This window comes from Tubulanus polymorphus, chromosome 6, assembly GCF_964204645.1.
Source record: "Tubulanus polymorphus chromosome 6, tnTubPoly1.2, whole genome shotgun sequence".
Lineage (NCBI taxonomy): Eukaryota > Metazoa > Nemertea > Palaeonemertea > Tubulaniformes > Tubulanidae > Tubulanus > Tubulanus polymorphus.
This window is the reverse complement of record NC_134030.1, coordinates 6,919,950-7,024,201: the sequence shown is the minus strand read 5'-3', so window position 1 is coordinate 7,024,201 and position 104,252 is coordinate 6,919,950. Positions and strand designations below refer to the sequence as shown.

General features: G+C 38.9%; 15 protein-coding genes across 25 annotated transcripts in view; 6 read left to right on the top strand and 9 right to left on the bottom strand.

Annotated features, from left to right (window-relative positions):
* Positions 1–1,874, bottom strand: part of LOC141907300 (IgGFc-binding protein-like) — a 6,486-nt gene extending 4,612 nt beyond the window's left edge. Inside the window, exons 1-3 of the mRNA XM_074796905.1 lie at positions 1,777–1,874; positions 1,569–1,589; positions 959–1,221 (exon numbers count right to left, since the gene is read on the bottom strand). Coding sequence (XP_074653006.1) covers positions 959–1,221; positions 1,569–1,589; positions 1,777–1,874 — 382 coding nt within the window. The remainder of the gene's footprint in view (positions 1–958; positions 1,222–1,568; positions 1,590–1,776) is intronic.
* A 3,096-nt stretch (positions 1,875–4,970) lies between these two features.
* On the top strand, positions 4,971–7,549 carry LOC141906886 (arsenite methyltransferase-like). Its single transcript, XM_074796345.1, has 8 exons — positions 4,971–5,218; positions 5,683–5,833; positions 6,018–6,154; positions 6,241–6,310; positions 6,456–6,537; positions 6,624–6,895; positions 7,127–7,222; positions 7,295–7,549. The coding sequence occupies exons 1-8, from the start codon at positions 5,052–5,054 to the stop codon at positions 7,343–7,345; spliced, it is 1,026 nt and encodes a 341-aa protein (XP_074652446.1). The 5' UTR covers positions 4,971–5,051; the 3' UTR covers positions 7,346–7,549.
* A 2,509-nt stretch (positions 7,550–10,058) lies between these two features.
* Positions 10,059–16,470, bottom strand: LOC141907526 (uncharacterized). 4 transcript variants are annotated; one of them, XM_074797197.1, is made up of 7 exons: positions 16,313–16,463; positions 15,732–16,022; positions 14,085–14,174; positions 13,886–13,983; positions 13,691–13,789; positions 12,998–13,147; positions 10,059–12,204 (listed from the first exon to the last, which is right to left on the bottom strand). In XM_074797197.1, exons 3-7 carry the CDS (start codon positions 14,169–14,171, stop codon positions 11,790–11,792), a joined length of 849 nt encoding a protein of 282 aa, XP_074653298.1. In that variant the 5' UTR covers positions 14,172–14,174; positions 15,732–16,022; positions 16,313–16,463; the 3' UTR covers positions 10,059–11,789. The 4 variants fall into 4 exon arrangements, with proteins under 4 accessions (XP_074653298.1, XP_074653297.1, XP_074653299.1 ...); XM_074797196.1 differs by lacking the exon at positions 15,732–16,022 and having other exon boundaries at positions 16,313–16,470; XM_074797198.1 differs by lacking the exons at positions 15,732–16,022; positions 16,313–16,463 and adding an exon at positions 15,504–15,586.
* Positions 16,471–17,147: 677 nt separating this feature from the next.
* Positions 17,148–20,418, bottom strand: LOC141907077 (HTH-type transcriptional regulator NorG-like). The gene is made up of 9 exons (XM_074796648.1): positions 20,242–20,418; positions 19,661–19,779; positions 19,375–19,526; positions 19,105–19,257; positions 18,870–18,999; positions 18,463–18,588; positions 18,188–18,302; positions 17,911–17,982; positions 17,148–17,228 (listed from the first exon to the last, which is right to left on the bottom strand). The coding sequence occupies exons 1-9, from the start codon at positions 20,416–20,418 to the stop codon at positions 17,148–17,150; spliced, it is 1,125 nt and encodes a 374-aa protein (XP_074652749.1).
* Positions 20,419–24,812: 4,394 nt separating this feature from the next.
* LOC141907552 (uncharacterized) lies at positions 24,813–28,373 on the top strand. The gene is made up of 10 exons (XM_074797234.1): positions 24,813–24,853; positions 25,671–26,225; positions 26,365–26,507; positions 26,641–26,880; positions 27,142–27,316; positions 27,392–27,472; positions 27,582–27,747; positions 27,825–27,977; positions 28,124–28,222; positions 28,330–28,373. The coding sequence occupies exons 2-10, from the start codon at positions 25,940–25,942 to the stop codon at positions 28,355–28,357; spliced, it is 1,371 nt and encodes a 456-aa protein (XP_074653335.1). The 5' UTR covers positions 24,813–24,853; positions 25,671–25,939; the 3' UTR covers positions 28,358–28,373.
* A 2,968-nt stretch (positions 28,374–31,341) lies between these two features.
* Positions 31,342–35,161, top strand: LOC141906921 (2-acylglycerol O-acyltransferase 2-like). Of its 4 annotated transcripts, none has more exons than XM_074796411.1 (5): positions 31,342–31,426; positions 31,644–32,175; positions 32,596–32,770; positions 32,885–33,084; positions 33,526–35,156. In XM_074796411.1, exons 2-5 carry the CDS (start codon positions 31,686–31,688, stop codon positions 33,678–33,680), a joined length of 1,020 nt encoding a protein of 339 aa, XP_074652512.1. In that variant the 5' UTR covers positions 31,342–31,426; positions 31,644–31,685; the 3' UTR covers positions 33,681–35,156. The 4 variants fall into 4 exon arrangements, with proteins under 4 accessions (XP_074652512.1, XP_074652511.1, XP_074652515.1 ...); XM_074796410.1 differs by having other exon boundaries at positions 31,357–31,430; XM_074796414.1 differs by lacking the exon at positions 32,885–33,084 and having other exon boundaries at positions 31,357–31,430; positions 32,596–32,847; positions 33,526–35,161.
* Positions 35,162–51,764: 16,603 nt separating this feature from the next.
* On the bottom strand, positions 51,765–56,202 carry LOC141907415 (DNA repair protein XRCC4-like). The gene is made up of 9 exons (XM_074797047.1): positions 56,063–56,202; positions 55,398–55,585; positions 54,817–54,981; positions 54,655–54,711; positions 54,511–54,565; positions 53,196–53,319; positions 52,848–53,018; positions 52,265–52,369; positions 51,765–51,999 (listed from the first exon to the last, which is right to left on the bottom strand). The coding sequence occupies exons 1-9, from the start codon at positions 56,187–56,189 to the stop codon at positions 51,912–51,914; spliced, it is 1,080 nt and encodes a 359-aa protein (XP_074653148.1). The 5' UTR covers positions 56,190–56,202; the 3' UTR covers positions 51,765–51,911.
* Positions 56,203–56,581: 379 nt separating this feature from the next.
* On the bottom strand, positions 56,582–63,916 carry LOC141907213 (MKI67 FHA domain-interacting nucleolar phosphoprotein-like). Its single transcript, XM_074796793.1, has 5 exons — positions 63,879–63,916; positions 59,157–59,378; positions 58,796–59,039; positions 57,425–57,642; positions 56,582–56,962 (listed from the first exon to the last, which is right to left on the bottom strand). Exons 1-5 carry the CDS (start codon positions 63,909–63,911, stop codon positions 56,621–56,623), a joined length of 1,059 nt encoding a protein of 352 aa, XP_074652894.1. The 5' UTR covers positions 63,912–63,916; the 3' UTR covers positions 56,582–56,620.
* On the top strand, positions 59,554–63,838 carry LOC141907000 (putative malate dehydrogenase 1B). 2 transcript variants are annotated; one of them, XM_074796528.1, is made up of 7 exons: positions 59,554–59,575; positions 60,065–60,177; positions 60,567–61,016; positions 61,458–62,106; positions 62,402–62,626; positions 63,158–63,286; positions 63,535–63,837. In XM_074796528.1, exons 1-7 carry the CDS (start codon positions 59,554–59,556, stop codon positions 63,627–63,629), a joined length of 1,683 nt encoding a protein of 560 aa, XP_074652629.1. In that variant the 3' UTR covers positions 63,630–63,837. The 2 variants fall into 2 exon arrangements, with proteins under 2 accessions (XP_074652629.1, XP_074652628.1); XM_074796527.1 differs by lacking the exon at positions 59,554–59,575 and having other exon boundaries at positions 59,875–60,177; positions 63,535–63,838.
* Positions 63,917–64,243: 327 nt separating the features above from the next.
* On the bottom strand, positions 64,244–71,387 carry LOC141907004 (membrane progestin receptor gamma-like). Of its 2 annotated transcripts, none has more exons than XM_074796535.1 (2): positions 71,220–71,387; positions 64,244–69,117 (listed from the first exon to the last, which is right to left on the bottom strand). In XM_074796535.1, the coding sequence occupies exon 2, from the start codon at positions 69,085–69,087 to the stop codon at positions 67,993–67,995; it is 1,095 nt and encodes a 364-aa protein (XP_074652636.1). In that variant the 5' UTR covers positions 69,088–69,117; positions 71,220–71,387; the 3' UTR covers positions 64,244–67,992. The 2 variants fall into 2 exon arrangements, with proteins under 2 accessions (XP_074652636.1, XP_074652635.1); XM_074796534.1 differs by lacking the exon at positions 71,220–71,387 and adding an exon at positions 69,387–69,439.
* Positions 71,388–71,983: 596 nt separating this feature from the next.
* Positions 71,984–74,196, bottom strand: LOC141906859 (charged multivesicular body protein 5-like). The gene is made up of 7 exons (XM_074796303.1): positions 74,016–74,196; positions 73,786–73,890; positions 73,663–73,709; positions 73,458–73,551; positions 73,297–73,368; positions 72,943–73,176; positions 71,984–72,489 (listed from the first exon to the last, which is right to left on the bottom strand). The coding sequence occupies exons 1-7, from the start codon at positions 74,082–74,084 to the stop codon at positions 72,436–72,438; spliced, it is 675 nt and encodes a 224-aa protein (XP_074652404.1). The 5' UTR covers positions 74,085–74,196; the 3' UTR covers positions 71,984–72,435.
* Positions 74,197–74,817: 621 nt separating this feature from the next.
* Positions 74,818–84,813, top strand: LOC141907204 (protein timeless homolog). The gene is made up of 27 exons (XM_074796784.1): positions 74,818–74,852; positions 75,016–75,149; positions 75,257–75,407; positions 75,966–76,146; positions 76,530–76,852; positions 77,150–77,218; positions 77,327–77,591; positions 77,813–77,925; positions 78,033–78,137; positions 78,256–78,438; positions 78,564–78,703; positions 79,052–79,217; positions 79,345–79,425; positions 79,601–79,710; positions 79,802–79,855; positions 80,132–80,204; positions 80,286–80,484; positions 80,611–80,756; positions 80,862–80,947; positions 81,035–81,179; positions 81,497–81,768; positions 81,908–82,090; positions 82,412–82,596; positions 82,674–82,939; positions 83,078–83,278; positions 83,639–83,856; positions 84,401–84,813. Exons 2-27 carry the CDS (start codon positions 75,056–75,058, stop codon positions 84,532–84,534), a joined length of 4,143 nt encoding a protein of 1,380 aa, XP_074652885.1. The 5' UTR covers positions 74,818–74,852; positions 75,016–75,055; the 3' UTR covers positions 84,535–84,813.
* A 660-nt stretch (positions 84,814–85,473) lies between these two features.
* Positions 85,474–96,427, top strand: LOC141907298 (uncharacterized). Its single transcript, XM_074796901.1, has 7 exons — positions 85,474–85,757; positions 86,445–88,390; positions 88,895–89,217; positions 89,662–94,302; positions 94,817–94,971; positions 95,131–95,243; positions 95,341–96,427. Exons 2-7 carry the CDS (start codon positions 86,490–86,492, stop codon positions 95,489–95,491), a joined length of 7,284 nt encoding a protein of 2,427 aa, XP_074653002.1. The 5' UTR covers positions 85,474–85,757; positions 86,445–86,489; the 3' UTR covers positions 95,492–96,427.
* Positions 96,428–98,533: 2,106 nt separating this feature from the next.
* Positions 98,534–101,916, bottom strand: LOC141907383 (zinc finger protein 511-like). 3 transcript variants are annotated; one of them, XM_074797003.1, is made up of 6 exons: positions 101,870–101,916; positions 100,232–100,452; positions 99,734–99,875; positions 99,136–99,251; positions 98,855–99,046; positions 98,534–98,785 (listed from the first exon to the last, which is right to left on the bottom strand). In XM_074797003.1, exons 2-6 carry the CDS (start codon positions 100,444–100,446, stop codon positions 98,614–98,616), a joined length of 837 nt encoding a protein of 278 aa, XP_074653104.1. In that variant the 5' UTR covers positions 100,447–100,452; positions 101,870–101,916; the 3' UTR covers positions 98,534–98,613. The 3 variants fall into 3 exon arrangements, with proteins under 3 accessions (XP_074653104.1, XP_074653105.1, XP_074653107.1); XM_074797004.1 differs by having other exon boundaries at positions 101,747–101,883; XM_074797006.1 differs by lacking the exon at positions 101,870–101,916 and adding an exon at positions 101,777–101,827.
* Positions 101,917–102,766: 850 nt separating this feature from the next.
* On the bottom strand, positions 102,767–103,975 carry LOC141907297 (FMRFamide receptor-like). The gene has a single exon (XM_074796900.1). The coding sequence runs from the start codon at positions 103,973–103,975 to the stop codon at positions 102,767–102,769; it is 1,209 nt and encodes a 402-aa protein (XP_074653001.1).
* Positions 103,976–104,252: the final 277 nt, after the last annotated feature.

Here is a 104,252-nt window from a genome sequence, read left to right as displayed (position 1 = left end):
TGCCTGATGGAAACTACATCTCAATGCTGTAAATTTCCAAGAAAGCACTTCATAGCCTGCCGATATCAATTTGTTGATGCAATCCTCGCGTCTGTCCATTTACTCAGTGATCCTTTTAAGTTGGTGCTTGAACCGTCTTGCAAATCACCAAGAAAAGACAATGAAGACTCAAGTATCTAAGAAAAGTTCAAACGTTGTTCAATTTCAACCAGTCGTTAAACCTAACGTCTGGTAGAATCTCGAACGAGTCGTTACGCGAGATTACACCTACATCGAGCCGTTTATCTTTAACGGTCGTTTAAGGGATTTAACCGACCGTTACATCTTAAGCAAACGGAAATAATCAATATTTAATTTCTTTTGGCGTTTCCTGATTTACGTAACATCTATTCTTATCTTTAAAAAACATCTGTGATGAATAGATTAATCCAACTAAAATCAAAAGAGACTGTAAAAAAAACTTAAATGCAAATAACAAGAAAAGAATCATATACTGTCGAAGTTCATGTTTCCTGTTTATTATAATGGGAACTTTTAAGATTGTATCTGCCCATCCACTCACTTTCGGGAGTATATGATTGCTCGTAGATGAGACCAGACGCTCTACCGTTGAACGAAGGAACATTCTGATTATTCGCATGTATCAACTGCAATGATAATATATATTTTATATGAACGAACGGACTGAATTTTTCAAAGTGCCCGTAAAAAATAGGTCTGTGTCAAAAAACTTCGGTCAAGATTTTTCGAAATTTGGTACAATTTTCATGTTTTCTTTTTTGAAATTGAAAAGTATCCATTCTCAAATGATTTATTTAGTTTCTCAGGCACTGCAGATTTAAGATCTGTCCTTATTCAATAGGAAAGTATACCCCATCGCAAAGTACCCTTTTTCTTTATATAGAATTGCCCCCTACACAAAATTCTGGGCACGGGCCGTTTAACATTTAACATTTACCTCCTTTGCAGAATGACTCCGATCTCCAGGTAGATGGGGGGAAACCTTTCCCAGTACACATATTATGCGCTTCGTTGAATTTCGGACAAATAGCAGCGGCTTCATCATTGAACATCGTCATATCGTATACACAATCTTCGAACATCATTTCAAGTGCACGAGTTTTTTTCTTATCTGCATCCCAGCAAGCTTTGAATGGACCATTGGGATTTTTCAATTTACCGCAGTATTCATCAGTTTCATATTTACTGTCCTTTGTCACCCTACGAATAAGAACGGTTTATTTCATATTGTGATCGAAGTAAGCATTCATCGACGGGTATAAAGAAAACTCTAGTTTCTACGTCCATGGTCGGAATCATTGGTAAAGCCTGCACTGAATTTGATTTAGAGGACCCGGTATGTGAACCAGTCTTATTCTACCCCGACCTTGCTTCCCAAAAACGATTAACACCTAAATCGATTTATTGTGATATCAAATCGATTTAAGAGTTAAACACCAGACTTGGGCCTAATGCTACAGTCAATTAAAACCATAGGGATAAAGTGAAATCTGGCCTAAGATTGTGATAATAAGATCGATATAATCATCGAAAACAAACGAACTTACTCTTGGGTTCTAGCACCGCATCTGAAATTAAAGGTATTACATTGTTAAATTCTTTGGGTAGAAAGCGGCCAATACATATTGATACGAATACGAACTGAAGTATCATGAATTGTCATCTTACTCCTTGAGTATATATAATGATAAAAAGTAGATAATGTGAAAACAAATTTATTTTCAAAGTTATTTCAAGTCAAAATCGATTACTTACGACGTTGAATTTCGTGGCACGATACAACTGCCACCTGATTTATAACAAGTATCACCTTTTTCATCGTCTGTAGAGCTACCGTCTAAGTTTCCGCACATGCCATCCAATTGTTCACCATAGTCCTCAGAGCCAATTCGTACCTCGATATGCCGGCCCGGTTTATGTACTACCGTAACACCACTGTCTACCAGGTAAACATTAGTATTTGGGCAAGTATATGAAATTTCAATTCCATCTATTGTTACATCTGCATATTCCTTGCCATCGATCTGCAGACAAAAAAAGAACACTTAACTAAAAAATCTGAGATATGGGAAGGTAAGTCTCTAAATATGGAACGCATCAACAAATACCAGTTGTTACAATATGTTTTTTTAACTAAAATCTACTAGATCTAAGTATCAAATATTTAGCATCCATTCACTATAATTCTTCATCAAATCATCACTTCTAATCATGTTGCGTTACAGTCAGGGTACCGTATCTGAACATCATTTTGGGTAAACACCCCGTATGGCTCGGTTCACGCTCGTATGGTTTATATTAATGGGGACAGATGATTCAAATTATATTGTAAATCATTATATATATATATATATATATATATATATATATATATATATATATATATATATATATATATATATATATATATATATATATATATATATATATATATATATATATATATATATATATATATATATATATATATGAACTTATGTCATAGCGCATTGCGTAACATTAGATATTTGTTGGTAGTTGTTGAACAACCTACAGTAACTTTCCGCTCTCCACTGATCACTACTGTATGATTCTTGTATTCAATCAAAGCCTCTTTCCTGTACGAAGCCTTGTTGTCGATGTCTACGTTTCGAAATGATACTGTGAATTGGTCTCCGTCTCCGGAGTATTTTGTCAGCACATACTGACAGTTGCTGCCTCTGAAGTCGTACTTGCCAAAATCGTAGGTCAGAATATGATCACCAACACTGATGCAAAACTTTTCATAAGGTGCAGCTGAGTGAGCTGAAATGATGCCAATTAAAAGCTACTCCTAAAAGTCGAGTTGTAACTTTCGCGATCGATTGGAGACATCGCTAATCGCTACTAATCACAATCACTGATATTTACAAAATGTATGCACGTAAATAACTTTGTTTACCTGGAACGGCCAGAGACGCTAGGAACAGCACAAATATATCCGAAAAACCTCAAAAATGAAAGTAAGGTGCCATAATGAACCTGCTATATATATATATGATTACTTATGACATTATTCCGAATAGGGAAGTTTCCAGTTACCAGGTCCCATCAGACTCCGCATTTTTAGACAGATTTTGATATCATCTCTAGTAAAACCTTTAGCGCCATTTTATTGTCGTTTAAGTCCATGCTCTAAATCTCAAAAACACTCTAGAAATATGATTTCGCTTACCTAAAACACCTCAAAGCCCAAATTTTCAACGAAGAAAGATAAGATTCCGGAGGTTATTTTGGTAGATTTTTAACCCCGGAAACATGCGCCGGGCCGAGATAATATTTGATTCTTTTCTTATGGCATTCGTTTCATTTTTCTAACTATAAGTTAAATTTTTGTGGCAAAATGGACGACGATAAATCCACGCCAAAGGTTTAACCGTAAAAAAATGTTAAAACTTGTCCAACAATGCGGGACCCACGGAACCGCCACAAAATGGCGCCTGGTAACGAATAATTTGTTTTTCCTGTTTAAGTATGTACGTAAAAGGCAGTCTTACCTCTGACTCCAATCATCTTGCGAATAACTCGATGAGTGCCTTGGTCTAATGTCGAATCAGAAAAATGATAACTTCAACAACAAATGAAGAGTATTTATGCTTATTTGCGATAAACGATTTTCTGTGCGTATAATAGAATTCACTCAAGATCAATCCCGAGAAATCAAATCAAGTGCTCTCCTGTCAGATTACAGATTGATTTTATCCAACAACATCTGCATTGAGTGCTTTTTTACTTGCGTGCAACTCGATGAGTGCCTAGGTCTAAATATCGAATTAGAAAAATGAGACGACAGTTTACTGCAAGGACAAATGGACCGTATTTGTTCTCATTCACGGCGGGTATAATAGGCTTCGCTCAAGATCAATGATAAGAGATTGAATCAAGTGCTCTTCTGTAAGCTTACAAATTGAATTACGAAAAACATCTGCAATTTGGTTTTTTTAATGGAAAAATAATCATGAGAACTGAAATCAAGTGTTTCGCACTCGACATTTAATTGTAGTCCGATTTATGAATGACATATGGCATATAAAATCCGTACTGAATATCGGAAAATGTACATACATCGTGATTAGAAATGTCATGTTTGATATTTCTCTCTAATTGCCATTTGAATAACAACGCCGTGTCATTTTGAATTAATATAATTCTCATGTGAAAATATTTCCGGCGATCAATGTGCACTCCACTTCAGTTCTTTGATCGTGAATTCACTCCACATAGGCCTGGGGCCGGTTGCACAGTCATGGCTTAGACTTTAGACCAGTCTAGGACCAACTTAGTTCTATAGCCAATCTAACAACCTGAGACCAGTCTTAAGATTTAAGACCACTTTTGGACTTAAATCTTAATTGAGTTGGATCAGTAGATAGTACAGTAACGAAATTAGGTCATTTTCTAGGAATTAGGCATTATGCGTTTTCCGATTCGGTGTTTTTCATTAGGCGTTTTTCGAGTATCGAAATCCGGTCACATGATGAAAAATAAGTATCTTTTTTCGTGAGAACAAAATAATCTTTTCGTTTGGAACGACATCTTTTAGGCTCTGACCCTTGAATCCACGGGACCCAGTTCCGCAGTTGTAAGAAGAGTTCAGATTTGACTCAGAGTTATAGTATTTAGGCCTATCTCATCAAACCAGGTCGTTTTTATCGTTGCGAAAGTTGTTATCCGCGCCGTTCCACATTCCGTATGCATCACTTTAAAAATACAAAAACCAGGACGCATCGAATGTTGTTATATGTTTTTCGTATTTTCCCGCCGGTAATAATTTCGCTCCCGACAGGTGTGGTGGGTTTGTAAAGGACACCAAACAAAAAAAATCAAACGAAATCTACCAATCAAATAAAAACAAGGTCAACCCTATTTTAAGGTTAAAAAAATAATAATGATACTGATTGTCTGACGTACGCACAATCGTCATTATCATGAAGATAAAACTTTCCGTCGGTGGGACATAGTTTCATGATTGGCTGCATTGTAGCGACGTCGCGGCTCCTTTCCCGGAGAAGATGGCGTCAACGGATGGAAGCATAGTTGAAAATGTGCGCGAATATTACGGAAAGACATTATCGAAGTCGGATGATCTTAAGACAAATGTGTGTAAAATCGCACGTAGGAAACAGCCACCCCATATACTGGAGGCGTTGAAACTGGTACACGATGATGTGGCGTCTCGGTAAGTCAATTATTTTTGTGATAACTGGCACTATGGGGAACTCCTTTTGGCAGGCCCGACATGTATAAATAGAAAAAAAAATCTTGATCTGACTGCGTCTACGCGGCAGGACCGGCGGAAGCAGTTTGCGATTGGTACGTATGACTATAGGGGATTAGTGGAAATTTGTCAAAAGGTCGGAGGTGTCGCCAGAGAGCGCCGGAAGTGCGGTCTAGGAACCTCCACCACCATGCAAAAACTTTTAAATTCGTTCTTCAGGGATTCATTTTCCCGGCATTTGAACCATACAGTAGAGAATCTCTATTTGAGTGGACACATTTGGTGATGGAACTGATTTGGGAAATAATTGGTCCGATCAGGGAGGTGGGAGTGATCAAGGTCGGCAGGTTGGATTGCTCCGTCGGTCCTATCATATATGTTAAATATGCACACAAAATTGATTTATTTTTTTATATTTGTTTTAGATTTTTCGGGTGTGGTTTAGTATTCCCGGAATGTCTGACAGGTGCCTCGGTGCTAGATTTAGGATGCGGAAGCGGTAGAGATTGTTACGCGCTCAGTAAGCTGGTCGGTGAAAATGGGCATGTCACTGGCGTTGACATGACCGATGAATTGGTGAGTGAATTTTGATAAATACAACGCTTGATCTGTGATGAAACTATCTATGCGCAGAATGGATTTTTTAGATTTGTTGATTCAGGCCATCGGGAGAGCTGAATTATTTTCTTGTTTTGTACAAATAATTTTCAAATATGCTGTAACGATTTTGATGACTATAGCAGTTGTATATTTTTTCCAGCTGCAAGTAGCAAACAAATACGTATCATGGCACACCGAAAAATTCGGCTACAGCAAACCTAATGTCAGATTTGTGAAAGCCTTTATCGAAAATCTGGGAGAAGTTGGGATTGAACAAAATTCGTATGACATAATAGTGTAAGTATTATGTAAATCAATCTGATATTATATATCACATTATGAGAAAGAAACTACAAACATATTGTTCACGCGTACCATTTTAGATCTAACTGCGTTGTTAATCTGTCGTCGGATAAGAGGGTTGTATGTCGAGAAGCATTCAATGCTCTGAAGGTATTGATCGGATTAAACTTTACGTTAAAAAAGTTCGGTTGATATACTTGCTTTGAGAGCGAGTAACACGGTTTTGTTATCTATAGATTACAAAACAACCGATGAATATGCTTTATAGGAATAGATATTTGTAATTTTGTTTCAGCCCGGTGGTGAGATTTACTTCAGCGATATGTACTGCAACCAAGAGATACCCCTTCATATAAGGAATAATAAAGTCCTTTGGGGTAGGCTGAAAATCATAATCCTATCCCATCTTTGTAAAACAGTTTTTACTAGTTTGCTTCGTAAAATCTAATTTTGTTTTTCACAGGCGAAGGTATCGGAGGTGCTCTTTATTGGAAAAATATGATTGAAATTGCTATCGAATGCGGGTTCAGTAGCCCGCGTCTTATAACTGCCAGCGAAGTTGAAATTGCAGACGAGGACGTAAAGAAAGAACTGGGTTCAGCGGGATATGTTTCAGCGACGTATCGTCTCTTTAAATTGCCTCGTAACCGTGAAGCGGAATGCGTAGTAACTTACGATGGCAAAATAGAAGGTTGTCAGGATGCATGTTTGATGGATCACGCGACAAAATTCATAGTATGTCGGCCTTTGATACCACTGCACTTGATGTTTTCCTGAATAGACGAAAACGAAGTTGAAATATATGTTTTAAAAATTAGAGAATTGAAAGCACTAGGCACAGATAGCAGTTGTAAGCAGATATACATACTAGTGCGATGAGTCTCAAAGAACAGTTGATTCTGCTTCGTTAATTTAGTTTTCATGGCCACAAAGCACACATTTCATTGATGTATAATTTTTTTTCAGACGGGTGAGGCAAAGGAAGTTGATTCAGAACTATCGACAATTCTTCATTCAGCAAGATTTAACAAGCATTTTCACTTCAGTCCAAACAACCGAATGGTAAGGCTTCATCTTCCAAAGTATCGATTTTTTTGAGATGTCTTACTGAAATACAAATTTCTTTCATTTCAGACTCCCGACGCAGATCCGTTCAAGTACGCAAAGAAGCAAGTTAATTGCTAGCCGACTGTCCGGCGCTGGATCTTGAAATCTAGACGATAGCAAAACAATGTATATTGCAAATTCATTTAGAGAATACAGATTTCACCATCAGCTTCAGTAATTTGTTTGAGATATAACGATGAACACTCAAAGTTTTTATTGTTATACGATAACACTTTCAATATATATATCTGCAGTAGCAAAATACATAAAGGTATCTTGGAAGTTGTTTTTTATTGGTAGCTTCATTCAGGCGGTGTGTACTTGTGTTCATTTGGGTCCTCGACGGAGATACGAGATTGCGGAACGCTGTTTCATCTTTACAGCGTTATAGCAGAAAACGTTACCATTTATTTTTCAATGATTTGAAGATGATCGAATACTTCATATAATCCTTGAAAAGCGTGTTAAACTGATTCAAACCCTACGGTAATAATGGACGCGGTGTATTCTTTCTACTGCGAAATTCCTGGAGGGACATCGCCAATCGTCAAACTTTTCGTTCAGCAATCGTTTCAGCGAAGTCGCACCAGTCACTCGCCCGGATTCAAATAAACTGGACATTGTATAGGCCCATGGACGTATTTGCCAGTGAAAGCGACATAAATCATGACAAACAGATACTGCGAATTCATAGAAATGTCCCACAATGCCACGAAACGCCACGGGTCCAGATATTTTTCATATATGAAAGAACAAACAAAACGAATTTCAGTAGACACATATATTGAAACTATTATTAAAACAAACAATAACACCCTATGTCGTTTTAAAATTATGATGTGCATGTTTTATCCTATATAATATGATGCGGTATTTGTTACTACAGAACATATAACGATTCTTCAATTGTGCGTATATCTTTAAAAGATATATCTGTGGTTTATTCATTTTCTCGAGACGACGACATGTATTTCGCTCTTTGAACATATAGACGTGGGTTTTTATATCAGTAGGAGCGCGTGTAAGATAAAACATGAGTTATTCCTGCAAAGTTCAAGTGATAGTACGACTGATAGTACGTGCACGGTGGCACGTAAAGTTTCTATGTCTCGTTGTCATTAGTTTAACGGTCAAATTTATTTCGCTTGGACGTCGCAATATTCGATCATAAGCCTTTTCAAGTTACAAGTTACAAGTTAGTTTATTCATCATGATTAAATGACATGATCGTCAATGAACACCGAAACAGTAGAAAAAGAAAACAATATATACATATATACAATACCAGAATTACAAAAATATTTACAAGAAAAAGTGCACGAGACCGTACTGTACAAATATAACTTCAAGCAACAAATAAAATATAATATTCAAATCCCGATTGGATATACTTCCCCAAATTTACCAATTCATGAGAGATGATACGTAGTGTTTACAGGGTCAAAAGAAATTGCTAATGAAGAATAAGGCCTATAAAATATGTTCAACAATATATAGAACAAATACTAGAAGAAATTCTCGGACGTCTTGTAGTGACGGAAGTCAGCAGCTCAGTGACGTAGCGGAAGTAGCCTCATCCTCGTGGAATCACGATCATTGTAGTATAACTGAAAAGAATACGTAGAAGACGGGTAAAAGGGTTATATTCGCGTCACTAAAGACGCTAAAGACGCCACCTCGCGTCATTGTCAGGGATGGATCCAGGAATTAAGAATGGAAGGGGTTACTTCCTAGGCCTAGTTGTATATACCGGTACATTATAATACACGAAGAACGAGCGCTGAAAGCGCTAAGCCTTCTAGGGTATGCGCGTGTTTGGATTTAATCTCATATCTAGTTATGTAATCACAAGAAATATATTGGTGACCTGCCCGTTGAGATAGCTCAATTCTACGAAAGTTTGTATCCTGTGATTTTGAACACGTGACAAGAAAAGAAATTTCCCACAAGAAAAAATCAACTAACAATGATTAATCAATGTCCATGACCTGTAAATCATTTCAGCTGGGTTCTAGGCGTAAATAAGATAAATCGACGCACATCGTAGAGCAACCGTAGCTCTTTGTGGATTATAAGCCGCGATCACACGGCGACGATTTGGCCCGCGGAGTCAAATTTGGCCCGTGCCTAATTTGAGAGCGCGTTCACACGTAAACCACTCACTTGATACTAAACAGTGCTTAAACAAAACGAAGTGATTCACTTCCGGAATCAGTTGCAATTCACACGCAATGATTTGACCCGTGCTAAAATTTCGCTCGAGCCTGGTCCGACGTTTTTGTTCGGACCAAATAGGCACGGGCCCATTTATTGGCACCCGTGTGAACAGTTGTCCCAAAATGCTGGTGTGATTGCGGCTATATTCACCTTCGTACATTCAAGGTCTGTTCAAAAAGTTTTAATCTTGCCACAACATGCTGTCTTACATGATACTCCATCAAAATGCATGCTGCAAATCGCTTTGGTTGAAATGAGTGTATTCTTGTTAAATATTACGATCTCGGATATCACAGATGATTTATTGAACATTTCATACTAGATACAATGAATCTGTCTGAATACTTGTGCTTTCCCGAGTCCCTTTGTAAGAACTCCCGCGTTTACATTCAAAATCCTTTTTGGATCTTTTTCAATATTTCGCCAAAGAGTTTGGAGGTAGAATTTGGGACATAGTTAACTAAGAAAAGAAAGCAATTTGTTATACATGTATATATACCTCAATCCGTAATGTTCTTCAATTAAGAAATAAGTGAGACCAATAATTTCATTATTTCAGTTAATTTATTTCACCAATAATAACAGCACATCTTCTACGGAAGGAACAACATATTGTAAGCATTAACCGAGTAAACCAGTAAAACTCTTATTCAGTCATACACGAGAGGAACCATGCATGTACCAAAATCAACAGAACCATGGCATAAACCTCTAATTCAATCACACACAAGAGGAACCATGCATGTACCAAAATCAACAGAACCATGGCATAAACCTCTAATTCAATCACACACGAGAGGAACCATGCATGTACCAAAATCAACAGAACCATGGCATAAACCTCTAATTCAATCACACACAAGAGGAACCATGCATGTACCAAAAAATAACAGAACCATAGCGTAAACCTCTAATTCAATCACACTTTGAACCATGCAAGTACCAAATTTAGAACTAGACATAATTCTTTAACTCATAAGATTAAACACATGAACTTAATTGATAAATTTGGCAATCAGGTTCCATTTGTAAGACAGTTGGACACACAATGTCATTAGTTCTTTAACATCCATTCTATTCATTCATTACATCAACTGCATCCAATGGAAATACATGTACAAATACATATATTACAATCGATCATCTAAAATACAAGAATAGATCCACGGTGTTGCCTTCCAGAATTTGGCATATTTTCAACATATCCATTCACTCAACCAGCAACTACAAAGTTCAGAGGTATATCAAACAATTGGTCGAATACAATCTGCTGTTGTCGTATCAACCTTTGATCTAATGTATAAGCAATTGTTTACAATATCTAATGAAGCCATACACGGTATTTCTATATTTATAATACAATACACACTAATATTCGATAAAAATTAGCTAATACCAAAAATAAATAGACTATGTATTTTTGCCAATACCCAATATCATAGATATATACCAGGATATTACACCACTTAATTACTGGAAGCTGACCAGAGTTCACACGCTAGACAAGTTTAAATTTTAAACGCTGTCATTAAAAGATTCATCATATGCATATACTAATGACCTGTGACCTGATCAATTACTGTTCTCATTCCGTGACATGTGTCACGAACAAATGATTGCCCTAAAATTGAGCAGTGATATGTACGATGCCAGCTCTAACCATCGGTTAGTAAATGTTCGTTTGAATTATTCATCGTGCATTATAGTTAACCTCGGATGGCGATGATAATTGTCACCGACAGAAATTTCTACATTTATAAATACTAAGTGATCAGCATTTCAACAGGATTCAACACCTGCCGCAGATGTTTCGATTAATTCAGTAAAATCAACCATATAAATACTAATGCACTAAAACGGTATTTCTCTTTACGACGAGTTGTCCTTCGAAATACAGTCAACACCCGATATACCGCCATCCCTGGGCCCATCTAATGCCACATGTCTGCTCAAATACCCAACTTTTGAGCAACTGGCCCCAGGTTTTTCCAAGAAACAAAATATTGGTATTCTATCTTGGAACTGGTAAAAATTAAACCGACATACTGTGCATATGGTAAATGGGGGGAGGGGGATGGTGCTGACTACAGCTCTTTCCAATTTCATAACCTCGAAAAACCTACGTATTTCTACTGACTTTTAACACTTTTATCAAGGGAGATTTATGTGGTTAAATACATCAATATTGCACACAAAGCAAAACAATTAATAAAGGCTGCAATACAACAGCGCGCATTGTGAAGCAGATCTGAGGATCGTTATCATATCTGTTCAATCACGGGGAGTGGCTAAACATAACTGGTTCTCAATCTTGGTTTAGCGTCGAGTCCGTTTTCATGAGGCTTTCGATGATCTCGGCGACGGTGACCTCTTGCGAGAACGTCACGCGACGTTTTTGTGCAGCGGCCGCGACCGCCGAGCAATCGCTGTTCACAGAACCGGTATCCGACGATTTAGAACTAGTCCGCGAAATACCGTTACGATCCACCGAATTCGAATCTACATTGTCCGTCGATATCGACAACGAATTCTCCATCGATTCTCCGCACGAATCACGCGGAATTCGATTCCCGCTCGGCTGTCCGCGCATGACCGTAACCAACGCGGGATACGCCTCGCCGTCGGCGCGGTCCTCTTCGTCTTCCTCATCGCTATACGAAGACCCGGCATGGAGGCGACAGTGTTCAATATCGGCGGTCGGGCTGTGCATTTCGATGAACCTGAAATTATTCGAGCGACATATTGAACAAAAATAAAACACCATGACTATTGTTTCAATATAGATGTCCCAAAAGATCAGTCAACTCGAAATTCTAGGGTATTTCTTCAAATCTAAAGGGTTCAGTTTCGTGTAATTTTCATCCCTGCCACTAAACCATTAACAAAAGAAGCTCATGGAAAACATATTTCCTTTCGCTAGTTTATACACACTTTTCAGGGGGGATCCAGAAATTTCGAATTGGGGCTCAAAACATCCTAAGCCTAGTTATATACATGTACACAGTACCCGACAGGTACCTGACTCTACTAGAGTAAAGATATCTCTTTATTCATCATTATTCTATTCATTCAAATATCAAATTTCATTACCTAGATCATATGAATGTCTGAATTAACCTAAATTGCCACAAAAGTGAGAACTCTAGTCAAATTCGTTATCCGTGTCAAATTAAAGCGTATTACCAAAAGCAAGCCATCCCAAATATGGAAATCACATGTAGCTAGATATCCATAGACTATGGATTTACTAAGCAGTATGGTAAATATGAATAAGCTTAAAAGAATGAATATGATGAAACGAGATACGGATTGGGGCTCATTCATTTATTACGTACACATAAAATTTGAATTTTTCAACCCCCTCCCCCTGTCTGTACGCAAAATCGGCCATTCTTTCATATACATTAAGCATTACAGTAGGTAACTGCACTGACCCCTCCCCCTCGCCTAATGCGTACGTAATAAATGAATGACCCATTGATAGTATGGAGTCAGAAACAGTACAACACTTACCCTTTGCTTTTGCCTTCAGCCATTATTATACTGACAGGGTCGAGCTGGAATTCTCCTTTGATGCATTTTTCGATATTTTCTACCGATAATGATGACTGCAGGAATAGATGCACGACACTGTCCGATAGGTAGGACACTTCGGTTACAACCCTGTAATTCATTCATACAATTTAAGCGAGTGAATCGATAAAACGAATCATTGTGAATCAGTGGAGAAAAAGGACCACAAAAATGGCAGGCCTAATCTATGAAAGGTCAAATGATGCTGATAGTAAATAAGTCAGGGTTCTTACAGATAAGTCATCTAGAATTCAGGGACTTTCCAAGGAGTTTTCAAGGAGAAAATGTTAAATTTCGAGAGGTGTCAGCATCACTATCATATAGGGCCTACCTATTTCAGTAAACTCCTCCTAAATCTGTACGGTTTATCTCGGTAAACCATTTAATTCGGTGAAATCTGCGTGTGAGGTATATAACTACTAACTAGGCCTAAAACCTAAAACGTTGCCAATTTCTCAAAATTCAAGGAGTTTTCAAGGACTTTTGAGTATTTCACTCAAATTCAAGGTTATTCAAGGACCTTGAAAAACATTTTTGGTTTAGAAGGAGTTTTCAGGGAATCAAGGAGTCGTAGGGAACCTGTAAATGGACGACCCCATGATTCGATTGACTCATAATTGATGGATATCTTACTTGTCGATGAACATTTTAAGACCTGTCATTCGTTCGGTGATAACACTTTTGTTGAACCGTGTGGAGAAGAAAGTTTTCTTCGGCAACGAAGGCGCCATTCTGTAAAAATCAATGCAGGTAGCCCATTACATAATGAGAATCGATCATATATTTAAAAAAAAAACGTCAAAATATATTCGATATTCGTCGACTTACACGGCGTGTGAATGGCTCAAATGATGCCGCAGCCAAACAAATTCAGAATATCTACGACGTACTGATGATTTCGATAGAGAAAACGCAATATTCGATGTCTAGAAACAGAAAAATTACACATTGTATTTAGTATTTTCAAAGAACTTTTGGAAGTCTCAATAGTGATGGCTTTGACGTTTTCAACAAAACTTCCACATACCTCAATAACAATTTCGTAAGTGGTGAACTTTCCATTTTCCCATGTGCTATGCGTGATCGGATTGCAAATTTTTACGTCTGTTGACATCTTCTATAAAATACAACAACAAAAAACACGCTGTAAAAACTGCTATAACGAATACAAGTTGTAGAAAGTTTTTCACGCTTCCAAGGTATTCGGTCAACTCCTGGAATTTTACACGCCTCAACCTCAGACGGAATTGATTAGTAATGTTTCAGAATCTCAACAAGATTCCAGTAGGCCGTATAAAAAACACCGCGAATAAATACATGAGGAAATTTTCCCCTCAAAGCGCGTAAACCACAGAAACAAACATCTGGATCTGGGAAAAAGCTGAGGTTTAATCCCTGTATCAAAGATTATACAGGCAACATAGAGAAACTTGCATATCCCTTAAGATAGGTTCAGGAGCGCCTAGGCCAACCGCTAAATAGCCATACTTGAGCCTGAACTGACAATTCCCAACTAAATACAGCCCAAACTTGAACCCGAACAATAGTAGGGCCTATTGAGATCCTGGTACCCGTTTACCAAAAGTAATCAAGTCTCAATGTCTTATGTCCCTTATTGACGCTTCAGATGACAGCCAATAGGGGCGCATACGAAAAACCTCTTAAACACACACACACTTACCATCATGTTCAATACATCGAAACATGATAGCTCTTCGGTAGATATTACTACTTTTTTCATCGCGGAGCGCGGTATACGCCGGGTATCCGTCATTTTCATTGTCAACTCTGTTCAACAATGGTTCATTAACGATTCACAGTTTTTTCGATGAAGTTCACGCGCGCTGTATGAGAGATTTTCTCGGTATTTGAGAAGAACGATGTAAACAGCATTAAAATCGAAGCACTGAATGATACAATCCAGATTATGTTTATGGTAACGCACCAGCATCAACTGTTCACGACAGATTTTATGTAAAATCCTGCACGTAAAATCCTACGTGTGCGTGGTCGTCAATAACAACACAGCAGTCACTATCACATAGGTTAACTCCTATACGTATTTATTAATCCTGACCTAACCCACCAGCTAAATCACTGACAACAGTTGGTTTAGGAATATCTGAATCCATTATTTATAAATGTTGTAGGAGTGACGAAATAATTTGACCAAACAGCCCACACAGTAGAAACTGCCGCAAAATTGAAAAATAAGCTTCGACCATCAACACAACCAGAATCAAGAGTAGTTGAACAACAAAACAAGTTCTGCACAACTTCAACTTTGCATCCGTCCTATCTCTCTGGCACCAGGAATTTTTATGAGTCTACTAATGATCATCATCAAATGACTTCGTTTAAATATCTACCACATATCATCCTGGTTGTAGTCGGGTTTTATCGATAGATAAGACACATGCAATTCATGTGACGATTATGAACTTACCTTTCAGCGCGTGAGAAATCGATTATTTTGAAATTTATTTCTGATTTAAAGCCAATTTCCGCATGTATGTTAAACTATAAGCGCATGTCATGCATGTAAACAAACATGCAGTCATGGGATTTGTATTGTAGATGGCAGCACGATACGGTAAGCGCTTCAATTACGTTTAAACGGCGGCGCGCTCGCGCGGCGCTCAGTGACGGAGATCCCTGCAGAACATTATCATACCTTTCGGAACCTTGATGTTTTGAAAAATCATCATCAAATGACTTCATTTAAATATCTATCAAAATATCACCCCGTTTGTAGTCGGGTTTTATGGATAGATTCGTATTTGGCATCTGTTTGTTCGGGACACTATGATGCCCACTGCAGATCGTCGGCCAATAGAGTCGCTGTAATGTTATTTTATGGCTTTCGATAATTTGACTGCCCATCATTTAATCTTTTACTGCCCATCAGCTAAGGAGCGGCCGGGTCGTAACATTCTTTGTATTCGCATTAAACGCATGTCCTATTCTAAAATACATGGCAAATCGTACTGTCAGTTAAAATCTTTCAACGCCCGGCTATTTAGTCGTGACACTAACTTTTATAATCAGTTAGTGAACTAGTCGGATACAGTCCGACCGGTTGCTGACTGAAAGTCCACCCTGCGGCAGCCGGCTAGCGAAGATGTTGTAATAGGAGTTGCGTTCTCTCATTTCAGTCTCATAAACTTTGATTTTAGTAATACGCTACATATCATGGGTTCGCCAAACACCCACGGAGTAACTTGATTACTTCATCCCCGAGGGTTTGTGACATACCTTTTCGTAACGGTTATTTTCCTGGTTCGCTCTCCTAAATCTTATATCAAGGTGCATTGAATTTCCATCGAAAGATTTCATCCTTAAAGACAGCGGCAGGTAAACGAAAATGTGCGAATGGTGCACTTTCACCAGACGACAGTGCCGAGACACCAGCGTTATATTGACACTGACTAGCGTTAAACTACTAACCTATTCCCGTTATCTCAAAAGTTAAAATGTCATGATCATATATCGTGTTCTATTCACTAAGTAAACATCTCTTGATGAAAAAAATGTATATTTCTTTCGATATCTAAGAGAAAATCAACGACAAACTGCGTCCACCAAATTGTTCGGGCCAATAGTCACTGAAGCCGGGCGTAGGTCGACCTTGCGATGAGACGCGATCGTCGCTGGTCGTTGCAGCTAAATTTGATTTATCGTAAGTGGTGAATGATGTGTACTCGGTTATTTGACTACTAGTTAGTCTTGGGATAAAGAATTTCCGCAGCATATTCCGATATTGATCAACGGGTTACGATTAACTACGTTGAATATATGACAAATATATGTAACAAGTTTTTGCAAAGACGATTTAAACTGACCGAAACGAAGGCGAAATGGGAGAATGAAACCAGTAAAAATTTAATGAATGATAAACGTTGAGGTATCTTCTTTCAACAGTTCTACCATGCCGACTACTGAGTGATGCACGTGAATAAAACGGTCGAAAGGAATTGAATAATCACACTGTAAACCGTCGTTGAAAACAGTCGCGCTTTCACCAAAGCGCTGATTCGTTCACCATTACTGCCAATTCGAAGTAGATCTGATACTGTTGACGCTGTTGATATTACTGTTGCTGTAAAACGGTATGAAGGTATGAATTATCTTTATCGTCTGTATCACTGATACTACCACCTTCTGAAATATCCTACGATACAAAGCCACGGCGCACGTTGGAATCATCCCGACAAGAATTATCTCTACTTATTCATTCTACGTCTACCGTACCAATGGGTGAATATTAAAGACAAGGTCTTCCTGGTGTTGCATTTCTTGAGTATCTATTTTCAGTTGTTAAATGTCCGATGTTAATTAAACCTGGTCGCTGTCTGATCGGTCGAGAATGAATTCATTGACGCATTTACAAAATAGATTTACGGCTTTCAACAAATCTTCGTATACTTCAAATGAGATCGACAAACGGAGTTTATTATGTTCGGTCGCAGACGATGAAAACCTAGATAAAGAACAACCGTGAAATAGTGTTATTCACCACTCGACGAAAGTCCGAAATGAGTGTCGTGAAAATTAAACATATCTAACTGTTCTTCATTCCACTGGTTCCCTTGGCTTTAGATTTGTTTTCAAGATATATACACATGGATTTCAGATCCACAAAAAACGATCGAAGAGAAATGAAATTTCTTACTTGTCCCCAACTACAAAATCCAAACAGTACCGATCTCTACAGTATTTATGCAATTGCTGGGCTTCTATGTTTTCAGGAAGTTGAATCCATATGTAAAGCCCTCCCTGTCAAATAGGAGGTTTCATTAGTCAACTGAGATTTTAGAAAAATGTTGTATACGCTATGATGATATTAGATATACCTGAGGTTCAGCAAATATGGCTGATTTTGGAAGCTGGTCTTTAAGTAGTTGACAGGTTTTCTTTAATTTCCTCTGAAATAAAATGAGTGTAATGATATGAAAGATTTCCTATTCTGCTGCGGTTTTATCAGGAACTGATTGCGGTTCGAATAGATACATGCATTTTGATAATTAAAAAGGAATGAACTCATAGAATAAGAGGCCGAAAATGGCGATGACATTAAAATTCATAAAGGCTTTACATATAGAAATCAAATTAAAGATACACACGCCTCACCCCGTACTCTCTTCTGCTGAGGTCCAAATGTTCCTTTATAAGGCCGAGTGCCAGAGCACTGGATAAAATAGTTGAGACATATTGACATGTGATTCCACATCCATCACACAAAACGCTAAAACAACATGAAGTATTCAGTGAAACTGTTCTAAGAATGAAATCATGGCTTTTTGTGAAAGTTAGTCTAGATATGAGTTAAAACTTTAAACACGACAGTATTGTCTATAGTCGGGCATGCTATTTCATTAGTTATGAGGGTGCAACTATACATGTACCTGTTTTTGAAAATATCAATTAAACGTCTTGGAGCCTCCAACCAGCCACATCTAACTGACGGAGCGAATATTTTCGAAAACGAACCATTCGACACAACATTGCCGTCTGCGTAGTCAGCATCCGACCTATAACAAGACGCTTCTGGTAACACGATATACATTTATTGAAATAGTGCTGACGCATGCAATTTATTTCTAGAGGTATATATATCTTAAATTCGGTTAATTATGATACATTTTCAGTTTTTCTTATGTTTACTATAGGCCTACCTCGAGCCAACTAGAGGCTAAACATAATATGAAATGGATATTTAAGCAAAGCAACAATCCCCCTAAAATAGCAAATTCATTGAACAGATTTGTTGGGCTAGATTCCGAAAACTAGAAAAATTTCGGTTGTTACTAACTTATCGTCGTATGCTAAAAGTCTCTTTGGTGCATGTGCTGACCCGCTATAATGCAAAAGGCTATTTACATCGTCGGCAAATATCAGCAAATCATAGCGTCGAGCGAGTTTTATAAGCTCCTTACATCTTCCTAGAAAATGGAAAACCGCTCGATGCAAAAAACATCATTTGTTCGGGCTTTGTCGTACGTGGTTCGTTCTGATACAATTCAAACGAATCCTTGCTATATACTGACCTAGTGAATAACAATATCCTCCTGGATTATTGAACACTGATATCAAATAGACCATTGCTCTATACGGTTGCGTCTCGGTTTTCTTAAACTCACCATCCTGTTGTACTAATCGATCTAATTCTTCGACTATTATTCCATCTCTATTTGACGGAACTGTGGTCAGAAAAAAGGAAGATATATATAAAATGTTTAGGACTACTTACGCGTATAGCTGGGGGCCTATACTTTTATAAGATATGTTCTAGTTTTAGAGTATCGCCATAGGCCTACCTGCCGTGACAGTATATCCGATTTCGGGTATGACTTCCCTGGCGAAATAAAATGTTGGCTCCTCCACGTAAATCACAGCCTTTTTGCTGAACAATATTCCTTTGAGAATGTAAAGCGCATGGAATGTTCCGACCGTCAAAAATAGATCGTCCCTTTTTAGGTAAAAGAAGATTTTGTGATTTTATAATGATCTTGTAGAAATCCTAGTCCAATATCGTTTCTTGAAATAAAAGGGAATAATTATTGTTTTGAACTTGATCAACCGTCAATATTGTAATTAACGTACCGGTTCACTGTATCGCCATATTCTTTGCTCAGAAACATTGCTAGATTTTCTCTGAATTCGGGGTCACCTTGGCTGTTCCCATATACAAATGCTAACGCGTCGTTTGTCAGGTCTTTTGGCTGAATGATAGAGAAAATTATATGCAAGTAGTTGTTGGTAACGTTCAGTTGGTTTAACCACTTCCGGCCACATCAATAATCGCTGGCTGACTTAAACAAGGACGGATTTAGGAGGTGAACCGAGTAAACTGGTCCACACCTTCAAAATTCGAATGTGCCCCACAAAAAGTCAAAGAAATCTTTTTTGCAAAGAAAATTTTAAAAAGACGAAAAGTAAATCCGAATTTGCTCCGTTTATCACCAAACAAGATCATTTTTGTTCTTCAATTTCCTGTGGTAGGGCCATTAGAACTCCCAACAAAACTTTGCTGGCAGCTCTCGCGTTGCCAAATCTGCCCTTTATAAATTAAGTGCCCTTTTCAATTTACAGGTACACTCCTAGACTCCTGGTTTAACTTTTCAAAACAAAGGCTACATGCCCGGCCCTTTTTGAAGCTATCTTTCCTATGCCCGTTTACTCACGATTCTATGATTAGTCGCTTTTAACATAACTCGTGCGGCATTACACCTGATGAATTTATCTGGATTGCCATCGCCTAAATCCCATTGCACTTCCTCGTTCGGTGGCTCGGTACAGTTCGGCTTCGGATTCAAATGTTTGCAGCAGCCACCATTCAACGGCGATTGATCCCAGTTCATTTTTTAATTTCAGACGGCCGTTACTCACTACTGGGACGACACTAGGTGAATCTGATACTAAAAAAGTCTATACACTGTACGTGCTCGTATACATTCATGATATATATATATAGATGATTTCCATTGAAAGATTGTCTTAACCGTACGATACTGGTTTGTTTTAGGGGGACAGCTTTGCCAATAGCGTACATGGCTTCGGCTAGAGAGAGCCAGAACCTATACTTGTTCATTGTAAGTATTTGTATTTCAGGAACGAGTGAATTAATGGCAGAAAAAGAGACGTTATTTCATTATCCACGAAACGATTACACTGTCAACCTAAGTGTAAGTGGTATATCACTATATCGCAACTCCTGATGGTTCTCACGAGCTCTTAGAACACGCAGTGCGGAACGCCGTGAACTGGCCATTCTCGTGACGATGCAGGGGAGGAGTTCGTCGTACGATTGTACGATTTTATGAAGACACACAGAAAATACAAGAAATTAGATAAAAGAAATGAGTTTCCAGTTTCCACACACCTTGTATAAGGTATCCAAATAAAAATACTCTTTTCACAATACCTCGTCACAGAAAAACGAATATTACTGGAAATCCTAAACCTGTGTATTGAATTAATGTTGTATGTGAATTTTACAAATTACAAATTGACTTCTGTCTTCTTTCATCCTTTCCTATTTCAATATCCTTATGGTGATTATTAATGCATTGATTTGAAGACTGTAGTCCAGAAACACGACAATTTTCATTTTTTTGTAAAATGATAAAAGAGTAGATCTAATCAAATCTATATATGCTATGTGCAATGATTCGTATACGGGATCTTAGACATTATCATTTCTCATCAATCGCTGCTTTATAAATTCCATTGAACTCGATCACTTGACCCGCAAATTCAAAGCAGTGAAATACGGAAAATACCAAATTTTTCTTCGAAGTAACTGAGGTTAATTTTTCTATCTGAGTTTTTGACTCGAATTGATAAGAAGATTATCGGCGTCGTAATAAAAACCATTTTTCTTTGAGTTATCACCAACGGTTTTTCGTTTCGACCCGTGTGCACTCAGTGCACTAGACTTAATTAAACGTATGTATCTATCGTTTCCATCTATCAATAATTGATTTATTGATTTTGAACGAAACAATTTATTTTTCGTAAAGATAATAACCATACTATCAATTTTGTTAACAACAGAAATGCATTCTTTCAGGACAAAAGAATACTTTCTATATCCAATAAACGATCCTCTGCGCTGATTCATCAAATAATGATGAAATATTTTCTTTATTCGGAGAATCGAATTTCTCTCTTCTTAGGCCGCAAGTCTTAATCGATTTACACGCGGAACGATTGGCCCCATACTGTAGATAATCAAAGAGTATAACATATCATATTCACAAATTTATCCATCGGGTTTGCCATTGAATTGGAATCGAGTGGAATTTTATCGATTAATGTATATATCCGGTAAAAAACCTAACATAATGGATCCCTGCGTGATGTCGTGATATTGCCACGAGAAATCCTACATAAACGCACATTTTTGACCAGAGAATTCGTCTTCATTCATCTGATAAGAAAACCGACACATAATGCGGGAGAGACAGATTTTGATACTGTTTATATATCTGGTGCCATTTGTTCGTTTCGCAGCATCGTCTGAATTACCAGGTACCAGATACTCAATGTATATCTCTGTTTACTAGTTTTAATCCTGTTAACCAATCTTCTTAAGTTATTGGTAATCTTCCAGTCGAATCGTGAGTCGATCTTTTTTATAGATCCAATCGGTCGATGGAAGTTTATCTCCAATTTGAATGATGACATCGGGGTCGTGAACGGTTCGCAGGAAGGTGACGTTTCATTTACGAACTCAGCAGAGCTACGTGCCAGTCACAATGATACAATGAACCATAAAGCTCTACAATTCAGCTCAGGAACGCAGGTACTATTTACAATTTTATGCTTTGCCTAAACTTAAATCAGTCCTGCTTATTTCATTTTTTCTGGATTATCGAAGATTCACAGGAAGGGTATTCGATTTCTATTTAGGTATTGTCCGAATCGCTGGCGAATTATTTTCATTATTATATAGAAATCAGCTACGGGGGTTTCAACATCCTCTTACTCGGAACCGAGAAACAACGATTGAATTATTAGCCGCGATCACACGCAGACGTTTTGGCGCAGGAAACGTCGCACAACGCGCCCACGTCTACGTTCGTATGATCGCTGGACCGGGCCAACTGTTCACTAGGTTCCAAATAGGCTCGTGCTTTTCTGGCCCGACCAAAAACGTCGTACAATGTCCAAGCCAAGATTATTGCGTGTGAATTGCAACTGGTTCCGGAAATGACTCAGTTTGCCTTAAGCAGTATCGAGCGAGTGGTGCTCTCTCATTAGGCCAAGGACTCGGGTCTGATCGACTTCGCGTGATCGTGGCTTAACATAGGCCCGCGCGATAACTATTGACATCGAGTTATCCTTTGTTGGGAGCTTTAACAACTGACCATCCGCAGATTGAGCGGATAAAATATCCGTAATCGCATTATGATTTCATTTCTAGATCACAGTCGATCACTGCGAACAAGAATTTAGCCTTTTCGTGTGTGTATATCCTGACAGTACAGGCAGTGCAGTAGGAGTTCGTGATATCATCCGCTGGAATGACGAACATGGAAGTACCATTTCATCAATCGGTTTTGACTACGACAACGATACTTTTACCTTCCTCCTCAACAATCAGTTTAAAGACGTCGCGGTAACAACAAACCGCAGTGCAGATCGATGGACGCTCATTGAATGGAGCAGACTCGGAAATTTCGTCAAGAAAGACAAGGTAAGTCTATGTTGTAGAAATCTAATCAGCGGTTAGCAAACTGGGGCCTAACCGAGGTTTTGACCAACAGAATTTAACTAATGGTTAATTAACCATTGAATAAGTTCTTGAACGGCGGTTTACAACTTGGCCAACGGTTATCTTAACCGAACCTTTGAGCAACCGGCACCTGTTCACGGATACACCACGCAGTTTTTCCACAAATTAAGTAGGTTTAATCCGGACTGACCTGTCATATTTTATTGCTTATTTTTTAGGTGTGTAATGATTATGAATGTAAACAGAATATAGGAACAAGTGAATTCATCAATGAAAAACCATGTACGCTAAAACTCGGAAACAGTGATACTGATAAATCATTTATTGGTTACATGCGCCACCTTGTGCTTTACAATACGACAATTGTTGACAGTTATAAACTTTTCATGCCTGAACTTTGTAATGGAAGTAAGTTCGACTTTATTTCTTATTAGCAGAAAATTTCATATAATCGTTGTCTGAGATATCAAAACATTGTACCATCATTTCAGTTAAATTCGAATTCTCATTCTAAGTGGAAACTAATATCAGCCATTTCGTTTTCTACAGAATTGGTGGGGAAGTGGCCCTTGCGCGGTGATCTGCAAGATGAATCGGGAATGAAACATCATTTAAGTGTTAAATCCGCCGATTATAATGACACTTCGACACCTGAATATTATCAATTTGGTGATGATGTCCTTGGTTATAGTGCAGTACATGAGCCGGCTCTAAGATTGACCAACTCTTACAGAGAGTTACTTCTTTCTGCTTGCGTATACCCGGAGCAACAAACAATCGATAAGATCGCATTCATACGTTTTAAACCATCGACACAATTCCAACTAGGTAAATGTGATTATGATATTGTTATTTGTTGGCAAATACATTTCTAAACATTATGCGTCATTTACATGAACCCAAATCAGCCAAAGAAGAATCATCTGACGTACTTGATGATTGGAGGATTAATACACGTGTTACGAAATTGATTGGTCATGCCTTATACATCCGCAAGGCAAAGGTTATCTATTAGCCACCCATAGCATGAGCCTAAGCTGTGATTTGTTCTGTTTGTAACGTTGATTTGAAACTAGCTAATTACGGTATACGTCGGCTAGTTTTTCATTCAATATTCTTCAAGACTTTCTTTTGAGATCCTTTTTTTTAATTCGGCAATTTTCTCTGTTTGACGCCCAAGCTAAATGAAGCAATTGATATATGATATTCTATCTTAGGTCAAGGTGCAGACACTAGACTTTATCTAAAAGGCGAAGACGACGAAGCATTATTTCAAACTTTTATTCATTACAATTGGAATCATGTAATATGGTATATAAAAGTAGACGCACACGGAAATGAGACAAGGTCGTCAGAAGTCGTCTGCGTTAATGGACAATGCCAAGAAATCGATCGCGATGCAACCTACGCGAGACTCGTGGAAGCTAAATACTTGACACTCATACTCGGAAGTCCAGGATTCAGAGGCAGAATGAGAGATATTTTGCTGTTTAATCGCGTCAAACCACTGATTATTTATCATCTTTTTGAAATTGAACATCACTGTCGAACGGAAGGTAAATTTCAGAAATTTTTTGAAAATATTTTATCATTATTATTATTATTATTATTATTATTATTATTATTATTAATGTTATTATTATTATTGTTATTGTTATTGTTTTTGTTATTGTTATTGTTATTGCTATTGCTATTGCTATTGCTATTGCTATTGCTATTGTTATTAGGGTTTTCTGATTTTCGTCGAAAACCCTCTTGAAATTCTGTTGATTATTATTAGGGTTTTCTGACTTTCGTCGAAAACCCTCTTGAAATTCTGTTGATTATTATTATTATTATATATTTTCCGCCGATTTCGTCAAATAAAATTCATCTTCATTCAGATTCGGCAACTGACAGCTTCGAAACGAAATGTATAAATTGATACTGTAATAACGGTCTCTCTGAACCAACAGATTGTCTGAATGTACTTTCCATCCTATTTGAAACTAAAAATTACTTATTAGGTTACTGTAAATAAAGAATTGAATTGAATTGTTAGACAACAAGCACCGGCGAAATAACAGTTTGTGACGTCATTTAGTAAGTAAATATAGGAGGGCTCCGAGAATTTCAAAATCACGGGGACTATACTGGGGTTAGACCATTCAACCAAAAAGAGGATTGCTCCGATAATATCCAAATCATCTCATTTTATTTTTCCATCGAATACCCGGTAATTAATTTTTCCTTTCGATCACATGCATCCAGAAAACACGTTATCGCTGCTTTGCAGCTATATTTGTTATTGTTATTGTTATTATTATTGTTATTATTATTATTGTTATTATTATTGTTATTATCATTATCATTATTATCATTCTCTTTCATCAGATCCAATTGCTGTTTACTACTTTAACGATACGTTGGATGATTTTTCTGGCCACGGGCATAATCTGACAGTGAATGGAACCGGTGACGTCGTGTACGCAAGGGATTCAATAGATTTTAGCAATAGCCAAGCCGTTACGGTTGACAGCCCAGCATCAGCTAGACGAGCCACTTTCTATACGTGTATTAGAACCAATAAGAAAAGAGCGTATGGATCTATCATTCGTTGGCACAATGCTACGGTTACCACTAGAGAAGACAAAGTCATTTCTATGCTAAATGGCTATGTGTACGTCGACGGGTATAAGATTGATCAATTACTCGATAAAAGCAAGTGGTATTTTTTGCACTGGACCCACGACGAGACTCAGGGTGAAGGCGTTAGTGAAAAATTATGCCTTGACACCAACTGCACAACAATTCCTTCAAACACATCAATTCAAGCAGAAATGAAAGTTACATTTGGTAACTTTAGCGGCTTAATGAAGAATGCCTTTCTTTTCAACATCTTACTCAAACCAGATTACCGAGTAGCCATGGACATGTGCCACGCATATTGTAAGTTTCCTTCATATATTCAGTCTATGTATTGCATCAAGCGTATATACATGTTTGTAGTTATATTCAGCTAACTTTGCGTTAGACATTACCCATGTATTTGTGCTACTGATATCAAAATATTGAAAATTTGATACAGGTCCAGATGACGGCTTCAGACTGACAAATGAGACAAAATATTCTAATGACTTTGGTTCGTCGGTGCTCGTTAACAGCTCCGGCGTGAGATTCAAGAAATCGAACAAACATGTGTATGCATATCTATCAGCGCCGGACGGTTCAGTGAGTATTTTGTCGGTTTGATAGACCATGAGGGTGGTTCACTCCCACCTGGATACCACCACCACCCTGGATAGACCTTCGTTTCGACAGAGTTGTGTTCTTGAAGTTGAAGAAAGATGCTCTACTTTTACAGTTAACGCTACCTAATAGATGCCCGGAGGTGTTTACACTGTACGTATGCTTCAAGCCAAAGAACGGTTCATCTAATCTAAAACGAAGTCTCGTCACATGGAGTACAGGGAGTCCCAATGATCCACAAATATATTCCCTGGATAAGAATATTGGCTACCTCTCTCATCATCCAATAAAAAAGTTTCCCACAAACGATTGGAACTTCATCGAGTGGACAAAATACTATACTAACAAAGAAAGGGTGAGGACCTTATTTGTCTCCCTGATCTGGCGAGAGCTGAACAGTTTATGATACCCCGCAACCCAAAAAAAACTAATTTATGATAAACCAAAACGTTTCGATTGGCATAAGTATATAGCATCGCGTGGAAGTGTCCATCATTGCGGGGCTTCAATTCCGAATTGTTTGAAGTTACTCTCAAAAAGTCACATTTTACGAACGGGTGGTTTACAGTAAACTCTACTGCTAGTTCGTACAGAATTATTTCGTTTATTCATGCAGGTTTGCTTCGATCAGAAATGCACAGAAATTAATGATGGTGGAGTCTACAACAACGGGACAAACTGTAATCTTGTAATTGGCTCGGGTGGTTACGAAGGATTCGTTAAAAACGTTTACCTGTTCGACAAACCACTTCGAGTACAGAATCGATGGTTGAGGGATGTATGCACTGAATGTACGTAAATTGAAAATACTTCAAAATATCTAAAGCGAATTCAAATCTTAATTGCCATATTTTTGTCGATTACAGCGCATATTCACGAAGCTCGAAGTAGATTTCCAAAGATGACACTAGATGAACTTTGCGAATTGTGGACATATGGATGGCCATGTGCGTTTCCAAGTCGTGCATTTATGTCAAAGCGATCGACTTATTGATTCGGTTTTCCTGCTGATTTTTTCGAATTATCGTTTACTTAACGATTTATGTTTTCGTATAGTTGCTAAACCTTGCCATAAAGGACGCTTTGCTAGTGGTGATGTAATCAAGCATCAGAAATTCGATTTAGATGTTACGTATGTGGAAGCGCGAAAAAACTGCTTGGCGTTGGGCATGAGCCTTCTGAACGCAGCGAAATGCTTGAATACAGAAGCAATGGACGATTAGTAAGTATACTTTTGTAAACTGTTCGTGGTAAACCTTTCTTCCACTGACTTCTAAGTAAACACTTTCCTAATTTTAGCCCGACGGAATTTTGGCGACACACGGCTAATAAGGAGGATAATATCACGGATTGCAGTACATTCTCAAAACACGCTACAGATGATGAGTTTATCAAGACGACACATCCATGCGATCAGAAACTTCCATTCGTTTGCATCCAATCCTATTACAGGTAAACTCATTGACTTTATTTATATAAGAAATATGTCAACCTGATTTCGGTGCAAACATCTTTACAGAGTATCCCGTGGCACGAAATCTATCGTCGTCACGTTTCCTCGATAATGTCACCTTAGAAACTGAATGAGATATTTGCAGGTTCCCATCCAGAACAAGTACTGTGCTGCACGACCATAGTAGGCGCCGAAGGGGCAATTGCATATTTCCCGAGAATGATGGTGAAGCTACCTATGGCTGGTAAATAAAGATAACACATCAAAATTTGCACACGCATTCGTTTCTTCACTGTTATCAGAACTAGCTAAATGCAAAATGTAAAACATGTGATTTGATTAAATTTTCAGCATGTTTGATCCAGCTGACTGCGACTAACAGAACAGATTAATCTAATAAAATCGATTAAGATTGATTGAATAAAATCTACAATTCAGTTGATAATGTCGTTTCTTTCGGTCTTTTATTTGATCGGTTCATCTTAAATCAACAATGTTGGAAAAACTTCTACACCAATAAAAGTATGCAGCGCCAATGGCCTTGAAGATCACCACAACCATAGAAAACAACGTCATGATCTATACATGTATTTGCTATTGAATGAAACTGGAATGTATTCAAGTCGAGATAAGAGAGATCTGTGTGAAGATCCTTGATATATCCTATTCATTTAATGAGATTAAAATTAAGAACTTATTTTGGAAAAAATCATATTTTATTCAATTCATTCTGAAATGTATTGGTAATTCAATCTGTTCTCAATTGGTTCATCAATTTTTGTTTGTCGTGAGCAGTGACGAATATTTGTTCTCTAATACTAATCAATGCGATGCGAATGTAGCAAGTTTATGGCTCGCAAACACCATGGCTATTACAAGACCCGTTATCACAACAGTCGGGGTCACCGTCACACCCACTCTCGCCTGCGCCAATACAATCTGAAAAAACATAATTGACCGATTTTTGATTTTACATATATGTATCAATATTTAGCTGCATTGAAATACGCGGAGAAGATGTCACTCAAGTGGATGGACTACCATGCTAATGTCTCACGACTTTAGCAAATTTCACTGGAAAATGCGGACGGTTTGTTTACATGCAGTTTGCAGTCTGATTAAGGCTATGCGTGAAATACAAATGACTAAAAAGCGGTTTCATCGCCACAAAGGTTCCCGAAATGGATTATCGTTTTTGTGATCAGATGTTCGAAGTTTCGAACGGCTTCTCATTTAGGTGTACCAGAAAAACATTGATTTTGTTTTAGAAAAGTGTTAAGAAGTTTTACAGAATTCAACGCTGATTTGGTATTCACCCCCCCCCCCTTGTTCTGTGTACATGGCATTCTACTGTAAATGAGACATACCTGATCGTTTACGTTCCCTTAACTCTTGCAAGTATTCACGTAGCAGGAGAGTTAAAGGCGACGCATCAGTCAACGTTACCATCAATGCAACGCTGCACAGAGCCAGTAAAAAAACGGTTGTCGACTGGAAATTAAAGAAAATTATACAATATGATTTTTAGCGAAATATTTTCTCCAAGAAATTTGCCCGAGTTTAGTTCATCTTTCACCTACCTTCATATTAATTCCTTGAGTTCAGTACCAAATGTATTCCTCGCCCATAACAACAGCGCATTTCATACCCTGGCGAGATCCGTACATAATCCAGACCCGAACAGTTTGATTGGTCGAATTATTTAAGTCGAATTTTAAATACGTAACTTTCCATTTGAACCGTGATCCACTTTTTGATTCATTCTTTTGTAAATGAAGTACAATGTATGTAAGTCACCAGGAATAAACTTTCACCGTCTTAATTGAAATTTTTCATGCGAGAAAAGCTCGTTTTGTCTAGCACGCTTAGGTCATTTTCTTCCCTAGTTATCTGCGTAATTTACCAATCATGTAAATATTCATGGAACTCAATTGATTTAAGCTCTATGAAATATCTAGGCCCCCGTGCCGTGTGGCCCGTGTCGGTGCATCTCGCTGGTTTTCTGATACTTTCTGGCGGTATTCCATATCCAACATGATGGGTATACATTATGTATTGTCATCTTACCACGATAGTTTGTCATCTTGCATCATTTTTGAAATGGGATCAAGAGCGGGCGTTTTTTCCAAATTCCCTAGCCTCAGCCATAGGGGAACAGTAATGAATGAATTGGGCTGGGGTGAGGAATTAGAAAAGCGGGTGCACCAAAATAGCACGTCTTTTGTATAAGTCTTTTAGTTCGAATCAGCGTCTTTAGTATTCATGAAACAAGAGGTTACATCAATCAACGTTTATACCATCAATTGAATTCAGCTTAAAGTCAATAGAAAACACAGTGACTAACTGAAAATGGCGAAACATTAAACATATACAGTTTATCTAGCATCGTACAATATCTATAGGTTTCAAATCTACATCAAGAACGCAGATCTTTCGGGTAATGAAATAAAAATCAGAACCGAATCATTAGTCACGTGAATTATCAGAGGAAACGATTTTCGTCGTATCAGATAATGCATATAAAGGCATAATGTTTTTGAAGGTCATTTATCGAGTTCGGAAGTAAGAGTGTGGATACTATATACACCCCTCATACGATACCTGGTATGTTATTTCCAGCTTCAGAAATAATTGCATGAAAAAGTTTACTTAGTGCGTTATATGCTGTCAACGTTTGGCAACAATATAGCTTCCCTGGTGGAGGTCGTTACCCTAGATTGCTTTATTCAATTTCAATTCATAAAAACAGAAATATCTTTTCAGAAGAGCTCCATGAGACCTCGTGTCTACCAGACAAGGTTAGAGATATGCTATCAAACCTTTGTGTTCGTGTGTGTATAGATTTTCTTTTCTTTAGTTGTTGATCTACTCAACTATCGACATTAACTTTGATTTAGGTTGGCGGCGACAACAAGATTCATAAATTCTTCTTCATTACAGTGTGACAGTTCAAGGGAATTCTATTTTGAATTTCGTGTTTTTTTATTCGCAAGGTATTTAGATATAACAATAAATTGTCACTTATATGGCGCACGGTTCCTTAACAAAGTTCAAATGCGCTCCTCTAGAAATTATGTAGCTAGCGCGGAATAGAACTGCATTTCGAGCCGAAGAAACGGCTGGAAGACTGATGGCCCCAGGACCATATATAGCGGCTACATCTTCCTCCGATTGTCACAAACATAAGATCCACTAAGATACGATATATACGGATTCCCAGTTGTTATTCACTTAAGCCCGTCGATCCCGGCAATCAGCACGAATTGGTCGATTGACTAAGCGTCTCAAAAACACATTCATTTCTTATCACACGACCATAGAAATTTACACAACCTACACTTTACTAGATAATCATGTTAGTGCTAGTAGTATACTATACGTATTGCTGTGTTTACAGCAACGTAATGTATTGAAATCCGTTCTCTACACATCAGAGCCGATCGAGACTGTAGGTAATATTTGCAAAGCATGATTTCATATGTATAATCATAGTACGTACGTACATCTATAACAATGTCTGTTTTACTGAACAAGGATGTGAATTTATATCATCTGCAAAGATTCGCATGTATGAACAGAATTTCACTGGGAGATTAGCCAGGGCATATGACTGGACTGATCATTTCAAAACTGACTATCTACGTAGTTTGCTGTTTTTCTTTTAGGTTACCATGTTATAAAGATCCTGAACTTGACCGTGGGCAAAGATGGCAAAATTTTTCGGAATAGAATTCGCGCCATTAGCGATTCCTTTTGAGCGAAGGATACAAACATTGTGCGTCGTCAAATTCGTTATTACCTTCTTAGTAGGTGGATTCGGTGGCCTGGCGCTGTTCATAGGATTGTTTTTCACGCGTTTTTATGTCATCTCGTTAATCTACATGGCGTGGTACATGCTAGATCGACTCAGTCCGTATCGCGGTGGAAAACGAGTGGCCTGGTTCAGAAATTGGTTGCTGTGGAAAAAAGCGGCGGACTATTTTCCTATCAAACTCATCAAAACGGCCGAACTCGATCCAAACAAGAACTATATTTTGGGTTATCATCCTCATGGAATATTGGGAATGGGAGGTTTTTTACATTTCTGCACGGAAGGAACAGGTTTCAGTAAGATATTCCCTGGTATAACTCCGCATCTGATGGTCCTCCCTGGACATTTCCAGTTCCCATTTTACAGAGATTATTTGATGACGTCGGGTAAGCAGAATTCAAGGGGTTTTCAGTGACCTAATCGGGCTTATTCCAATAAAATCAATAAGCCAGTACGTATAGTCTACGTGTCTTGGACGCTAGAATATATTCCGTACAACACGAAAGAAGTACAGATCGATTTAGAATGTTTGATCTTAAAATAGTGATTGTCCCTGTTGTTTATTTGAAACAGTAGATTTTATTACTATTATTCTTTATCTACGAATTAAATTACATTAGAAAATCACAGATGATAATAATGGTAGTGTAATATAAGTCGATTTGATTTTGCATCCTTTACAAACCCACCACACAAATAGAAAGTATCTGTGAATATTTCAAATTTACTGAGAAGTCAATCAATGAAAATCAGAGGAGCATAAACATATAAAATGCCTTCATCGATGAAATATCTGTATTTTCCAGGCATTCTTCCTGCTACGAAAGGTTCAATGGATTGGGCATTGTCTCATGGACCGAAGGGCCGAGCACTAGGACTAATAGTAGGCGGCGCTTTAGAAGCACTGGAAGCCCACGCGGGACATTATCGGCTAAAGATCCTAGATCGTAAAGGTTTCATCAAAATAGCCTTGAGAAATGGGTATGTCCGGAAGATCAGTTGTAAGAAGATGCCAAAAAGATTGCGATGTATTTTATGTTGTCGCATCTTGTGCAAAGGTAACGTGATTGTGCTTCTTGTGGTTTCTCATTTTAGTGCATCTCTTATTCCCGTCGTATCGTTTGGCGAAAACAACATCTACGAACAGGTAGCCAATCCTCCCGGGTCGAGGTTGCGGAATTTTCAACTCTGGATGACCAGATTGCTCGGATTTTCTCCACCGATATTCTACGGTCGGGGTGTATTCCAGTATTCTTTTGGAATATTACCGCGACGCCGACCAGTCAACACAGTCGGTTAGTATCGGTCATGGACTTATAATCTAGGTGGTGGTGCATCATCTCATTCGCGGTCATCACTATTCCACCCCAGTTTCAGTACGACTTCGTGTAATATATAAACGAGAGAACGTATGAAATTAATCATCTTCGGTTTCTAAAATCTCATTTGGTTTGGACTATGGAACAACTATACGCGTCCATTTTCAAAAATCGAGGAAGCGAAAGATACGGATTTCAGACAAATGCAAATGATTATTGATAGTCCTAAAACGTATAAACACAATAATCGAAAATAATATTTCGCATACTCTATATTCATACCCAACATCGTTCGTTCGTTCGTTCGTTCGTTCGTTCGTTCGTTCGTTCGTTCGTTCGTTCGTTCGTTCGTTCGTTCGTTCGTTCGTTCGTTCGTTCGTTCAACTTTAATTTAAGTTCATTTGATTTTATTTCTAGTGGGTCGTCCTATTGACGTAGCTCAGATAAAGGAACCAAGTTTAGAAGACATCGATAAGTTGCAGCGGAGATACCTTGACGAACTTCTCGCACTTTTCGAGAAATACAAAGTGCAATATGGCGAAACCCCCGAATGTAAAATGGAGTTCTTCTAATCGGTATTCCGACATAGGGAAAGGTGTACTTCTAGAAAATATCAATTTTATATTTTCAAAGACTTTCAGTGTGATCGCTTAGAAATAAACACGGACTTCAAAATAGAAATGAACTCGGAATGAAAATTCAAATAGCCATCGAATTTGTGTGGCTTAAGAAAAAGAGATCGCCTCGCACTGAGCCGAACCCTGAGGGCCGTCAAATAGCACCCCGCGTGTCCTACAATTAGACTAGTAATAAAGCAGGTGATGAGACAGAACAGATGGAGTGATACAGCTTCCAACCATCAGCTGTCTTCGGGACGAAAATGCTCATCTTGAAAACCTGCAATATTGAGTAATCTATTGTCTGAAGCGTGCGCTGTCTATTATCATTGTCCGAGCAACAATCACGGATAATTGTCACCTCGTGGCTCCATTACGTCACAACAACGCAACGTTTTGGACGCTATGGCATTTTACGCATTACTAGAAAATTAATTTGCGATCACGTTATCGACTGGAGATTGTAATTACGTGTGGTCGATTGAACGCGGAATATTGAAATGAAGTTCGCCGTCGAAGGAGAAAATGTAATTCTTGTCCTCGGAACACGAAATCCATTTTGAAAAGCCGAAATATGTTGAGAAAAATCCTCAAGAATCATTTTCGTAAATGTTGAATGTAAAATGTGCACGAGCACTATACATGCGTTTAGAGTTTGGAAAATCTCGGTATAAAGAAGATTGCTTTAATATTTATGCAAGCTATGATATTAACGACACTCGTCGTACCAGGTGAGGGGAGGGGCCACCTACGGTGCGTGCATCTCTCTGGGGGTTAGTAATATACAGCATAGAAAGGCAGAGTGCAGGCGTCATTTCATGAGTCCATGTCGTGATTCGAGCATTTTTGCGGCTTCTCGTCTTTAACAAAGTTACGCAGACGACTCCCTGATTGACACCTACGGACGCATTCAAATAGCGTATTCGTGTTAAAATCTTGAAACGTTTTAACGACCGCAATTGCGCGAATATTCCAAATGACACTCGGCATATTAAAAAATTATAAATGCATTTGTTCTGTTGTTCATTGTAACGAATGGAATCTTGAGTCTTGTGGACATATTGATTGTTGTCTTTTGTTCATTTAGCCTATCTGACAGCCTGTGGAGACGCTTTCACGAGGGCACGTTCAACCTCTCTTTGCTTCTCTCCCACTTGCCAGCGCGAAGACCCCGGGCGATGTTAATAATGATTTCTGCTTGTCATAATTTTCATTCATTCGAAAATTATCATGTTTAGCGAAAATCCAAACAGCCGCCAGCTTGACCTCACAAATACGAAATAAACGCAGTCAAAATCTCAGGTTTCGAGAATAAAAAAAGATGTTTATTGGTGCATTACAATTGAAATTATTTCTCATCAATTTATCTTCCAGACATATTCATAATCTTCCGATTCTTATCATCAATGTGTTACATATTTGCTTGAGATGCTTTGAATTTGACTTTCGATTAGAGAAGTAGGTCATTGTTTTCATGATCACAGACAGAATGACTTAGTAAAATTTATTCGTAAAAGCGTATCTACATAATATCATATAACAGAAAAACAATAACAACTACAACAACATATTTACAAACAATTGCTTTCGTAACGTATTTACACTAAACTAAATAAATCAGACGCAATAAGACTTTGCATCCAAGGTACTGAAGAAGAGAGTAAGGTATTTCATATATTGCGATAAAAAGATAAGTAAACCAACATTCTCACGCAAACATTCGATTCTCGCATTCACACATTTCAGATATGTATTTACATTATTATATATTTCTCTCACTCGGAAAACAGCAGTTTGACATAAATTCTATATTATACAGTATGCATGTAATATGTCTTAGTGAAAGATATTTTTCACTAAGGTTTCTTCTCTATAAACATAGATAAAAATCGTTCTGAAAAACGTTAGGTATCCACTTCTATTTCGGGACTAACTGACCTTTCGACGTTCGAGTAGTCCAACGCGTATTGGTCGTTCTGCGCGATCGGTCTGTATTGGTGGTGGGAGTTGGGCGATATCATTCCGTAACTTGCAAGCGGAGATACGGCCAAATCTCGTGAACTGGTATTAGGGGACAACATCGGCGCGAAACTGTGTCCGGAATACGGCGTCATCTGACGAAAAGCGGCGATTCTATTCGAATAGCTGATCGGCGCTATCATCGGATCGATGACCGATTTATTCCACTGATGTTGATTCTGGTGATGGCTTGCGAGGCGTTTCTCTAGTACCGATTGCAGACAGGGACGACAATGTCCGTTGACGAGACTTCGAGTATGCGATAGGAACGTTTTCCCGCATTGCAAACATTCGTCTACTGGATCGCCTGAAAAAATCAGAAAAAAATTATTAAAAAGGTTAATAAAGCCTAGGCAGATAGTGGCTTTATTGCCGTTTAGAAATGCATAGCATGTATGTCTCTACAATACTCACCATCGTGGGTTTTCAGATGTGTTTTCAAGTTGCATTGTAAGGCGAATTTCTTTCCGCATAGATTGCATTCGTGCGGCTTATCACCTGGAAAAGAGATATCAAAATTAAGTTATATAAATCGATATATTGGCAATTGAAAAAAACATTGGATGATATTGTGCAGAGATAGATAAACGAAATATATAATTCATAATTTGAATGCCGTCTATTGAGTTTTAAACTTACCGCTATGAAGCAGCACGTGGTTTTTAAGATTGGTCTGTTTGCTGAATCCACGGTCACAGATCGGACATCTAAACGGCCACGATCCATTATGTACGTACATGTGACTCTTCAAATCGCCCGGAGTCGGAAAAGATTTCGAACACATCGTGCATTTGTGCGGTTTTTCCTAGAAAAATTAAGCAACGTGTAATCAGCGAATGCCAGACGATACAATATACCACGGGCAATATTGCCCTGGTCGAAGATTAACCCTAAACTGCTCTCGAATCCTGCAGGCAGAGGCGGATCCAGGAATTTAGAAACGGGGCGTCTCGGGGATGCATCACAGCATCACGGGGTACATGAACAGCGAGATTTGAAAAATTTTAGAATTATGAATATTGGTCATTTTCTGGTATCTATAAGAGCGATTAAAAAAAAGACCAGCAAAAAATAAGGGTGCCCGGCACCCTTTGAACCTGCCTCTGACTTTTATTTAAGGTATGGTTAACGTACCTTGTTGTGCGTCATTCTATGGTAGTAAAGGTTTGAACTGGCGGTGAATCGTTTTCCGCAAACTCGACACTGATGCGGCTTTTCTCCGCTGTGAATGCGCCGATGAGTATTCAACGAACTGGACGTCGAAAACGCTTTACCGCAGACGTCGCACGAGTGAGGCTTCTCTCCTGGAATATATTCAAAAAATTGATCAGATTATACGATTATAACAGTTGAAACAGTATTCATAAATGATATGTTCTTTACTTAGGTTAGATTAGTTTTTAGAGTTTTTTTAACCTACCTGTATGGGTACGCATGTGCCTGCGTAGCAGAGATGGCCGATCGAATTGTTTGCCGCAAACTTCACACGGCAACCATTTTCTTTCTCGGTTTCGTTTGTACGGACTGCAGCTGACGGCGACCGGAGTTTCACATTTGATCCGTTGATTACTGCTTTTGTTCGCGGTCATTTCGGGAGATGTGTTCGTGGAGCTTTCGTCGCTTTGACTTGGGCTGCCGTCCGAACGTCCGGATACGACACCCGAGTCGGTGGTGTGCGGGGAATCCGGTATCATCCCCGGCATGCGCGGTCGAATAGGCGAATCTGGAATCATGCCCGAGATGAGCGGTCTGTGGGGTGAACGTTTAGGAGTTGATGCATTCGGGTTTTGGGGTGCTTCCTCGTCATCGTTTGACGCCACCTGGTGTAGGCTGCTATCACTAATGTTCCAGTTTGGTCCCCCAGAGTGGAAGATCATGAAATCGCGGACGATGTCAATCCAGTTTTTACGGTTGAGATTGACGCTAAAATGGACCACGAGTTCCGAATCAGCGGGAATATGTCGAACAACTTGAAACAGCGGCAATTCGTGCGCCACGACGGCAACCACGTTGACTTCAGTGACGTCATTGGTTGACCGTATAAATCGAACCCAGTTACAGTTTCTGATGACGTCATTATTGCCACCATCTTCTCGTTTAATTTGATCATAACATCCGAATATTTTTCTCACCTAAAAGAAAAATTGAAAATCTAAATCAAAAGCTGAATTAAACACAAAATTGAATTATATCCCAGTACTTTTGTATTTTTGTATTTTTGTATTCTTATCTTTCCTCCTATAGTCTGTACTTTTTGTACGAAATAAAGTCTTATTTTCATTGTTAGTTGGAGTTGCCGATGAAAGAGTATTTTCTTTCTTTCTAAATACGCGTGTGGAGATTCGGTTGGGAAGCGCTCGGCAGAAATCTGAATAAACCATTCCCATGTAATTATCGAGGGGTCACTTGAGCTGAATAAATTAATGCGCCTTTCTTTTGTCTCAAACTGACCGGTTGCCGGTGTCTGCCAGCGAAATGGCCGTCCTCAGCAACATCAATGGTATCATTTATTGTCTTGTGACGAACCGTATCGTGCAGTATGACAATAGGTTGCAAACTTTGACGGCCCACAGCGTCAATGTTTATTTGATGAGTAAGGAAAGTATCTGACGTCTTACGGGACTTGATCTCTATAAATAATTACAGTCTCTACACGTTTTAATTCGGATTATGAAGTCACGAATATACTTCGCCATTATCTGATGATATTATTGTTCCCGTATGACACTTCCTATGTCTATCTAGCCTTGTAATCTAACTGATTCTAATGGTTTTTAAGAAAAGTTTTTTTTTTCGGGTTGTAATCTAAAGATACCGTAATCAAACACCTTTGACGCCAGAAAAAAGTTTTGTTATTGAGGGAATTTATTGTCACTAATCAACGTAATCTATCATTATTTCATTAACATTTCTGATGATTTGAGTATATATTGCCCGAACCCGCTTTGGAAGCCAGCTGAATTATTTTCTAATTTTGAAAGTGAAACGTGACGCATGACTAGACACATTCCGTCTTGTCAATGCTGAGAAAATGAGAAAGGAGAAGTCAATACCATTAGGCTTTTGAGAAACCAATGCTCTCTTGTGATGGTCATTTTATGCGAAAATAATTATCGTTAATTGATGCCTTTTGACTGCGTCGTCGTCATTTCTCTGATTTGCCTGCATGCTTTTTGTGAATCGGGTCACAAATAATGGGACCTATCCCGGCGGCGTACCCATAGGCAGCCGGCTATCCCACAATGGACTCGATTGTGACGTAACAAGGAACAAACGTTCAGTTTCGCGTAAAGATAGGACCAGAGCATTTGAATAATCTCGCGACGAAAATGTGTTTTCGTTATAAAACTAGACGGAGAACCTCTTCCATGTTTCTATCATACGTTTCACGTTTACAATTCCGTTAAAGAAGCTTGAAAATGTTCAACTTTCTGATGGATATGCCAAGCTTTTCAAGGTAACGATCACCCACCCGAAATGTAGAATTAATTGGTACATACAAATTAACAGAGCTACCAAAGAAGATTGTCTGAAATCAATTAGCATCGCGATGTTAATACCAGGTTTCATTCAGTTACGTAAGCTATTCCTAAATACTCTTCTTATTTTATCAGTAGTTTCGCACCAGGTATTTTACCACTTCCTCTCCTATTATTGAACGTCTAGTAAAACGATTACCGCTGGGAATCTGCGATTCGTCTTTTTGAATCGGCTTCGCTTCGATAGCAAACAATATTATCGTTCATTTCGGTGACGTAACAATGTCTAAGGATACGTTCTCAATAAATCACGCCATTGTTCGTTATACTAAACGCTCGATACAAAATGATTTTTAAGCGATTTCTAAGCGGGAGAATGATTTCTATCGGAAATGCCAAAATCTGTCACCTTAATTGATAATGAAGTGAATTGTTTGACATCCGTTCCATTCACATGTGTAGTTCGTTTTAGTCGAACATTTACATTATGTTTTCAATAGTTATTATTTGTAAAACACTTTTGAACTTATTCCATGTAACCTCAGAAATGATAACACATTCACAATACCATTCCTATATATTCCCCATTCTAAACACCGAGCTAACCACTGGAAATATCGTGTGAAGACACTTTATATCCAATATTTAGAATAACGATGTTCTTTCGATTAAATGTTTGATAAGATGAATATCTATGTTTTGCATTACGGTTGTGGGAAAAATACCACCGGAAAAAAGCCAGCCGGTAAATGACAGGAGGAAAACATGCGTCCGAAAATTCATAATTGAACATTCTATGATTATAAAATGCTTGAGTTCATTTTCAAAACTTATTCGAATCGAGATCGCGACTAACTTTGATTGTAAATTGAAGTTCTGAAGTGACATATCGACGTTGAAATTTCTTGTTAACGTTTTACTTACAACGTCGTGGCTACGCAAAATGAACTCATCACATTTCCACATGTAAAACATGACAAGATTCTAATTATCTTTGTTTCAAGAATTGTGTGAAATGAAACTGAAAGATCTGAGAACTACCAGCGGAAAGTGAAAACCGTTACATCGAGTAGAGTTTACATTATGTTTCGTATTTTCTGCCTCGCTGGTCCATTTCAAACCGATCATTGCGAAGCGACCCGTGTTCGTAATTATCATTCATAAGAATTACACTTGTGTAAATCTTCAGTAAGATTCAAAACCACTTTGTCCTGACTGCGGGACGTCCGAACTAATCTCCAGAATCCTACACTTCACGTAATGACGCAACTTGTTTGCGGTTTATTTTTAACCGAAAACACGCATAAAACACAGCGGGAATTTGAGACAGGGACTCAAATATCGAAGGTTAACAATAGCTAGTACAAATCGTAGTAAATCCCAAACAAGGGGCGCTTATCTTTTGTTGTGCGCGAGGGTGGAATCGAAACCCTAGAGGTTGCTCTGACTCCGGTAAGGTGACCTATTGCGTGGGCTCTTTTGAAATAACCGCATAAAGCGGGTAAAATAATATAGTACATTCTATTTTGGGGGTGGGTGTATATCGGTGTTTGAAGGTTTCGTCGAATGTTGCGTAACGTTCCTTCATCTGTTTTCGATCTCTGTGCAAAATGTGTATTTAACTCGGAACAAACCGCGCGTCTTTCAAAACAGCGAACAGTTGTGTTGTTGTTTGGTCGGAAAGTGAATTCAAATTAAACCCCGTGTTTACGCTCCCGTGATCCATAGCTACCCATAACAATATCAAACTAGAGAAATACTTTGAACTATGGTTTGATAAAAATGGCTGTTGTGTGCTTATTTTGCGAGGATGTTATTTAGTAGAACTGTTTCTGAATTTCCCAAGAATCAGAGAAAAGCTATAGATTTAGAGTTCTTGGTTTGAAGTTGGGGCCCATTTACCCATCTTTGAAAATGAAAGCATTACGAATAATTCGTATTCATCTTATGATAATTATATAGCAATCTGAAAGGCGACATCGTAGACAATACTGCCGAATGAAACCATAGGCGCAGCCGAGCAAGAGGCGAGAGAAAACCACATGCTAATTAATACATCCTCCATAATTACTGAGACCGATTCAATTTTTGAAGGTTTCCAATTGTTTAAAGTTGTGAAAATGAGTCGGTTGTGGCCGAGGCGTTATATCATCTACCATTCTCGGCCAAACCAGTCTGTTTCCAGGCTGGTCAAATATTCCACTGGGGCCTGAAGGTGTCATGTAATTCCCAATGATTATTCGATGTCCTTTTGGGACTTTTGTCTAATTTGATGAACCTATTCACCCGATAATAGATAAGTATTTTGAAATACAATGAAAGAAATGATATATTCTAGAAAGCGATAATTGCTGATTCGGTATATCTCATCACAGACAATGAGGATGATGATGTCAATTGTTAAAATCGATAAGGAACAAATAAATATGTTATATTTTATTTCATCTCGGTTGATCTCGGTTGATCTCGGTAAAATACGTCATCTCGGTAATAAGGAAGACCGCCTACAGAAGCTCCGAGCCGCGACTCAAAAGTATAGAATATCGAATGTGTCAAATCAAAGATACCAGACTTTATCCATTAAACATTTTTGAATAGTTTTATCGTTTTTTTCGGATAATTTTAGGGGAGATTGAATACATAACGCGCTCAATGATATTAGGAGAGGAGAAAACTGATATATTGTCTGCGACTTTAAACTTAAATCTTTTGCCTAACTTAAAACTGTCTTTAAAACTTTTCTTTTTCATCTCAATAAGAGAAAAAAGTGACTACTTACGTCGTTATCGCTTAGTTCATCGTAAATGTCGATTTCTTCTTTTCTGATGATTCCTTGATCTGGGTGGAACGTCATTCCCGGGTACAGAGTGCGGCTCGTTCGGATTCTGGGAACTGCAGTGCCCGATAAAACGAAAAGTTCAAATTCAGCCGGTATCAAAACAAACGTATCCATGTCACTGGTCGACATTCAGGGTATCCTTGTATAAATCTGTTGAAAAAGTCTTTCAGGAAGTTGTTGAAGTCATATGAAGCGCTCTGTCTATACGATCTGTCACCGATGAAGATGTGTTTTAAGATGAACTCTAGTTAGGTCATCATTTGGTATACAACCACGCTGAGGTCACCGTGGTCAATGGTCACGCTGACCAACGTCGCCCATTGGCTATTTGATTATCCATCACACGTGCTGGACAATAGGCTGCTGAAGGCGGTACACATCATCCATAATGGGTGGAGTTAGAATGACGCAACAATGCATATTGGCATGTGTGCTAGGTGTATTACTGCCGAAAATTGTGAAAATGGAGGGTGAATCTCAACAAAATGGCGTTGAAATTACAACAATCTTCAACAATCTATTCCAACTTCCCATAAGTTACAAAGCATGAGATGTTTTGTGAAATAAAGATGATTTTCGTATCGGAAATAAGAAGTCCCACACTGGAGGTTATGATTGATAATTTTGTGAGTTCAAGTAAGATTTTTCATACGCTTTGTGAATCGGCGTGAATCACACACCCGATGTCACAGTCAATTCTCATAAGCTACCAAAACCGATGTAAAAAGCATTTCTGTTAACTATCGATGGCCCTTTTGTGAATTCGCACACAAATGTGCCAAAAAGAATTAAATAGGAAATCGTCTTGGAAATAATGGAGATCTTTATTTTCGTAAATGCAGAATAAGCAAGTGAGAGACGGATTAGAAAAGATGTGCATGACGTGACTTTAAAATGCACATGATCGATAGTCAGACGGTATAATTCGTTTGCCATTAAGTATGTATCAAATTTCAAACAAATTCGAGAACTTCATATTCATCTCGAAATAAAACCTGTCTGCAACTTAGTACGTGTCTTTAAAATGGGGATCTTTCGTCCTTACAGTAATCATTTCATCATAACATGGAGTCTTCCGATTTGCGAAGTCATGGCCATGCACTCTACTTAAAATGATTTATCTAGAGTCCATCGTCATAACTTGTAGTTATCATCATCATACGTATAGATATAGCTTGATATGATATGTGTACGCTAAGACCCCACACACAATATTCGAAAGTGTGAGATTCGGTAAAAAGTAAACATTTTGAATAATGAAATCAGAAATTTTACAAGATACGCACGCGCGTAGTGATGACCGTCTTTGTTGCGTGTGAACGTCCTATTGTTGCATATGGACAGTGGTCACCGCAGAACGTGACCGAAGTATCGAACTGACCAATCGGACAATACAAGAAATGAATAAACAAATATTCTGATCATGATCTTACTACTGAATTATTAGTTTACATAAGGAAGAAATCTCAGGATTAAGACGCTTGCAGATCACACCGACATCACGCGTCAACATCTGTCGTAATTCATTATTCAACCCGATCGTACGTGTCTTCTCCCGAATATATCAAAACGATGCAGAATCCTGATTTCAACTAAAACACATCAATCTTTAAATTCGCCACGAAATCTGAACATCATTGCACTTAAAGTCTCTTATTTTGTGATCATTCGTGATTTATTGACTCATTGTTTTCTATATCTCATCAATTGCGGCGATTTTGATTTACTTCCCTTGTTCGCCCGATTTATGGCCCCTACCCTGTTTTAGCGTTAATTTTTACGAACAGCCGATATTTCAATAAATGGCTATTGCCTCGATTGTCACCACGTGACAAGCGAGAAGTTATGGTTTTATGGGCCACCTTTAATAGCTATTACAATTGTGATAATTGTAGCATCAATGGAATACTATAAAGAAAACTATCTTAACTATAAAGCTGAACTGTTCCATTTCTTTCTCACAACTACTTTTGTTTGCAGAATAATTTCTATTTCGAGGAATCTAGGATGCATGAACACAGTCGAAAATAAGAGCATTTGAACTTGTTTGATTTTCTCCCAAAAATTCCATTTTGTTGATTGCTCAAATCTCATTGATCATAACAAACCAATTTTCTGAAATATTTTATATATATTTTCTTATATCATAAACTTTTGATTTATGATGAAAAAATATGAATTTTGAATTTCAAATGTTGTACGTTATCGTTATAGGTTTCTATCGATCTTATCGTGTCAAATTAAAACTGCGACAAAGTCCAGATCTCATGGACAATCCAGATGTGCTCCGAGAATTTCTCCAATTCACAACGGCGACGGTCATCCCAGGATCTACGCAAAATAGAAATGATAAGCGCGTTCACAATAGTCACAGATCTCGACCATTTCCGGTGGTGACAACTCAAGTTTTTGATGACACTATTGTAGAGGTTACCACAAAACAAATGGACACACAGTGTCAGGAACAAGTGTCAGGTCCATGTATCTGGAATCGGTCATAACAAATCTCCCGATAGAAATTCTTCTGAAAATAAAGTTGAATTTCACTGCAAACACATAGATTGGCCACTTGAGAATGAATATTTCTACTTCGGAGGAATTGGATATATTGTACTATGGGGACTTGCTAATGTATAAACAGAAAATTTTGAATAATTTCACATAGATAGATCTCTTCATAGCTTTTCGAGTTATTTTGCCAAAATACAAACTTTTATTACATACAAACAAACCGAAACATGTTTTCTCATACTGACAAATAACTATTTAGATAAAAACTGAGTTCGGAGGGATTTTTAACCAGCGGATTTCTACCAAGAGGGATTTTTCCGCGGAGTTTTACCTGTAAGCTGATATTTGAGCAAGAGGACTCTGGTTGGTCCGGTCTATACCGAAGGAACTGGCGATGAGTTCACGAAGAGTCACATTCTACTACAATGTACATATCGAACAATCATATCTGAGTTTTATTCCAAAATTTTACGAGAGGCTTAAACGAATGACACGCGTGTTAACAATTGTTCACGCGCGTTACACGCTATATTACCAGAAATCTACAATTTTGACATGTTGTACTTTTGTGTAAGATATTAGATTCGGTGTCGAATTATAAAACGGTGCAAAAGGCGACTTTGTGATTACAAGTTCCGACAAATGAAAACAAAGCCATTATCGGTAGAAATCTCTGTTAACTGATACACCTTGCGTGGTCAGAATTTCATCACGCAACTGACCACTGGTCAAGACACACCGGGCGGTGGTCAAGCCTTCGCTGGTCAGCTGGTCACTTTACCATTCGATACTATCTCATCTTAATATCACATTAAATCTTCATAACGAATCTCATTGTGATCCACGTGACCACATTGTCGAGGGATGAAAAGACGACGGCGACTGCGTTTAATGGCGGCCGAATTGAAGATTGGAATTAACCACTAGAGCGCGCGCATCCGAACTCACGTATCCTATTCAGTGGTAATCGAGCGTGCAATGAGAATCGTTTAACGAGATTTGAAATTGTTTCATTTCAAATTAAAGTGATATGAAATTAGAGTTTTCGTATGAGGATATTTGCAAAATACGCCATTATCATGCCGTTTACGCCACTAGGTCTAGCTCCTACTGTGGTGGAACTGCGGGGCTGGTTTTCGTTCTTGTGGGGATGCATATAATCGAAATATTGATAGGAGACAGATTGTCCAAGGACGTGTGGTCCATCATGTAGATTATTCCGAAATCGGAATCACACTTTTCGAGCATGATATTTATTTATTCAGATGGGTAGGCGTGGTAATCCTCTGCTGATCTTTACACGGATTATCCCGCTTAGTTTTCATAAAACCTTAAATATTTCCGGGGGACACTTTTCACCACACTACAACAAACATAAACCCCCGTTCACCCCCAGCGAGAACCGGGCTTCATTTAGAACTGCAATAACAATTGTCGGCCGTAATTACAATGACAAGTGCGTTATGTGTGCCCGTTGCGTCATCGTTTATTGTGCACTATTTTCGTCTGCCACGACTAATGACGTAATCGTCGGCCGCTAATAGCTCACAGATTTTACAACAATCAATTAATTCGGACGAAATGAAGCAAATTTTGTTTCTTATTTTTAGACATTAATCAGTTCGATCTGGCAGACCTCGTTGTACACGTTTAAGTAACTGGTTAATTTCTGCGTTCCGTCGTTGATTCAAACCTTGATTGGAATGTGTAATTTCTTGTCTGTTCGAAATCATTCTTCTCTTTTCGAGTTATCAAAGACATTTCTAAGGAAATTTCTATTTCGGTCCAATAATTGAGTAAGCAAAAGTCCAATCGCCAGTCTAACGGCTTGTTATTAGAAAATTGGTAGAATAAAATTACGTATGTACACTGGTCAAATTCTTTTTATTCTTGATAAATCTATTACCGCATGCTATGAATGAATGTATGACTATGCACCGTAAATGAAGTAAATCGAAGAAACGTACGTTTCATCGTTTACCGGTTAAACTTTCACTCAAAACGTTTTGTGAAAAAAGTATTTTCTTTTTTGACGAAACAAATGCTTTGCTGTGTGCGTGGGGCTTATTTCTCTTCTGCGATCGCCTCCAAGATTCGGTAAAAAAGAAACTTTGATCTATTTTGTGTAAGACGTGAATCAAGAAGAAATGAATATCTTTTCTATCTTATACACATGTATTAAAGGGAAATTAGGGAAAGCGAACATCGATCAGAGTTGTTGAGATGAAGCAACTGTGATTAATTAATACGATAACAACATCGTCAACGTCTTCATAATTATTATTAACTGGTGCGAGTAGCATCCTTCAGAGACGGTCCCATCCTGTCGACACTTAACGTGAACGAGTTCGAAGATACGTGTTTATATGTGTCGGCTGAAGGCGTGGAGTATGATTTGATTTTCGTGTGTCGAGTATAAAGGGTTACCTAATGTTCGGTCACGACAGCTGATCACCCCCGGCTAATATGATAGTGTCATAAGACATCTGGTCTCCATACCACGATTTCTCCGTAAATTCCCGCCCGATCTGTCAATATGATAGCGGCTCGTCTTTACTGGTGGGTGGAATGATTACATCAACCGCAAGCGCATTTTGGCTTCCGTGAAATATCAATTGCGAAATTTGCAAAAGCACATTTGCGAGCAAAGCGTGCGATAAGAACGAGAATTAGAATTTAATTAGAACAAATAAGAATTAGACAAAAGCATACACATATACGATTTACGATTTTGAAAAAAAACCCCTGCAATTGAAGAGTTTCAACCTGATGTTTGGTTTTTTGCATAAGCCAATATCAAAACACGGAGACATAATATCTGCCTAGCATTTTGGTATATGTTTGAACATGCATGTTGTTTATCGCATTGTGTTCTATTGATCTCAATGTTCTTGTATTTTTTCTGCTGCGTTGTAACATGTTGTTAGTCACAACGCACTTGTTTATGCCGAATAACAATTTGTATTGAACTGTGTTCATTCAGATCTTCGATAACGTTTCTTCCATTTTCTGTAATAGGCTGACTGGTTGGCATTTCTAAAGATATGAATCTGAAATCTGTAAGGTTAGCGATCAACAATTATGTTACAATCGCAGAAAGGAGGCGCAGACATTGTCGTCGAAACGATAGGATGACGGATATAAAGTCACCCAGACGACATGTGGCACGTGCGCAGTAATCCAAGACAACACGCACATCGTGCGAAGCGGTGACCGGTCTTAAAACTATGAAAACCCGAACGTAGCACAATATTGTTATGAAGAAGATTCTAAACACGGTCCTAAAGAAGTAAACGAGAGAAATCCAACAATAATTCAGCCAAAGATGAAATGTTCTTGAATAGAAAACAACCTGTGGCAACGTTTCGGCTATAGACTATTAACAAAAATTAATGGATTTTTTGCTACCATCATCAGGCGTACCGAGTAGGCCTACAGAGTGAATTTACATGATATTTATACAAGTATAAAATTGATATGAATTTAGATTTATTATGTACTCAGTATGCTTAACCGTGTCGTATCTCGTAAAGCCACACTTTTCAGGGAAACGGTATAGGAAACAGGTTTCTGCGGTCTCCTGTTTCCGAGTTTCCCTGTGTGCGTCATCAGCGTTGGGCTGATTTGGCGGTTTTGGTTTTAGAATCCATGGTGGAACATACGTAGCCTAATATTTTCGAAGCACTAGAAAATTTAATTGTGTCTTGCGAGAAATCGGATGTACACGATTGTGTAAGATGTCATCAACAGGCAATATTTGGTGGTGAAACCTGGAGACGTTAGTGTGATTATGATAAATCACGATGTCGTGACATCTGCAAGTGACAGTTTTTAATTGGTACAGATAATGTTTCCACTGAGATGCCTTCTCCAGAGTCAATTGTTGATGAAAAGCTAATTTTGTTGTTACAGTGCTATAAATGTTGGGCGCAGATATTTACTGATTTCCAATTTTATTTAGTTTATACCCAATATTCATTATCTTATCTCACTTTTTGTGAACAATTTTCAATGTTGTCCGTTTATTTTCTCTAACGTTCGAATATTTACGTAGGACTTCATCTGAAGATTCGAAATATTGGAGAAAATAAACGCACCTGGCCTGATCTAGGCAAATATATAAGCCTATCATTTTAAGATTGTGGATTAACTATTTGCTGTCTAAACTGGTTTTCACATGGGAACATTGGGAAATCAAATGAATTGAAGCCCTGCCTGATTTGTTGATCAATAATGGACTCTAAAATGGTTAATTCATGTTGATCTTACATATCGTTTGAATCGTGGAGTTCAGGCTTATTCTTCACACAATTTTTACAAGTTACATCAATAAAACAGGCGGGTGGACATGAATTAACATTTCAGAACGAAACCAAATAACCCACAGGCAACAAACACATCGATGAACCAAACCGTTATAGAGTATACTAACAATTTCTCGGAAGAAGTTTGCATCACATTTGTTAACTTAAATAACAGTATTCGATGACGTAATCTCTTTTAAGACATAGAAATGGTCAATTCCACTTTTTCGCAACTTGTGGGCGAGAAAACTACGAAATTCACCATGGTCTACCGACATAAATCCCCAGAATTCAGCAGTGGTTACTAAGGCTGTGACAAGTAAATTTGTGGTGCTTGGTTACATAACAGTCGCAACCTGACAGAGAGTGAAGGGAATCACGATAAAAACAAATCTTTAATTTCAGGAGACTCGTGGCGTTTAACATGCACAGGGCCTATCAACCGATAACACCAGCCAATAACAAACTCTTGAAAAAGAGATGGGACCAAAGCAGATTCGACACCCATAGGAAGAAGGTCCACTCCGGTAAACTAGTTTTTTTCAGTATGGTCTCAACCTATTCGTATTAATATGTCATTTTCATCGAAAGAGATTTTCATGATACAAACATCTATTTTAGCTAGGGCCGTCCTGGATAACAAGCCACCAAAGACGTATATGCATCTCCATCTTAAACTGAAAAAACTTCAAGTAAGTTAAGTCAGTAGTCTGTGAGGGCCTTGACTTGAGGTGGAAATGTTCGCATCTCTTTTATAACATTACAGGTTGAAGAGGAAAGACTATCAACAGTTGACAGAGATAATCGAATATTGCTCGAGAAAATGTCGTTCATCATGAGGACAAGAGGACGAGTTGATAACAGAAATGACTATGAAACAAAAAGGTTATTCAAGTGTCTATGGATCTTCGTTTTATGAAATGAATGAAATAGTTAGCCTGCTAATGGAACAAAGACCGATGACAACATAATATCATCGAAATCTTTAATACTTAATTGCTCTTATTTCCAATTGTGTATTTAGTTTGAACAAGACAAAACGCCAACGAGAATTATTGAGAGTGACTCACGAGAATCAGGCTATTCTGAAGCGTATTCTTACCAAGGAACCGCACTACAACCACCTTCAATGGGAGGACGAATGGAGGGTAAGTGTCTGATTGCCCCTAAGCCCCCGTCCCAATATCTTTATAATCAGAAAATCAATCTTTCACATTGTCACAATATACAGACAAATATAGGCCTACGTATATTATCATCCCGCTCAAATCTTCATATCTATGTAGCTTTCGTTCGTTTTTTCAACATTTTTTTGTATTTGATGATACATAACAGGTAAATCAACAGTACATGACGAATATATCAAAATATCCAGCTAATTGGAAGGAAACTGCAATCAAAGAGCAAAAAAGCAGAAAACGGTAAGTATTCAGGTCTCAATGTTAGGTCAACTGACAGAACTCCGTCCAAATGGACATTTTTTATGTAACAATCATCATAAATACACGCTTTACTTACAGGTTGGAACCAAAAGCCACAATTTGACACCGCAGCAAAATGGACCCGATAAATGATTGAAACGCTTAAAACGAATGAAATAAAGTATACATATATATTTACGTAAAATACTCTTCATTTAGTGATGATTTCCTTAAAGAATATTGCACCATGCGGTTGGTTTTAATATGTTCGACATTGGGGGTTTGATTATTTTCAATTGATCCTACCCCGTGATGCGCGTCTTATTGTTTTTCGCAGTTTTTAATTTTCATTCGATCATCCTCGCGGCGGGAATTCTATCGCACAAAAAAACCATTTACTTAGGACGCGATAACCCCAAGTTATTTTCTAATTTGCAAACCTAGCATAAGTAATCGGCTATTGATAAAGAAAGCCTTTTGCAAGAAGCAAAAACAGTACAAATCTCATGTAGATTTCAGGAGATTTATACTGTTTTGCTTCTATGGATTTTCAACTATTTGAACTCTCTACCAAAGACAATTTCTTCAAGTTTGTAGACACAAAATCCCGGTTTTTCGAGATTTTATAGAATTTCGTTGGGAACTGTACTTGAGAATCTACCATTACGGTCTATGCAACGAAAAAAAAGAGGACTCGGTGAAAGTATTTTTGATATTAAGCTTTTCAATTTAAAAGATGAATAAAGAACCTGGTTTACGCGATATCCGACATGAAACTATAAAACTAAACTGACCCGCCACACCCGGAAAATGAGCTTATTGGTTTCTCTTCCATGATTGATCTTCTAATCGATGAATACTCATAAGGGATTTATTAATCATTCTCCACGAGAGGTCCGAGTAAATATGTGCACATATACGTGGAACTGTTTAACTAAACCAGTGTACCAACACTGGACGCGATACTGTCAGACAAGCCTTCCACAGCTTCTCAGGACTCATAAGCGGTAAGCCTGAACGTTTTATTATACGATGTATTCTAGCGTCGATATTTATTAGTCTTTCTATCGAGATTTACATCTCATTTAATTCGGATTTAGGAAATGAAGTTTGATCGTTGCGAGTCTTACTATTGCCACATTTCGAATTCCCCCTTTGGAATTTGTGGAGCCAGATGACACCGACGCAAGGAAGAGCGGGTAGACATAGCACGTAAAACAGGTTTCCAAAAAAAACCGCTTAGATGTAATCGATACAATGAGAATAGAAAACATATGCATATGAAAATTATAACGCTATGATGTATACGCTTTCTTTACTAGACTTTTCTTTACTTTTCCGACAACACTAGTTTTCGTGTGAATCAGTATCAGTTAAACAGCCACTGCCTTAAAACATGAAAAGAAACTCACACAAATCTAAATCATTCCAGATTTATTCAAAAATATAAAAAGTAAATTATCAACATGTACATCACACAGTGGAAGCTTGTTACAATAACTATAATTTGACGGTGAACAGTTCCATATTTTTCACTATTGATGGTTGGCGCGTGTTTGAGTAATTTGTTAATTCCAGAAAAATACGGATGAAAATGTCTCATACATTCAATGTCACATAAAATTCACTAAATCCTCAGCGTCTAAACTATCTTTAGGAGTTTCCTGTCTAGATTTGCGCGCTGAACGACTCGTCGATGGCCTGCAATGAAAAACCAGCTCTATAAGTTTAAGAATTATAAAACAGAAAGACCTACGTGATTCTTTTACTTATTCTCTCATACAAACACACGATTAAGCTACATATTCAGAAGCATTTCAAAAATTCCATACAAAGAAATGGTAAACGGTATTACATTTGTACTGCTACAATTACTAACGATACAAAATATATAAACATCAACCGACACAGAATTTACGTTTGTTAAGTTAAACGAAAGCTCTTATGCAATTAGTAGAATATTCACCTCGGATTACTGGTTGATTTTCTCAGACTAGCAGCTGATGATGTGGAGACTTTCGGTAGGACGGCTTTTGCTGGAGTTTTGTTTTTCGGTGCATTACGAGCTCGTCTGAAATTACGTGTTTGAATTCAGTGAATACATTAATATATAACGAGATCAGCCAACCTATCAATTACTACATTGGGGACAAAAAAGTAAACTTCCGGGGACACAATATTGGGAAAAATACAGAACTAGAAGATGATTATTTTAGAGGATCAGTAGATGTTTCAGGGACAGCAATGAATTTTCAATAGCTTCCAACACCACCATCAGGGAGAGTGAGGCATTTTCATGGACTGTACCTGACAATCAGGGACAGCTGGTAGCCCTACATAAAGTAAACTAGCCTTGAAAGCACGATGACAACTATTGTCCAGGTATGTCACAAAATTGATAACAAACAAAGAAACGACCGAAACATATTAGGACAAAACTACACAGTTTTTCTGATATGAAAGTGAAACTGGTGAAAAATTACATCTTTGTAGAGGCAACCTTATTAAAACAAACTGAGTGAATAGAAAATCATGCGGCATGGCTTTACCTTCTATGGACAACAACGCTGGTACCGACATCATCATCATCATCTTCATCATCACCACCTGGCAGTAATGGTGATGATCGGCTGTCAGTCGCGTGAAAATCTGACGATCGTTGAAGTCGACTCTTTTTTGTCAGAGTTATTTGTCTTTCTTCATCTGTAGTTTCATCATCGCTGTAAAGAACATCGTCATCGGTTATTTCATAACTGTTGAGCGAGCAGAAAAAATTTAAACACAACCACTTTGCAAAATATTTGGTCAGTAGACCGATATTATGCTGGAACATTTTGAATCAGATTCAATATTTGTAGTTAGTTTGAGACTATCTGATTAATGTAGGCCTACAACACCTGATGCGATGTTTAGTCGTTGATTTATCGATGGCTGTATCGTCGCTGTCACTTTCGTCATCAATAGGCTGAGGTGCATGGTTCGCCAATCCAATGGCTGGTTCCGATTTACTCAATTCTTCAACTATAAAATAAATCAAAGTTTCGTCACCTTTTTCTTAAAAGTAATATGCATGATGTTAGATTTTTACAAAAATGTTAACAAACTAGGGGTCCAGGGACACCATGCCCACTTGGGAAGTGGTTTCAAATGCTCAACAATCTAACAATTTCAATATTCAACGTCCCCTGGTGACCATTTACAAAAACCTACCACAATCATAGAACATGTCAGCAGCTACGATTTTGTAATTGATTGTGATAACAAAATATGCCTCGTTACCAATTTAATATGGTAATACTAAGTCATTCTACTATTCAACGCCCCCTGGTGACCATATTCAAAACCCAATGACCTCGAAACTCACCACAATCATAGAACATGTCATGAACTACAACTTTGCAATTGATCATGGTAACAAAATATGCCTAGGTACCAATATAATAAGGAAATACTAAGTCATTCTACTATTCAACGCCCCCTGGTGACCATATTCAAAACCCAATGACCTTGAGACTCACCACAATCATAGAACACGTTATGAGCTACAACTTTCTAATTGATTGTGGTAGCAAAATACGCTTAGGTATCAATATAATGTGGAAAAACTTTTTCCCACTTACGAATGAGTAATGGTTACACCAAGATGGCCGCCAATTGCGTCATAATTGGCTGATGAAAAATACCTGTCTCAGGTATAAAACATCCCTTTCCAAAGAACACCCATCACAAATTGTAATGAGAAATGGCAAACCAGTAGGAAGCTACAGGACTCAGAATTCGGGCCAAAATTAACATTTTTGGGCACTAAAAAGGTCATAGGACGGCCATCTTGAGTCCGACCGACCCAATTTTTGTTATGTTGATGGGCCCTGGTGGGATTCACATATATCCGAAAGATCAAGGTAATTGATCATAGCGTCTTCAAAATTTCCCTCAAAAAGTTCAAAAATGTGTAAAGTGCTGATTTTGTCAAACAACAATGGCTGCCAGTCGGCCATCTTGATTCTGACAGGGCCAGTTTTTGGGCTGAAGATGTGTCTAGGGTAGATACATGTGTAACCCAAATATCAAGACGTTACCTTGAAGCGTCTTCAAAACTTCCCAAAATAACTGGATTCCGTCTACGGACGGACGACGGACGAAAAGTGAACGCAATAGCCCGCTAGGACTAAAGTCCCAAGTGGGCTAAAAAGAAATGAAAATTCCACTCACTTGCTGCTTTAAGCTGCCTTAATTTTTGCTTCTTCGAATTCAACACAAGTTGAAACTGAAATTGAAAGCAGAAGCATAGACGATACAAAAGACATTTAAGACAGCATATTTTGAGTGATCAATTGACGCATGTTTGAGACAAACCTTCGAATACAGATCCCTCTCCAAAGTCTCTTTAGCTTCAACGGATTTCTTTAACAGCTAAAATACCGAAAGAAGAAAGCAAAAATTATTGAATTTTATGACAAAACTGAAGCTTTTAAACTTTTAAGTTGCACCTTGCAGTTTGTTACATTACGTACGTACAGTTAAAGCTTTATCTCGTTCAGCTAACAAACGATCGGATTTACTGACAGCGTCTGAGATTCCTTCCCGTAATTCCTGCGTACGTCTCAAACTCAGTTGGAATAAACTACAGATTCGTTGCACCGGATCAGCATCATGCGATAACTTCACAATGCCCAGTTGAAACTGAAATGTAGGTCTAATCATGAACTGGTTACATAGTAGATGGGTCAAAAAGGCAATATTAGACACGCTCCTGCACTGAAATGCACGATGGAGACAAATTGAAATTGATGGACTTAAGTCTTACAAGTCCCATGGATGGGTCCCTGGCTGAACATAGTCATACAGCGGTTGATTTTGAAATAACAGCCGGAAATGTCTTACGGTTGTTTCACCAGCCAAGACTGAGTACAACTAGAAAATGCATTAGTAGCATTGAAGAAACAGTAAAATTTGAATATTCTTCCAGTGAAATTTTGAAAAGTTTACTGCATTTATTATGAACTACAATACGTAAAGGATCACTACGACAACTCGCCCCAAGAGTGAGACTAGTCTGAATACCAGACGTTGATATTAGATTAAGCAGTGAGACATACCTTGACATTTTCTCCAGGGACGTATTTTTTCCACGTTACTTCGATGCCAGATGAAATTTGCTTCACAACATATTGGAAGTGCATATTTTTGGTGGTTTGACCAGTAAGTGCAGCTTTGGTTTGCAGTAGATAATCTTCATAGTCCATATGAATTTTACTGCAAGTTGTCTTAAGTTCACTGTTTGACACTGTAAATTACAAAAAAAAAACAGAACATTTCGTACTCCACTCACACCACTTTTTGACACATTTAGGTTTAGACAGACCTAAATGTTTCTATGCATCATCAACACATTACCATAAGATGTTTTTTATTTCAAAAATAGATTTAAAAAACAGGACAACTAAGGTAGTTGGTAGGCCTACTATAATTTATTGTTTTAAACCAAATGTTTGGCTTCAGTATCCTCAGCTCGGGGGCCATGTTTTAAGAATGCAAGCATTAGCAATAAGTAGTCTGAATACTAGTCGTTGTTGGAACGACGGCTAGTAGGTACTACACTATAGCAACATGCAGATAAGAATGGTTATCTTTTTTTAATCTTAAAACTAGTTAGTGGTAATCTCGGTAAAATACGTCAGCTCGGTAATCAGGTAATAAGAAGGATGACCGGTGGGTTAGCAGGTTAGTGACACACACACTAGTTTACACAAACTGTACTTGCCTTTTCCAGACCATGATGACTGACAGTCAGTCAAATTTACAGTTATCCCATCTTTCAATACTTCGGTTTTCATGTAATACTCGACATCATCGGATGATATAATTTTGTGCAGCGCATAATCTGTCATCTTGGCACATAAACATAAGGATCAATAAAAAAATAATTGAATTGTGCGAAATTTTTAACCGTCAGGTGCTGCCCCTATACATATCGTTGACGGTGAAAGTGAGAACTAAGCAATTACTCACGTGCCACAGTACCAATAATAGGTAGTTCACACGTTCGCAGCTTACGGTTTATTGAGGGGCGGCACTTGACGGTAAAGATTTGAACCTGTGATGGTCTGGGTTCCAGCTGAAAATGACCAGATTTTTTCATCTCGAACTCCGTTCAGATGACTTTAAGAATCATGTTACTGATAAACATTTGTTAACAGATTTCACTGTAGGCTAATTGATTCATTAGTTTTCCTTCAAATTTGCTCCAATTAAATTAAAAAAAGAAAATTCTTAGTTTTGAAACTATAGTTTTATTATCTTTTTTTGTTTACGTTTTTCATTATCTTAAACGTTTTACTTTTTTCTTAGCTGGATTTGTTTTTGTCTTGACCTGGGCTCCCATCGATTTACGCCTATTCTGTGTTTTTTTCTGGGATACAACAGGAGTAGAGGCTGTGGCATGCGAGAAACTGCGACTCATGCGTACTGTATTCGGGGGTGTTTTAATTGTTATATCAAAGTCTGAACTATCGTCCAATAAAACATGCGTTTTATCAGCAGACAATGTCGTGTCTGCATCTTCATTGACATCGTTGAGTTCAACCTCTGTTTCATCAGTGGCAGATTCTTTCTTGGATTTCTTCTTTGCCACTTGTTTGCAAGAGATAGCCGGCCCACAATTCTGACAAAAGAGCAAACACTGATTATTAGAATAAGACATTTCCACAGAAACCGTTTCATACTAAATTATGCAATAAATCACTTTCATATCCCAATTACTGTAGACTCCTTTTAAATAGGTAATATTTATCTCAGTAAACCATTAATTCAGTGGTTTCGTAAGCAAACTTTTATCCTTTACAATACGAAACTTGGTTTCTAATTCGGTAACTGCTTACTTAGCTTAAAAATATCCTGTATCAATTTAGATGTAGTCTAATAGAAAATTTCTTGAAGGATTTTTCGACATTTCGCTAATATCAAAGGAGTTTTAAGCACGCTTATTATAAGTATTTTCCATCTAGAAGGAATTCTAGCAGTCAAATCAAGTAGTCGTAGGGACGCTGATATACACTGACTGCAACTAATCTAAATTGATATCGACAAATCTTAAAATTTAGCGATACTGAAATAAATCGCTCACCGGTAGATCTACAGTCATTTCGATGCCAAGTTCGGATAATTTCTGTAGTTTCTTCGTCGTTTTTTGGCGGAAACGATTCTTGTTTCTTTCGACACGTTCCTGTGACTTGTGTTTATTCAAACGTTGTTGACTGATCAGATGACTTATCGGCCGTTTGAAACGTCGGAAAGAATTTTTGAACATCGCTGGATGAACTTTTTCATCCGGTAGGAACTGACCTGAATAATCAAAAGTGTGAGAAGGATTTGAGAATTTTTAAACATTTTAGCCTATTCTAATTAGCTTTGATGTTTCCCTTTGGGTTGGAAATCAGCATTTGAGCATATAGTTATCATTCATAGCCCGCATAATCAACCAGATTCTGTTCTGTATTCTTTACATTGTTAACCCTCGATTATTCGCCAAACTAGGACCAATGTCTTCATCCGGGGACAATCAAAAGTGGCGAATAAATGCAAATCGTTTTAATTGACAATTAATTAAATCTATTGAATGTTCAAATTTTGATGATATTATCAAAAAGTTTGCTGTATAAAATTAAAGTCTCCCTTTAAAACGTCCTCGTCTATATAATGTCCTCTTCAAAAACCATTCATTTAATAATGAAAAAGAGCAACGTTAAGAAATACGCAGTGGATATTTTACCGTATACAGCCGAGTATTTATTTCCGCTATTATACCGTACATCGTCGCTGATTGGCTGATTTACGCCGCGCGACTTAGAAAATTCAAGGAAAGTGTAGAGAACAGAAGAATTAGAGAAAATAGAGCGAGACTTGAACGCGGGCCAGTAAATTACTAGGGCAACGTCATACCATTAGACCACTGAACTCGCTGAAAACCACTAGATTGTTTTTAAACTATCTATAGTACCACACCTTACCCTATACCTAGGGGTAAAACGGAACCCTCTGGACCCTCTTCTCACCCTCTCGACACTAACCCTATCAAAACCCTAAACCCAATATAATTACTTTATTGTTACTTTTATCAATTAATACTATATATAGTAATAATGTACGGTAAAATAGCGGAAGTAAATACTTTGCCATACATGGTTAAATATCCACTTCGTTAGAAATATTTCATGAATACACTTCATATTTTCTCCTATTGTATTTCGTTTTTTAGACATTATACTGTTATTATTGTGTGTTCATGAAACTCATATCTTACTTATAAAAACCCGCAGTTAGTGGAAATTATATGATGACTTGACTGAATTACTAAGGATTCTGTACGATTAAGTTGTTTAGTCAGGCGGAAGTTTTGATTAACAATAGAAAGGATGACCGGGTCTACGAGGATATTTTGGTAGAACGCTTGTGTCTGCCATATTGCATATATAAATCCTTCTCAACCAATACTTACACTGCATTAATCTATTGAAAGTGAGGTAACTATTCATCGTTTCGGCGACAACTTTCGCAATTTCAGCAAATTCAAACTCAATGAATGCGTAGCCTTTGGAATTGCCAGTCTTTTTGCTTCTAGAAATGCGAAGTCGATTGATGTTTCCGAACTGACTGAAAAACTTCTTCAACTGCGGTTCGAACAAACCTTTCGGGATGTGACCCAGATAGACAACTCCTTTTTTTGACCCTTCAAGGACATTCTAGAAAAGATAAACAAATATCTGGCCTCTGTAGTGTTGGGTCGAGCTGAAGAAGATAGAAGAATCATGAGATGAAGAAGAAATCAATCAAGTTTTATTATTTATTGGGAAACTTACATTTTTCTTGTCCCGAATATCTTTGACCTTTAGCTCAAACTCGGCTTGATCTTTCGGGTCGAGAGCGATAAGGTTTCCCCATTTCTTAGATTTTTCCTTTTCAATACTGCTTTCGATCATCTCGTCGTCCGAGGTTGATTCTTTGACAGTTTTCTTGCCTCGTGATTTTTTGCCTAGAGCCGCCATTATGAAAGTGAGCGCCTCCTGGTGGCAGGGTCCACACTTCATGAAAATCATTACCGAATTAGTAATAGTTGAATTGTTTAATTTCATATCGAACTAGAAATAATTGCCAATTCCCACAATCGAAAAATCATTTTTGAATATATCTTAAGATAAGGAATTATAGATTTTAATCGCTGAATATGGTTTCCATGGCAACCGATACGGCGTCAAAATGGCGAAAGTAGTTATTGCAGGTAGGTTAATGTCATGTCATTTATTTCTACCAGTTTTTGATTAAATTTTGATTAACTTACAATGACACCTGTTGCTAATTATTAGTCATAACTGAGGTCCAAGCTGCGCACCAGTGAAACTTCTTCTACTTAGGGCCTAACAACCTTACATGATTGATAAAAACACTGTGATTTGTGAACCTTTTTAGGCATAGCTAAAAAGAGGAGAGGATGAGTGAGGGGGGGAAGAGTGGAGAATGAATTTGTCAGATGAATGAATGTCACCTGTCGGACGGCCTGTCGGAATGAAACCCCTCTATCTTCTCCGCTCGGCTGCAAACTTTTCCCACCCCCCATCCATTTGTCCAAAACCATTTAGGCCTACTTATTTTTCTCAAAATTATGGGACCCTGCCGCCAGCGCACCCAATGAAATTTTGTCACAATGTCAATTACTTTCTTGATTACTTTTTTGTCACCGCACTTCAATTACGGCATTACATTGTTGTAGGTTGTGCGAGCTGTCCATATTACGCACGCGTTGAATTACTGGCGGACAAACTGTCAAAAAATCTGAATGATTTTAAACTTCACAAAATTGTGAAGCGGAAAGAAGAATGGCAGGTCAGTGTCTTAGTATTGTGAGTTGGAGGAGGCAGATAGGCAGATAGGATGCCTGATATCTCTACTGACTCTAAACTCTGAGGAACCAGTGAAAGTATCAGGGTGATCACTGACCTGGAAAACTCAGGGAGGGTCTCAGAAAAATCTAGAAAGAATTAGGGAAAACTCAAAAGGGAATTTGACAAATATAACCAACCTGAAAAAACCCAGGGAGAACTCTGAGTGATTCTTTATCAATGAAAAATGAATGAATTGTAACATTCTGAACCCAGAAATTTGTGTAATCAGATGGAAAAGTCAGGGAAAGCTCGGGGGATTTGTAAATGGGCTGAAAGCGGCCACCCTGATATATTTAGTTTAATTGAATCTTTCAAAAAATTTTAATACAGGACTGGTTAAACGAAACGTGCAAGGAGAGGGGATGGACGCATACAAAATCTCCGTTAATATGGCGAGAACTTGTCGACAGAGGTGGAAAAGCCGTAATAATAGGTGGCGCTAATGACTTTCAAGAATACGCTAAAGGTTACTACGGCGACGTGTCCGAACTGACGAGCGATGACATGACGAAAATTGCCGATGAAAATCTCAAGACGAAAATCGAGCTCGACAACGAAGAGAAAGAACGAAGGGCGTTGAGTAAACCGGTTCATGTTTGTATCACGAACGCGACGAGCGCCGTAGCGTACAATTTAATACCGGCGTTCGCTCGCGGTGATATCCTCGGACCAAATGTCGAGGTTAATCTTCACTTATTGGACACGGAGGAAGAGAATCAAGAATGTTTGCGCGGAGTACAAATGGAAGCGCAAGATTTAGCCAATGAATTACTACGCGAGGTTTGTCTCTGTTTCTATCCGATTCGGGGGTCATTTGCTTAAAAGTTGGTGAAAGTTAACCAGTCAACGAATATTATTGTTACAATGCAATATTATTGATTGTGGCTATGGCATGCGTCGACCAGTTGACTTGAACCCATTTATGAGCAACTGACTGATGATATTCATATATGATCGATATCCAACATCTTTGTGTAGTTCAGTTACTGATTCTATTGAGAAGCTGAGTGGTTTAAGCCACCGGTCACTGGACTCGCCAATCCAGTGATTCATGGGTTCGAATCCTGGAGGCGGCAGAGTTTCTTGTTTGAATGTTTTTCTTTGGTCTCTCCTCAATTGGGAAAAAGAAACATTGAATCCGCTGATAATGTCCTGCATGGGCTCATTGGGTTGAGGGTATTAAAATACATGTTACCGATTGTATGAAATTTATAATTCTAGGTCACTGTGTTCACGGATCCCGAAGAGGCATTCAAAGGATGCTGGTGTATAGTCATGCTGGATGAATTAGAGTTCGAACCCGAAACTGACCAATCGGCTAAACTCGCAAAATATTACGAATACTTCACGAAATACTCTGAAACCATCAACAATGTCAGTAGCAAAGACGTGCGAGTATTGGTTGCCAGTTCGGGACCGATTAATTTCATCGTCGATATCATTTCGAGGACCGCGACGAACGTTAAAAGCTGCGATATCGTCGGTCTAAGTCGACTGTTCGAGAACAGGGCCAAAGCCGTCCTCGCGCAGCGTTTGAACGTGAATTCGGCGAGCGTCGCCGACGTCATCATCTGGGGCAACGTCAACGGAAATAAGTACGTAGACATTAACAACAGTCGCGTTCATCACTACGACGGCGCTGTCTGGGGACCGCCGTTCTATTCCGTTCCCGTTCTGGAGAAAATCTACGATCGAAAATGGTTGGAAAGCGAATTTATGGAAACGGTGAATCAACGCGAAGAGAATTTAAAAACGGCGTTACGTCACCATTCGGCAACGTCTCACGGATCGGCGATATCTACTCTCCTTTCGCACTGGTTTCAAGGGTGTTCTCGCGGAGAGATTTACTCGCTTGTCGTCAAATCGGAAGGTAAGCTTTTGTTTAAAAATCCAGCATTTAAACGCTTTCAATAATCAATTTCAAATTCCGAGTATTTTTCACAATTGCGAGGGAACTATGCTGTATGTTTCTTCTAAGGTTTGTGACAGTGGTAAATGACAGTAATAAATATAAAAATAATAAAAGAATGAATCCTTTAGATAAACTAATGGTTTTTGATTAAACATTATAAGTTTTCTTTCCCTAGTGCACATGTAATGAATTGTGGATCTTTTTGATTGAAAAACTACTTGAGAATATTTATGTTAAGGATTTTTGCTCGCAGGTTGGTACGAAGTGCCGGAGAATACAGTTTGTTCGATGCCTGTAACGTTTTTCCCGCCCGGCTACTGGGCCGTCGTCGAAGATATAAACATGAGCGACGAGAGCATGCAGAAGGTGAAAGATTGTGTGAGCGATATCAAATCTGAGTTAGACGTCATATTCGCTAAGAGTCAACCCGTTACCGACACTGATGAGGATCAAACCCAAACACTCTCCGAGAGTGCAGGTAAATTTTTACAAGCACGAGGGGATACAGTCAAACCCGTTTAATCCGAATTTTGGTCTAATCTGGAGATTATTGAATTTTATTGGTCCCAAATGATCCAAATTAAGGGGATTCTACTGTATAAATATCAGTAAAAGATAATAACTTTGGTCCAATAACAGATCCCAGTAGGGATCATTCATTTATAATGTACGCATAAAATTTGAATTTTTCAACTCCCCCTCTGTACTCAAAATCGGCCATTTTTTCATATACATTAAGCATTACAGTATGCAATTGCACTGACCTTTCCCCCCTCCCCTAATGCGTACGTAATAAATGAATGACCCTGTACATTTATTTGAATGAAAAGTATTTGTCTCAGACAAAAAATAAAATATCTTGAATGGATTTGCCGATGGCAATTTATCATGCCATTGGAAAACCAGGCACAGACAACTACTAGGGACCTGAACTTCAGCGATTATGTAGCATTTAGGCCTATGATTTATGGTATATTTTTGCTTATATATTCACTGTGATTGTATTTAGGAGACGGAACTAAGAAGGAACAAACAGAACTTGTTTCAGATGAAGGAACCGACGTTTTATCACGAATAGATGAACAAGATGAGTTGAATGGTGGCAGTAAACCCAACAGCGATACCAATCCAGATGAAGGTTTGTACAATATACCTATTTAGAATCATTAGCCCCATTTCTTATAGCCTACAGTAACACTTGCATAAGTTGGAAAAGTTGGGACCAGCAAAGTAATATGTCTGATTAAGACTAAATCAGTTTAAGGGACATTCACTGAGAGTGAAGACTTGGATGATAACGCTACTTTTTTTGCCTACTTTTCACAAAGAATGGTGGTTACGAGACTCTTCGAGTTCCTAACATTTACCGTCGCTTTTCATTTCTAGAAAAAACTACTGAAGAAGAGAAGACCGTTGATGATGCTGGCGTCGAAGGAATCGTGTCAGAAGATATTCAAGATGAAGCCGCGCAAGAAACATAGAATAGTTGGCGTGTGTTGCGACTTTATATTACTCAGAATCCGTCCCTGAATCAAACTGTGATTCGTACATTATTGACCCGAAATAAAGCAGTAGGAGGATGTCTTCAAATCATCCGTACACGAATTATTTTGTTTGAAAAATTCTTTCATATATACTTATATTATTGCAATATTATTACAGAATTTGTTAAATTTATGAAATAAATCGATTGACTGTGTACTGCATGAATCCAGTGTTAGTGAACTTACTTTTTTTTTCCTCGCGTAACAGATGACAAACATGTAAAGCCAGATATTCACTGTAAGTAACAGATGTAGCGCATTACGTAAAGTTATTGCAAATTTGGTCCGAAGATTGGAGGATTTCCAAATAAAACTGAATAATTTCAGCTATTGATATTTCCCAGGCCAGTCAGAGACTTGAAATACAAAGAATACCAGTAAATCAAATTGCGAAAAAAAAACCTTTCAATTTTCAAGCCGCAGCTTTACGCAATTTGAAGTACCGGTAGTAATGAATGACTCCATCAGATAACCAGCCTCTCAGTGGAAAAAGAAGACAAGAATAAAAACTATTTTATCGGTAAACAATATATTATTCAATAGCACACCTGGCAGCTATTACACTGATTAAAAGCTTTGTTAGAAACATCAGTATATAGATTAACAGTTCATAAATAATTCATTATCAATAATGATAAATATATATTAATACACCAGTTTTAATTTGTATTTTAGTAAACCGAACACACTGTGTCGTCGTAGCTGATGTGATTACAAAAATATCTACCATATAAATAAATCGAGCTCTCATGATTCGAAAGCAACAATCGTCGTTGTTGTATCACATAGCAGAAACTAAAAAGCTTATACCCCGGTATAATCTTTTCATGCGTCATATTTTTAGAAAGTTAATGAAGTTGTAGGCAGGCATTTCTAAAATGGCACTAGTAAAAAAGAGATTGTATGTTTTAGGTTATTCTTTATGCAAATGACACCATCTACCACCATTGAGATAGATCCAGGGGGACTAATGAGACTTATATTGTTATTTTATTGTACAAGCTCATCAAATTTTGAGTGACCTTTTTCATTTTGTCAACTAATAGGTGCATTTCACATTTCAGCGCGGGAGTTCTTTCAGTACATCAAAGTGCCCTTTCACATGTTCTTCAAAATTAGCCCCTCAGTGCGGGAGTACACCTTTTTGGACATCAAAGCACTCTTAAGGGATGTGACAAGTACTTCAAGATTGGCCACTGGATCCGCCGGTCCAGTAGCCTTAAATTCTGCAGCCTGGAATCACCCTCCCTCCTGAAGACTCAATAGTATGAAGTCTTGATGATCTTTTTTGGAAACTGTTTTGTAGTAAATTTGTTTTAGTTTTCAGTTTAAATCCTTTTGGATGAAATTTTCAAAACAGGTGAAGCCTGAACCACCAAAAAAAAAACAGAGAGCCACCAGAACAGAAAGTGGGTCTAGGCCGCAGATTGACAGCTGTTTACTACGAACTAGTGACTATCGGACTACCCATTATATATTAGGTTGTGTAGTCTTAGAAATTTTTGCTGATCCTAATTTCATGTTAACCCAAATCGCAGGTCACATATTACGAGCAATTAACTTATTAACATTTCTGCTTTTGTTATTTAGGTATTTAAGTGTACAAGAGCCACATCGATATGATAGAAGTGTGAACCATTCCATATAATAATATTGTGTATATGTATGTGTGTAGATTAATTTCACAACAGATGTCCCATCGAATTCGATTCATGCTTCAATAAAAAGAAATGCAGCATTTCATACAGTCTTGTAAGCCCCTCGATTATAACAAGGGTAATCGCTATTTTTCACCAGTATCGGAAAATATAAAATGCATGTTTTTTTCTACTACCAGTATATGCAGCACCACACGTGCAACTGTAATTGCTATAGCTGGTATCACATAAAATGCCATTTTTGAAATTACCAGTACATATGGCACAATTGATGCCATAGAAAGAGATCTTAATCAATTGGACCACTGAGTAGTAGCTTGTGAGCTAGTAGTACATGATTTGAAATAAACATATTACCTAATGATTTGACACCACGATTGCATTATTTGAGCTTACACAGAAAATCTTCTCATCGAGAATCAGAAGACACCAAAATGTGTTGACTTTTACTAATCGTAGCCTAGATATCAACAATGCAATGATTATTCTCATAGTGCTATAGTAAGGTGTATAAGAAAATAAATTACAGTATCATTATAAACACTTCATAGATTGAAAACGATCTGGCACTTGCCTAGATATATAAATCATATTCTTATTTAAGCTTTTTTCTAGATAATAAATGTCCCACGTTCTCCACCTTGAACGATCAAACGCAATACAGGAGGCTTATCATCGAGCTTACGAAAATACAATTCAGCGCTAACAAATATCTAGCACGGTCAATAACGGATATAAAATTCATTTCTCTAGGATTAATCGGTTAAATTAAATTCTATAAAAATATAGTATTCATATTCAACTTATTACTTGCAAAACATAGTGTACCACCTGAATTTTTAGGGATCACAAATGGACAAGTCATGAGATGCGGCGTTATCAATCACTACAGCATTTAAACAGCGATAAAATATTACTATATAATAAAGTAAAAACCCACAATAGAATTAAAGAAAACTAAAAGAGAATCTGACTTTTCGCCGCAATTCTATGAGCCATCTTCAAACTACAATGAACCGCCCTCCCATATACTGCCACCCCCGCCTACCCCCAGGTTTTCTCAACGTGCATCTCTACACAAATATATAGTAAAACACCCCCCTCCCTATATACCGCCACACTCTCTATATCCCCAATTTGTTCTGCACCGATGTGGGGGGTGTATCGGGAGTTGAGTTTTTTTTCTTCATTTTACTGTGGGTTTTTACCTTATGGAAATCAGGCAGTCACTTGTCTATTGAAACCCGTTATCATATAATGTTTTGACAAATAACCATACATCGAAATAGACTTTCGTATCGTACATAATTGCGTAATTTTCTGTGAGACCAAGAGATGCGTCCTTTAAAAAAATAGTCAACGGAATTATTCAATCGTTATAACATATGAAAATATAAATGTAGTACAAATGATATCATGATCAACCGGGTGAAACAGACTAGGTTGTAAACAGTTATAATGCTTACATACGTCAAAGTAATAAATAGAATCATGCCCTGAGCGGACATGCCATGAACTCAAATCGACTCTCTCGTACGAAATTCAAAGAGCAGCTTTTGAAATGAAAATATATATAATTCATATAGAAAATATATAATTCATATATCGCATGAATATAGCCTTCATCCGAAGGCATTTAAGTAAGAAACGCATATATATATATTTAAAAAAAAAAAATTAATACATAACATAAATTGGCATTTCAATTATCGACACCATTCAAAAGCTATGAAAAGTCGTTTGCTGTTATTACATATATTTTCTTATATCTTCCACCCGAAAGCTAATAATGGCAAGCAGCTTTTTTCTCCGTGTAGATTGATTATTATCCAAGCAGGAATTATAATTCGATATCCCACGGCAACAGTTATTTCAGCAGTGACTGATGATATCAATTAGTAACCATGCAACCTTTTACTTATTACAGTAATAACACATTATATATGCTTTTACTTTTTTAGAAAAACATTTAGCCTAACTGAAGACCACTAAACTTTTCATCTCGATAAAGCATTACTTGCCGATTCTACGCAATGCACGTGCGACACAAGGGCTCAAACCATGAGACTTTGAATGGTACAATTTCTAGGGAAGAAAGTCAAATGATTTGAAGCTACCGGTATACCAAAAATTTGAATGTACATTTTTTGAAACGAAAGTGTGTACATAATGATTTTACGACAAAAGAATATATTTCTAGAAACCTTAGCTCCACCGCAAGCACCTCACCAAACATTCCACGTATTTTATGAATACCTAATCAAAATGAAGGGTCGCACTTCATACAGAAAACTAAACCACTAAACCCTAACTTCTAGACATTATCACAATAACGACTGGAAGCCTCAGTCGATTGACAGTGACAAAAAACGTATAGGATTTGATCTCAGCACTGAAATATTCTATAATTCAGAACTTTGAAGCCCGACTCAAGTCGCCCCTCCAGTAAAATTATGGGGCAATTTTCAGAATTTAAAGGGGATAATGGGGATTTGAAGGCGAAGCTCAGAATTTTAGGACATTTTACCCCTAAAACCATGGTATTCAAGGAGTTTAAGGACCTGTAGGAACCATGAAACTAATCGTCCCCCCATCGGGCTATCATTTTTACTTCCTTCGATCAAACCCTGAAATGAAATTGATCACAGACTTTTCTTTTGCTTTATGTTGGAATTATCATCATCTTCGTCATCATCGTCTTCATTTTCCAAATCGCTATCTCCGTCGACGAGCTGATCGACTAGTTGTAGGTTATCTTTGTGGTCGGCGTGCAAACTGTAAAGGTACATTTGCACCCCGAAGTAGACGATGATCGCGACGTTGACGACGGATAAGAACGCCGTCAAGGCAAACAACCACTGACTGGATGGAATCGTTTGATCGTGTTTTAAAATGAAAGACTTCCGAGCGGCCGAATCGCTCATGGTCGCTTTAATCTGCAGATAGCTGGCGATCGCGCCCATAACGTGAAATATCTGATGACTGTGTCCGATGAAATCGAAAGTACCCGGTCGAATCCGCTCGGGTAAATGCGAACAGTAAGCCAAGCCGGCCAGTAACGAAAAAAAGTACTGGCCGAAGTGGAGTCGTAAGCCGTCGCTTTGGCAGCCGAGATCTTCGCCGTGACAGAAAGCCAAGCGGTAGATGATGGGGATGTTGTCGTAAATGTACGGGAACAAAAACGACATCATGCGACACGTGGTCAACAGCGGCGACAATTTGAGATAGCGCGATAAACACGAAAACACCGTACACAGAATGGCGTTACATACGGCCGCGTATAGGTAATAGTTGCCGTAGTTCGCAACGTACGCGCCGTCCGGTAGACAGTACGTGCGATACGCGACCGCCGAGCCGAAACTGTACAAACTCAACGACGCGTAATCCATGAAAAAACAAACGTGACGCGACAAAACGGACATGGCGCTGAATATGTGCGCGAACGAACTGGCCATCAGGTATCCCCAACACGACAGCAGTAAGATGAACAGCGGCGTCGCGTACGGGTCGTCGACGAAATCGTACGACTGCCAGCACTTGACGATCTTCCACGTGAAGTAAAAAGCCGGTAAAATGTGCGTCCAGATGTTCACCGTTTCGTTGGTCACCTCGAACAAGCTCATCACGCATTGTTTGATCGAACTGTGCGGACTACGGTAGCCGGAATTGATGAACAACTCGCGGCACACGCTCGGCACTTGGTCGGTCCGGTAGAGCGAACGCGGAAAACCGAACATGTTTTTTTCGATTTTCGCCCTACGACATTTCTGAAAAGAGAAAAAAAGAAACGTAAGCGAACAACGAACTGTCTCCGATATCACCGGTGATATCCGTCAGGATAGGTTCCAGTTATACAGTTGTGAGTTGAATTTGACTCCAGGTTTCATCCAAAGATATTATCGCTTTTATGTTACGGAGTTTAATCGTAATATGTACGTAATTCAGCTTAACCGGATTCTGGGCAACATCTGCCCGGAGGCAAGCATCTAAAAAAATATCACATTCTGAATTCCAAATTGAAAAAATGAATAATAACCATTCTGCCACGATTTTCAAACATATCCGCGATGACACAACGTCGACAGAGGTTTGCGGTAATTAAGTAACATGCTATGTTAAAGACATGGGCTATATATACTAGTTAGAGCCAAAAATAGATCTAGGTTAACGTAAGAGCTGTTAGTTTACCTGCGCTAACTTAGAGGAGCGTTTCACAATATGCCTCAATAAGCTTTTATTTTATTTATGCCTCGATAAGCTTTCGTTCTATCAATGGTTTTGTGCCTAGGACTTATTCAGCATTCAGAACACCACGTGTGTAAAAAAACACAATGAAAGCCTAGTTACATTTCTTCTAAGAGGGCTTTAATATCATTGTATTGCGTTTCAATTCCAACCTGCAGTCCTCACTTCCCTGCTCTGACGCATTAACGAAATATTTCAAGGCACTTACTTACACACAATATTTTATTGCTTATACAGCTCTGAAAAGGTTCTTTCACCATAACAAATCTTACCAACCACGATCCGAGTAGAAACATGTCTTAGATGACTTACGTATTTTTATGTAATTACAAACTGGTTTGAACTGACGAACGCATATGAAAAATGCTTGAAAAAGGGAGCTTTATAAAATTTCAGCTATTCAGACAATCGGTCAGGAGTTAAGTCATATAGGCCCTATCAACAATTTTCTTTTCTCAAGAACTTTTAAGCTTTGCACATAGGTTGCTCATACATCAACACGTGCACTACAGATCTGCGATGAAATCTTCCTTTCGGCTGAATTTGACCATATATCCAACTCTCTTAAAAATTGGCTTACCCAGATCACATTTTGAAAATCGCTATTTCTAAGGCTAAACGCACTTTCTTCAATTCTAAACCTCCAGGTAATAAAAAACACATTTCAGAGTTCATTGTAGTTCCCTATGTACCTGTTTTGGAAAAGTTTCGTCACTCTCTCCCTTTATTGGATAAACAAATCATTTTCACGTATGAAAATAAAATTAGTAAGACTTTGGTTTAAAACAATCAATCTAAACCTTTGGACTGCGGAGTTAACAAAATTCCTTGTTTAGGCTGTGATAAAATTCGGAGAAACTGGTCATGAATTAAAAACTCGAATTTCACAACACAAAAAGGATATAAGAAATCAAAAACCAGCTAGTGGCGTAGCCAATCACGTTGGGAACACTGGTCATCGTTTTAATTTTGATAAAGCCGAAATTATTTATACTTCCAGCAATTACACTAAATGCCACATAGTTGAGTCTGCCCTAATTACTCGTCACTCAGATATTAGTACCAATTTGGATAATGGCTTTTCTCCACACAATTCCCTTCTTTCTAAGTATATTACTTCATGCCTTGCCAAACACTAATTATTTACTCACTCACCAATTTACTCAATTAACCTGTTCTCCTCTGTATATATACCCCTGTTTTTAGTCTATATCTCACACCTGATGATGATCTCTAGGGTGAGATCGAAACGTGGTGTCTTCTATATATTTTAGATACAATAAATAAATTCTTGTTTTTAAATTCTTTTAATCTGTAGATAGTGGGTTTTTATCTTATAATCCATTCACCACGTTTGAGTGTGGATCGTTCTGTCATGAAAATATGGAATCCATTCTTTAACTAAGAACAGGTCTTAGAAATAATGACAATGTTTTACCAATAACATGCAATTTGCAATAAAAAAAAAGATGAATCAATAAAAAATTGAAGAAAAAACAGCCAAACACAACAAAACAGGCAACTAACAAACCGAATTTTGGACGGTCTGCTGACTGGCTCTGACTGACTCAGGGAGATGAGACTGAGTGATGAGAGGGAAAACAGAAAACTGTGAAATACTTACTATATAAAGAAGAAGTATTTATCAATCAAGCTGGGTGTGGTTGGCGGCTCGAGATGGAGACATTAACTAAGTAAAAGAAGGGTGGTGCTAGTTAGGTGGAATCATGTGCATCTTGTTGCACCGCGAGGCCGAAGGCGAGCAAATGGAGCGGAAAAGCCGCAACTTCACACACACACACACACAGAGCCCAGTTATCAAAATTAAAATATTAAATAGTCGGTAAAAAATATAAAGTCAATAACAAAAAAGAAGGCTGAAATGGGGTAAATCCGATAATGCTGCCAAATTTTGCAATTAATTCATTTAGAAATATCGATCGAACTAAAGGACTTTCTGCAGCAGCGATTGGATATTCTACAGTGCTTAGGTTTTGGCGCAGGAATGAATCAATGAAGGCATTCCCAGTTTTACGTATCTAACCATAATTATCGACAGGAACCAACTTATCTAAAATACGTGGGCGGCCCGCCCCGGCCGGTTAGACCAGTGAAACCTACATCCGACTTGTAATGTTGCATTGTCGTTTCCGAACCATAAGAAAACAGAATGACAAAAACGGCCAGCTGGGCAGACGTAGTAAATAGGGAAGTCACAAGTCACAAACGACCAAGCCGTGCACAAGCACCCCGCCGGATTCTCTGATCCGTCGTTGTCAGCCGAATTCAACTATTAACTTGAGACAATTTTATTCAGAGAAGCAATCAATACAAAGAATCAGGTCTCTAACTCCACCTTTGAATTTTAAAACTCTTTATTTTTCGAATGACAACATAAATCAGAGATTATTTACATACGAGACACATTTTCACTTTTTGATGAAATAATGATAGAAATGTCTGATTCTCATCGTTTGAATTTACTGATTTTCATATTATTGAGTATTTTCATATACTAAAACTCTGACGTCTTCAAGCTAGATGAACAAAAAATATCTGTATTAATCAATTTTTTTTGCAAAAATAGATAAAATTCTTCCAGGCCAGTTCCAAAGGAACAAAGAAATAACTTGGCTTAATATTCGGACTGGAGCATTCTGTCGTTTTGATTACTACGTTAGAGGAGTTTAACTTATCTATGTACATATGTAAATATACTGTTAATTATATCCAAAACGTCAGGTCTTCATCAGTAGCGCAAAATAAAGCACATGATAACAATCGGTTGAGAGAGAGTCTTTTAGCTATTTGTTAATGTTTGTAAAATCCGGCGCAGAAGTTTACTGAGGATTAGCGATCTGCGGTAAACCAAATTCATCAACAGGAACTCCATCCTGAAAATAAAACATTATCCAGATCATTTCATTTGTGCTGCTGTACCATGCCTTCCTTACATTACTTTTGGCAACTAAAGAGGCCTTTGCATATTGGTCCAGCTGGTCTGGATGAAATGTACAGTACACTTTTCCAGTGAGTTCCCATCGAACTAGGCTGGCAAAATACCAAACACGTTTTCATCCGATCCTGTTGTACACAGCAAACATAGTGTCACATTGAAACAGGTACAGTCAAAATCGCTGAAGTCTCCATTGTATAAGCCATCACAACACATAAGGCATCTCTATTTTTGAGTCCTGATAAGCATTTTTTATTCAATCTGCTGAGTACCACCGGTAAGTAACGATTGAATAAGTAATCAACATAACAATTGTCCTAACTACAATGAGTTTTAAGCGAGTTTGACTGTAGTTGCAAAATCAAAAATAGCGATCTATTCACAGACTTACTTTACTACTAGCGGCCATGCTATCCGCTCCGGGTACACTTGTCGGAGCGCTCGGAGCATTCATCGCTTCATCCAAAAATGAAGAATCTTCGTCGAGGCCGATTTCATCTCCGAGAGCATCTAATTCCGCGTCCAAATCGGCGTCGTCGATATCAGGCATTCCATATTCCCGACCTAATATATCTTGCATTTCGTTGGCCTGTTCGGTCATGTCTCCTAAATCATCCTGCAGATCCTGAAAGAGCACGAAAATACATGGATATAATTTCAAGTGAACTCCTTGTCACAGTTTGTTTTGGATTTGGACGTGGCATGTTTACTACCAATATGTATGGAAACCCTTTATTCAACTTACTTCAATTTTATCAATATTAATATTTTTGAATTCCTTTTTGTATTGTTTCACGCCCAACGCCATAGCATCGACCTGCAATGGATTGAACATACATTAACCAGAATTATATCTTAGGTCTGCTTGATAATACGATCGAGATCAGTGGGCTTCAAAATATTTACGGTAGTTTTTGTGTCTTTCACTGTCTGAAGGCCGAAGTTTGCTTGTTCCAAATTGAAGGACTGGTTAGATAATTGCTCATACTGACCTTCATACCTTTAAAACAACATGAAAAATATAAATGCATGTTAGGCCTATATGAAAACACGATCAAAAGCTAAACATTTACTGGTTAAATTCTCAGTGATTAAATCTAACGGAACTTACATCTTTTTTTGTTTCAGAACTCTCATTGCTTTCTGTTTAACCATATTCTGCAACAATCATAAATTAACATGAGTTTGCTTCTAAATATGATCCTTATTTGAATAAATGTGTGATATAATTTACCTTCGAAGGGCCATCTCGCATCTTTTTCATCTGGTCTTTATATTTAATTAGTTCCTTGTCTAAATTTGCGATTTTCTTTTGAATCGATTCACCCCGACTGTCAATCTATGAAATTCAATTCATGATTCATATCAAAGAATGTTAGCAATCTATGCTTAGAGACATAAAATAAATATTCTTCATCAACTGAGCAACAACATCCAAAACAAAAGAAAAGTAAGTATACTTACACCTGCTATACAATCATTGAGATTTGGAGGGGGTTGTTTGGGTTTGCCGCGACCAAAAATGCGATTCATGATGACAATAACTTCAGATCGTAATTCTAGTAGGGAAAACGGGTGTAATCCTCAAAGAAAACACAAAATTACGGCGATGCTTTGAATTCCAGGTAGATTGTCAAAATTGTTGGGAAACCCGGAAGTGACTAAATGTCACAGGATAAAATGGAAATCCCTGAATTTGACGTTTACGATATAGAACCAGCTCGCGGAATCCCTGGATTTGGCGGATGTGAACCAATCGAAAGACGGGATAGTACGGAAGCCCCTAGGTGACATATGAGATAATTTTTTTCATAATTTCGACTTATTAAGTCGAATTTCGACATAATAAGTCCAATTTAGACTTAATAAGTCGAATTTCGACTTAATAAGTCGAATTTCGACATAATAAGTCGAATTTCGTGTTAATTAAGTCGAATTTCGACATAATAAGTCGAATTTCGACTTAATAAGTCGAATTTCGTGTTAATCAAGTGGGGAATTTCGACTTAATAAGTCGAAATTCGACATGAAAATAAAACTCGAAATTCGACTTAATTAACACGAAATTCGACTTGTTATGTCGAAATTCGCCTTATTAAGTCGAAATTCGACTTAATAAGTCGAAATTATGAAAAAAATTATCTCACTTGTCACCTAGGGGCTTCCGTAGGATATCCCTGGAGTTGATGGGTAAGAAACAAGCTGGTGGAGTAATCCGCGCGGGAATCCCTACTTTTGTCGGACGAGAAACAACCACAAGCCAGAAGTTGCGGGTGGGTCAAAAAGTGACCAGAAGTAGAAGTAAGTTTCATTAGCCTTCTTAGTTCTGATGATGGTCGCAATTTTGATTCCCTATTATTGATAGTACGAAGAAGTACATACCCTATATTTGCACTGTCCCTCTCTCACTCGCTTTGTCGTCGTTTGATGACCAGATGACGTATATCTCTTTTGATATTTTTAGGTTAACAACAAAAAACACGCAAACCAAAATTCCAAAAGCGATGGTGATGAATGTTGAGTTGCAGGCAACCTGCAGTGCCCTTGGGTATCTCGATCCAGATGACAACAGATATGTGAAGGAACCTGATTGTATAGGTTTGTGGAATTAACTAAGTTGGATTTACAATAAAATACATTTTTCATTACTTGTATTGACTTGTATGCATCAACGTTGTAAGTTAATCTCATTTCTTCACACTCAGAAACGGTGAAAGACTTGATACGATTCTTGAAGCATGAAGAAGATTGTGACGTTCGTCGACAGCTTGGAAACGCTCAAATTGTTCGCAATGATTTTATACCTCTGCTCAAAGAATATCATTCAGAAACGGCCTTGTTTGATATCATTCTCAGGTAAGTTATGTGTATTTAGCTTTCTTTAACATGTTCGAGGCCACCGTGATTGTGTGCCGGATGAACATTGAGAATGAGGTTGGTTCACAATGCCAGCCAATCTAGAACTCTGTTAATCCTGTATGCCATAGGCCTATTGCAAATATCTAACTGTAAATGGGCAGAATTGGCTACGAATATATTTGTATGCACTGGTGAACCATATATTCTTAGCCGGCAGCAAACTTGTTAAATGGCCAATTAGATATAGGCCTACTGTATATCTAATTGGCCATTAACTATTCTTAGTTTTATAAGTTAAGCCAATCAAGATTAGGATTAGGCCCTGGGCCCAGTTTCACAAAACGGTTTAACTCTTAAATCGATTTTATTTCTTCATTAATTCAGTTTATCTTAAATCGATTGAGGCCCTAATCCTTTTTGTGAAACTGGCCCCTGTATGTCAAATTTGTCTTTTATGCCAGATGGTATTTATTTTCTGATCTCTTTTTGCAATGTGAGTTTCGTTAAAATCAACAGATTACGAACTAAAGTGCTTGATGTGATGATATATTTCAGGTTACTGGTGAATTTGACTCAGCCGGCGATACTGTGTTTTCATAATCAAATTCCCGATGAGAAATCGATGCGTAATTTCTACCTGGAAGTTCAAGAACATTTGTGCTCGTATAAAGAAGCGTTCGCCGATGAAAATCTGTTTGCTATTTTGTCGACTAAACTCGGCGATTTACTAAAGCTGGTATGTAGATTTTAATTTACGTACGGTTCTTTGTATCCAGGGCCATAGACTTGTGCATAGTGCTACCAAGTTGTACAGGACTGGCTGATTGATTATGTGAATATTAAGGTATTCTTATATCATGGTGGCCGCTTGCCTTAAAATCAGGGGAAAAGGTCGGAATTTTCCAAAAAACCTGAAATTCAGGGTAATTTGAATAAATTTTAGATTGCGCGTAAAATCAAACTGTTTCCATGTATGTCTTAGATATTTGAGTGTGTTAATTGATTGGATTCTTAACCGATCAAATCAGGGAAAAATTTGCAAGTCAGGGTTAAAGCAAGTCCTGTATATAGAGGTTGTTGTCCAATTCAAAGACGGGTAGCTGCTTGTTCTTGTTTCAGGATTGGGAAAATCGCCAAGAAGAAGATCGTCTGATAATCGAACGTACGTTGATCATAATCCGTAACATACTGCACGTACCTCCGCATCCGCGAGACGAGAAACGTACGGACGATGACGCCAGCGTTCACGATCAGGTTCTCTGGGCGTTGCATATGAGCGGAATGGAAGACTTGCTGTTGTACATCGCCAGCTCCCCGGACGAGAAGCAGTTCTCGATGCACGCGCTCGAAATTATATCTCTGATGTTTCGCGAGCAGACGGCGAATCAGTTGGCGCACGCCGGCGCCACGAGATCGCTGACCGAAAAAGAAAAAGATGAACAGTGAGTCGAATATTAATCAGCTTCCCGTCAATCTAGCCACATGGCGCGACTAATATTTAGAAATAAGTTCATTTTCAATCAGTGGGGTACAATGATCGATTTTACTAAGTAGAAATGCTTCAGGCAGTTTTTATTGCCTTTCCTCAGTGTGAAATGTAAGAGGTTACACATTTTTAAGCTACCAATAAGATTAAACATTACTTATCTACTTGATGTTCGAGATACTTTTAATCAAATTACTTTGGAGATAAGTTCTGATTTTAATGCACGTCCATGATGTTATTTTTTCCTTAACAGAGAATTGATCAGAATAAGAGAACATGAGAAAATACAGAAAAAACAAAACATCATGAAATATAGTACAAGGTAATTTCTAGAGCATAAGTACTACATTCCTGATTTTCTCGGTATATTTGAACATGTATTTAAAGAATTAGCGGCTTTTATAATAGAATTTCATCGCAATATTTTCAGACATTCTCGATTCGGAGGCACGTACGTCGTTTCGAATATGAAATCAATCACGAACAACAATCTGATTTATCATCGCAGTCTCGGCGACGCGAACAAAATCTCGTTCGACCAAGGGAAACGCGCGAAGAAAAAAGCTAGCAATCGCAAGCCAATTATGGATACGGAGAATTCGCGTCGTTCCACGTTGAGCATTCGTTTATTCCTGAAAGAGTTCTGTATTCAGTTTCTTGAAAATTGTTACAATCCTCTGATGGCATCAGTTAAGGTAAGTTAACTGATCTGTGACTTTATCCGGTTCATCAGGTAGAATCAAAATTACTTAATTTCACCTTTTTGTAGACTTTGGCCAAGTAATATTGTGGCGAAAAGTTGTATAGATTTTGTGATAGAAATGAACTTTTTCATGTCTCAATAGTTTCTCATTGGTTTTGCTAGATCTTTATCTATTTATGACATGAACACTGTTTATATCAATGTTTATTGTAGGATACACTGAGACATAATAATCAACAGGAAAACGATGAAACCTATTACCTGTGGTCGTTGAGATTTTTCATGGAGTTTTCGAGACTCTACGATTTCAAAGTCGATGTCATCAGGTATTGAAATACATTTTCGTTTTACACAGCGTTAGGGTTGTGATCCCTTTTGTTGCGAAAAACATGTTAATCTTGAAATTTTGTAACAATTTTACATCATTTTTCAGTGAAACGATATCAGTTTCGACGTTTCATTATATTCACATGCAGATGACTCGATACCATGACATGATTACCACGGAAAAGAAAGATGCTATTACTTGGTCAAAACGGTAAGCTTGCTATTACTAAATTACATTCGTAATAAATGAATAGCGTTTATATTACATTTGCTGCCACGATCATTTCTTTGGACTGCCCAGTTTGAATTTCAAACTTTTGTTCCACCAGATTGCATCTTGGTTTGCGAGCGTATAAAGAACTGTTTCTCACGCTGCAAGCTATGGATTGTTCCAACGATGAGAATTTGATCGAAAGCGCCAAAGTCATTAAGAGCAATGTTTTCTACATGATCGAATACAGGGAGATCTTTCCGATGTTGTTGAAAAGTTTCAACCAATCTCGACAGTCAAGGTATGTATGTTTGTTAGATCGGGTGTATGGATAGTTATTCAACCTAATCCAGAAAATGGATATCTGTGGTATTATTGGAACACACAGTAGATATTTAATGATCTTGTGTTTCAAACGTTTTTCAGGGGTTTTTTGAAAGATTTGATTGAAACAACTCACGTATTCCTGAGAATGTTGGAAAAGTATATTGGCATAAACAAACACGTAATGGTTCAGAAAAAACAGCGGAATGTGCGAAAAAAGAAACAAAAACAGAACAATCAAGGTAAATATGAAAGTACGGTAATCTTAAAACTTCTGTCACTTGTACAGTACAGCAGCGATATCCGTGATTTCAGCATCAGAGCCAATGGTTCGTTCATCTCAATATTCAAAGGTTGTAAATGTCAAAGCAATGACTTGACCTGACTATGACAATTATTTTCGAGTAGTTTCCCAAGTCCCAAGTACCAAATATATTGAAATACTCTGAAAATTTGAATAATTTCTAGTTCATTTTCAATTATACTACTATTCTTAATGTCAATTACTCTCAATTTTGGTGAAAATTACTACAATTAGGAATATTAGGTAGTACGGTCTGCGATACAACAGCAATATCTCATGCTTTCAGCATCTGGAGCTGTTGTTCGTCCACCTCAATATTCTGAGGAAGAACTTGAAGAGATGTGGGATAACGTGTCAGATGAACTATCCGCGATATTACAAGGACGTGGTGACGTGCCTGCGGATGTGACTCCATTCGATGCAGCCTCTGAGCAAGACATGGAACAACAGAAGTAAGAGTTTTGTTGGTAACAATGTCGATGATGGTAGAAATATGTCAAACATTGATAATTTTGACACTTTTTCGCTACTTTTGATGAAAGAATGTTCAAGAGTAGGGTATTTTTATATCCATTTCAGAATGCAAGCTATAATTCGTATACAGGATTGTTTACGCAATCAGGAAGCCGGAATGGCTATTGCTCTATTACGAGCTGCCAGGTATAATCAATTCTCTCTTATGTAGACCCATTTCCACACCGTTGTTCATTACAGTTTGATTCAAACAATCTTAAATCGTTTTATTGAACAAACAGCTATAGAACTCGCCTCAAGGTTAAGGGTAGATGAGCTTTTGCTCGTATATACTGAGGTGATTATGTTATTTGCTATGTAGAGAGGTTTGGCCAGAGAATGATGTATTTGGAGCTGCAGAAGTGTCTCCAGAAAATGAATTCATGTGTCTGCGCGAGTTTTTCATGCAAGAACTTCAGCGCCCAGAACAAGGTACTCACTGTTACATTCTAAATTGCAACAACATGTATCTTTAAAAGATTTTTCGTAACCCGTGTGTCCCTATTTCTAATCTACTTTGTAGAACCAGAAGTTACCATGGAAATAATTCCTCCCGAACTAGAAGATGATGATGAAGGTAAATTTGTATCTCCAATTTTGATTTGCTTGTCATTTTAAAAGAAAATATTTAGTTCTGATTAAAAAATTATGAGATTCTGAGATTTGTGACGTGTAGAGAAGAGATCTAATGCCTCATTTAGTTAGTGATCATTCTCATCTAACAGATTTGCTTCAGTTATTCATTCAATGCTGTACTTGTTTCTTTGTTTGACTGTGCTTCCTCATGAATTAACCTTTTAATCATTCGTCACATACCGGCAGGTTGTTGTATACGTTTATTTTAATGTTTCAGAGGATGAACAGGCGAGAAATGCTGCGACTGGTAATGCTGAACAAGAATTTGATTTCAAAGAATTTGTAACCAAGTAAGCAAGTATTAAAACGATAGAAAAATGTGTTCGTGTTTTATCTACAAACCGTTAATTTTTCATCTAAATTTGTTGCAGATTTTCGAATCCGAATATTCTCAAACCGTACGTACTGTTGCTGTCCGAGTATAAGAAAAACTCACTGCAGACGAATCACCAGATAGTCAGGATGTTGCATCGTATTGCCGTTGATTGCAAAATGGTGGCATTACTCTTTCAACTTTCTCTGTTTCGCGTGTTCCATAGCGTTCTCAATGGAGCCACCAAATCATATAAGGTATGATACATATTATTAGCTAAGCATTTAACCACTTATGTACCATTTAGGCATGCTGTCCCATATATGCTTTCTTTATTTGCATTGGGCCTCGTCATTAAGTACCTCCTTTTGATCTTATGAAAGGAGCTGGTAACATTTGCTCAATACGTTTTGCGTAAGTTCTTCGAAATTGCTGAAAAGAATAAGAAGGTTTTCATGGAATTGCTGTTCTGGAAGAATGTCAGAGATGCGGTTGAATTAACAGAAGGATACGGAAGTTATCAGTCGGAGTAAGTTGACTGTATAATCGACACAATAAACTCAATTAAATTATATTAATTTTGTATTCTGTATTGTGAGACTGAAAAATTCAAATTTACACATTTTGTTTTTAGGGCTACACGAGTTAAACAGTTGTGGACTGAAGAACAAGATGCAGAATTGCTGCATCTCTACGACGAATTCAAGGATAGAGAGGAAGGTACGACTCATTAATCAGCAACTGTTATCATGCGCGCTGTCTAACCCACGTCACTTTCTAATGTTGCTATACCATTTATTTATGCAGATGATAAAGATGTTGTGGATATCATAATGGATAATTTGATCGATAAACGAAAAACCCGGCGTCAAGTGATCATAGCCTTGGTTCGTTTAGAACTAATCGGCAGTGCGAGGGAACTTCGTAAAAAGAAAAGCAGAGGAGACGGAGGGTAAGTGAATAAAAGCAGATTGGTTGTACAGAATGCATTGGAACTTCGTTATAATGAACTCGGATACGATGATCCATCGGACGTAAGTTAAAAAATATAGAAATTTCGTCCCAAGTTAAGATTTGATCAATTTCATACTGGATATAATAACGAACTATCGGTTATAACAAACATATTTTCTGGTCCTGTAGAGTTTGTTTTCACGAGGTTCCATTGTATTGCTATAGATACGCAAATATTAATACCGCTGATCTATGGATGCATCTCGGAATAAAGAGTCTTAATATTTGTGAAATTCGATTTTTGCTATGTTGTAGCGCGAGGAATCGCGGTTGGCGAGAAGAACAAGAAGTTGAATTGCGCGAGTTGTTCGAAAGGTATCGCGAGTCGGATGATCCGTTGGGGGATATAGTTGGTAATCTATCCGATAAACGCTCGAAGAAAAAAGTCATGGAAAAGCTTCTGGAGATGGGCATCGTCGGCGATCGCAAGGAATTGTATAAAAAGCGTAAACGCAGCGGTGGTGGTGGATCTAGACGAGCGAATGACCGAAATGACCGCAGTGACAGTGAGGACGATGAGAATAGAGGTAAGAATTTTTGAAACTTCCATGTCGTTAGAATGGAAAGGTGCTAATGGGATGTGTTGATGCTGAAAATTTAGATTGTTTGTCTAAAGACTTGTCCTCCCGTGTCAAGGATTCGATGTATATTCATTCTCGTTTGCAGAACCCCTAGATAATATGGAGCCCAACGCTGAAAGAGCCACCTCTCCTGATGATCAGTTGGATGATGCAAATGATTCCTTATTATCGACCGCAAGCAGCAGCAGTAGTGAGAGTGAGGGTGAGGATGGCGCTCCTTCAAACAAAAGTCCTGTCAGTAGTTTGCTGAAAAAGGTCATTGATGCAGGTATGATTTTGAACATTTCATTAAGTAAGAGACCGCAATATTTCCAGAATTTCCATACAAATTTCTACCTTAACAAGAATTCTGTTGTTAAAGAGGTACTTTCGAGTTGTTGCTGTGAGTTCAAGTTTGATTACACAGAGTTTGAAAATTTTAGTTAATTTGCGACCTGCGGAGTCTAATCTTTCATCTGTGGTTCGAAATTTTTGCAATATGTTTAGTTAGCGAGTATGATCCTTGGACCACTAGTTCCTATTTGTCTTGAATTGTCCGTTTAAAGTCAAAAATTTCTAAAGTTCTGGTAATCTGTTTGAATGTTTGAAGGTCTTCAAGCTCAGGTGACATGGCTGAAAGGTCTTTTAGAATCTACGGCGGAAGATCGTCAGAATGGTCCTAGTGAACCAGTGCCTATAGTTCCAATCACCGAGGAGCACTACGATGCTTTAGAGAGTAAACAATTTCAAAATTTGATGAAAAAGCTTGGTATTAGGCCCCCTGCAAATGAACAGGTTGGTTTGACTCCTTCAGTACTAAAGTAGTAAAGTATTAGAGAAACAATGTTGTTTATACATTTCAATATTTGTAGGAAAGTTTTTGGAGAATACCGGCTAACCTGGTTCCAGAGGTACTTCGAGGCCACGCAAGCTGGTTGGATCCGAATTTCCAAGGAGTACCGAAATCGAAAGTCAGATCCACGAACCGTTTTGCCGCGTTGAAAAGTCTAGCGAAAAAGAAACGAAATGAGGTGAAAGAAAAAGAAGAATCTCATAAGAAGAAACCGCAGTCGCCTTCAAGTGGAAAGACATCACCAAAAAGGCAAAATGACCCTAAAAGACAAAATAATAAGAAAAGGTGTGTTCTGAACTGTGAATGTGATTTATTGTAACTTCTGAGTTCATGTGTAAGGTGCAATAGTAAAACTTAGTATGATAAGGCAATGATCTTAGATTTTACTACAAAATCATAATGTTGATAACATTTAAATTGTAGCGCTGAACAAGTAGCAGAAGATATCAATGATTCGGATTCCAATGCTGCAGTTGAAGATTTGGAAAGCTCTTTGCCTGGTCCGACTCAACAACTCAGCTCTGATAGCGATAGTGATGATGATGTACCATTGAATAGCGTTCGACGTAATGCAAAGAAAAGCCGCATCAAAAAGAAAACGTTCTCGAGCGATTCGGAAAATAGGTAATTACAGTCAGTTGGATAACAAGAAAATGACAGCTTTGAAAAGGGCAGATTTGGCAATATGAGGGCAGCAAGAGAAACATTGGTGGGGGTTCAGTTGGCCTTGCCACAGAAAATTTTGGATAAAAAGGGACTATTCCTGGCTCTTATCATGTCATTTTTCATAGATTTTCCAGACATTTTGTAGGGTACATTCGAAATTTGAAGAGATTGACTAGTCCACCCGGTCCATGCCCCTAGATCCACCCTTGCTATGAAAAGAGCTGCACACTAGCATACATTGCGGATCGGCTAGGAATTTCCGTTGTGGATTTCTTTGTTTCTGCCTCATTTGTAGTTACTGTATTTGATCTATTTTAGCGATGAAGATGATAAACTGGTGATTGATACGAGTCAAATGTCCACCAATAAACGATCACGCGTTCAAACTGCTGATAGTTCACTGCCTCCGAGTAAACGTAGTAGAGTTTTATCCGATGATGAAACTGATGCAACACCAGCAGCAGAGCCACCTGGCACCCTGAATCCGGATGAATTTACTCTTGAAGTTGAAGGCGCTCCCGAAACTCAACCGATAGGTTTGTACTGCAGATTCGGTCTTACTCGATAGCTTTATCTCAGATAGAAAGTGTTCATGAAATCCTACCGATCCAGTTTCACAGTAAATGTTCAGAGTTGAATTTGACCCGAGAGTTGAGACATCGAAAATGATTCTAACTCATAACCGCAGAACTGGATTCAGGACTATTACAAGTAGAATTAAAATATATTGTATATAATATATATCTTATATACAGCACTCCATATACATTCCAGCACGGTTTACCAATAAACATGGCTATAAAATTACAATTTAGAACAGTCTATTAGAATTTGCCTAGAGAGAAATGCTTTTAAGTCAGTTTAAATGAGATCAGTACAGGATCCAATTCTAAAAGGTTAAGATCGGAGATAAGATAAGATCCATAAATAAGATTCATAAGATCGGAGCTGCTGAAGCAAAGGCACAGTGACCATGAAATTGAGTATTAAATATTACCCGTTCCCTGTATCGTGATTTGAGAGTCTACATTGACTGCTCTACAATAGTGTATATAATGTACGCATGATGTCTAATTTCAGCGAGTGAATCGTTCCCGGCGACTCAAATGACTCAGGACTTGGATTCCAATGACTCTGACATCAACGATCATATGCCACTGAAACGCGTGATGCGTCGTCAGCAAATAGAAAGTGATTCTTCGGATGACAATTAGAGGAAAATGCGCTCTACCGTTACGTGTTAGCGACAAATTCTTCTTCGGTTTAAAATCAAACCAGAGTTAACCCAGTGCTAGGTGGGTTTAAATGCTGTCTTGGGTTAAGCCTAGGATAAGCAGGTAAACCACTGTCCGATAACTATATCTTGATGCTTTCAAACATGACAATGTAGCACCTGCATTCTAGTTTTAAATGTAATTATGTTTTGATCATACTATATACGATAGTAATTCAATATATTGGAATGATGTAAATAAATCACTGTATGTGTCTTTGATATTATGCAATACATGTATAAATCCATTGTATTAAAATCATTGTTTTCTCCTTTTGGCGTGCTCGATTTCTTGAGCATCTACGTAGGGACATCAAATAGCAGGTTCCTTTTTGCTCTCCTATCAATCTTATCAATCATTGGCTAGGCTCCCTTGCCCGAATAGGCCTCGCTAGTCGGCTCCAGACTCGATGCGGCTATATACAATCCAATTGATGCCATGGCCATCTTCAACAGCAAAGGACTTATGACAAAACAGGCGCTCGCTAAGCTTTTAATGATGGTTTGATTTGAATCCAAGATAATTTGTTAATTGGACCAAATATTTAGACAAGAGTCCAAAAGAGGATACAACGAGGTTGACTACTGTTACAATTGAATTAAACCTAAGCTGGCACTGTTATAAAAGTAAGGAATAACTATTTGTGTTGATTAAATAATATCACATTCTTAAATGAATTTTACAAGCTTATTCCAAAGGATGAAATTCTGGGTATTGATAAGTTCACAATACTCTTTGACATCTTAAATAAACAATGGAACCCAATTACACAATAACACCGTCTGGTGCTGCCACCTGATGTCATAAATTGAAACCATTCCGGAAAAATAGACTGCACGCGCGCATGCGCAGAGATACCGTTGCCATTTTCTAGACGGAGAGCTATGGTTTTAGTGACTAAAGACGGGAATAAATCGTCTCCGAAGTCGTACAAACGATCGAACTAGCGCCGAGAAATCGTCAGCGCCGAATAGAGCGATCGTTTCAGTTCATATCGAATGACAGCTAGCAGTCGTAGACGGCCCAGATGCGCTAGAAATCGACGGCGAACATTCACTTTCGAGACAGGTGTCTGCTAAAAACATTTCCTGGATTTTCGTTTTTTGGAGTTATCTCGGATACGCTAGAAATGACAAACGGCTTGTTTTTCTTATGTGGAATTGGTAATTATTCGATGTATTTAACTGGCAGTTCATGAATTTGTAGACGGTGCTTTGATCTTGTGTCAGAAGTAAAGAGTTTGAATTAATGAATTTTTGGGCTTCAGTTTTCAACACCAATCTCTGCACTAACAGTTAATGACTAATGAGACAAGTAATTAGGCCTTATCTAAAATTTGTTGATACCTCCTGTTAAGTTAATGGTCATAATAAGACCACACTCCTCCAGTCACCTTTGGTTTGAGCTAGGTGGTGCCTAATGTTTAGGGACCTATTTATGGTCAACCTTCCATGGCATAATATCTGTCAAACCTGCCTGCCTCAGCACTGATAAGTTTAATTTGAAACAAAACTGAACAATGTTCCGATCATCGATGAAATGTATTACATTCTTGTAAGCTGATGTTATAGAAATTTTGTAAGCAGATATAGAAGTTTCATAGAAATATTTATGTGGAAAACTGGTTGGCAGCTAATTGGCAATTATTTGTAGAAGTAGTGTTGGAACACCTTACAAGCAATCAAGCGGAAAATGTATAAACAAGTTCGAATTTTGTTTTTCTGAAATTGGACCCAGTTTGTCCCGAATGGCATTGACAAATTCAAAACCTAAAAGACGCCAATATAATCAATTCAAAGTCTTAAGCGATTAGACCTTGTTTTTAATGTTCTCTCATCTTTTCTTTCAAGGTAAATAACTTTACCAATGGAGTAAAAGGAACGAGATGATGTTTCATGATGGATGGGTCTGAAAATAATGACCCAGCAATTGTCATGAGACAAGCTCCTCTGCCGAAGTTCAACAGTTTCTTTCAACAAGATATTCCTGTGCGATGCCACAAAATATCACCCGGCTACCAAAAAGGTAGTATCGATCCGCATTATCACCTGAACGCGCAGTCTATGTTGCCCGGAGGCCACTATGGCTGCGGTCAGCTACAGTTTCCGAATCCGATGAACAGCAGCACCTGTCACAGTCCGGGAGGTAATCAGAACGCCATATGGATGACAGGCACGGCTATAACTCACGTGGCACCGGCAACGCCTCAAATACATCACTATCAAAATCAGAACTTTCCAGTTTCGCCGAAGTACCCGATCGGGCATCTCGGCCATTCGGTCGGCGCCGGCCTTCCGAGTTTGAACGCCGCCGGTGTCGGTCAAGCGAACATCGGCGGCATGTTCACGTCGGGCGCCGCGGCGCTCGACAAGAGTCTGTCACAGGTTCCGCAAATGCCGCACATACCGCCGATACAGACGGTGTTTCAGAGCACGGTGAAACAGTCGCCGCACGGACAGGTGACCGTGCACGGTCAGGCCAGTACGTTCATACCGGCTCATTTACAACAACACCATCAACCGTCGACACAGCATAACGTCAACGTGCTCGTGTCCGTCGATAAAGCGTTGAAGCCGGACGGCAGCGGCGCCGGAGATATCGTTAAAATGGAAGGCGTCGGCGTCGACCCGGCGTTCAACAACAATCGCGGCAGTTCGGAATCGTCGTACGACCACCAGAGCAGCGGGTACGGCAGCGGTTTGGATAATTCGTCGTGCAGCGATTCGCACGTGTTCGTCAATCACGATTCCGTTCTCGGCGCGGTGCCGCATTCTTCGTCCGCGCTGCAGCTGCAGCAGCATCATCACATCGGCGAGCGTTGCATCGTCGATAGTTCGGCGTCGTATAACTTGGCGAACAGCGCGGCGAATAATAACTGTCACCACATCAGCTTACAACAACAACAAACACCGCCGGACATCGTCGCATATAAACAACACATCGGAAATATTCGAACTCATAATAGTAACATCAGCGGCGCCGGTGCTATGCATCATTTTATTCCACATATTCAGAACGCGCACGCGCATTATCCGCTGCAGCAGCAGCAGCTCGCACCGCCGCCCTCGATGTCGCAATTTTCGCCGAATATTTACAGCGCAAATTTCGTTCCCCCTCCGCACTGCCCTCCTCAGTTTAAAAACAACAACAACGCAACAAACTTAATGCAGCCTCAGACTCAGAGAATGCCGGCGGCGCCCGCGACGGCTATTCTATCGCACAGTACTTTCCATAATCCGCAATCTCAACAGCAGCCCTCACATTCCTATAAACAGCCGTTGAATAACAACAGCAACAACGCTGGTGCGATGTGTTCACCTCGCGCAGCTGCATCGTCAATAAACGCCATGACATCGTTTAATAATACGTCGCAGTCGGGAGCGACGTTGCCGCCGTTCGCGTCCCTCGCCGCCGCGACGACCGTCGTTTCGAATTCGGCGACCGCTGCCGCCACGAAACTGAACGGAATCTCGCAGGATTTGATATCGTCGAACTGTAGCGCGTCGGGCGGCGGAATTCCGTTCCAGTTCGCGGCGACGACTAACACGACGACGACTAGTACGGCGTCGATGTGCGTCAGTTATCCGGATACAGCGACGTCGGACTCCTCGTTAAAATCTCAAACAGATGGCGCAACGACAACTTCGTCATCGGGTAGTTATTGTCATTCGGAGCCAGCTACGGTGACCTCGAAGGTCGTGAGCACCGGTGCATCATCGGATGTTAAACCTTCGTCGATACGTGTCCCATTCGGTTGGAAACGCGAAATAGTCCACGGAGCTGTCCAATATTACAGGTAAGATATTCCTGGCTTGATATTTTCCCCGATCTGTTATGAAAGGAACCTTCTAATTGTAGGCTGAAGAACAATCTTGGTCTTAGTTACTTTTTGAACAAATTAATCTGCCCGGTGTTCTCCACAACATGTATTAGAGGGGTAGCCACCCCTTTCATTTTCACATCCACTCCTCTTGCAATGAGATCAGCTACCCCTTGTAAAATATCTGCAGCCCCCACCAGAGTGAATGTCATTATTCTATCAATGTTGATATTTGCTTTGAAATATATTCAGCTAATGTGAAAAATAGATGATTACACTGCCAAGTGAAGCTGAAATTGTCTGTATTTTTGGGGGATCGAAAGCCTTGCTACTTCAGCAGCCACGATGTCAAACACTTAACGATGAATGCAGCCCTTTTGAAATTCGAGCATGGGGAACACTGGGATCCAACAATGTATGTTTTTTGAACTACAATAATTTGTTCTCACTTAAGATTCTCTTCATTCTTCAATTTTCTAGCCCCAGTAATACTTTACTGAAAACGTGTCTGGATATAAGGAATTATATCGTGACTGAAGGAACGTGTAAATGTGGCCTGGAATGTCCACTTGTGATAGAAAAAGTGTTTAACTTCAACGTGAATGTAATATCCGAGCAGTGGACTGCTGATAACGTCTCGTGTCAGGACGACCTGACGAATCTTTGTAATCATAAACGAAAAGTCGCGGCGATGTACGCCCTTCAGAGTAGTGCCAAACTGCAGATGTCGTCGACTGTCGAAAACAACAACGCCGCGTCTACGTCCTCTTCATCTCGAAAGAAAGACAAGAAAAGTAAGAAAGGTTAGATTTTAGATTTGATTTCATAGAATACAACACTCGAACTGGGTGGTTCATCGAAGAAAATTAAATCCGGATTTCCCGTAAATCGGATGAATTTTGTTGGCCCCAAATGATCGGAATTAGGTGGATGCTACCGTAATTAACAAATTTGTCGCAGTCTCTTGCTATACCATAAATCAAATTATTTCTTATTACCGGTAATCTAATCAAAGAGAGTGAAATTAAATCAACAAGTTGAATTAGACTGGTTATGAAATAAGAATATCTGTCTTCTGTCAAAAATTGGAGAGAACACCAAACCAAGCTATAACAACAAAAAATAAACTGCTCAACATTGAGGATTTTGGTTTCGCTGAGGTTTTTGGTGGTTTTGCTCATTAACTCTGAATACTTTAATAAGATTAATAACAGTCTAAAACATGTTTGTTCCTTTTGCTATTTTAGAGAAGAAGAAAAAGCGTAAACACGCGAGTCCATACGACGGTGTTTTAGTGTCTCAGTTGTTAGCTCAGCGTGATAAACAAAAATCCAGTCCATTAACGTCATCGGCGTCTCAACAACCGTCGAACAGTAGCGGCAGCAGCACTAGCACCGCGAGTAGTACCGCTTCGAGCGTGGCGACCGACGCCGATAAACAATCAACCGGTTACATGGATTATCTATTACAACAGACCGAGGCGTTACAAAAACACCTGAAACTCAGTACGGACGAAAGCAATAAGAACTTATGTGATAAAACTGTCGTTAAAACTGCGAAAGACATGAATTCATCGCCGAACGTCATTCGTGTCGATACAGTAATGAGTAACAGTAATCAACCCCAGGTTTTGGACTTTCAACAGCCGCCTGTTCCGCCCGGTTATCCGTTTCCTCCTCTACAACCGACCGCACCGATGTCTCATCTTACCGGCCAGCATCACCAGTTATCGGTGAACTGCTGTACGAATCAGTTCGAAGGCGGGTTTCTGCAGTACGAGCACGCGGGCCCGCCAGCGCCGCGACCCTCGTTCCCGGGGCACGGCGCGATGGTGATGGACGCGCGCGGAATATACGGAGACGTCGCGCAGTGGGACGATCGGCCGGCGAAAAAACGTTGCAAGAAAGATCGAAAAAAGGATAATATCGGTAGTAGTAGTAATAACTTTCCAGCGACGTTGCCGGGCTGTCCGAATGTAGACGTTCGATCGATGTCAACAGAGAAACCAGCGTCGATTGCGATTGATAATTCTATGCAACTGCCTTTCTCAAACCAGCCATTGAAAAAACCAGTACCGAGTACGAGGAATAGTACATCAAGTTTCAGCACCGAACAACAATCATCGGCGGTCGGCTCGTTGATGACGACTACGACCGTAACGATGACGGCCGCGTCGCCGCGAATATCTCCGCTTAAAACGTCGCCATCCGACACGAACGCTTCCACTACCGCTCAACACGCGTCGGTCGCGACCAGCGCCACCTCGCAACAGAGCGGTATCGCCGGTCAGCTGCTGAGAAACTTCGGAATTCAACAAACGTCGAAATCCGAAACCGCGCAATCGAAAGGCGGGCTTCCGAGTATGACGTCATTTTTGAACAGCAACGCGAAACCGAGTTCGGGAGAGTTTCCGGCAAGTACGATGCTGTCGTCGGCTGCGGCGCGTGTTCAAAAATCTGCCGGAACGTCGAAAATCATGAAAACCACGGCCGGCCAAATTAGCGCCCAACCGCAGTTGATGAACACCGGCGCCACGTCGCTGCCTACGATGAAATTCGTTAATCCTCAACCGCATCAACAGGTGCCATCGTCGCACGATCAACTGATGCCGATTAAACCAGTCGTACTACCGCTACAACAGCTCATGCAGCAGCAAGTGCAGCTGCAAGAGCAGCATCAACTACAGTTACAATTACAGAACCAGTTACAGCAGATTCAAACGCAACTTCATCAGCAACTACAACAAGCCACGCCCGTGCAACAGCAACAGCTCATCGGACAGTTACAGTTCCAGCAACATTTACAACAACAACTACACCATCTGCAACAACAGTTGCAGCAACAACACGCGGCTCTTCAACAGCAACTCCAGCTACAACAACAGCTACAACAACAAGAGAACCAGAACTCATTACAACAGCAGCAGCCTGTAACCAGTTGGGCGCAGCAGCAACAACAGCAGAAAATACCGTGCTCTGAGAATCTGGTTGTTAGTACGCCCTCGTTGATCAGTTCGCAACAGAATCCGATACAGATGGTAAAAAATATGATATCGGGCCTCGAGGTTTCGCAGAACAGCGCCGCGTCGACGAATACTTATAGTACACCGCTTGCGAAATCATCTCAACCGGGCGTCGCGAAGGACGTTTCGAAATCGGTGATTAAGACGACCGCGGCGGTCGAGAATAATATCCGCGCGAAACCTAGCAACGAATGCGCTCAAATATACGCCAGTGATACGCATACGATGAACGCGCCTCAGTCGGTGAATATCGTTCCTACGCCGCAACAAGTAGTTCTCAGTACGGGTAACCCGTTGTGTAACCCGATCGGTGGATCTCAAATCCAACAACAATCGACGAGCATCGCCGCCGTCAATTCCGCGTCGTTAACGCCTGATAATATCGGTATTCAACCGCAGTCGAACGCCGGTAATCAGGGTCTAGGACTCGCCGGGATTCCGATGGTCAGTTTGAACAGTCCGATGCCGCCGATGACCGTGCCGGTCGTGAGCGCGGTGACGAACAGCCTGAGTCAGGTGATACCGGCGGTCGGTATCGCGCAGCCCGTTATCAATCACCAACCGGTCGTGCAGCTCATCAACACGCTGGGAATAACGGCCGTTCAAGCGCCCGTGCTGATTCCGAATCACCTGAATCTGTTGAGTCCGTTGATCGCGGACGGTCAGACGGCGAATTCGGTTGCGTTGTTGAATCAACAACTCGCGTTGATGCAGTCGGCGTTGAATCCTACGAATCAACAGATTCAACAACAACTGATCGCGAATCAGCTCGCCGGCGCGAATGCGCTCAGTAATCAACAGCTTATTACGCAACAGTTAGTTCAACAACAGCAGCAGCAGAGCGTAACGGTTACTGCAGACAGCGGCGCCGGTTATACGGACGCCGCTAATCAAACCATCGAATATACGATGGATATGAGCGCGGCAGATGAACCGGCGACCGAACCGGCCGCCGATAAACAATCGGAGACCGGCAGTTCGGTGAGTTCGATATCGTCGATTGAGATTCCGTCTACGACGACGTTGAATAACGCGACGGGCCCGTTAACGAGTCCAGTTGCCGGCGCGACGGCGAACAACAATAACCTCATGGCTGTCGCTTCGTCGAAGGTGAATAAAACGAAACAGAAAAAAGAACGCAATCGCAAGTCATCGACGCCGACAATTGCGACTATGTTACAGCTACAGCAAGCCGCTAATAACGTCACGGCGACTAGCAGCGCGATGAATCCGGTCGCTCAACAGCAGGTCACCGCACCGACACTATCGGCTACAGTTACAAAACCTAAAGATACGACACATCGTCAGCAGCAGCAACAACAGCAGCAGCAGCAGCAGCAGCAGCAGTTGATTTATATGCCCGGAATGACTGGACTGAATCCGCAGATGTTATTACAAGCCGATCAAGCCGGACAGCTAAACTTACACCCGCAGATGAGCATGCTTACGAACGGAATGAATCCCGCTTTGCTGCAGGCGTTGGCGATGCAGCAACAGTTACTGTCTCCGTGGACTAATCTCATAAACAACACCGTAGCGATGACGAACTTACAGAACAATGTCGCCACAACGTCGAGTTTACCGAATAACGTTTCATCCATTCCTTCAACCGATGTTAATATCGTCGGCGCAGCCACTGCTTCTACGACGTGCGCTAGTGAAGTTTCTCCGATCGCCGATTTAACAATTGCGGCAGATGGCGCCGGCATTCCATCATCAACGGCTGAGTCGGATATTCCTGTATCGTCGTCGTCGTCGGCGACGATGCAAACGACCGAAACGACGAACGCGAAATCGAGCAAAACGAAAGCGCGATCTCCGCGTTCGAAACGTCGCGATAAATCGTCGTCTAAAGACCGTAGCAGCGCCGCGGTAGCCAACTGTCCGGCCGTAAGCGGTGGCGCGTCGAAGACTCCGCCGATCAAAGTAAAGTTCAGTAAAACGGCGACAGGTTTCGCGTCGACTATCATCACGTCGAGTTCGGCTTTGAGCGCGATATCCGCATACGCAGCGCCGTTGCCTACTCCTAAAAATCTCACCGACGCCGTGACCGCCGTCGTCAAGGGTAACTGTTTAGAGAGCCCGAATTCGCAGTCGGACCACGCAGCCGTTAAACCGGTGAAGGTGAAAAGTAAAGGTTTTACGAAAAGTAAACTATCGGTGGCGCATTCGTCGGTCGAAGCGTCGCGGTTGGCGACGAGCGTTTCTTCGAACGGCGCCGTTTCGTCGATACCGATCACTCAGCCGCTGTCGGTTAGCGTGCCTGAATCGACGGCGGTCTCGCCCGTTACGCTGAACGATAAAATGCCGATTCTTCAAGTGTCGGAAACGTCGCTTCGATTCGACGATTCGGAAGAGAATTCGCTCGACCGATTCGCGACGCCTGATCAACTGCAGAACAGCGGCAACGACACGACGCAATTCAACTCGGAAGATCAGAGCGACGATACGGGCAAAACGATCGCCTACCAGCAACAGCCGCCGCCGGATTGGTCGAATAACAACTACGACGAAGACGACGACGATGATGACGACGACGATCCCGACAGCGAAGATGACGAGGAGACTGAAGGCGTTGACGACGACGACAATCCATACTCGACTGGCATCGTGCAAACCAGCGAAAACAATGGCGATTTGCGCAATAATAACAACGTGTCACGTAAGAATACGCCCGGCGACCTGATCGCGCCCGTCGCGGCGTTGTATCACCGTATAACGCACGAGAACAGCGACTCGGTGCTGCCGTCTACCGGCAGAGGAATTAAACGACCGCACGACGGTTTTGCTGACGAGTACGAATTCCACGACGAGGATGACGAGTTAGATGAAGATGATGATGACAGTGATCAGTGTATGGATGTTGGTAAGTGTAGTTTGTTCATCCGGCCTCGATGAATTTGAACTTGAACTCAGTATTCATTGCTTCGTATTACGCAACCTTACACACCTGACTACCTCTACAATTTGAGAGTAGTTACTACTCTTTTATCAGCTCATTACCCCAACTCAAAATCAGAATTTTTTCTAGTTCATTTTCCATTAAACTACGACCGGGTATTTTTGATTTCAAATTGTGTTGAAAAATTCTGGTATACCAAGGTAGTCATTCGGGTTTGCACTTACGTACCTGGAAATCGGGGAAAGTCGGGGAATTTTCATTTCTTTGAGAAAAGTCAGGGAATAGTTCGGTAGTTTAGTAAAAAGAAAAGTAAAAATCAGGGAAATTTGCTGAGATGATTAGATTGTGTGTATTATCAAACAGTTTCCATCTGTTTCACGTATTTTCATGAACTAATATCCAAAAGTGCATTTGATGAATTCAAGTGGTTGAACCTTCACTGATGAGTATATGACCAATGAATCTTTTTTTCTCATAGATGATGACTCGGATTGCGGCCGATTGTACTTCCCTCGTAGTTTCAACGTCGGCGATCTAGTTTGGGGACAAATTCGCGGTTTTCCATCGTGGCCCGGTAAACTGGTCGACAAGTCGGATATCAAAGTCAACCATCACAAAACGGAGGAGGGCAAGGTAGGCAATGCAAATGTTTGTCCATTTTTAGCGGGCTATGTTTCACGAGCTGGTCAGACACCCCACGGAGGAACAAAAACATGAATTTTGATAATTAGTAAAATGAAAGAAGATACAATGCTGAAGTTGCTGTTATATTGTTTAATTTTACATTTTCAGTTGTGGGTTCGTTGGTTTGGCGATTACTCATGTACTCAAGTTGAGCCGGATAAATTGAAAACTCTTTCGGAAGGTTTAGAAGCGCATCACAGAGCGCGCAAAAAACATCGCAAGTACGTTGAATTTCAAAGGAAAAATTCTAATTCGTCCATGGAGGATCAAAATTGGCAAATCCAAAATGTGCTAATTTTCTCACTATTTTCACTTTAGAGGGCGCAAGATGAACTCGAACTTGGAAGCTGCGATTCAGGAGGCGATGTTGGAATTAGATAAACAGCCGATGACGGTCGCGGACGGGCGTTTACACGACCACATCAGTAAGAAAGCGAAATTATTCTCGTCGCGAAAAACGAAGCGGTGATTACTTGTAGTAGAACTCGGGCGTTGTGTCTCAGGTGTGTAGCTGATAGTGAATGAATAGTTTGTTGATGAACTAATATTAGAGATTATTAAAAAAAGTCATATCAGAACATTGTGATATATATAAGCAGAAGTAGAGAAGTGGCTGGGTCCGCTGCGTTTTGGTGTATGAATAAATGAATATCCCAGGGAGGGACACGTGCTGCTGTTTACTCTGACAGGGAACACGATAGATTTGGTTCGTGGCGTTAATTACTTGTTTGTTGTTGCACTGTTTGGTGATCATGCGAATAGTTCGTAGTTACAGGAAATCTTGTTAGTATTGTGTATAACGGGCGTATGACGCCTGCGGATTGGCCTCCCAGAGGACCGCGGCGCGCTCTAGTGTCGAAAACGTGAATTTAAAAAAAAAACAGGAATCTGTGCTGTTTAATGTATAAAGGCCACACATCGCGGTAGTTCATGTGATGTGAAACGTGCCTCGATGAATCTTTCATGCCCATATTCGAAGAAAAAATAACTCAGTAAAACCCTCTTATAATCCGGGGGCCTGTTGCTCGAAAGTTGGTGAGAGCTAACCAGTGGATAGTTGACATAGTGGCGACTAAAAGTTCATTGTTACTATAGTACTTATCCGCCGGTTATCTTGAAACCAACTAGTGAGCAACCGGATCGTTTAGCGTAAAGGATTTAGCAAAAATCCGATTGAAAAAAAGTGCATTCTGTGCATATTTGAATGCACATCGGTGGATCTGAAATGATATCCGGATTATGAGCCGGTTTTACTCTCTCGTTCTTGTTACTTGTAAAAAAAAACGTTCAAGTTCATTCGTGTTCTGTCGCCGCGCGCTAGCATAACGACGTTAAATATTTTTACGGAGGCATTGTTAAGTTTATCGAACTGTGATTGGTTGAATTCTAGTCATGGAATTATAATAACTATATATGTAATATAAATCCGAATATATATGTATATATATATATATTAACATATATGTATGTTTATGTATACATATACATATATATATATATATGAATATGTATATATATATATATGTATATGTATATGTATATGTATATGTATATGTATATGTATATGTATATGTATATGTATATGTATATGTATATGTATATGTATATGTATATGTATATGTATATGTATATGTATATGTATATGTATATGTATATGTATATGTATATGTATATGTATATGTATATGTATATATATATATATATATATATATATATATATATATATATATATATGTATACATATGTACTGTGTATTAGTAGTGGTTAAGCTAGGATTGCTATTATCATTCTCCCTTCTTCAAATCGTTTTAGCCAAAATGTTTTTTATTCTCCTTTTCACTCCAGCAGAAACTCATCTATTTAGATTCTTTTTTCTTGGTTGAATACAGTTTCGAGGCTCTTTTTATATCGAAATAGAAAAGAAAAGCATCATCGACAAACCCTCATAACCATTAGTTCCTCAAAATTTTAAACGCCCAGGCTTCAACTAGGACATTTTTAATCGTAAATGAAATTGACTGTTATTGCCGGATAAGTTTGCTTTTCAAATGGATGCAGCAAAAGAACTCGTCTTACTCGTAACCTGTTGGGCATTTTATCATATATGCATTCTGACAACTTTACTTTTATCATTTATCCATGGCCATTTGGGATCTACCCAATCGATGACATGAGTATACGATATCAGTTGCCATTTCTTTTCAACGGTGCTTTATTTTATCAGTGTCTCTTCAAAACAAAAATTAACCAAAAAAAACAAATGATTATTTAGATTATTTTCCAGTATTTATCCAAAGGAAGAACATAATTTTATTCTCTAAGAATCTATGGCAACTCAAATGATTGATATTATAAAAATATATATTTCTACATGTACTTTTGATTAAAGTAGTTTAGTTGCTGAAGAGATGTTTTCTTTAGTATTCAAACAGTGAAAGGTTAGAGATGGATAAATAACAATCAGAAAGGGACCTTCAATTATATTTATTATAATTTCTCCTCTCAAACTAAATTGTAATCATACATGCCAATACAATTTTCTTCATTTTCATTTTGAATATATATTAAATCTGTGCTGTTTTTCTCCTCGATAAAGAGTTTAATTTATTTCATGTGCCGAGTACTTGTATTTCGAGAAGGACAAGTTTTAAAGTTTGTTTCATAAGCTACAACGTGCACGAATCCTTGTGAAGCCGATTTGATGTACGATGTCTAATGATGAATTATCATTTCTTGAATCTGCTGTTTTCTTTGCTTGCTATGTATTTGTACATTTGCCTAATGTTGTGCTTTCTTCATGTTATTAAATGTTCTCATGTATCTCACTAAAAAGATAAGCTCTTATTAGTTCAATTCACAATTGGATCAGAGGATTTCCTATCAGGGTTGTGGCAAGCAGTCCAATAGTTTCCATCAGACTGAAAGATGGTAGCCAATGTATCGAGATCTTGGTTCACTTATGCCCAAGCCTTACTACTTCAAACAATGAGGTTTCATTGTACAGTTGAATTTGTTTGTTGTTTGGATAAGTCATCACATTTACTTAAAATTTGATTTTATGGAGCGCCACCTAATGAGTTTTCTACTAACCGATAAGGCTCATATATGTAAAATTGGGCTTTTTAGGTAGCACAGGTGCTCTTAAACGCATCTAAGAACTCTGGAAACCCACCATCAGCAGTTTTTAAATTTATGTCCAGCTTAATAGGTGGGGTCATATATGACCCGCAGGGCATCTCAGGGTTAAGTAGTCACTATTTTGAGTCAAATATAGCCAATTCAGTTCATTAAGTACAAATCATTATTTCGATAAGTCGTTAACACGATGATAATCCCAGCTATGAAGACTTTAACAGTTTCAACTTCCTGTGGTCAGCTGCAATGTAAAAGGCATCGATATGCTTGAAAGCGTCTCCAAATGACTGATTTGAACCAATGAAAATAGCCAAAAAATCAGCAAAAAGCCATGAATGTGAGAGAATAAAACATGAATTAAAAGAATATTCCTTTATTTGCCTAAATCTAAAACAAATTGTATCAGACCAAAGCAGCATTTACTGAAGGACCAATGATTTGATTGAAGCTTGTATCTCATAAAGTGTCCATTGTTTTAGCAATATCACTGAAATCGATATCCTCGATGTTTTTCTTAGTTTCCTCATTCGGTGCTGCTGTCTGGTGCCAATGTTTTCTGCCTTTTTTCTTCGGAGGTCTTTGAAATCCACGACGCACTCCTTGCCCAAAACAGATTGTTTTCGGAACGCTTTAAAATAAAATGACTAGTCTTAGAAAATCATTTCAACTCTTGCTGTATATACGATTAGTCATTTACCTGTAGGAAAATTTGAATTTCGAAGGAGAAGTTTTGACTGTTTGATCTACGACCATATGATCGTAACTGTTGTTTTTCAGTCTCTGATCTATAGATGCTTCGGGCTGTGTCTCGACGGTGTCCATTTTGTCTGGTCCAACGGGATCGGGCGCGGTCATTTTCGGTGAAATTTTCCTCTTACTTTTCGATTTTCTGAAATGTATAAAAACCGCCCAAACCTGAATAAAAACACGTATATAAAACAAAATAATTTATAGGGAGCAAAAATATATTTTCAATACCGTCGTCCTTTGTCGAATCTGAAATTGACTGGATACTTATGAGCATCAATCAGGTGTTGTTTCCTTTCTGCAGGTGTAGCAAACTTTGATTGGCACGCCTCCAATAGACATTCATACTAGACAAGATATACAAATATTAATTTAGTTAACCTAAACCTCCGATTATCTGGACCATTCGTACTATGGTGAAGCCTTTATTATATAAACTTCAGAGCTAATACTTCATTATATCCGGCATGAAATGAAGTTGGGACAAAAATCAATTCGGGTTTATTCGGGATATTGTTATTTCCTAGTTTGTTATTATGAGGTACCACTATATTAGAGTAACTGAGGAGCCATGCCTTGTGTTAAATCAATAAACATGACGAATGATTAACCCGAAATTATTAGAAATACAAGCTTTTGCTACTAATGCATAGTAGCCTCCTCATTTTGCGTTATCATTCACCACTTCCGCCCATTTACAGTACCTGAAGCTACTACGTATTTCTTATAAAATCAAGTAAACATACACAGTACTACTAGTTTTCGAGTTCATTGAATTGCACTGTTTTTATTTAACTTGGCGAAGATCATTTTAGAAAAGGCCACACACCATGTTTTGCTTAGCTGCTAAAAGCGGGAACATTGAATCGTGCCATTCCGCGATGTGAATATTAACTAGGTGACTCGTAGGAAACGACCTCTTGCACTGGGAACACGTGTGTCGGTGGTTGTTGTTATAATGACATTCGTACCTTAAAATAAAAAGAAAACATGATAAACTCAAAACATTTACTGCGGAACTGATTGAAGAGCAGGGTAGATTTAAGGGGTGGTCTCGGAGGTCCGGACCCCTACCTTTCCTTTGAGGTTGCCCTTTTCGTCAAGACAGATTGTTACAACCTGCAAATCTGATGCTCATGCTTTCGGAATTTGCATCTTCCAGGGTGTATTTGTTCAGAAATATATCAACTCCGAGAGTGGGACCCCGCTAGTGGCATTTGAAATGGCCATTTTATCCTAGAAATGCATTTTCTTTCTTTTCAACCCCCCTTACAATTATCCTGGATCCCCCACTCTGTAAGAGGTGATTAAACGTGCCTTCTCTTACCCGATAATAGTGTCAAAGGTTGCCACGCATCCTTTTATCGCGCAGGGAAACCGTTCAAACTTTTTTTCATCAACATCTTTGAAATCCTCATCGGTCAAAATAATCTGTTTCAATTCCAAACTGCATTTGATGTTACCCTCTTCGAAAAATTCGTGTTCAATCGGCACTCGTCGTTTTGTTGGTTTCCAGCACCACGGTAACGCCTCAACCGTCATAATTACCTGAAACATTTCAAAACTTATCAGATATTACTGCAGCTAAGGTCACCCTTCCACTGCGTGGCGCTAGTAGGCTAAAGTCTATCCCAGTGGTTATGATCGCGGTGCATCAAACAGTTCATATCATCGCAGATCTGGAACCCTGTGGTTTCTATGTGCTCAACCCTGCAAGTAACTGAGGTCAGGCAACTACTACATTCAAGAGTGAATAATACTAAAGTTTTCACATCCTGGTCATTCACTTCTCTTTATTCCTCTAGATTTGGTTTTTTCTTGTATATTCTCAAAGAACACCGATTACTTAAAATGTATTTAAGCATGGAATTTCGAGGATTAATTTCTTATTTTGTGCACTTAACAAAGCTAGACATGCGCAAATATGTTAACAAATGACTATTTGTGGATTTGATTATCATCTCATGAGTCGTACGTTCTGTGTTGCTATTTTGCTTACACACCGTCCAAATATAATGTTTCAACTTGAAAATTAGTTCTGACACTTTCTAATGTAAACATTGACTTTGGTATCCTCGGAAAATATTCACTCTTGAATGCAACAAGACTTCAAACTAATTTTTCCTTGCTAATTTCTTCATTTTCTTAGTGTTAAGCTTCGAAAAGTTTTGCTCTTTATTCACTCTTGCCTGTAACTATATAGTAACAAGCAGCTGAGGTCCAGCGAGTCAGTGATGCTCATGGTGAGTTTGACCACTTACAGCTGTCAGTATCAATTAAATTGTTGTTGATACTGGCTCTTTGAGAGTGGAAATGCCGCGATCATAACCACTGGGATAGACTTTAGTGTTAGGCCTACTGTTTATAAAGAATAGTGTTATGGTTAGGTGCACAGGGACCTGACAAAAAGTTTTAGACCCCAGTATCCTAGATTCTATGTATAAAAATACTTTTTATATATAGTACCTAGGATACTGGGGTCTAAAAATTTCTGTGTCAGGTCCCTGTGGTGGTTATAGGCACATTGCCATTTGGGAAACCTGCGGCTAAACTGCAGTGGCTCCATTTCAGCTTACAATTAAAAGATGCCTGGAAACTGGATCTGGGTGGACGGGTCGGGAAAACCTCATGATGACTGCATGAGTTGAGAGGCACAACATGACATGTAATCTGATGATTCACGATGTCGATGTCGTGACACTGACTGACACTGACATAGTCTAAGCCGTCGTTCTATGTTGGGAACCGGTAACAACGACTGGTATTCAGACTATGTAGTGACGACAGCGATGACGTGAAACTCAAAATTCCAAACTGGACAACTTTATCTTGGGCTTCTTACTTTACACTTTGAAACGAAAAAACTGGGCACCTAAACTGCACTTTTTACTCTTTTGAAACAATCCAGGCGTATGATATTTTGCACTACTTTCTATTTATTTTATTCATTTATTTATTTGTTTACCCGATACAGTCTCAACGACCTTGAGTGAAACCAAAAATTTCCTGGGTTGCCGCGGCAAATCATGCCTCGCGTGCCATTACATTCCATGGCGATGGAAAAGGGCGACTCCACACGTAGTTGATGCGTGTAAAAGGCCAATCGATGTTTACGGTGGCCTGCATCTAAAACCGCATTAAATTTGATACCGTGAGTGAAAAATAGGTACGTCGATCACCAAGTTTGATCATGGACATATAATCTAGATCTAGTTTATACGTCCATGGACTTACCATCACTACGGAAGGACTGACACTGGGGATGGTGCCATTTATTGCGGCACGATGGCCTAGATTCACCAGTGCCGATGGATTTCGTCGAGGATGATGAAATAAAGTTTCATTTATAGATTGTTCAAATTCTTATTTGGAATTTTTTCTGGTCCGGATTCACCAGTGCCGCGGTCGGGACGAAGTTTTTGAAAATGGATTTCGGACGTTATCTATTTCTCATACCAGTTCCAACGATTACGATCAACAAAAAATTTCCTGAGACGAATCATAATCATTATGGGGCGAATCGAACACAATACATTCGATGCAAGCGTTCCCTCCCAGTCCAAGGTACGAGGTACGTAAATGGTACTAACAAAAGTTCCCGGTAGTGTCTCTCTATTCTACCCCATCAATGCAAAAGACGTTAAAGAAATGATTTGTAGTTCCATCGGTAGTGGCTAGTTGATACAGTGCAAACTAATTACTATCTGATATTAGATCCTATTGACCAATTTCTTGAATTTGCAAAATGACATTTCATTTTTATTCTGTCCGACGAATGTACTCGGGCAGGCCTGTAGTTCAATTGTGGATACCTCTGAGATGATGGCATACTCAACCTATGGATACGTAACTAAATCGTTATCTAATGACGACGACGGAAAATTAGACGATAGAGAGTCTGTCTGAAACTTCGTCTAGCCGCGCAGTAGATGAAGAAATTAACGGCGCAATTAGCGATGTGGAGAGTGGAACTTGTTCCTATAGTGTAAGCAGTATACCTCACACCGTCCAACACATTAGTGTACAACTTTACAAACCTCAGAATAGCATTGATGAAATCCGACGTTTTAGAGACCATGAAGACGATACATACGCAGACCAAAGTAAACGTGAGGTTAGCGTCGTTTTTCGATTGTTTCGACGAGTCATCCTTTGTGGACATGCTCTTACGCACGATTCTGGCTTTGTTTAACGATTTTATGAGTAAAACGTTCAGAACAAATATCATTATTGACGGAATGATCGAGACGATAGGCATGTGAATGAACGTCGAGTAAAATTTGTATTTTAAACTCTTAACGAAACTCGTCGATCTCAAAACCCAGTTGTCCATTCCGGTACAAGCGTGTATGTAATATTTGGTGTAATAACGAAACTGTCGGGGTATGTACATGCCTGTAATTATTACCGTCAGAACTATCGTGGTTATGTAGGCTCTGGTCAACGTGCTGAGTCTTTGCGCTCGTAGAGGATGACAAACTGCTATATACCGATCAACGGCGATTACTATCAGTATCCACGTACCCAATGCCCCGAAATAAAACTTAGCATCTTGGGTGTAGGCGAACAGTTTCATCATACGGTGGTTAGGTTCGTATGTTTTATCCAACAAGAGCGTGCGAGTGTAGAGAATATAGTGAAAATCGAAAATGATTACCGACGCACACACGAGCCAGTCGACAACGGCTAGATATTTCAAATAGAAGATACTGGTGCCGCGAGATTTGTCTTTGTAAAGAACTAGAAACGACAGCGTGTTACCGACAACTCCTACTACAGCGATTGCGAATTTGATATAGGCTACCGCTTGACGATACGCATTTTCAGGAATCGGTTTGAAATCGGCGGGATGCCTCACTCTGCAAGCCGGGTGTGTCACAAATTCCCGACTTGCTGGTTCGGTTCGGATCGTTGCGTTGGAGGAGGTAGCGTTGATACGAGGTGTCCAAGTGCTATCTTCGGTTGAATTAGCCGCAGGGTCATCACTCTCTATCGCTGTCGATTTCCCGACGCTGCAGGTCGTCTCCAGTGGTAATAATAGTGCTATGAAAAATACTCGAATTGCTGCCATCATCATTACTGAAGTGTTCGCGACTTATTTTTTTTGAGAAATGAGGGTTGCAAAATAAATACGTTATTCAGAGATCGATGCCGTAATCGGTTGGGTGCGATATTGATTTCAGGAGAATTATCAACGACCGTCGTGCTGACAAACGATTATCGGAGGACCCCTGCAAACACAGTTCAATTTCAGAATCTACACGAACACAGGGTACGTTATCTTGTTAAAAATCTATTTCTATTTTATTTTTACGAACTTTTGATACAACATCAAACAGACACCAGTT

Excerpts from the sequence above, each read along its gene's own strand:
- LOC141906886 (XM_074796345.1), top strand. The coding sequence starts at position 5,052 with ATGGCGTCAACGGATGGAAGCATAGTTGAAAATGTGCGCGAATATTAC. Across the intron at positions 5,834-6,017 it reads TTGACATGACCGATGAATTG|CTGCAAGTAGCAAACAAATA; the intron begins GTGAGTGAATTT and ends TATTTTTTCCAG. Across the intron at positions 6,896-7,126 it reads ATCACGCGACAAAATTCATA|ACGGGTGAGGCAAAGGAAGT; the intron begins GTATGTCGGCCT and ends ATTTTTTTTCAG.
- LOC141907526 (XM_074797195.1), bottom strand. The coding sequence starts at position 14,837 with ATGAAAATGACGGATACCCGGCGTATACCGCGCTCCGCGATGAAAAAA. Across the intron at positions 14,175-14,738 it reads TCGATGTATTGAACATGATG|AAGATGTCAACAGACGTAAA; the intron begins GTAAGTGTGTGT and ends TGTATTTTATAG. Across the intron at positions 12,205-12,997 it reads GCTGAAGGCAAAAGCAAAGG|GTTCATCGAAATGCACAGCC; the intron begins GTAAGTGTTGTA and ends GAATAATTTCAG.
- LOC141907077 (XM_074796648.1), bottom strand. The coding sequence starts at position 20,418 with ATGAACTGGGATCAATCGCCGTTGAATGGTGGCTGCTGCAAACATTTG. Across the intron at positions 19,527-19,660 it reads TATGGCGATACAGTGAACCG|GGACGATCTATTTTTGACGG; the intron begins GTACGTTAATTA and ends TTACCTAAAAAG. Across the intron at positions 18,589-18,869 it reads CTTTTAGCATACGACGATAA|GTCGGATGCTGACTACGCAG; the intron begins GTTAGTAACAAC and ends GTCTTGTTATAG.
- LOC141907552 (XM_074797234.1), top strand. The coding sequence starts at position 25,940 with ATGCTAAATGGCTATGTGTACGTCGACGGGTATAAGATTGATCAATTA. Across the intron at positions 26,226-26,364 it reads GGACATGTGCCACGCATATT|GTCCAGATGACGGCTTCAGA; the intron begins GTAAGTTTCCTT and ends AATTTGATACAG. Across the intron at positions 28,223-28,329 it reads GGTGAAGCTACCTATGGCTG|CATGTTTGATCCAGCTGACT; the intron begins GTAAATAAAGAT and ends TTAAATTTTCAG.
- LOC141906921 (XM_074796411.1), top strand. The coding sequence starts at position 31,686 with ATGGCAAAATTTTTCGGAATAGAATTCGCGCCATTAGCGATTCCTTTT. Across the intron at positions 32,176-32,595 it reads AGATTATTTGATGACGTCGG|GCATTCTTCCTGCTACGAAA; the intron begins GTAAGCAGAATT and ends TGTATTTTCCAG. Across the intron at positions 33,085-33,525 it reads CCGACCAGTCAACACAGTCG|TGGGTCGTCCTATTGACGTA; the intron begins GTTAGTATCGGT and ends TTTTATTTCTAG.
- LOC141907415 (XM_074797047.1), bottom strand. The coding sequence starts at position 56,189 with ATGACAGATTATGCGCTGCACAAAATTATATCATCCGATGATGTCGAG. Across the intron at positions 53,019-53,195 it reads ACGACTAAACATCGCATCAG|CGATGATGAAACTACAGATG; the intron begins GTGTTGTAGGCC and ends TGTTCTTTACAG. Across the intron at positions 52,000-52,264 it reads AAATCAACCAGTAATCCGAG|GCCATCGACGAGTCGTTCAG; the intron begins GTGAATATTCTA and ends TTTTCATTGCAG.
- LOC141907000 (XM_074796527.1), top strand. The coding sequence starts at position 59,983 with ATGAAATTTTGTCACAATGTCAATTACTTTCTTGATTACTTTTTTGTC. Across the intron at positions 60,178-60,566 it reads AGCGGAAAGAAGAATGGCAG|GACTGGTTAAACGAAACGTG; the intron begins GTCAGTGTCTTA and ends ATTTTAATACAG. Across the intron at positions 63,287-63,534 it reads CGATACCAATCCAGATGAAG|AAAAAACTACTGAAGAAGAG; the intron begins GTTTGTACAATA and ends TTTCATTTCTAG.
- LOC141907213 (XM_074796793.1), bottom strand. The coding sequence starts at position 63,911 with ATGTTTGTCATCTGTTACGCGAGGAAAAAAAAA. Across the intron at positions 59,379-63,878 it reads GTTACGCGAGGAAAAAAAAA|TGTGGACCCTGCCACCAGGA; the intron begins GTAAGTTCACTA and ends ATTTTCATGAAG. Across the intron at positions 59,040-59,156 it reads ATATTCGGGACAAGAAAAAT|AATGTCCTTGAAGGGTCAAA; the intron begins GTAAGTTTCCCA and ends TATCTTTTCTAG.
- LOC141907004 (XM_074796534.1), bottom strand. The coding sequence starts at position 69,410 with ATGTTTGAAAATCGTGGCAGAATG. Across the intron at positions 69,118-69,386 it reads TTGAAAATCGTGGCAGAATG|AAATGTCGTAGGGCGAAAAT; the intron begins GTTATTATTCAT and ends TTCTCTTTTCAG.
- LOC141906859 (XM_074796303.1), bottom strand. The coding sequence starts at position 74,084 with ATGAATCGCATTTTTGGTCGCGGCAAACCCAAACAACCCCCTCCAAAT. Across the intron at positions 73,710-73,785 it reads TGCGAGATGGCCCTTCGAAG|AATATGGTTAAACAGAAAGC; the intron begins GTAAATTATATC and ends TGATTGTTGCAG. Across the intron at positions 73,369-73,457 it reads TGAAAGACACAAAAACTACC|GTCGATGCTATGGCGTTGGG; the intron begins GTAAATATTTTG and ends AATCCATTGCAG.
- LOC141907204 (XM_074796784.1), top strand. The coding sequence starts at position 75,056 with ATGGTGATGAATGTTGAGTTGCAGGCAACCTGCAGTGCCCTTGGGTAT. Across the intron at positions 80,485-80,610 it reads GAGCCACCAAATCATATAAG|GAGCTGGTAACATTTGCTCA; the intron begins GTATGATACATA and ends ATCTTATGAAAG. Across the intron at positions 82,597-82,673 it reads GGCCCCCTGCAAATGAACAG|GAAAGTTTTTGGAGAATACC; the intron begins GTTGGTTTGACT and ends CAATATTTGTAG.
- LOC141907298 (XM_074796901.1), top strand. The coding sequence starts at position 86,490 with ATGATGGATGGGTCTGAAAATAATGACCCAGCAATTGTCATGAGACAA. Across the intron at positions 88,391-88,894 it reads GGAGCTGTCCAATATTACAG|CCCCAGTAATACTTTACTGA; the intron begins GTAAGATATTCC and ends TCAATTTTCTAG. Across the intron at positions 95,244-95,340 it reads GCGCGCAAAAAACATCGCAA|AGGGCGCAAGATGAACTCGA; the intron begins GTACGTTGAATT and ends TTTTCACTTTAG.
- LOC141907383 (XM_074797003.1), bottom strand. The coding sequence starts at position 100,446 with ATGACGGTTGAGGCGTTACCGTGGTGCTGGAAACCAACAAAACGACGA. Across the intron at positions 99,252-99,733 it reads TAGCAGCTAAGCAAAACATG|TATGAATGTCTATTGGAGGC; the intron begins GTGTGTGGCCTT and ends TATCTTGTCTAG. Across the intron at positions 98,786-98,854 it reads AAATTCAAATTTTCCTACAG|CGTTCCGAAAACAATCTGTT; the intron begins GTAAATGACTAA and ends TTTATTTTAAAG.
- LOC141907297 (XM_074796900.1), bottom strand. The coding sequence starts at position 103,975 with ATGGCAGCAATTCGAGTATTTTTCATAGCACTATTATTACCACTGGAG.